Below are 144179 nucleotides of genomic sequence, written 5' to 3' on the forward strand. Positions count from 1 at the left end.
CCACCTCTTTTTCTCCAGCTGACTTCTCCATGGGACATTTATCCAAGTAGCAGTTAATGTAAGGGCCGAGAGTTCCTAAAAACTATGTGCCTGAAAACAATGCTGCTTATTTGGGGATTTAGGAATCGTTCTACATAAAAGTAAAATTTAAGAGTTTATATAGGTGTTTAGTAAATATTTTTCAAATCGAATTGAAGGGATGGAACCTGAGAACTATGAGAAACGGAAGTACATTTTGCAACCAGTTTGGGGTGGACACCATCAAATGATAAGCTGAAAAGTAAAAGTAAGTAAAAAGAGCTAGCCAAGGAGCAGGAAAGAATTGATAAGTGGCAGAATATTTCAAAATTTACATTTTGAAAATGTTTGGGTAAACTTGTTTTATACTTCTTAATCATTTTACATAATACTTTTATCTCATCTATATCAATAATACTTATCTATATGTGACTCATATACAGATGCATATATATGACTCATATATACCCTATATATATTACCTTGGTGTCTTTCCTCAGTTGAATGAAATGGGGAAGCTAGGAAGCCACAAAGCCTTGTCTCAGAGTTTTACAATTCTCAGAGTTCGAGCTACATTGATTAATCCCCTAAACTCTTGGGTTTCAAACGCATGTCACTAAATATGTCACTAAAGGCAACAAGGAAGCCAAAAAAAGGAAAGAGCCCCAAGAAGGAAAGTGCAACTTAATTGGGAACTTTCAGACATCTATCACTCTTTGTGACAATCCAGAAAAAGTACTTTGTACATTGTGTGACAATGTGCGGGAGGGATGTGACTGACAGCTGAAGTACCTGGGGCTGTGTGTAGGGAGGGCGTTTGGGGGTGGGGAGGAAGAAGACGCTGGTTTGAAGACTGCTATTTCATCCTAAATCTAATTTAAAAAAAAAAAAAAAAATGGTGTGGGGCCCAAACTGTAACCTAAAACGCCATCAGCTGTCCACTCAAGATATCCTACTTGGTAAACTGGGGTAGTTACTGGGGTAGTTACTTGGTTACTGGGGTAAACTGCACCCATCTAAAGAACAGATCATGCGTGGAGTTTGGAAAAGAAATACTGTGTTTGGTCTCTCTGCTAAAAGCAAAACCGTGACACATCTCCCGGCCTCTTGGTTCAAGTCCGCTTTCTTGCCCCTCGGGGAGAGGCTGCCCCTGGAGTGTTCTGCTTTTAATAAGCTTCCCCATCAGCTCTGCAGCGACGAGCGCCCGCCCCGGCCCAGCCTGCGTCTCTGCCCGTCCTCCCAGCCCTCCCATCCTGCATTTCCCTTCCGTTCCCTCCCTGTCAGGGCGTAATCGAGTTAAAAGCAGGATCAGGTTCCCCGCCTTCCAGTCCAAAAATCCCGCCCAGGGAGCCCCAGAGCAGAGGGAAATCCAAAGTGGAGAGGGGGAAGAAAGAAAGAGACCAGTGAGCCATCCGCGCAGAAGGGAGGGAGAGCAGCAGCCCAGGCCAGCGGCCGCGAGCGGGTACCTGGACTCCGGCGGCGGCAGCAACCCTCGCCCCTTGCAACAGCGGCAGCCCGAGCGCCGGAGAGGACATTTGCAACTCCGCGTAAGTGCAAGGGAAGGCGCGATCTCGCCCGGGCCTCTGAATTCGCCTTCACCCCGTGCCACTTTACTGATGGCCCGCAGATGATGGGTGGTGGGAGTGGGAGAGAGGCCGCCTGGCGTCTCGGCTGCTAGAACTGCTTTCAAAACGGACTCGCTCCAGAGGCAACCGAGGCATGTTTTGGGGGAGTCAAGTTAGGCTAGCTAAGGTGCACTTGGGTGAGTGGCAGGAAAGAAGCTTTTGTAATGTTAAGCATGCATTTGGACGGCGCTCCAGCGGCCAGCTCAGCTGGAGAACATGCGGGGACTGGGGGTGGGGTGGGGGTGGGGGGTGGGGGCGCTGCAGGGCGCATCTTTGCTATTTGCAAAACCTGGAGCTTCAGTAGGTGTGTCTGAGGCTGGGCAGAGAAGAGAGAGAAAAGTAAAGATGGCTCGATCAAGCCCATCCTTTCCCTGCCTCTCTGATTTCCCCGGCCTTGCCAGCTGATGACTCTTAGCTGGCATTTCTAGACAAGGTGTTGGGGCTTGTTCCTCTCAGTGCCTACTGCCAGGGAGCATCTCCTCCAGAGCAGCTGGCACTCCTGGTCCTCCCTGACAGCCCAGGAATGGTTCTAAGGGCAAAGTTTAAAAGGCACACCTTGAAGCTCATCTTCTGCCTATATACAGGCACTTGAACATTTAATTTTATCCACCTAAACCCAGGGTATATTTGTTACAAGTTGATGTTTCTAATAAGTTAACAAAATATTTTTTGAGAGGAATGTATTCAACTCCTCCCTTAGTGCACAGAACATAAAACTTCCTCTTAGTACACACGCACACACACACACACACGCACACCTTTCTCTCTAACACAACACAACACACACACAAACACAAGAACACACACAGAGTTTATATACACTCTATTGTTAGCTCACCCCTGTCTCCATTAACAGCTGCTTTGTAAGTTTGCAGATACCTTGAGAAAATAGGAGTGGAATGGGGGGCGATGAGAGGAGAGAATGGACAATGTGAGAGAATATTTAAGTTCGGGCCGAGTCAGTGGCGCACTTGGTAGAGTGCGGCGCTGGGAGCGCTGCAACGCTCCCCGCCGCGGGTTCGGATCCTATATAGGACTGACTGGTGCACTCACTGGCTGAGTGCCGGTCACGAAAAAGGACAAAAAAAAAAAAAAAAAAAAAAAAAAAATTTAAGTTCTATTGTAGCATCTCTCTCTCGTCTTAATGGGTTATCAGTCATTTTGTTTCAGCAGCTTGAGAAAGGGGTGGGGTGTGTGTGTGTGTGTGTGTGTGTGTGTGTGTGTGCGTGTGCGCGTGCGCGCGCGCGCGTGCGCGTGCTGGACGAAGGGGCCTGGGAGGAGATTCAGGAACTCCCAAAAAGAGCTTTTGAACTAATCACATAATGAAGCAATTTCATGATCACAGGCAAATGTGGAATTGATGAAACAGCAGAACTCATTTTAGTCCCTTAATCAGTCATCTGGGAATGAATTGATATGTAGAAATATTAAAAGGTAATGGGAGTGAAACAAAAGAGAAGTCTCCCAACAGAGAAGATAGAGCCTGCATTTTCCATTTTCATTATGTTCCTTTTTAAGTAAATTGTGCACTTTAAAGACCAAATCATTAAAAACGTTTATAGTCCAGTTAAAAGAAAATTAGAATGGATATTATCTTTTTTCCCTTTGGAACATGAGTTATTTCAGACTGGCAATATTTGTACTTTCTCATTTAAATTAGAGGATGAGATTTTTTAGATTATTTTGTTTAAAAACTCCTAATGTCATTCTTTTGTTCCTTAAGAAACTTTTGAACTTTAAGTTTTCTAACTGTACTTTAAATCTTTAGAAGGTGATCTTTCTCCGGAGGCTCACAGACCCCCTGCAGGACATTCTTTCCTCATTAGTGAAAACCCTCTGTAAGGAACACCCACCTGAAGCCACACTTAACCACATTAGGTGCAGTGTCCCGGCTGTTTGCCTGTGGATACAAATGCATGATGTTATAGCTAGAGCTGTGAGAGAAATGAAACTACTGTTTACATGGAACTTTTAAATTATCTGACTTTTAAGAGAGGTATTATGGAGAATGAGAATAATAAAATATATTTAACTATATATAGTATATGTTTTGTTTGATATGTAATTTTCTCTTTTCATAGAATTTTTTTCATGAGACTTAAAATAATAAATTTGCTAATGGATCGAAAGTTTCCATGTGCCTTCTTTGATTTTCACGTAGAGCAAGATGTAGCAAGACCTGCATTTTAATTTTTTTTTTTAAATTTCATTAAAGCCAATGGCCTGGTTTGAATTTTCATGAAACCTGGCCACTGAAAATAAAGTGAGAGAAATAAGGTCCTCAAATAGTTTAATCACTTTCATCAATAAAATCAGTGTTAGAAATCAAATGTTTAAGTTTAAATGTTTTCTTTCTCTTTGAGAATACTCTTGCTTCTCATTTAAATGACATTTCACTTGAATTCTGATCATTTTTCTATTTGTGATGTTGTGTTCTTACTATTGTTCAAAATTTCCCCAGGAAACTGAGTTTAGCTGGCTTGTTCAAAATGGTGCTATAAATTAATGGTAGATTGAGTGACAGAAGTTAGAATTTAGAATATAAATTCCAGTTCTCTAAACACTTATGCTTTTCAGTATGGTGGTGTAGTGATGAGGGGAGTTGTCCTTGACTTTTCTACTGAAAATAATGTCCAAACTAAGATGGCCCAGGGTAGTGGGAGAGCAGATGTGTTCTGCACCTGAGTGCACCTCCCCAGTTGAAGGTCTGGCTGACTCGGGAGCACCAGGCTGGGCGAGATCCAGATTGCCTTTGTTCCATCGCTTGCTGGTGATATGGAATTGGGCTTCTCTATAAGAGTGAAGTATGTTTTCTCCTCTGGCTGCTGTTTCTAATGAATAGTCGAAGGGCTTTTGTCTCCTCCTGACACAAGACCATGTCATTGCCCAAGGAAGGGGGGTGGTAAAATAATATTCAGTTATGAACCTTCTATTTATGAGCTGGACCTGCTTTATTCCACCCAGAGTCAATTGGCTTGAATGGAATTGGGGCAGTGTTGTTCTCCATTCTTGATGTTTATTAAGTTTCCACCCACTGGGCCGTTTTTCCATTTGCTTCAAGCCAGTCTTATATGTGGCATAGTTTTCATGGTGTCATTACAATCTTTCTAAATTGTAAACTATAACAAGGCTTTTTTTCTTCCTATGTTAGCATTTAGTAAATAAGAATTTAAGAGTTCCAAAGCTTAATAGGGTAGCTATGATGAAACATTATCAGAGGGCATTATAATTATGGTAATATTGTGGATTTGACTACATAGATCATATTCACCACAAATCCCTATTTCTTAAGGGTAGGCAAGGAATACAGTAAATAGCTTGCACTTGAGATATTTTGAGAAATAAAATGTAACTTCTTTTACTGGGCTTTATTTTTTGAGCCATTTCTTCATAGTACATTTAGATGTACTGACATTTCAAATAAAAAATCATAGAATTTTCTAAAAGCAGAATTTTTAGTATAACAATAACAACAACAAAATCTATTACGATATATTAATCTTGAAAGAAATGAGTCGTAGTAAGTGACAACTGGGCTTTTTATTCTAAGAATCGCTCTTAGCAAAAACCAAAACATCATTTTAAAACACATGTAGCATGCTGCGTTTCTAACCTTTCATTCCATTTCTTCCACATTTTACACTTACAAGCACCTATTTCCCTCTCTCTCTCTTTCCCTTTTATTAATCCAGTTGCCGTTATTTCCCATCTGAAAAGTCCCATAATGCCTTGCCCAACACCTTCCTCATATTTTTGATGGCATATATCCCTTCTGTACATACGTGTATCAGGAATGTTGGCACCTATCCTGGAAGTCATGGAAGGTTGGACCTTGCTAGCTGGAATTTTGACATTTTTCTGACCTGGTCTATTCAAATCTGTTTTCAGCACTATCGCGCTTCCTACCAACTCAACTAGATCTTTCTTTCTTTTTTTTTTTTTATTCAGACCCTGCCTAAGATCATCTTATGCTGTTATCACTGCAGTAAATGTTGACTTCATTCTCTTCTCAGCTTCCCAACTTCAGCAGAGGGGTGCAGATAGGGTTACTTCACTCCATCACTCCCTCCCACATCCTGCCTCAACAATACGGTTTTTCTTGCTGCTATGGCCAGTCAAGTCAATGATAGTTATTATACATATGTTGGATGTCTAATACTGTGCTGGACAATGTAGCATATTTAAGAAATACAACAGTTTCTTTTCTTGAGGGGCTCATACTTTGACAATCTCAAACACTTTGTGTTTGGTAAGTGGTGCTAACTTGTGAAATTCTTTATTAGAAATTCACATAAATGAGATCTTGAACAATTAAAATCCATTGTATCCCCACCTATCTCTGGAAAAAAATGCTTTAAAAGTCACAGGTCTTTCATCAAACCCATGGCTTTTTGCATTTCTTCCTTTTATTTACCATGCAGCTGTGTTGGCTGTTTAACTCACCTTTTTAATAGTATCTTTTACTGTATACTCCCTGTTACACATTATTATCTTAATTTTTTTTTCCAACTTCTTTGGCCTCTTCTCCTCTTTCCTTTTTTTATTTTTTATTTTTATTTTTTTGCTTTTTTTCCCTTTTCATCTTCCAAGTGTGGACATGCATTTCCAAATATTTCAGTTCTCTCTCCCCTCCCTCCAAATGCCTCTGTATTATAACAATTCTTCTCTGAGCTTCAACCCACCTTTACTGGAAAAACTCTCAAATCTCTCCATTCTCCCTAAGAACTCTAGACTCACATTTTAATTTAATTTAATTTAATTTTTTGAATGAATGCTGAAGAGAATCCTTTGGCCACAGTCCTTTTTGGGTGAGGAGGCTGAAATAAAGGACTTCTTTTTATTTTATTTTATCCCTAATAGACTTTTACAGATATTGACTGCCCTACCACATGTCAGGGAGTGTGATAGGGGATACACAGGTAAATAAATATGCCTTCAAGCACCTTATGTTCTACTGAATGTATATGTGAGTAGAAGATGGAAACACAAATTACTATAACACAAGTTAGAGAAAGATATGCACAATTTTTTGACCTAAGTAGTTCCAAACAATAAAGGAATCACATTTTTATGAGGAAAAGGAAAGAGATCATGAAATACTAAGTGGTACCCAATATTTATTTCAAAAGTATGACTGTTTTTTATGTTGCTTTAATGTCATTTATTCTGGAAGAGAAATTGAACTCTCGATTCCTTCATATTTTATTTCACATTTGCCAAATAATAGAGTAGAAAAAATGATTGGAAGACATGTCTTAAGAATTCAGTATGAGTTTATTTATAATAAATATAATTTCAAAGGCGTGGCACCTCACCCTAGATGTCCTTTCCAGGAACATTTATACCGGACATGCGATGACTGTCCATCAATGAAAACATATGCATGGAGAAAAAGAAAGCAAATCCTTCTACTCTGGCTGTGGAATTTGGGTGAAATTGTAAACGAAGGCACCAAAGGTTTTCCGAGGAAAATCCTCTCTCTAGGAGGAGATCTAATCTCCCCTCCTCTTCCATGCCTCTCTGTCACCCCTTGCAGTGATTTCAGCTCCTTTCCTAGGGGTGTTGCCCCTGGAAGAGCGCATCTTTTACCTCTCGTAATGACTCACCATCAACAGCAGCTCCACCCCACCCACACCATGCACCCTTTGAAGTCAAGGAATCTCATTCGTCCCAAGAACCCTAGACTATTTAGCATGGGACCATTGAAGATGGTCAATAAATGTCTGGCGAATGAGTGAAAAAATAAATAGATGATCCTGGCCACCATTTTTTCCTCTTTGCCTGCTATAATCCAATCACCTTGACCGTCTGTCTTCTATACCTAATCCTCTTGCCTTATGAGACATCACCTGGTGCCAATTTCCTGTTTAAGCCCAAGTTCTCCATTCTCAATCTCAGGCTTCCAGAACAAGCCTCTCCAGCTCTCTTTCCTTTGCTTTCTTCATTCCGAACATCACATAGGCCCACCAGTTCTCCGGAGTGTCTTCATAATAGTACTCCAGCTTGTTCACCTTAAACCTTTCATGGCTTCTGACTCACGGCTACCTCCAGAAAAGGACAGAAAAACCATACCTCTTTAACAAGTGGTATTATTCAAAAGCAACACAATTCATAACAACTCTACTCAGATAGGTTGAGTATGATTTTATTTTATTTTTTTAATTGATACAGAAACTCAGGCTTAGAGAAGTTAAGGTGGCTCCATCAAATGGCATATAGGTTTTAAAACAAGTCTTAAATTTCCCAGTTTGGATATTTTTTTCTCCTTCATGATTTAATGCCATTTCCTTCTTCAGCTAATAAATTGATTTTATCTCTCTTTTGCCTCTCACATCAAACCTGAAATCCAATATATGTACAGTTAGAGTCCAAATAACCTAGACCAGTGGTTCCCTATCTTCAATGTTTATCAGATTGACTAGAGTCAGGTCTACATGCCAGCTGCCTGGGGCCTGTCTTCAGAAATTCTGATTTAAGGGGTGGAATGCAGGCACCCAGACATACAATAGGATATCTAGACGCAGACGATCCATTAGAAACATTTGCCCTAATGGTCCAATATTTGAGCTTGAAGGTCAAAGAAATTGAGATATAAACCATTACACATCTTACTACCTGTATGACCATGAGCGAATATTGTGCTCTTTCTTATTCCAATTTTCTTATCTCTAACGTGGGGCACTAATGCTTACCTTGTAGGATAAACCTGCGAGTATTAATTGAGAAGATGTGTAAAGTACCGAACAGAGTCTGAATGCTGGGAATGTGAGAAGAGATGATGAAATGATGGTTATGGTGAGGCTGCACCAGATGCAAGTCTGCCTCCTCCTCCTCCTACACTGTTCTGGTTTCTCATTCGTAGCTGGGTTCTCTAACAAACATACCGCACTCTCAGCTCATTGTCTCTCTTCTCTCTAAATGCACATTAAAAATCCTTTTTTTCTGAAAATACACAGAACATATGATCATGTGCAAGGCCTGAGGGATTGGCATGTAAGGTCTCCCATATGGCCTAAGAGAGCATTTTACATGTAGAGGACTCCCCAGTCCAAGGTGCAGACACCATATTGCTGACATTGGTGATGCCCATAACCATGTCCTCTCTGAGCCCTGCTGACAGAAGCTTCAGTCCAAAGGAAGGAGTTAAGGCTCAGCTTCTGGAACCAGCATTTCACTACGATTCTGCCTGTTGTTTGTATGGGATGCTGAGTGTGTCACCAAATCTCCTGGAACCTTAGGTTTTCAGCTGTAACTTGGAAAGGATGATGATGTCACCGTCTTTGCCTGCCTCACAGGTTGGTGGTAAATGGTGATAAATGGTCACCATGCAACATTAACACCATTCTATTAAACATAAGCTACTATTTATAAAGTCAGTGGAGCAAGTTCTATCTTTCTCAGTCCCCAATTCTGCTGTTGGCTTTGTTGTTTTCTCAGGATACCTAGAAATGGTCTAAGATGCTGGCAGGTAAGTTTGGCCTGGTGAAGCAAGGAGGAAAAAAGATGTGTGACAGGAAGGAAAAAAAAAATGTGAGAAGATCCTAAGTGAGGCTTAATGAAAACAGTCACAACTTCTCTTGCTAAATATTATGTTATAGTTCTTTCTCATGAGTCTTAAAGGATACGTACCAAATTTTTCAATCAGTTCTTCCCACTAAATTCGGGTTTTTGTAGTTGGCCAGAAGCACTTTGTTTACAGGGGAGCTCTGCCTCTCAAACTTGAATGTGTACACCAGTCACCTGGGGCTCCTGCCAAAATGCAGATTCTGATTCAGTAGGTCTCTGGGGACTCTCAGAATCTGCATTTCTAACAAGCTCCCAGGTGACAGCAGTTCTGCTGGTCTGGGGACTTCACTTTGAGTAGCAAGCCACAGTACTTTAATTCAAAAAACTGGACAGAGCAGGGGAGGGATCAGAACTCTGTAGTCGTCATAGTCATAGCTTAATAAATTCTAGGAGGGTCATTGGCAGTAACACTTATTGCTATACACAAAAGATGCTCAAGCTTATATCTTCATGTCCAAACAATATTTACAATGTTTGATTGTTTATGAAAAAAAGTTGCAGACACCTTCTGATATACTATTGACTTGACTGAAGGCCTCAGAGTTAAAGGTCCCTGGCCAGGTGTGCACTGGGCCTTTTTAGCTGTGCTTCTGCTGGGGTCTTTCCCTGGAGATGTTGTAAGTGATCCAAATGTTACCTTCTTAATTTTCCTTAAAAGCTAGTGAAAACTCTTCAGGAAACTTCTTTCTCAACATGAAAAGAATATACTGTATTATGTTTTCTTAGTGTTAGAATTATTCTCTTCTTTAGGGTTTTAATATCTATTACTCAATTTGACTGTTTCCTTCCCTGCTATAAGGGAAGTAGAGCAGGTACCACCCACCCATGGCACTTCCTCGAAGACACTGGGCTGCCCAGAGAAAGAGCCTGGGCTTTTGGACTCAGAGTCTAGATTTAATCAACAAGGAATTTATCTTGGTAGCTGTCTTGGTAACAGAGAATCTTCAGTCAAGCTAAAGCAAATGGAAACCATACAAAAATTTAGAACAATGTTTTCATAACAGCATTCCTTATTTGCTGACCATACAGCTTTTTCTAGACCTAGCCATTGGATCATTGCTCCCAATAAAAGAATCACCCCTGAAGTTGTAACATATAGTGGGGTTTCATCTGTGAACAGTAGAACATCAGAGGTGTACCACTGGGCATCTGTCAGCTGGCCAGATGGGGTGTCCATGGTAAGCCAGAATTTGGATCTTCATTTAAAAAAATACCTTGCAGCTTTGGAGAAACTGATTGCAAGGGTCAAATTAGTTCTTCAAGTAATATTTACTACAAAAAAAAAAATGACTTCTGTGTGCAATGCATTTCTTTAGATATGGTCTAAGGGGATCAAATGAGAAAGCCTGAAGTTGCTATAGAAAAGAAAGAAGATAGTTTATTAGATTATTTTTTAACAGATGTATGTACTTAAATCTTGAAACAATAAATCAAAACCTTTCTTCCTATTCTGTTTTTTTTTTTGTTTATAATATACACCTTATTATTGAATAATGTCTCTAGGAGTATGCAGAATCTCAAACATAGCTCAATGCATGTCAAATGTGAAATTGATCAATTTTAACAAAGTGAAAATAATAGTTTTTTTCATCGTTATGTTTGTTATTAGGAAAACACAAATATACCTGAAGAAATACTTTATTTTTTTCTGTTCTAGAAACATACAAGTTCATGGTACGAGACATTCAAATTTTACTAAAAAAATCTCACCGATAACCCTCAAAATAGGCAGCACTATTAACACCCTGATATACTTTTACAGGTTTTCTGATGTAGTAACTTTTAAAAATAGCTACATGCATAATTGTATGTCCTGCTTTTTTATCAACATTTATCAAAATTTTTAATAGCTGTACACACATTATCATGTGTGTTTATTTTTACCAAATGGGCCAATTATGATGGAAATTCAATTTACTTAGCTTGATATGGCGAAATTAGATTTATAAAAAATGCTAAGTAAATTAATGTTATGGACTCTCATAAAGAGGTCGGAAATAGAAAAATGCAAATAAACAAACACCCCAAGATGCAAGCATAAAAAAGTTTGTCCCAACAAAGGATGTGCCATTTAGATAGGAAAAAATAATACTGAAGGACTTAGTGTGTGACAATTAGAAGTCAAGCTGAGTGAACATTGTCTTCCATTCTTACTGGAAGACTCTTTCCTATATCCAAGGGTAACAGTCTCCCCAGGGAAGATGCAGCTGCCTGGTCCTGCCCAGGTCTGATCTAACTGGTTCACTAGTCCCAGGAGCCTGGGAAACTTCTGAGCTGTTCTGGGACTCATGGGAGTGGGTCTAAAAGCTCTGCAGGAGGGGACGCTACAGGACCAGCAACCCTCTTTGATGCATGTCACTCCAGGGCTTGGCACCCTTCAGGGAGTTATTTATTTGCTCTGTTATTATTTGGAATGACTAGTGTACAATTGGCTCTAGTTTAAAGTGAGTCAGATCAAATTTGGGTTTGACAGCCACATTCCTGATCACAGATGAGGGGTGAAAATCAAACGCTTTTATTGTTTATGCCAGGGTTGGGATTCCCACCAACTGTAGCCTTTTTAAGTAGTGGTTTTAGTCTGATAGGGAATCACAGTTTGCCTTCTGGTGTGTGATATCTGAGAATCTGAAGACTTATTTCAATGCGATCACAGACAAATTTGGTTGGGGGAAGTAGATCAAAAGCAATTCAGCAGGCATAAATGGGTAAATGTAGATTTCTACCAATTTCTCTCTAAATAGATCCACATTTCATAAAAGCAGGCTAACTGTGGGTTTCAAACATCTCATACAGTGATGTTCTCTTGCAAGAGGTTAAATGAGAGCCATTAACTTCAAAGGCAACAGAATCAAGGAGACAAAGGAAACAGAAGTGAACTTGAACTGAAGTTTTAGGGAAAGCATCCAAGAATCCGATAGATAAAAGCCCTATGCTTGCAGAGAACAACTTGAGACCTCCCAGAAAATTCTATTAAGTAGCATTGAAGTTTCCTCCACCATGGTGGAACTACTGAGAAAATGCCTTTGGGTCCTTTGGATCCATCTGGCTGTGATGGTGTTTCTTAGGAGATTTCTTTGGGGTGGATTTGCCTTTATTGCTTTCTAAATTTCTTGGGCTCCAGATGCCTTTTTCCGTAAGGATCCCATGAAGTCGATCCAGCTCTGTGGAACAACTCTATCTCCTCCTGTTCTTCTAAGAGGAAGTGTTTGAAGACAAAGCAATATTAGCTGTTCCAGAGAAGAGTTCCTGCCCAAAATAGGACCTTAACAATGTTGGGTGCAGGGGCCCAACTTGGACAATCTGGTTCCTGGAGCCAAGTCTTCCACAAAGCGGTCCACCCTCTAATTTATTGTTTCCATCCATGTCCTTCCCACCCTTGCTGGGGGATCATGAAGTGAGAGGAGACTGAGAGGCTCTTTTCATGGGCTGGAGGACAACAGGGTCCCTTCAGCTCAGGTCTTAGCTGCTCAGGTGCCTGGGCTTCCTGGGCTGATTTTCTGCCTTGGCTGCTATTTACCAGGTGCAATCTGCAACCTGACACATCCTGTTTCAATTCAAAGAAAGTTCAGGCTTGGGTATTTCTATGAAAATTCCAATTTTATTTTGAAGAACATACATCATTCTCTGAACTTCTTCCCATCTCAAACTGATCCCTTCCTTATCTGATTTCCAAATCCATACCAATCTGTAGCCAGTTTCATCATCATCATCCATTATATCTTGAGCAAAAGCAACTGGGAAGAAGCACAGAGCAGGAGAAGGCATGGCTTCTCTTCTGAAGGTGATTTTAATGCTTCTTCAGAGAGGAAGATCAGCCTAAGCATTAGAGGCTGTTTTCCTCAAATGGGAATAGATTTCATTGTTCATCTAATGTGACATGGGATTTTTCTCTCTATTCTTGGTGACATTTAAGCTAAATCACACTTTGTCCCCTGGGAATGTTTCAATATTTGTATCCATTATGCCTCATAATGCTGCAGTGAGATTGGGGTGTCCTTTAGACTCACAGAGAGGCCAGGAAGCTCTGAATTGGATGAGGAAAGAAATGTGGCAGAAATGTGTAGTCCAGAGAGGGAGGTTGGAAGGAGCAAGTGACAAAATTCTCCCGCAGGGTGGAAAAGGATAAATTATGGGACTGTGGTTTATCTGATAAATATGACTTTTACTGAAATGAGGATGAGGGAATATCCAATGAGGAGCATCACGTGCTGTTGAGGGGCATTTAAGGTACGTACTGGAAAGAACATGGAGAAATATTACCTGGTGTTTCCTAAAGCAAAGCTGCAGATCTTATAACATATCCCTCAAAATAGCATTTAACTGGCATTAATTCCATTTGGAGATTACCATATGAAGCTACTTCAATTGCTAAATCATCTTGGATGACTGGTCTTTCATATTTAAAGAAAGTCACTGTATGAATTATGAGTTTCAGTGGCTGTGTATCTTGTCACTGATCTCAATTGTTCCTACATTGTTCTTAGCTAATTCGTCTAGTTCTTTCACTTGACCACTGTCTGAATAGCAACTGGTGCATAAGAGGTGCTCAATTCCGGTCTGTTGTTGCATGGAATTGGAATAGCCTTTTACCGAGTTTCTATTCTCCCTTCTCTTACCTCTGGCCCTCCACCAACCCTAGCAAGATTTAATACTGACTGGCTGCCCTAGCCAAAAGTTGTGATATGAGCAATCATTGTCTTTGGCATCTCCAGGTTTTATTCTGTATCTGGAGGATAGTTTCATTATCCATGCTCAGATACCCAGAGCCCAGCCCCCTACCATTGTATGAGACCACATCTTGCATCCCACCTTCACACTGGCCATCAGTGTTCCTGGCTTCCCTTGCTGTGATCTGGGGACCCGTGGCCATAAGTCAAAGTTCAGAGTCTATCAGCACCTCCGAGGCATTGTTCGTATGGACTGCTGGAGCCAAGGAAGAGACTTTGTCCCTTCTACTTCTAAGCTAAAGACCTTGCCTCTTTTTCATATTATTTTTTCATATTATTTATCACCTTTCTGAGAACAATTCACCAACAGTAATAATAGTAGCTAATTTTTACTGAGTGCTTTCTATGTGGCGGGCAGCACAGGACTAGAACTTTACGTTCAGTGTTGGGCTAAATGCTCGCAACAACCCTATGGGGTAAAGACTATTTTTCTTCCTAAATGAGAAAATGGAGCCTGAGAAGTAACTTGTCCCAGATCACAAGCTAATAAGAAGTAGAATTGATATGGTAGCCCAGATCTTTCTGACCGCAAAGCTTTGAAACATCACACTCTTCTACCTCCATCCCAGTATTCAGTGACAAGAGCCCAGTGAGTGTTTGCAAATACTTTGGTTCAGTAATCCCTTTTTTCCCTTAGCCAGTGTCCAGGGGTATGCCCTTGCACCATGTCATTTATTTCTACCTCATTACGATCAGTAGAATACACTCCCTTGGATAAAGAACGCTGTCACTGGCCTAGAAACACGCTGTTTCATTCCCCATTGCTTCCTCAAGCATCGGTTTACCTGGCGTGGGGGCTCAACATGCCTGTGCTGAGGAAGGAAAATGGCAGGGACTGCAGGCGGATGGTGTCCAGGAGCTGCTCTGTCTGCTCCTCCAGCCTGCAATCACCTGACTAAATTGTTTGCTGGATTGCTGTGTTCCGGCCCTGGGGGAGGCCACAATGCTGTGTTTGTTTGTGTATGAGAGTCTCTGGCTTTGATTAGCAACGAGCTCCAGTGCAGCTGAACATACAATAGGAACCAAAGGATGGGAAAAAAGTCCTGCTACAGTTTCCCATTGGAACGCATTCGCTGTCAAGCCTGGACATCCAACAGTGGGACACAGACGACCAGAGGCTGGGAAAGGTTAGGGGATGGATTCTCCATGCCCTGCAGCCTGCTGTGTGTGGGGAGGTCACTCCTTTACATGCAGCCTTGAGCCTCTATCCCTCTGGATGTCTTTCACGATTGAGGTTGAGACTGGTATTGATGTGGTCTGACAAGGGGCAAAACCTGGAAGGCTGGAAAGCATGCAGGGACCCCGGGATTACAAGAACAAGGGCAAAAGCAGTGAAAATACTGCACCTATCTTAAAGGGCTAGTCACACGGTAAAGAAAAAAGTTATTAATCTGGCTGCAGAGAAGAGGTAAAAATAATCATCACTATAATTCTGTTGATGAACAGGGAAGTAGGAAGTTTTTATTTTATAACATAGTCAGTGATTTCTTGACCAAAGTGATAATAGAATTTTTATTTCTTGTCACTGAATTAAATCTTGGACCTGCTGTAAGTACTCCCCCCAACCCCATCCTCTGGCAGCTGAATAACAAGGTGTCTGCCCAAAGTAAAGAACCTCTCGCCCATCCTTCAGTTATCGAGGATGTTTAATCAACAGAATATTTGTCTGAGACATTGTGCATGTTAGAGCAAGACACTGGTCGTTATCCTAGCCTGCAGGCATCTTAGTTGACTCCTTAGAAGAGGGACAAAACAGATTTACGGTTAGAAAATGTAGCATATGATTCAGTGATAAAGGAGTGGTTCAATTACGTTTTCCAGAGGAGGAGGATGTTCTCATGTGGAGTGGAAAAGGGAAGCTGCAGGAAGGGCATAGGATTTTCAAAGACGGGGTTGTGCTGTATATGGCAGAAAGGCAGGGGGAAGCGTCCCAGGTGAGGTGAAGACAGAGGAATGCCGAAGAAGTGCTCCAAAGCAAGACATCAGGGGACAGACGACAGATGGGCTTGACTAGGGCAGAGGGTAAGTGGCCAGAGAGTGGAAGTCTGGGGTAGAAACAAGTCTTGGGGAATAATAGCAAGACCCTTCCAGTGCAAGCTAGCCTGCTGGAATTTTATCATGTTAGATAGTAAGGAACCACCAAAGGTTCCCCATGATGGGGGAAAAGAAAACTTGGTAAAAGTACGGTATAAGAAAGATTATTTTTAGAGAAGTAACAGATTAAAAGTGGAAAGAATCAGTTAGGTATTAAAAACTAATCCTTTGTGTATCACCTCTCACGCCAAGTCTGTGATGTTTTCAAATTCTGGAAATCCTGTTCATGCTTCAATGCTTTGCTTAAATACCATCTCCTCCATGAAAATTGTCTTTATTCCCCTAGTTGAAAGAATACTTTACTGCTTTTTCTGTTTTACAACTTTTTATGGTTTTTCTTTTATAATATTTTATTCATTCATTCATTATTTATTAAAAAATGTTCAATGAATACAACATTCCAGACTATATGTTAAATACTAGGAATACAGAGATGAATATGACAAGTTCCCATCCTCGAATAGCACAATCTAGTTGGGGAGAGCAGGCAGGCACATGAACAGCTTAATCAGTGCAATCTCAGTGCAATGATCTAGATATGCACTTTTGAAAGCTGGTAGGAGAGACAGGTAAGTTAGCTGAGGGTGAATTCAGAGGAGGCTTCCAGGAGGAAGTGTCTCCTGGCTTGCATTTAAAAGTTGAAGATAAGGGAGAACGTGTGAGTTCTAGGTAGAAGCAACTGTGTACATTTTTACTTAATTCTTGCATATGATAGTTACTTTAAATGACTATCTCTTTCTACTTAAATATGGATCTTTTAGCCCAATGCTTTGCATAATAAGAAATGAATGAATGAGTACCCAAATGAATGAATGAATTGCTGATGCCTTGGTGTAAGCAGGTAGTTAGGAAGGATCCTTTCTGGACACACTATGAGAGAAAAATAATAGCTATCTGGAGTCTCGACATTATCATGGAAGGGCGAGTGAAAAACGAGATGTTGAAATTGATCAACTTGGGAGAATTCTAGAGCCACTGATAGAAAGGGGAAGAGCTCATCTGAAGGAAGAGGTGAGGGTTTCAGGCCTCAAGGAATCATGGAGAGACAGGGTTATCCTCAGAACTGAGCATGAGCTGGGTGCAGGCTTCTCAGGTGTCTCATCTAAACTCTAAATTTCTGGGCTCAATACTGTGCCTTCTCCCCAGGAGCTCTTGCAATGTACTTTCAGTAGAGTGTGTTAAGTCCATGTAAACAATTTTGGGGGGGAGGGGGATTATTTTCTATTACTTTGCTCCTTGCTTTAAGGGTTCCTTGAATGCATCGACTCTCAGAAAAACTCTATGATCAGGTCTAGACATTTCACGTGCACAGGGAATATTTGAAGCCACATTTCCCAAAAGAGGCCAGTTGGCATGAAAGCCTTCTGTAATTTGAATAACAGCATTTTAGATGCACACTGATTCACCCACACTGAGATGCAAGCTTTTTCCTCAACTGCTCATTTTCCTATGCTCAAGTGAATGATCTTCTGCCAGTCACGGAAACAGTCATTCCTGCTGCAGCTAATGGAAAGGTAGTTACTCATGAAACTCAACCCCAGAGTGACAGTGAAAGCCAGATTGTCATGGCTCAATAAATATTGATTAAAATGTGTGGATAAAAACAAAGTGCTGGGCCGCCGGCAAGGGCAGAAACAGTCTCTTGTGTTCTTTGTTGAAAGGGCTCCTGTCTTGGGAGGATTTTTCTGGTTGCTTCTTCGTGGACCACAGCCAGCACCTACCGTTCCACACGCCCCACTGGGATGGGAAGACGCTCCCTTCCTTTTCTGTATTCTCTTTCTCCCACTCCAGGGGCCTCCTTCATAATGAGGGCAGAGTTGAGGATAAATGGATCATTTTCATTTGTCTTCCTTCAAAATTATTTTTTCAGCTTTGGTAAAAGAAAAGAAAGCTCAGGAAGTCCAAATTGTCTGGTTTCCAATCCCTGCTTTAATTGCGAGTCAAAAGAGACAGGAAATGTCCTGCGGACAGAGATTAGACAAGATGTTTTCTAAGAAAGCCATTTAGCTCAGGATACATTATACTTAATATTGTTCCAGATTAGGGTTTAGTCAGTAATTTTTGGTCCAGGGAATTTGGGGCCCGGGAAGGTAAATTTTGTGATTTCATTGAGGTTCTGCCTCCTCTGGTTCCTTTGACCAATCAAGAAGTTTCTGCCAGGAAAATTAAATTAAATTAAAATTTAAATTTAAATTCTTTTATCTGCAAATAACCCACTTGATATTAAAAAAACAGACAAAAGTGTTTAGTTTTTCTATAATGACATTAACAACTAGCATTTGTGCAATATCTTACTGTTCTTAAATTGCGTTTGTGTATCTTATCTCATTTTATCCTCAAAACAATTCTCTGAGATCAGTTTTAATAGTATTACCTGCGGAAAAGAAGGAGGCTCTGAGAATGGAGACTTGTCCAAGGTTTCTCCAGGAGGGGAGAGTGACAGCTGCCTCATTTGCTCCATAGGATCTTTGGGGGAATTCTCACAGCCTGTAAAAGTATTTTGTAAAAACTGCACAGAAAAGCTGGCATTCTGTTCTTTCCCGTGTATGGAATCTGTGGCTTAAAACTCTGGCTTACACTATTCTTTCCCGGCATTACAGTCTCATGGGGCTGCAGTTTAAAAGTGCTCCATGCTCCACCTGCGAAATCAGAATTTTTAGGTGAGGGTTTAGGAATATTAACTTTTAGCAGGGCCACAGGACTACCTTATGCACAATGAAGTTGAGAAACTATTTTGTGTGTTTGTATGAGGGTATTTCAAAAAGTTTGTGGAAAAACGTAAATATAAATTAATACTTCCATGAACTTTTTGAAGACCCCTTGTATAGTCAGCATATGTTTATTGAAAGATAGGGCCTATCTTGATACTAACAATCTTCCAGAATTGCTTGGAATAGATTCTAGATTCTAGACCATACTCTAAGACTTGTCAACTTTGTATTTTAATTAAATTACGTGAATTTTTCAGGCTTCTATTTCCTCACTTGTAAAACAAGGGGCTTGCACTGAAAGATCTCTAAAATCCTTTTAAGCTCTTTGATTCAGTGTCTAGCTCTTGCCAAATTTTGATCTCCGGATTCTTTTCTCTCTCCCCCGGAACACTCTTCTGATTGCTGTGAAGGCAGTGGTTCTCAGAATGTGCTTCTTGGATCTGTAGCATCAGCTTCACCTAGGAACTCATTAGGAATGCAGATTCTCAGATAGCACCCCAACCTCTGAGGGCAGGGCTAACAATCGGGGTTTTAATAAGCCCTTGTGGTGATTTTAACACATAAAGTTTATGAACGACTGATTTAAGCATTCCTGATCCTTGCTGGTAAATGCAAGTAAATAACTATACAATTATATTTTGTTTTCTTAAACCTGTGCCACGGCTATGACTAATAATCTACTCCTGTCTATTTCTCAGGGGAGGACATTAAGAAAAATGTAATCACCCTTTGCTTTCCAGTACATTACTTCCAAGGGAAAAAACAGAAAACAATTTTCCATGTCTCTAAAGTAATTTCTTCCATATTTAAAAGCATTCAGAGTTCATACAAAAGTAGCAGGGAAATGAAGTTTTCAGTTACTGGCAGTCTTCACTTTGCATGGTTCTAATATGCATGCCTTTTAGTTACCACAGTTGAATTAACTCACACCAGTTTCTCAACAACATGGTTCAAATTTTAGTACATTGACTAAAAATAATTGCATAAAGTACCAATTTTATTGCTAGCTTCTGCAGTCTACAAATCACTGCATACAAGGATACTTCAAAAAGTTACTGGGAAAACAGAATTAAAAGATAATGCTTATCTTTTCATGAACTTTTTGAAGACTGCTTCATGACAGACGTGCTTTATAGTCAGTGACCAATCACATCATTTCTCTCACAGTCTGTCTGTAAATGGTCACTGTGAATCTGTTATTCAACTTGAGGCACAGACAGCAAAGCAGGTAGTTTTATTGCTTCTTTGTTTCTCAGTGATAATCACACAAGACATTTTTCAAAAATGGGTAATCCAAAGAAGAAGTTGAGCCACAAAGTGAAAGTATAGTCAAGAAATGAGAAGCAATTTAACAATGGTAGTGAAACTCATTCAAGCATAAATGGAGTTATAGAAGAAATGACTGAAGGTAAGGACACTGACACTGTGCTGTTTGAGAGACTCCCCGTGTGCAGCCAAAGGCACTTAACGAAGGCAAACTAATGGGCATAAATGAAGAAACTGGAGACGACATAAAGGATGATGCTGTCCCAAAGAAATTGATACTGGCAAAAACTCACTTCAGTGGTGTTCTCGGATCTATTTTCCAACATTGCAAGAATGAAAAATAAAATGTTGAAAGTTAATCCAAACCTAGAAAGGTGTATGACAATTTGCCAAAACACAGAAAAGACGCTCATTCTGTATTATAATGTTTACTATGAGAAAAAGAAAGCAAGCTGTTCAAACTACTTGATAAGAATTTTACCAAAAAAAGAAACATTTTAAAACTCAATATTTCTAATGTTTTACACAACAGGGTACTAAATAAATATAGTTTTACTGTATTTTATTTTCTCTAGACATTTATAAATGATAGTAAAATTGGACAAAAGTGTTAAAAGGTCATGGAGCAATCATAATTTTCCTTGTTGATTATTAAGGTTGCTTTTCATGGTTTCAGCTTATACGATCACGATCATCACACACTACTGTGCAAAGCAAGGGCTGCCTGTATAAATCTGCTCATGTTTCACTCCTGAAAAATAACTATGGGAGATTATATGTTTTGCATTTTTAAAATAGGGTGTAGATGTCACTAGTTGAAAACATCCATCCCTGGATTTACTCATCAAATATTTATGGAAAGCCCACATACTGTTCTTCTAAGCCCTCAACACAGGGATAAAAACATATAAGGGACCTGTTCTTGTTGAGTTTTCAGTCTCAGTAAATGGAAAGCAAGTAAGTAGACACACCTAGTTAGTGGTGAGTGTTCGTGCAGAACACGAAAGGGTAATGGGATGGAGTGGCTGCGCATGCGTGAGGGGAGGTGGGCTGGCTAGGAAGGGAGGGGTCAGGGACGGTCTCTGACTTTCAACCAAACGTGTTTCTGTTCCTGGCCTGAGATAAAACAACTGTGAAATCGTACATCATACAATTTCAACGGTTAGTTCAAGCTCTTATTTTGTAACTTGCAGTATAATGTATTTATGAAAGTTGAATAGTCATTGATGGATATAAGCATATCATTTTACTTATCCTAGTCATGTACCATCTACTTTAAGTAAAAAACAAAACAAAACAAAACAAAACCTCTAATAATTAATGTCTAAATAGAACTTTAATTCAATACTGTGTAACTTTTCCCCCCATAATTTAAATATTAAACAATATGTTATTTTTGCTGATTACAAATATTTAAATCTGAAACCACATGTTTGAATTCCAAAGGCTGAGGCCATAATCCAGCTGCGAAATGAATATTAAATAGCATTGGAACAGGAAGAGGAAACCATGTTCTGGTTCTGGTGTTAACCAAAAACAAGAAAAGCCACTTGAGCTTTATTCAGCATCGAGCAAAAATAATACTGTTATAGAGAAATTATGAATCCATATGTAAAATATTTTTTAGCACCTGTCATCTGAGAACTTGGCATCAGTGATAAACTCTGTTAATAATAGCAAAAATATTGCCACTAATTAATTTTACAGTTAGCACGTGGGCATGAATAAAGACATTGGGTTCCTTTTTTAGGTGACAAAACATGAAATGTGAACTGAGTGAAAGAAATCTATGTAAAAGTATTTGGTTAAAAACTTATTTAAAGCCAAAGAGAAATCCAAACCATATTTAGTTTAAAGGATTTTGTTATTACAAAAGAAACATCTCTTTGATTCTTAGCCGAGCTGTGAGCGGGTATAAAGCTTGCTCTTAAGCCAGTTTGCTAAATAGTATTAACCTTAAAGTTTAAAGGAGGAGAAGGTGAACACACAGCTCCTTTGCTTGTTTAGCCATGCATGCATTATATAATTCAGTAGGGCCTGGAGCAGGAAAACAAGATTGGCAATAGCAAGGGAGTCATAGCAGCTGTTGGGTGGTTCCCTTAACTGTTCATTAGTCTGGAGGCTCTGAATGGGACACCTGTGGACACAAAGTATATGGTTGAATACTCATTATGGAGCCACAGTGCATACAGCTCACCTCCAAGCTTACTCTGAGCCTGTGAAAAATAAAGCCAGAAGTTATAACACACAGGGTTCTCCCAATCCCAGCTTGCTCTGCAAGATGAATAACTGCCACATCAAGATGTGTGAAAAGGAATAACAAGGTGTCCTGTGGGTAGGTTGACAATGAGCCATAGGACCGGAGAAGGCAGACAGCTGGTTTGTGTAAGGCAACTGCTGTTAGCAATGAAATTCAATTGACAAGTGAATGTCAGAAAATCAAGAGAAAGCCTATAATGCTTGAGAAAAAACCCTACACTGTTATAAAAGTTTATTTACTTTTCTCTTTTCAGTGTCCAGAGTCATATTTTTTTCTCTAATACTTCTGAATCCTGCCTTAGCTCTTTTTCTCCTATCTAAACACATTCCAGGGATTTTTTTCCCTTTCTTTATCTCACTCAACAATAGTTTTAAGTTTGACATGGAACAAAGGTGTTCCTAATCTTTGTAATAAATATAATTCACTACATATTTATTCATGCAAGGAAAGGTAATAAAATCTAAGAGAAAAATAGCAGTGCTAAATTTCCCAGAAGGGTGAAACGATCTAGTTATAGTGGCAATACAGCAGATAGGATAGTTAAAAATATAGTCTTCATTTTTAATTTGACACCAAAATGTTCTGCTTTACAGAAAGGCTTTATAGCCCAAAGTGTGGCTTTTATTCCATCAGGCAGGTAAGGAGTGAGTATGAGCACTGGGGGAAGGAGTGCATGGAGATGTAGGGGAATTATGATCAAAGATGAGTAGAAAAAGAAAAAATAAGATTATTGTATTCCTCATGGTATAAAATAATAATAAAATTAAGAGGATGCTTAATCGCTGTCACTTAATTACGAATGCCTATATTTATGGCTTCCCAATAGCAGGCAAGTATTGAGCATATATAGATTGTGCAAGGAAATTCTGGAACTAAAAAGAGGGAGGGATTTGTTTTCTGCCTTTTCAAATGTCGTGGGAACACAGACATGTGGATTCAATTAATGGAGTATGTGTGTGGAGTATACAGAGGAGGGCGGTATTATTGAGTATGCACTGAAAAACTGACCTAGACTATTTCATATTCTCTCTGACCCTTGGATGTCACACTATAAGCTACTTAAATGCTAACCTAAAAGTAAAAAACCATAACATCCAGGAGTCCTAGCAAAGCTGTGAGAAGCTAGAGAAGAGGCAGCATGTCTGACCCATTTCAGCAAAAGAACAGAGGTCTTGCACCCAGCTCCTGTGTCCCCATGTCTTGCAGTTTGTCCTTCTCCTCATCTGTATGGGTTTTAATAGTACCCTTTGGGGACACTGAGAGACAGTCTGAGATTTTTATCAGATTTAGATTCTGATAAAATAGAAAAATAAACCCCAGAGGGAAGAAATCCTGGGTTTTCCATTTCAGTGACTACAGAGAGGTCGAACAGCCAAAAAAGAACTACAAGCTGAAGGAGGGGACTGTGGTCTTGGGGAAATGACAAAGAGATGTTTGCTTTCAGCCCCTTGTCTTGCCTTGATTTGATCAGTGTCAAGCTTTAAGGAAATACTCCCCAAAGAACACTCAGTTTATATGGGTACTGAAGTTATGCCCTCTTAGGAAACTTAAGCTTCCTGAGAACCAATGGAAGGGAGTAAAAGTTAACCTTTTGTAATATCTAACATTTTCCAAGCCAGAAGCCCTGACAAATGCTGTATGTATGTGACTCAACTAATCCTCACGAGAATTCTATAAAGTGTGGAAACTAATTAATCCCATTTTACAGGTGAAGAAATTGAGGCTGAGCGATGTTAAGTAAACTGCTCAAGGTCTTCAGGTTTCAAACATAAACACTTTGAAAGCAAGTGTTTATATTCCAGAACCAAGTAGTCAATGGTTATGCAACATCAATAGAAATAGATTGCTTAGATATGATTAGGATGGACTGATGGATAGGGAAGTGGGCAGTAGATAGAGAGATGTACAGATGAATCAAAAAGATTCTCCCTATATTAACATGAAAAGAGACAGACATGACACTAGTCACTAAAATGGCAGAGAGCAAACAAGGAAACTTGGGTGCCGATGGTGGGGGTAGTTAATTCTATGCATTGAGTGCTATGCTTACTGCTTTCACATACTTTATCTCACTTGAAGTGTTTCTATCCAGTTTTACAAATAAGAAAATTGAGGTCTCAGGTAGGTTAAGTAGATTTCTCGAAGGCATTAGCCAGTAATTAACAAAAGCTAGATTTGAACTCAGGCTATCTGATTCCAAAACCCATGCTCTGTTTATAACCTCCCAGGGAATGAAGGCAAACACCCAAAGAGATGAGGAAGGGGCAGCACACTGTTCAGAAAGAGGCTGTGACCGTTCGTTCATTCACTTGTTCATTTACAGCAGCATGCACATTTACGTGTCGGGTCTTTGAAAAACCTGATAATACACAGTCAAGTGAAACTTAGAGCCTACCATTTATTGTCTTAAAATTATATATGATGGGCCCAAAGTGTATTAAAAAGTTAATATTTAATGTGGAGTCACAGATAATAAAATACTATACGAAAGAATCTGTAGAATCCTACCTGACTTTGCTCTTTGAAGTCTCTGGGATTGCTGGAGTTACTATCAGGGCCAACCTGCAAAGGACAAGGTGTTGAAATACTTGATCCATTTCAAAGTTGCCTCTCCAGTGGGCTCTCTGCCATGAGGTTACTCTTATGAAGAAAGAATCAAGTGCATCTGTTCCACGAAATCTTCCTTACACCCTCCAGACAACCTAACCATCAACCCCTTGAGTTTTCAGGGCTGACTCTTACTTACATGTCCTGTGTCACTCGGTGCCTCCGTTGACACATCTTCCTGCAAAGACTATAAATGTTTGGAAGAGTGGACAGTGCCTTTTTTTCTCCCCAAACTAGCACAGTCCCTGAAAAGCAGCATTATTTACATATTGAGTGCCCTACATATAATTATTTCACTGTATTTAAGTAAGATGTTCTTTCAAGAAGACCCTATAAAATCTGGGGATGGAAAGAAAATAAACACATAATTACACATCAAAACATTTGTTGATGTGGGACTGGAACAGTTTGAAGTTTCTCAGATGAAAAGGGAGTCAGTAAAGTTCCATAGTGTACAGGATTTCCCAAAGATGGGACTCCCACATATGTGGTCAGGAGATGCAAGGTATAGGGGTCACCACATTGAGGACCTCCGGGACTCCTCCCACACTCTTTACCCACATACTCATACCTACTGCTCAGTTAGAAAATTTAAAGAAGAAATTAAGATTCCAGACGTGTTTGGACATTTATAAAATTCTTGATATTCAAATTTAACTCTCACCAACCACATTGGAAGAAGAAACCTAAAAATTATATTCCAATTCCAGCACCAAGGATGCCAAAAGACAGGATGACAAAAGTCCCCTGTATCTGGAGGCAAGAGCAAGGAGGAGAGGATGCGGAGCCTGAATCAGCAGCCCCAGAGCCCTGTCCTTCCTCCCCCTACCCCAGTCCTCTTTTCATCAAGCCTTAGACACCAAGTGATGGATTCCCTAACACAGCCTGGAAAATCTCTAGGTGACTGATGTGATTTCTGATTAAGATTGCTATACATGTGTGGAAATGAGAGAGAGGCGGTGGGGAGGCCACCAACCTGAGAGGAACCCCACATCCAACGGAGAGGCCAGGCTTGGGGACAGACAAAGCAGTTAATTGTGAGCAGTTCCACTAAGGGGCCTGGGAAACTCGAGCACAGAGGGGCGGCTGTGACCCATTTGGCACAGGCAATGCTGGCCTTGCAGATTTCAACATCCTAGATGGTCAAACACCTGGGTAACCTCATGAGTGCAGCCCTGTTCTTAGAGATTTATGATTCTCACCAAATCTGGCAGCTGACTAATGGGTAGGAAAGGTAATGCTTTGAGAGCCTGTTCTGCAACCCAATGCTCCCCACGAGGGCCTCACTCCCCTGCTTATGTTCTCTCTGAACTGCCCAGCCATTTGCTACAATAAAGAAATTGCTCTCCACTCTCTTTTGAGGTGCTTGATCCTCTGGTAGCTGACATTGGTCATTTTCGACATCAGCTGCCTCCTTTTCAAAAGACATGAGGCCCCTGTAATTAATAAAACGTGACCTTGGCCTGTCTTTATAAAGTTCTCTTCTTTGCGTTGCTTGACATATGTAATCATGGAAAATGCTTTGCTCTGAATTCCTCAGGAATATTATTTTTTCCTCCAAAGGCATTTTCTTATGAGATTTATATTCCCTTAATATGGAGGATGCCCTCAAGACCTAAATTCCAGGGGTAGAAATTGATGCACAGAGTAAGGACCTTGCTCCAAGTTTACGCAGTAATGAGTGGGAGGACTGAGAGTTGAGCTGAGGCCTCAGAGCCCTGAGAATTTTCATTTCTAACAAGCTCGCAGGTTATAGTGATGTTGGTGGACTGAGCATAAGTACTTTAGACGTGGAGAAAGAATCTCAGATTCAGCTACCTTTAGAGTAAGAAGGGTCTTGAGATTTTACCTTATTCAGAGGTTTCCTGACTCAGTAGAGCCTTAGAGCACCTCAGGGTAGATGCAGTAGACAGGGGTGGTGCCCCCATTTTGGTTCAAGATGTAATCAGCGCAGCTATTTTTTATCTGTATTTTAAATTGGTGTTTTATACATGGTTTTATTTGTATTTTTTAAATTTTAATTTACCTTTTTCATTGTACATGTTTATGGGATACAGTTTGTTGTTTTCAATACATGCATGTATTGTATAATGTTCCAATCAGAATATTTAGCATATCTGTCACCTAAACATTTATCATTTCTTTGTGGTTCTAACATTCAAGATCCTCTTTTCCAGCTGTCTTGAAATATACAATACAATATTATTAACTTTTTTCACCCCAGGGTCCCAGAACTTACTCTTCATATCTAACTGCAACTTTGTAGCAGTCTACCAAACCTGCCTTCTGTAACCACTATTCTCTTCTCTATTTCTCTCTTTTTAACTTATTTTTCTTAATTGACCTGTGATAATTGTACAGTTTATGGAGTATAATATGATGTTTGAACCCTGTGATGCTGGGGTTGGGAACTGCAGATCACATTCCTGTTTTGTTGGTTGGCTCCATGTTAGGCTGTCAATAAAAGGTACTAGAGAGAAACTAAGAGGTCTAAGATCCCAGGTTTTGTCTCAGTCCAGTAAGATCTGCACTTTCCAAATTTTAGTACCTTTCCTCCCCAAACAATGTCTAAACTTGCACGTGAGAGAACAGGTGAAATCGTGGCTTCAACTTAGTTTGTAATTCTGCAACACACACAATTAAATGTTGTGCTTGATTTTCAGTGATATCAGCCCAGAGGTTACAAGAGATGAGATTCTTTTAGGGCTGCTGCCTAAGTTTTCTTCTGTGATTTGTGACAAGAATTTAGACTTGAGCTTGTCGCTTCTTTCTGTAAGTGCACCAGGGTGTTCAGAAAAATCTATCCCACATCACAGTCCTCGTGGTCATCCTTCATAATGGTCAAGGACAGCAGCTCTCAAGGCACTTTTTTCAGTAGGGTTTATGTCACAATCAACCACATGTGTTTGTTTGATTAATGGTGATGACACTGCACTGCATAATTATTAGCATCCTATTTTCCATTGCCAAGGAGCCCATCCCTATGTTCAAGCCCAAGGATACAACTAAACCAGTCCCTGAATCCCATCCATGAGGGTCTGATTCCTGACTTCATGCCTGCTACCAATTTCTGTATCAGTTAGGACCAGCCAAAAAGTAACTACATCAATTATTTTAACAGAGAGAATGATCATAAATAATAGCTAATAATGTATAAAGTTATTAATTAGGTAATTGAAATAAAACACAGGAATCATGTTGTGTTCAAAAGGCAGCATATAGAAAGATGGCTTTAGACCTGAGAGATTACAACTTAAAAACAGGCATAATGTATACTGCACAACTGTATGTATAATTTCCCTGGACTTTTATGCCTACCCAATCTCCTGAGGCAGAGTCTGTGTTCTTATAGCATTTTTTACTTACTTCTATTATGTACTCTTTACATTGTGCTATAAATATTTTTATACATGTCTGCCTTCTGTTAACTGTGGGTACCTCCCTGGTGACTCTTACTTATTTCTGCCATGTGCCCCAATACATGGAACAAAGTAGGTTAATGCACGTTGGAAAGAATAATGAGCCGTGATACTGCCAAATCTGCTTTAGTTAACAGAGAAAGAAATTTCTCGAAGAAAGAGAAATACCACATGTCCTCATGCATAAGTGGTAGCTAAAAAATAAGAAATAGAGAGACAGAGAGAGAAAGAAAGAAAAAAACAATCACAATAATACGTTGAACTTTCCGAAGGAGAGAACAGAATTGCAATTACTCTAAGTGGGAAAGGGGGAGGGGGAGGAGGTTAGTGAGAAATTGTTAATGGACACAAAGAATGATTACATTTCATGATGATGAATATGCTAATTGTCTTGATTTGATCATCACATGTTGTATACAAGTATTGATAGTCAACTCTGTACCCCACAAATATGTATAATCAATTATGTCCCAATAAAAAAATTTATGTAAAAAAATAGAGTTCTCAATTTACACCATATTCTGGAGAATCTGTTTGGGGATTGTGTCTTTTAGGGTATTGTATAGTCTTCTGAAAATGTTGGCTATGCTTCATAGCTTAAAGCTGAGCCTCAGTGACTCTAAAGCAGATTCTGTCTTCTGCCTTTCTAATGGGATTTCCTAGACCTGCTCATCACCCAGCAGCCTAACAGTAGATTGCTGAATAATAGAATAATAGATAAAAATGAAATAAGTGATACTTTATTCTGCTTTCCAAATGTGATTTCCCAGCTCCTGATCATAACCCATCAGCTGATGAAAGAAGCTGAACAATAAACCACCTCTGGCCCAGTCCAGTTGGACTATCCATGGTGAACACCCCATACTAAGGGGACATTCTAGTCCAGGAGAGTACAGTTTCTTGTTGGGTTCTTACATGGATTAAATGAAGCTTCTCAATCCAACAGATAGAATATCTGTAGTATATTAGGTTTCATGAAATTGTTGGAGATAGAGAGGACCTTGTCTCATAAATTTTCAGAATAGTTACCTATGTGTGAATTGAAATAAAAAAAGCATAGTGAGAATTTGTTTGTTTCATCCTTTGGCAGTTATGAAAGGGTTGGCTGAGAGCAGAATTTGATATTAATGGAAGGAATGAGTATAGGTCCAATTTTTTAGTGGCAAACAATAGAATCTCCTCTGGCTAGTTTTAGCAGTGAGAGATTGATTAAGGGATAGAGATATTCCCACTATTATTGGCTAAATCAGAAGGCAACTAACAGAGCTGCTATCTCTGGAACCAAGATGTCCTGACACTATCCTCACCTGCACCAAGATGCCACACACCCATACTCTGTCTCCTCATAACTCAATTCTCAAAGTCTCTTAACAGTGCATTTGACTGGCAGTTCCCTAAATCACCTCCAAAATAGCTTCAAGATCAGCTGGGAAATATAGTGTTATTATTTTGTTTTGTTTTTCTTTCTGCTTTTTTCTTTTTATTTTCTGCTTGCTGGAAGAGAGTTGGAATGGGTGTTGAGCAGAATTGGAGAAGGGGAAGTCACATGGCTTTCAGAGAAGTGTCACTTTGGAGACATGTGGGAAGTGGGGGCAATTAGGAAGGCTTGGTTTCAGTGAGATGGGTAAGAAATGGGGAACCAGAAGGGAGAAAATGAGAGGTTACTAAAATACCTGCAGTGAAGCACCTGGTAGTATTTTGCAACAATATCACATTATATTATACATAACACTTAACACAGTAAAAAATAACATCAAATATCACAGTATAAATGATTTCACAGTTTTTATTATATTCTATCTTTTTTCATCTTATTATCACAGCAATCCTGTGCAGAAGATAAAGAGTAGTGAATTTGTTTGAATTCATTTTAATATCAACTAATTCCTTCACTCCCCAATTGATATGTTTTATAAGTACATTTGTTTCATAATATGTTATTTTAAACTAGAGTATAACTCTATTAAAAAGTTCAAGATTTTTCAATTTTTTTTTAAAAATGGAGTTTTCTAGCCTTCTTTTTTACCTTATGTTTTTGTCTTCCTTTAGACCAGATGTTGAAAATCTCTCTGGTGGTTAATAACTTCTATTCTATATTCAATATGAGGGTGGGTTGGGGAGAGCTAAAAAATTAAATAGCAATGACTTTTCAGAGGTAGGTATTTAAGCTGAATCTGAAAGCTGTGGTAAACGGCATGGCTCAGAAACTGTGGAGATTGCAACTAAGCATCAGGGAAAGAGGCAAAGGGGCAGAATAACCACCCAGATGAAGTAGGAAACCGGGCCAAGTTTGCCAGTGAGCGCCTTCCACTTCTCATTTTAGCAGGTGTCTCACTGCTTAGTTCCTTGTCTCTTTACCCTGCTGTTTGTCACAGGTAGAAGAGCAAGCCAGGCACCCTCAAGCAAAACTGTTCTAAGAAAAGGGCACTGGAGCCACTCCCAAGAGGGAAATGGAAGGATTCATTTGGCTGCCTCTTTGCCGCGCATCCTAATTTATATTCATTTTCACTGGAGAATGATTGCAAGTGTATAATTAAAAACTTGGCTTTGCCATTGGTACCAGAAAGAAACAGTAATTAATATCCTGTCCTTTAAATGGGAAGACATCAGAGCTCTCCGTCATTGGCAATGCATGGTAGGTTTTACAGATTCCTTAGAACTTCAGAATTGCCACCTGTATCTTAAAACCGAGTCCATCTACCTTTGTGCGGCATGGCTCATTGACGATGTAAACTAGTTTTCTCAGGCATTCCAACACTCCAGGTCGCAGAAAAATTGTACCCAACCTTCACTCTTCACTCTTTGCTCTGGGATCCATTTCACTATCCGCTTTGGATCCCATCCTTCTTATTTTCTCTTTCAGTCTCAGCTTTATATGTTCATTTGAACTGACAGAATAAGTCAACCTCTTACATGTAGAGGTAACTTAATTTCCATTTAAGTCTGTCAAGTGTCAAAATATCAGTCTCAGAAAGTTCAGGATAATCTAGCAAATTTAGAGTTATCCAATTGATTTAAATCTTCTTCCTCCTCCATAGTCTTTACAATTCCTAGAACATTGTTTATGTTTGAGGGAATTTAGAGCCAATGTACTGAATTGGGTCAGGAGCATCTTGTCCTTGGTCATCATCTGCCTGCCACAAAAGATTTGATCCTCATCATATGGTAGCATATAGTCTGTGATTATTACCATATCACCCCAATGTGCATGACAGTTGTACCAAAAGTTTACCTTATCAAGCTCTGAACCCTAGCATCCTCCAGCAGCCTGGCATAATCTACTCCAAAAAGGAAATAAGGCAGATGGATAATTCCTTAGTAATTTCAACAGCCTTTGGCCAGCTGATTCAAGAAACTAGTCACCACTGGTAGCTGTATATGTATGTGTGTGTATGTAGATTTGTATTTCTGTGACATAGTACGTGAAATAGGAGAATTAGTTCTGTACTAATTGTTTTTTTCCTACTGGTAAATCCAGTTTCCCTAAAACCTTCTTCCTTTGAGCTGCTAGGCAAAACCATAACATAACCCTCAAGAGAGAGTGATTATAGCAGAACACAGGAAGAGAGAATTAAATTCATGACTTTTGAGTAGTGATCAACTATGGAGCCTCCAAAGGCATGGAAATTCATAACAATACACAATGAATTGGCTCAGTGACAGCTAGTCCTTTCTCCCCCTGGACTAGGTAAAGATTTCTAGACTGTGAGAAAGGCAAGTCTTAGGATGTAAGATCATGCAGCCATAGACGTGTCCTTCAGTCGGGATCCTATACCCCCTCCCTTTGTATGAAAGAGAGCAGAAAATATACTCCAGATACTTTAGAGATTCCATGAAGAGATGAAGAAGTTTCTTACTTCCAAACAACACAGCAAATCCTGTGATATCCTTTCACTCCAACCCGTGGCATTTTGAGTGGAACAGGGGCAGGAGCAGAAGCAGCTGTGCAGGGGTTAGGCAGAGGGGCTCAAGGATGTGTTCTGTCCCCGCCTCAGCCTTCATCAGTGACCTTGAACAGAGTACTGAAGATCCCTTTCTATCAGGCAGTGTTGTTGGTATTGGGGGTGTATGTTAAAGCCCACATGAACTCTAATCTCAGAATTATAAGCCATATTACATACTAAAAACACCAAACTGGATTACCCACATTAAATACGTACATATATATATATATATTTATATATTATACGTATATATAAAATCTTAGACATATTTTGTCTGAGTTCTTAATCAGGCAAGAAGGAATTTTAATTAGCTGTTTTCTGGTCAGAAATAAAAATGAGAAAAAATGGATTGTTGGAAAGAAAGTGAGTATGAATAAGTCAGCTTTCCACCAAATTAGAGGCATTCTTTTTTTTTTTTTTTTTAACAGAAGCTCAAATGTTTATTTCTCTCATATTGCAAAAGCAGTCCTGAGCGACGCAGCCCAGTGTTGACAAGCTGGGCCATCTAGTTGTTAAGCTTTAGTCCAAGGCAGCAGGAAAAAGGAAGGGATGGAGACAGGAGCGTCCTCTCCTTTTAATGAGGACTTGCTAGAAGTCCCACCCAATTCTTCCCCTCACTTCTCATGGACCACTCTGTAGTTATGAGGCCACGCCTAACTATGAGACACCGTGACTGGAGCTTTTAGCTAAGACCATCTCAAGAAACCCCGTTATGTGATCAGAGTTCTGTTACTGAGAAGAGGGGAATCGGTGTTGGGATAGGCAATCAGCAGATCTTGTCAGATGGGGTTGGGTAAGTGTTCTAATAAGAAGGTAGTTTCCACTGCTAAATACTGTGATTTTACAAAAGAATCCTGAAGTCTAAAGGTATAAACCAAAGGATGTATATCTAGGAGATAATTTGGGAGTAGAAGGTAGAGAGAGGTAAGTAAGGCTATCAAGCTGTCAATATACTCCTCCAACTTGCCTTTAGAAATCAAATTTTCCTCCACATACCCTCAAAAAAAAAAAATCAGGTACTGTCTAAGTATCCCTTCTTTAACACTAACCCTAACGCCAATCATAATTGAACTCACCCTAGTCATAACTTTTAACCCATGCTGCCTGGTAGACCTGGATCTGAGAAGACAATGTTCCTATGTAGCTAAGAGCATTGCTAGAAACTGCACATAAGATCAGAGTTCTGTTACTGAGAAGAGAAGAATGGGTGTTGGGACAGGCAATCAGCGGATCTTGTCAGAGGGGGTTGGGTAAGTTTTCGAATAAGAAGACAGTTTCCACTACTAAATGCTGTGATTTTACAAAAGATGCCTGAAGTCCACAGAGGCTGAGACTATCCATAGGGAAGATAAAATGTCAAAATGAACCAAACCCAAACTTTAAGTCTGATATTCAAGGTAGCTGGCATGTACACCACTGACGTCTAGATTAAATTTCAGTTTTTCAACTGAGCATTGACTGCTTGTGGCATGTATGGAAAATTGGCTTTATACATCAAGGGCTGCTGGTTCCTAGTGTAGTCAACCCATTATTTTTATATGAGGAATCTGGAGCCCCAGAAAGTGAAGTGACTGCCCAGCATTGTGTGCGAGTGAGTGGCAGAGCCAGAACTAAATGTGGATTCTGTTTCTTAGTGCTGTGATTTTCCCACTACATTAAGTCCTGACTACCCTAAAATGGCTTATTATCATGACCTCCTAAATAAATGTGATCTTCCTAAAAGAGTCAATAAGATTTCATTTTGAGGATGTATTTACTGATCTGAACAGTCCAAGAGCTGTCATATTTGCTGGTGCAAAGGAAAGTTAAGTAAATACCAGTGACGAGGTAAATACATTGTGAATGCATTTCAAAATCTGCTGGGAGATGAAAACTCAGCTGTTTTTCTTATCCTTGGTCCAGATTTTTCTGTTTCTATTAAAAAAATTGGTGAGTCAAGCTGTATTGGCTTTGGCATTTTTTCAAAGGGTTTCTTTCACTTTTGTAGAAGACCTCATTTATTCCTAGCTCTCTGCTCCCAGGGGGCTGGAAACTCAGCCAGGGCATCTGATTTATATAATTAGCCTTTCGTGAGTATGGATGCCCTCTCACTCCAGCACGAAGTGAGGTGCATTTGAGGAAAAACACTCTTCCTTTATCTTTCTTCCTACCCTCCCTCCCAACTCTAGTTCTCATTTGTAACCCCATTTACCAGGGAAAGCAATGATTCTGCAATCCAATGTGATCTCACCCTGTCAGAGCTTTCAGCCAGAAAGACTTAGAGCCCATCAATTTCATAATAATGAGTGAATAATGACAGTCCCTTTGGTATTGCTCTTACCCAAATCCCCATTTAAAGACGGCGACTGGAAGGACAAAGGCTAGTGTTTCAGGAAGGGCAGATTTAGGGTAGATCAGCTATGGAAATCAGCATTGGCTCACACGTCCAGGACCTAATGAGAATCTGGCAGTGGCCCAAAAGGAGTTGAGTCCACTATGCCTCTGCATTCTAGTCCCTATTTCAATGCTTTTCATGGGAATTGGTAGCATTGTAAGGAGAGGAGGTAAGGAAACAGTGCAGAAAAGGGGTAATCACAAGAGTATTTGCTACAGGTTCACCTCAGTGTCCTTCTTAATTTGATGACAATGGATAGAGCCTCTGATTGTTTCTTCTATGAGGGTTTTTTTTCACATTTATTTCTATATCCCATTTTGTGACTTTTAGAGATGCTCAAGATCCCTGCCCCTAATGATGGTAAGTATGTACACTTGAAATCCATGAGGTTCCCACTTGATGAATCGAGCTTGTGTGCATATGCCAATTTGATTGTCAGCCTCTTTATTTTTTTCCAATTATAATACATCACCTCCTTCACACATGAAATTCTTATGCTTGAAATCTGACAGTCCTAGAAAACGTAGTCAGAAAAGTGTCAGCGGAGATGCAATAAAAGGGAAAGTGCAAACAGATATGTAGGACCAATGCCAAATTTCCTGGTGAAATAATTTTAGAATTCTATTTGAAAGTAGCTGTTATATGTCAGTGAGAAAGTCGGGAGACATTATTTCTTGCAAGCACAATTCCCATCCAGCTATAACAGAGTAGGTGATGAGCTTTTAGTGGAAGAGGAGTAGACCGAAAGGCGATAGACCTGTTTGCCACAACATATTTGATCTGAAGCATGTGTTACTGTGATTTACATGGAATGAAAACTCTTTGGAGTACTAATCTCAGAGATAGCATTCACATAATCAGAACAGGTTTTCAGATATACGATCGATAAATTAAGGAGTGCTTACCTCTTGTGGGGGAGGGGAAATATGGCAAATGCTGCAGAATTACTGAAGTTTACTTAGTTTTGAATTTGGTATGAATTTATTGCTATTTTTCTATATCTAACATTCTTAAAATGAGAGGAAATACTCTTTGTGTGTCACTCTCTGCAATATTACCAAGTTGGTTGGCCAGGAGGCCACTGGCTGATCTGATTTGGGTTACTTTCTTGTGTTGTGATTTGGTTCTGGGCACGTAGAATTGCTCAACCATGCTTGTTGAAATACAGATTGACTCTGTGAGTGGTCTATAGAATATGTCTACTATAACTTGCTCTCTGATATGTAAAAACATATCAGATGAGTGTTGGATTTTGCGAGAGTTCTAGTTCCCGACTCTCTGAGCAGGTGTTTTGTTTCCATATCTTCCAGCTCCCAGACAGTGCCACCACAATGCTTAAAGAAATGACACTCCCAGAGGCTCCGTGGCATTTCCTTTTGATTTTCCTGCAGGTTCACTCTTTTGTTCTAAGGTGTAATACAAGCAGTAGACATTTCTCTCTGCAGAAGCTGGCCCCTTACAGATAACTCACGCTGGGGAAATGTGTAGTGCTACTTGGCACCTTCTGAGTTTTTATATTTGGGAGCTTGTAACTCGCTTCCTTGCTTCTCTCCATTCTTCCTCCCCCCACTCCCCCGACATTCCTTCTCTTTTGCCTTCTCTCTTTCTTAACCTGCTTTTCAGCCAGCAGGGCTTTCTTCTTCATCTCCTGCTTATTGATGAATGAGTTTCATTCATCTTTCTCTCTCTCTTCTTTATGTGGGGGAGGGGAAGCGGGGTGGTCTATGAATAGCTATAGACTTCGCCTGCTCCCATTTTTCCACTTGGCTGTTCAATTCCATGGAGACAGAAAATGGAGGAGACAACAGGGTGGGAGGCATGGGGTCAGAGGTCAAGAGTGGCCACCTTTTGAATTAAAGCTTCTGATTTCCACTGGGGATAACATATTGTAACCCAAAGTAGCTGTGCAAGTACTTGGCTGTCAGAAAGTCTCCGAGCAAAGGGAGAGAGGAGAAAAAGGAGGGAAAGATCAGAGAAAAGGGGAGGAACACAAATCCTAAGGTCAGTTACATTATTTGCAGTGTTTTTTAAGATAGTGTTTGGTGTGTCCGTAGGAGAGTCATGTTTTGAACCACTCAGGGTATCTTCTCAAGGGCTGGACTTGGAATATATAGTGCGGTCTATGCACAGAAGATTAAAGCTTTCCCACCTTATACACAACTTTATTTAATTAAGTGGAAAACATCCAAGCTCTATTAGCTCTTTTTTGGGGGGAAGGTATGCTTTATGTGAAATTTATTATTTCTTAGAGACTGCATGACCAGCACCCAAGAGGCTATTTGTTTCCTATTGGGCATTACATATGCACTTAAGCTTAGCTGATTTGGTCTCTCAGTGATTGTCTCATGGCTAAACTGCAAGAAAATTCTATAGAAATAGGCAATAAATGAGATTTGCTTGGCTTCTCACTTTTTTGTGCTACTTTAACACCCTAAATATAATTTTGATGAGGAATGAATTAACATCAAAATTAAATAATAATTTTTCTTTTAAGGGCTTGGTCTCCATTTATTTGTCTTTAAGTCCATAGCACAGACCTCTGTAGTTTCAGTAGTTGTGTTTGGAAAGGATAAATGATGAACAAAGAAAACTTAAGAATTTTTCGGGCTTCTTAAGCACTTTTTAATATGCTTAGTTTTATATGCTTTGTTTTACTTGGTTTATATCAAATGATTTTAGTACAAATTGAGACTCATATTAGGAGAAATTTTCATGTGATTAGGCTTCTAGCTTTGTCTTGGGAAAGGTTTCCATTCTAATAATACAATGACAATCCGACCGAATACTTAAAATACAATGATTCAACCTGAGTCTACAATAAATTAAAAGCATGTTACATAGAACAGTTGTTTTAAAATTGGGTAGCTCATCAGAATCACCAGAAAACAAAAATTTTTCTTCCTGGGCTCTATAACTGGTGATTCTGATGGGCAACTCGGTTTGTAAACTGCTGTCGTAGGTTGAGGGAAATGAAGAGGAAATAAGTCTTGCAATAAACTCTCCAAATCTGAAACACTTAGTAGTAGTTATTCACAGCCGTGTATAACAAAATTCCGTTGTAACAACAACAACAAAATGCAGTGAGATTGTTGTAAAATAAAGCCATTTCCATGTCTCATGCAGCTGGCCCATAGAAACCATGCCTTACTGATATGATTACAGTAAGTGCTATACAATGAATAAACATGAGTGCTTTCTCTTTGGGGCCATACAAGTCATAGTTATTGCTTCATGAAGGAACTAAATGTATACAGTTTACATTGAGAACAGAAAGAGCAGAGCTGAGCTGACACACTTTTGAGTTATTTTGAGCTATTTATGCAACTGTGTCCTACCATTAAATGGTGCATTCTGTATACTCTAACCACCTACGTAGGCAACAAAATGAGATCATTCAAATGGAAATATCTGAAAATTATAAAAGCACCAGATAAGTATAATCTGGAGTCCACTGTTGCATTCTTCTTAAAACTTCATTACAATAACAGCAACAATATTGGACACCTCCTGGAATTTCTTGTCAAAAATATTAACCTGGAGAACTCTCCCAGCAGGGACTGAGGAAGAGGGTGCTACTGGTCCAGTAGAACTCCATGTGATATCTGGTATAGGCTGGTGATAAACCCAACTCCTTTGCATTTATTTCTGATTTTCTTTCTTTGCTTTATTTAGCCTATCCCTCTAAATATTTTTCACTGAATTTCACCTGATTGCTGGAACTGTTTATTTTCATTTAAAAGTATCCATATTCTTCCTTTTACCAGTAATTAAATATTATGTTACCAAACTGACAACATTCCAGCAGTTTAGTAACTAAGACTCAGAGGACATGATATGTTGCCCCTGTTTTGTTTCTTCCTAGCTATGTGAACCTTTTGATAACACTTAGCTTTCCTGAGGATTAGATTTCACCTGTAGAATATGGGGATGATACAAATTGACCTGTTTGTTTCATAAAATGGTTGGGAACAAATAATAAAATATGCACGCCATTCTCTATAAACCGTAAATTACTATATAAATATAGAGACTTTTAGGCTTTACTTTCTTTCTTTATTCTACTGACTTCTCTTAAACCTCCATATAATTTTTATTTTACACAAAAGTAATTCTGACAATATTTATTTCTTAAAAGGAATGCTTTTGAGATTTGTCATTTGAAAAATCAAACACTAACAAAAAAAATAAATTAGTAGACCTCTTAAGGGACATATATATTAACATTGCAATTATTACCCCACATTTTTGACATGTAAGAGTAAAGAGGTTTGGGGTTACCTCTACCTTGCTAGATCTTCATCTTCAAATGCTAAGATACATTTTTAAATTATGACATTAATTTTAAAAAATACAGGACAAAACATACTCCTTTTATTGAGTTCAAAGGGCAAGAAAACTATAAGCATGTTTGCTTTTTTGTTTGTTTGTTTGTTTTAATCTGAGTTCCCTGAGCTCTGATCATTCTACATCTGTAAAGGAGCACATTGCTACTTTTCCATAGGTATTCAAAATTTAAACTTCTGTTCCACATGGTGTTTTTGCACAGAGTAGGCTTGCTATACATTTTTGTTGACTTTATATACACAATTCTCAGCCTGTATTGGCATCCTGGGGTGAAACTAGGGACCCTTCTGTTCATTACTTGTCTATCTATCTGAATTGACAAAAGACATCCATTATTCCTTTCTCTTTCTGCACATCTAGTCCAATCTTTATGTGAGCTGGTTCACCTTCAGTGCCATGACAGCTCTCACTGCTGTCTCTTTCCTGATGGGTCTGTGGGCACTTACAGTGAAGGTCCTATGAACAGCTCTGTCTGCCATCTTCAGTGGCTTTTACATCATCCATGGGTTCCTCAGGGTAACTTAGGGCCCTCCCTATCCTGCATTCCTCCCCATGTCAGTCTGATCCTGCAGTGCCATGTTAGTTTCACACACAGACTTTATTCCCTAAATTGCTTTGGTTCATTTCTTTCTCTGACTCATATTGCAAATCTTTAGTATGTTGTTTAGGAGACTCTAATCATATAAGGATGTTGATTGTAGGAGCCATGTTTTACCAAACACTGTACCATACACTTTGTACTCTTTTTTCTCTAGAACCCAGGCCTAATTTTTTTGTAATTACCCCAAACATCCTTTAAGAGCCTGTTTGCACAACATTAAAAATGGGGAATGAATGAGAATTTAGCTTAAGGTTTAGGTGAAAGGATTAAAACATAAAAAGGGCTAATCCCCAATACGATGGTAAGAGTAGCTTAAACAATCTCTGTACCATATTTAGAATGGGATTTTGAAAATGGAACCTTCAGCTGGGTAAGGTAGTACTCAGAAATTCCTCGGGGCTGAAGCATGACGAATTCAGGGAGAAATCAAAGCCCTGTGAAAATAATTAAGACACGGAGAAGATCTGCCTTCTTGCTCTTACTGCTGCACTCTTCTCCAGACCCCCACAGTTCCTCCTGGCTGGCTGGGAGACTGGTGCTGAGTAGTCCTGCCAGACCCAAGCTCCGTATCTCTGCTGTTATAGCAGCTAGTGCCGGCTCATCCTTTCTAGGTTCCACCAGACTCCACTGTTTATGGAAAACCTCCCCCACCTCACCCCTGACTCCCAAGGAAGAGTTAGGTCCTTGTTCTTGGCTTTTTCCCCAATGCTCTGATATCCTTCCTTTATTGCCAGCTTATTTGTCACTTTCCTCTATCAGGCTGTGATCTTCTTGAAGGCGGGCACCGTGTTGTGTTTTCTCTGTGTCGTTGGTCTCTCACACTGTGGCTGACATTTACGAAGCCCTTGATAAATATTCATAAGAATGAATGCATGAAGAAATAAGGGAAAATTATTAAGTTCATTTGAAATAGCTGACGAATTTTTATGCTTCTCCAACAATACTGCTGGGATGAACTACCTATGCCTTAGCCCTAAGACAACTCTGAAGATCACAAAATTTGGGGTCAAATGGAATGAAAGGTATAAAAATGTTTAAATTGTGAATTTTAGTGTACTACCAATTTTTATTCTGTCTGTCTGTCTGTCTCTCTCTCCATCTAATCTATTTATCTAGAAGGAGGGAGGATTGTTGTTTCAAAGAGAGACGTGACATTGCTGCCATGGAGAGAGCAGTCACCTCGTCTTGGGTTTTGTTCCCCACGTGCTTACACCACAAGACTAGGGATAAAAAGACATGGGCTCTCCATCAAAGGATTTTAAACTTAGACCCTATGAAGGGGACTTTTGAGGATTTGGTGGGTATGCTAGGTTTGGGGCTTCCCTGGCCTTTTTAATGAGAAGAACCTACTTGGAGGCCACTGTGATTCCAGGGGCAGGGCAGGGTCTCTGGCAAAAGAGTCAGGTGATTAATTCTGCAGAGCCAATTCTCAGGCGGGAGAAGCCAAAAACAGAAGTGTGCTGTTTCTTTAATGTTTGTCCACTTCACGGGGTAGAAACTGAGATGGGGGGGGTCAAAGCAGATTCTCTGTCAAAGGTTAAAGATTGTACATTTGATAGGAATTTGCATTTCATACTAGAGCATGATTTTTAGTAATATTAGCATTTTCTAACTTCACTTTGGAGGTAACTGTCCATCATACCTGTATTTGGCGGACTCATGGGGAATGCTTCTTTTTGTCTTACACGGTGCCATTTAGTGTTCTCAGAGGATGTTCCGTGAGGACCTCGTGGTGGATGGGGCAGCACTTCCTACTTTGAGACTTAGCTCTGTTCCTTACCAACCTTGCCTAATGACTTGATCTTATTTAAAACTCAGTTTTCCCATTGCAAAATGGGGGTTAGCAGTCACTCCCTAATGGAATTGTGGTAAAAATTAAATGAGATACGAGCATACAAGCATTTAGTATTATGCTCAGCGCCAAAAAGAAAAGCAAAAACAAACAACAACAAAATCCAGTTGGTGTTAATCTAACATTAATTCAGTTAACCTAACATTAACTTAGCAGCTAACATTAGCTGTTATAGTTGGAAGTTTTATTATAGTTAGAAGGCATCTGTGTGGGATACTGGATGCCTGAATCACATAACCTCAGGGGCTACCAAGGCTTGGTGATAGGGCTAGATGTATGTGAATAGTGTTCTGGATCCTAATGCCCATGGGTACGTAGCAGCGACCCATATAGGAAGCACATAGAAAGGCTTAGCACAACCTTTTCTAAAACCCCAGGAGCAGTGAATATTCTGTTTGTGATTAGCGTTTAATAAAATTCTATAAAATTCCCCAACTGCTTCCAATTATGGAGCTGAGTTCCCCAGTGAAGCTAGGAGAGAGCATTCTGGAGAGAAAGGGCTGCTGTCTTGCCCTGGCTGGTTGCTATTAACCAGGCCTGAAGCCATGTCATTTCTCTCAGCCCTGGATATATTACAGATCTTACTCCATTTCTTTGCCCACAAACAGAGTTCTGGATAAGAAACCAAAACAGAATTACTTTTTGGAAATTTCTGGCAGGGAACCCTAACCCCTACAGAGAGGTGGTGCCAAGAGAAAAGTGAGTTGACAGAGTTGGAAGCTTCCTGCTGCTTTGGGCAGGAAGGCAGGGAACAGTCCTGCTTTACAATAATTATGGGCAACAGGACTAGAAATAAAGCAGGGCATCTATGAGAACAATCTGCTCTCCATGCAGCGTGTTGAGCCACCAGGAGAGCATACAGAATTTTGACTGGGTCTCACTATATCTCCATGACCAGCCACCCAGTGGCTCTGCATTTTGTAACATGAATGATAAGACATTTATAATTCTTTAATATGAACATTTTATGTTAAAACCTATGGAAAGATCAGAAAAGTTGAAAAAATAATTTTTTACATTAAAGAAATTACTATATTGAATCCTTGAGATCCTTTTTTTTTTCCTGTTTAATATCAAGGCAGAGACTCAGTAAGCTTTTAGACAGTTCAGGTCAATATCTGGCTAAGTCAAGAAAAATAAAATCTAAGGCATATTTACTCAGCTGATGAATACAAAGTTGAGGATTAGTTCAATCAAAATTTAATCAAAATTTGGCTTACCACAAATCTCAGGATTGTAGAAAATTCAAGATTAGAAACAATAATGTTTTTGTAGATAAGAATTCTATGTCCTCTTAAAGCTGAATTTGGACTTGTGTCTTATCCATGCCTGCTTCTTAATCCTCGATTTAGGCATTTCATGTTGGAACTCGGTAGGATAGCTGCTGTAACATCTGCAGTGAGCTATTCTGACAAGTGGACAATAAAAGGTAGAATCAGAGCAAGTCATGACAGGGTAAGTGAGTACAGACGGTAAATAGCCCCTATAAACACTTCCCCATTCCCGCCCACCGCTGGAAAGCTTCTGGCCGTATGGACATTCTCCTGAGCTAACTTAGCTCTCCTGGATAGATTCTATTTGCACCTCTAGCTCCACTCTCCTACCTTCTCTATTCTGCTGTGAATATCAGGAGGCTGACCTTTATGGGACATGTCAACAGATTCCTTTGTCATCTGGCTTCTGCTTGGCTTTGGCCAATGGAGGCACTGTCAGCAGCTCAAAGAGTCTGGCTGCTTCCTTCCCTCCCTTCCTCTCTCCCTCCTCAGCGTGAGTTTTCAGGGTTGTTGCTTTTCAGGCTGTGCTCTCCTGCAGTTTTCCTCTCACTAGGTTCTGACAATTGCTCCTTCCACTTTCCACCTCAGACCTAAAGGTGGTACAGGTTTTTTTGCTGCTCATCTCAGTGTGCTCCGCCATCTAACTTGGTGTCCCCTTGTGTCACTTCACATGATTTTAAATAACGCACTCATTAAATTCTCCACAATGAATTCATTTGAGCATGCCATCTACTTCCTGCGGAGACTCTTCTCCCTCTGCTGCTATGTGAAACCTCCATTCCATTCAGACTCGGCGTGTCTTAAGTATCCTCTGTGGCTTTCCTGTCTCAACATGTGTGATGTTCCATGCCCTTTCCTCCCACAAAGCCACACCTAAACCAAACCTAACCATGCTCACATGAGCGAAGTGATGGTACAGATTTTTGGGACAAAATGGTCATGTGTTATTTTATAACGTGCCTTATTTAAAGAATACATTTTTATTATTCAACATTACTTTATCTGTCCATGTCTTATGGAAGCTTCTTTGGGCAAAGTCGATTTCAATTCTCTACATTTCCCTGTGGTGTCAATGACTTTGTTGTGCACATTGGGAATGTATTTGCTGATTGAAATGAGCTCTGATTTGGAATACTTTTTGAATCTTTTGTACAGTCAAGTGAGCATAAAACAGCTTTACTTTCCATCCCGTTACCAGCTTCCCAGATTACATCAAGTACAACCAAAGTAGGACTTCTGAGGCCATCCAATTTGCCTTGATTTTCAAGGTCTGATGGAGACCAGGAATGTTGGGACCAACTCAGATACTCAGAAAAATAATCATGTCTCTGTGTTTTGCTTGTGTGCAATTATGGGGTAAGTTGTGTAGTGCCTGGTATTGCTAAGCCAGAGACTGTACAGAGTGTCCTCTGTTTCAACAAGCGTCAACTGATGCAGTGTGAAATCAGAGTCCTATTTCTCACTCCTGCCACCACAGAAATACTTGAACAATTGACCAAAATATAAATAGGCTGAGAGTTTTATTTTCAATCAGTAGCATTTTAATGGATCCTGTAAGAGAATATTTATCGGAAAGGCAAGTAATATCAAAGTTATCTCCTCGCACCAGGTGATTGATACGGATGTGAATTCCCAAACCAAATTGTTCCTACATGTCTCTACTATAAATACTTATTCCTTTAAGTCTCTTCTTCCTTTGTCAATTTTGCATTTATACTTTAGTATTTTAATATTTCTGTTAGAATTTTTGTTGGTTTTGGCATTTCCCCAGAGTTAATGGTATTTTTACCTTCTACATCTCACAATTTTTCTTGATTGCTTGTAAACATATTTATTATGGTGATTATTATAAATGATGATAATGGCTATTGCATTTACACTTTATCAGATGATTTCACGTACATTTATCTTACTTGCTACAATGTTATCTGAAATAGAAAGGACAGGTAATTTTTATATTTATACCTAAGGAGATGGAGATTCCACAAGATGTCATGATTTGCTCTTGATTTTTCTATAAGGGAGGGAGAACTTTGAGGCCAGAGGTATCAGGTTTTCTGATTAACAGCTACTGCCTTTCTATTGGGTTATGCTACCTAGGCTTTTGAATCATGTTCACTCAAGGTATAAGTGATCCTTTAGACAGAAAAGAAAAGGTGTGGGTAGGAACTGAGGCAGCTTGTAGTTCCCTAGCTAAGTTGAAATTCCTCCATTAGTTTGCTCCAGAGCTTCCTGGAGAGCAAAGCTCCATTTGGTGTGGTTATTGGCACTAGTAGAGTGGAAAAAATTACTCTAGAGAAGTGCTGGCCAATACAAATGTAATGTGAGCTCCATATGTCATCTCGCTCTTTCTTGAAACCACATTTCAAAAAAGTAGAAAGAAACAGATGAAATTAATTTTAATAGTATATTTTACTTAATCCAAATATGCAAAATATTTTCATTTCACATTGTAAACAATATAAAAATATGTGTGATATACTTTATATTCATTTTTTCATATTTGTCTTTGCAGTACAGTCTGGGTTTTATGCTTACAGCACGTCTCAATTCAGACTAGCCGCATTTCAAGTGTTCACTAGTCACATGGGATCAGTGGCTATTTTACTGAACAATGAGATGTTGCACTTTTGCCAGGAAGCCATTGGTAATGTACTCCTAGTTCACATCCCTGTTCTTCACACTGCAGCAGGGCTACAATAGTGTCTACTTTGAGAGTATCAGAAATGCACTCAAAAAGTATTCGTGTGAAAGGGCAAACAATAAAGGAAGAACATTTTGAATAGAATTTACCGACTTTAAGCTGCACAAGAGCCAGGACTGAGCTTGTCTTGCCCATTACTTTGTTTTTAACAACTACCATGATGACCAACTTTTGAATAAGTGATCGAATTATTGATTGCATGAATGGAATAGCTGTATTTGAGATATTTTTATATCTTTTTTTGTTCACTCTAAGTCTTCAAACTCTTGTCTGTATTTCACACAGCACATCTCAGTTCCTTCCCACTGCTCACATTTCGTGTACTCAATAGCCACAAGTGACTAGGGGCTATTGCGTTAGACAGGAGAGGTCTGGATTTTGGGGATCTAAGACTGACTCTATCACCAACATAAATAGCCAGATGGATGACACAAAGCAAGTTATTTTCTTTTTTATTGTTTGCCAATCTTTCTGTGCTATGATCTGAATGTTTGTCCCCTGCAAAACTCATATGACCCCTAATGTGACAGTGTTGAGAGTTGGGGCCTTCAGAAGATGATTGAAGCCCTCACGAATGGATTCATTCATGCAAGCATTAATAGGTTAATGGATAAATGGGTCATCATGGGAAGGGCATTGGTGGCTTTATAAGAAGAGCAAGTGAGCATGTTAGCATGCTCTTGCCCCCTGGCCCTATGATATCCTGTGCCAAGAGGTGCAGTCTCCACTGAGAAGAAGGCCCTCACCAGATGCACCCCGGGGACTCTGGACTTCCCTCCAAAACTATAAGAAATAAATTCTGTTTCTTTAAACTACCCAGTTTCAGGTATTCCGTTATAAGTTACAGAAAACAGACTAATACACAGTGGAAGCATGAGTTTCAGTTTAAAATTCTGTGAGTGACCTTATAAAAAAGGAAATAGGAGAGATATCTGACATCACACCTAATCCCACACTTACTTAATCGAAACAGTTTCCTTCATTACCAATCTAAGTAATTTGGCTAAAGGAAATGGCATACATTTCTATATGCCCTCCTCACCTTTCCCCAAATGCACAAATGCACAATGCCTCCAGGGCTTGTAACTAGAAGCACTGAGAAGTTTAAGACACAACAGATAATGGGCTTTTCAGTAACTGCAACTTGGCCTATTTTCTGGTGGCTTGGGTGGATGGCAGAGAAACTTACTAATAGGCCAAGCATTCTTGGTGGGGCACGAGATCTCCTGGTGGGGACCTAGTGATCCTAATTTGGCTTCTGACTAGATATTTGACTGCCAAGCAAAGCAGCCAGAAACTAAACTTTAAAAAGAAACTTAAGTTCAGGACCTGGACTGTGACACATCATGATGAATATTGTGTACACCCTGCACAAGGTGCCCAAGCAAAGAAAACGGGGAGAGAAATATATGCCCAGTGTACCCTGCTGTTGGTATAAATTCACCTGCAGGCAGAGGTGCCTTCTTAAATTTATGCAAGGACACTTTGTGGGCCATCAACAGCCCTCGTTAGGACCCAGGCAGACTGTGTTTTACACTCAAGCTATGGCTAGAAGGAAGGACCAACTCCCTTCAGCTAAGCTGTAAAAAATAATGAGAACTTGATGATTTCCATTCCTTTGGGTACACACCCGGCAGTGGGATTGATGGGTCATGTGGCAGTTCTATCTGTAGTTGTTTGAGGAACCTCCATATCATTTTCCATAATGGTTGCACTAACTTACAGTCCCACCAACAGTGTAGGAGGGTACCCCTTTCTTGAATCCTTGCCAGCATTTGTTATTCCCTGTCTTTTTGATAATAGCCAGTCTAACGGGGGTGAGATGATATCTCAGTGTGGTTTTGATTTGCATTTCCCTGATGCTGAGTGATGTCAAGCATTTTTCCATGTGTCTGTTGGCCATTTGTGTATCTTCCTTTGAGAAATGCCTGTTCAGCGTCTTTGCCCATATTTTACATGGGGAAATCATCACGTCAAAGGCATACCTGCACCCCCAATTATCACAGCTTTATTTACAAAAGCTAAGAATTGGAATCAACCTAAATATCCATCAGAAAATGTGGTACATATACACAAGGGAATACTGGTCTGCCATAAAAATGAATGAAATCCTGCCATTTGCAGCAATATGGATAAACTTAGAGGAACTCCACCATGTTAAGTGAAATAAGCTAGGCAGAGAAAGAGAAATACCACATGTCCTTGTTCATAAATGGGAACTAAAAAATAAGTAAATAAATTTTTAAAAAAGAAAGAAAGATACAACAGTTACAATAATACTTTGAACTTTCAAAAGGAGAGAACAGAACTGAGGTTACCAGAGGTAGTGTAAGATCCATGCACCATGTACAAATCCCACAGACTGGGATGGCTCACTTCACAAAGACCATGAGACTGAGACTGATGCAATCAAGCAAGAGGGACTTTATTCCAGCATGCTGGGGTCACCTTGTCTCCTGGACAGAAATGACCCCCAGTTTACAATACAAGCATCTTTTATACAGTTTTTCTGAAAAGATCCTTGTGACAAGATGAGTTGTTGGTTATGTGTGGTGCCTTTAGATTTATGGGTAGACTTTAGCAGGCTGGTACCCTGATAGATTTGTGGTGCCTCTAGATTTACAGGTGGGCTTTAGCAGGCTGGTACCCCAATAAGGAACAGCACATTTCTCAATCGTTTATCTTCTCTGGGGTCTGGCCAGGTGGCCTTTTGATAAGGAACCAGTCAGTTCCTGGAACCAGGTGGGGGACTTTCCCTTCCTTGGAATGTTTAGTGTGCTCGGGCCTGACCTTTGTATGGCCCCTTAGAAGCTGCTTTACTTAGGCATTTGTTACAAAACTGCGTACATTAAAGTTATATTTTTCTACAATTCCCTTACAATTTCCTATAATTTTCCACATTTCCTACAGTAGGAAAGGGGGAGGAAGAGGATTAAGGGAGGAATGGGTAAAGGGCTGTGAAAAAAAATTATATTTGTATAGTGTTGAATATACCAATTACCCTGATTTGAGCATCACATATTGCACACAGGTAATGATATTCAACTCTGTACCCCACAGATATGTACAATCAGCTATGTTACAATAAAAAAAAAATGACAAAAATAACAATAAAAAATCAGTTTGCATCTAACATCTAAAATATGGAAGCTCTATGTATCTCAGTTTTATGTCTAATTATGAGTATTTTTTATTGCTAGGAAGTAAAATAAAGGGGAAAAAGGTAGTGAAATTCTGTAAGTACCTGTGTAGGAACAGGTTCAAGATATACTTGTACTCAATATTCTGTCAACATTTTTCGCTTGCACAGTATACCAAAACTTTTCTTTTCCTTGAGTATTTTAAAGCATATCCTAAGAGATTTTATTAGTTCATGTGAAAATGCTAAGATAAAAGATTTTAACAATTACAACCACAACATCATTGTTACAACTAATAAAAAAAGATTTAGTGCTCTACCCTCTCAACATAATCGCTATTTCCATAATAAGTTTTTTCAGAAGTAAGGTCTTAGCAAAGAGGGTTTTTAGAGCAGTGATACTACTCTGTATTATATTACCATGGTGTATATATATTATTATACACTTATCCAAACCCACAGAATGTACAACACCATCAGTAATGTAAACTACCGTAGACTATGGACTCTGGATGATAATGTTGTGTCAATGTAGATTTATCTGTCACCCCTCCCAGGGTGATGGAGACGCAAAGGATTACTCAAAGCACCATGAATGCATTGAGAAGCCCAGAGGGTCTGTATCCCAGAAGAAAATGTGTACAGCCCCCATTCAAAGTTAGCTTCTATATTTTATTGTAAAGACAAGGAAGTTTCACAAGAAAATTCAGTTGATTCAATCATTACAAAAGAGCACAAGGACATGGGCAGTGTTACAAAAGTTATCTACAGCTAAGTATAGCTTAAGCAATGGAAGCTAGTAACATCAGTAAAATTAACAATGTGACATTCCAAAGTACAATTAGTGAAAAGCTAAGTTGGTCAAACTGGCTCATTATCTAAAGTATAAACTCTCCTTAAGCAAGAGTTACATTCTTATGATAAAATCTAAGTTCAATTATTTCTAAAGTTTCCCCCAACAGATAGCTTGCCCTTAGCAAATATTTTTTCACATCTTTTCCTTCAGCAATTCTTAAAATCTCTTAACAGTATCCGTATGAAAACCACCTGTTAGCTCTAAAATCATTAAAGTATACAATCCCATACCTAAGCAGTGATTACAGTTGATTAGATGGGCTGTGGCCCCCTATCTGTGGGCTGTGGCCACCTATGCAAGGACTTTTGCCCCAATATGTATTTACCTAAAAACCCATTCTAAAAATCAAATGAGAATCAACATTATTTAATAGAATTGATTAAATGGGCTTTTGCCCTCTATCTGTAGACTTTGGTCTCCTATCCGAGGGCTTTTGCCCTATATATGCATTTACCTAAAAGCCCTGTTCTAAAATCAAATGAGAATTAAGATTTCTAATCCTACACATTTCCCCCTTATATATTTATTTTTTAAAAATTCAAAGCTGTCAAGGAGTTGGAGTCAATGGAGTTGGAGTCAAGGACGTTCTGATGAAGAGTCAGCATTACTTCAGCTTGATGTGTCCGTTGGAACATGGAACATAACAGTTTAATCACTATAAGAAAACACAAGATACATAAGACACTAATTCCAGCAATAATCCAAATTCTTACATTTAAACCAGAAAACCACTAGGTAGGATTAAGCCAATGGGCCAAATCATTTAAATTATTAATAGTAATCTTTTGAGCTTCTTCTGGAAGCAGTGTCATTTGTTGTTGAAGTTTAATTATAATTAAGTTTTTAATATCTCCATGTAAATCAGAATGAAAAGATCCATGTAATAGTCTTTGTACATCCTTCCATGCAGTAGAGGAATTAAAAGGAATAGAAGTTGTACACATGGAGCAATATCCTGCATCACAATTAAGTTGGCTTCGAGTCCAAAAAGCTTCTTGGTGTTCACCGATCCAGGTTACAGCTGCCTCTAAGGCATCTAATCTTTGTAAAATTTCTTGGTCAATTTTAGTTTGAGATAAGAACTCAGAAGTTACATTTTGAAAATAATCATTCATTGCCTGTACTGTTTGAATAGAATGAGTTAAGGCTACAACCACGTGGCTACAGGGGCAGCAACAGCTGTTACGGCCATTATGGCGGCTATGAGAATGCCCAAGAACCTCTTAGTGTGAACTTGCTCTAGCACAGAGGTGATTTGCGCCAGGGCAGAATTTCCCATCCATTGTTGTGTGAGGTTAACAGGTAACCAAACTTCTGCTCTCTGTTTTTGTATAAAAACATAAGATATATTAAGAGTAGTAATATTAAAATGAGTAATGCAAGGAGTAAACCAAGTAAAATTAGCAGAGAGAGTGATATTAAATTCAGAAGTAAAGGAGAAAGAGAAATTTGTAGATAACATAGCAAATATGTAAGGATGAGAGGTACAAATCATAACCGAACCAACATTATCTTGTGCTATCCATCTTAATTTAAAGTTTGTAACTTGTCTAACTACGTGAGGGAAAAATGAGTTAGCAAGATGCCAAATTGTCCTTTTAAGGGGAGAGTAATAAGAATTATATCTTAATCTTAAAATTGTACCAGCCAAACCTGGATTCCGATTATAAGGGGATCCAGAAAAATTAAAAGGAAGAGCATAATTCCAAGTGGTGTTGGAATGAAGTACTAATTAATTTTGTGGTCCCCAATTTTCCAATGTAATATTATTAAGTAATGTCTTTTTGGTAAAATTAATGGAATGGCAAGAGACCCAGTTAAATCTCTACCATCTTCTATGGAAATCCAGGGATGGGAACAGATAGGAATGTTAGGCTTAGGATTATCTTTTCCATTATGAAAAACTCCTGGAACTCCAGCACTTGAAATAAAAAGTTGATGTTTTAATGCTAAAAGTTGATCTGGATTTTTTATTATGTAATTCATATACCATTGAGGAGAGAAAAGAGCACATAAATTATTATTTGTCCAATGGGGTGTAATACAAATGGGCAATTTGTCAGTGAGGAAATACCAATCATGGGCAAGTTTATGGCATTCTGCATTGTATCCTAAATTCTAGCAGGATTGTCCACATTCTTCAAGAGGGCCTTAGGGACGGAGCCAGATTCCTCCAGTGTGAGCCGTATCAGAGGAGAGAGAGGCTCACGATCCTCCCAGGTAAGCAGATCAAAAACAGGAGGATTCAATACATGTGTCCAATAAACATGAGTACTTACAGTTGAGGAAAAAAGCATAGAAAAAGTTAACAAGACTAATATTACCTTAGAGCCTGCTGAGTTAATAGTTACATGAGAAAGGATGGCCAGAAACAAATTTTTTGGTGTTGGAGGAGTGGCTGTTCTCTGAATTGTTGCTTCTGCTTCACTCATGAGACCTTTTAATCCACCCCAGGTGGGTTTGGAGCTTATTGCCATCGTTGTCATGACTGGTGGGTTCATGTAGGTCGGAGTGGTGGTGGTTGTTGGCATCATCATCACTGGTGGTCTGAGGTGTGCCATTCCCGGTGGGATGAATTGAGTTGTGCTGACGTGGTGTTGGAACTCTGGGATCAGATTCGATTCTTTGTTTGTTCTGGGGTTCCACATGATCTATAGCTTTTTCTTTTTCTTAAAAAAATAAATGAAAGCGGGGGATATGTGGAGGGTACTAACTAACATTAATAAAGCAGATGTATTTCACAGGGCCTAGCTTCCAAGGTCCTGCAGTTTCAGGTATAGCCTAACTTTTTAGAATTACACATAGAAATGTTAAGCTTGTGAAAGACAGGAAACTTTCCCCAGGCTAAAGTCTCTGTTGTAGATAAAGAATTGTAACACAGCAAAATTGCTGGCTCTAAGGGCAAATGTCCTTAGTGCAGTGAAACCTAATGATTGTTGCCATGACAATTATCTTCCTGTTCTTTTGTAACCACCTAAGTTCCTTTTCTGTAACTTTCTGGCCTGGAGAATAAATACTGAGAGAAGATCCTAGTTTGGTGTTAATTTTCCAAGGAATGCTTCTCTCTTGAGGGTTCCTGGGAATTAGCCCCTTTGGGGTCTCTCACTGCTCAGAAGAAATGGGCTTTGAGTAATCTTTTGCATCTCCATCACCCTAGGGGAGAGGTGACATTTATCAGTTACAACAAATGTACCACTCTGCTGGGGGATGTTGATAATGGGGAGACCACGCATGTGTCACGGCATGGGATATATAGGAAATCTCTGTACCTTCTGCTCAATTTTGCTGTGAACCCAAAACTCCTCTAAAAACAAAGCCTATTTAAATGAAAAAGTAAGATAGGGACATTTGCCATTGTCATGATGCTGTGTGTAGTAGAATCATCCAAAGCTTCACTTCCCAAGATAAAATAATTTTGTCTTCCCCAGTAACCTGCACTACTAATTCCACCTTTAATTACTACCATTTCAAGTATGCTAGCCCAGACACTTTATCAATTGCATGATGAATGACTCATAATGGTATTTAGGGATGCTTGCTTTCTGATTTTTCCTCAGTGAATAGTTATGCTGCTTGGGAGGTGGAAGAATGCCTGCCCCATATCAACACAAACTAGTTTCAATGACCTATTTCTAGTCCCATGAGTCAGGAAGTAGGATCTGGTGCCATGCCATCTATTTATGGATTCTAGCTTTTTTCTCTTATCTCCCAACTTGACTGGTAAGCAGTCTTAGGACTAAACAAACTCTGCTGTTCAGCTTTATCAGAAGACCCAGTATGTTAACCTGTTTATAAGACCAGCAGTAGCTCTGGGAAAGGAAAGCAGCCCTGGAGTGACATGTGGAAGAGCTGATTTGAGACAAGAGGGCTGTGTGATATGGCTTTGCTTTCTACATATCTTTGCCTAATGTTTATACAAAAATATTTGTTTTTGGAAGTTGGTGAAAGGGGAAGAAATAATTGACATATCAAACTGTGGTGCATCTGCTTGGTAAAAATTATAAAGCCATTAAAAATAGAAATTAAGGCACTACATAGGAGCATGGGAAAACTCTTACAGCCTGTTAAATTTTGAGAAGAAAAATGCAAAATGGTATCATGAGATGGCAACTATGTAAAAACAAATAAATATGCATGTGGGTACAGGACTGAAGGTAATTAAAAACTAAAACAATTTTGATAGTGTGTTAAGAATAAAGGTTTAGTTTTCTTTTAAAAAAATATTTAAAACATTGTGTTATTTCACAGTTTAATTACATTTTTTTTCCTTTTTGAAGTTGATTCTACTCACATGCCAAAACTCACCCAACCACTTGACCTTACTCGGGATATTTTCAATGGGTGGCAGGTGACAACGGGCATGAAACTAATTCATGTGCACTTTCATTGGTTCAGGGCAGGCTAAAGCCTCCAAATTTCTCATTCTTTATCAGAGTCCTAGTTTTATTCTTCAGACACAAAGGAATACAGGGAGTGAAGGACATTGGGTTACTAGGGAGGATGCCAAAGGTCATTATCCCAACAAGGGTGGACAGTTGAACCCTGGTCAAGTTCCACCTACTTAAGTGTGTCAAAAGAACCCACAGTCATTTTCATCTCACTGCCTCTGGCTAGAAATTTACAGGTTTCAGCAACTGTGACTGGAAGCTCGATTCGAAAGGAGTCTTGCATTTTCACAGCCCATGAAATAGGAAGAAGGAACAGGCCCTTCAAATTACTTCAGTTGGAGCTTTGAAAAAATGGAGTCAGCACCTTCATCAGAAGAGATAAGTGTTCCCTTGGGCTTCCTTAAGTGCTCTGTGTACCTGACCTGGTCTGCAGTGCTGTTGGGGGTGTTAATTGGCACTTGCTTCTTAAGTCAAAACTGGCAGTCAAGAACAGAGAGAGAGTAGCAGGCCCTGGTCACTAAGGACGTGTTTGCCAAGCTTATGACGTACAGGGGCCCAGCTGCATTCATGGGGCAAACAATGGTCTAACGAAGATGAGAGCTTACTCCATATACAATTCTCAAACTTTACATAGACTCTTGGATACTTAGTAATAACCATGTTGCTTAGATACTGCTAGACTGAGGGATAGGTTCAATCAAGTTATTTTGTGAAATAAAAATGACTTTAGTGTCATTTTTTGATAAGTAAACATATGCTATAAAATACGGTATTTACAAAAAATTCAGAAAGTTTCGAAAAATATTACAAGGAAAACAAAATGCTCCACATTCCACAGATAACCTTTGTCAAAAATTTAGTATATTACATGTGCATGTGAATGTGTGTGTACCTATCTACATTTTTTTCTTTTATAAAACAGTATGTAGTACAAATGGAATCAACCATTTCTTATGTGAATAAATATGTATCAGAGCTTTTCATGTGGATAACTATAGATGACATTTTATGGCTACATAGAATTCCCTTTTATAGAAGTATTTAATGAATCCCATATTGACTATTGACAATTTTTCACCATATAGCTTCGATCATTTTGAAGCTCAGTTTAAACTTTATAAAGCCAGATTTGAGTGCTTTTCTTCTTTAATATCTTTAAAGTGTTCTCTATTGTGCGAGGGATAGGAATTTTTGATGTGGAAAGCAAAACAATTATTCCAAGTATAAAAATATTCTAGTCATTCTTTAGTTTCTTGAAATAGGAAGAGCAGAAGAAAGAGGAATGTAACTTCATGTTTACAGAAATATTTTGTCAGCCCTGAAAATAAAATGTGGTTTTGAGAGCAGGCAAAAGACCTTGATTGTCATCTGCTGGCTGCCCCATCACACCCCCAAATTCTTGTGGTTGGTGTTGAGTCGGTCAGTTCTCCCCTGTCTTTATTCAGTTCTTGCACTGTAAGGGGAGATAATAATAATTATTTGTCTACTTCATTGGGTTATAATAAGGCTTAAATAATATAATGAAAGTGGAAGTATGTTGAACATTCTAAAGCATTATTTACATGTTAATATAATAATATTATCATTATTTATTTATTTATAAGTCTACAGTATTAGATGACCAGAGGAATTTGATTAACCTGATGGTTATTGATACACCATCAATATTTTCTTGCAAATATGTTTGTAGAAAGTTGATTATGCTATTTACAGATAAGACAAGCTCATTTTCAAGTTAACCTGAGAGTCCTAATTACAGGTTGACACTCTTGTTTTTTAAAAGTATTTAAGCCCCTCCCCTTTTTCTATTAAAATATAACAAACTACTATAAACTTAATGGCTTAAATCAATACCCATTTATCAGCTCAAAGTTCTGTAGATCAGAAGTTCAGTCATGATGTAGTTGGGATCTCAGCTTAGTGTCTTGAAACTAAAATCAAGATGTTGGCTGGGCTGCGTTTCTTTCTGGAGGTTTTGGGGAAGAATCTGCTTCCTAGGTAAGTCAGACTGTCAGTCACATTCAGTTCCTTGCAGTCATAGGAGTGAGGTCCCTGTTGCCTTGCTGGCTTTCGGTGACTGGGGGCCACACAGCACCTAACGGCTGTCCACATTCCTTGCCATGTGACACCTTCATATCAAAGCCAGCAGAAGAATTGTCCTTGAGCCAAATCCCTCTCACAGTACAAATTTCTGACTTCTCCTGTTTCTGACCATAAGACGCAGATTTAATGGCCTCATGTGACTAGGTCAGGCTCAGACAGATAATCTCCCTATTTTAAAGTTGACTGATTTGGGATCTTAATTGCATGTTCGAAATTCCTTTCCAGCAACACTCCGATTAGTAGTTGCTTGAATGACTAGGCGAAGGTGTGTGTTCTTGGGGATATCTTAGAGTTAACACATACCACACACCTGAAAGCCAAGATTCTTTTCTTTCAGATTCACAGGATTTCTCTTTTCCTCTGAGTAAAAGAGACCCTTCAGTGTAAGTTATTAGAAAGTTCAAGTTCTAGGGAGCTGAAGGATCACATTTCAATACCAAGGTTCTAGTTTCATAACAGCCATGCTCCCTTGTCTTATCAGCCCTAAGAGAACCTGCATGTCAGTGCAAAATAAATAGGAATCCTAATATGGTTGCGGTGGGGAGGTGTATATTATTGTCCAATAGGGAGATTTACATTATATCAGATTTATATTATTTTCTTCTCTTGGCTCTTTAAAATTAAATCCACCATCTAGCAGAAAGTCTGATTCTGCCTTTTTAATACATTTTTGAAAGTGATATCATATACTAATATCATTATTAATGAATATGTTACATATAATTTTAGTTTTCTTGTTGAATGATAGGTTCAAATTTTCCCAACTCCAGATGAAAGTTTTGTTTTCCTCAAGTAAATATTTCTTTCCATCTCCATGTGTGTATTTATTCTTTGATTTTTAGGTCCCAACAGTAAATTAAAAAAAAAAACACATTTGGCTTTAGATAAAATTAAATAAGTACATTTGATAATAAAAGTGTGTGCTACTTTCATTGGAGGCCCCTAGATGAAATGTCCTTTAAAGCGTAAGCAATAATCAGAAATCATATTTAAAATGTAAGTAAATCGGGTGGTCCAGACATGTTCCATGCACCTGGGATCTGAGGAACAAAACTGAGATTGAAGCCAGGAAGAGCTCCTGAGTTACTCCCATTATTCTAGGAAATACTATTCCAGGAAGATTGACAGTAAAACCAATTCATAACTTTGTTGCTTTATAAAATTCTGAAGGCCATTATATCCAAACAACTAACTCGTGGACAAATTGCTCTCCTGTTAGAACCATCAGCTGCTTACCTGGGTAAAGAGCTTGTTTAGTAAATAACAGTTCCCTTATCAAGAGTCACTTTAAGACCTTCACCTCACTAAGCTATTACATTATGAACTTTGATTGATCCTAATCAATTCCTTTCCTTGAAAGATTCAGCTTACACCACTTGAGAACAGACCCCAAAGACCTGTAAATATCCTGCTTGACCTACTTTTTCTAAGACACTAAGATTCAATCAAGGTTATACTCTTCCTTGCTGCAGTAGGTTTAGTACAATTAGCTTTGCTTAGTCAATAGATTTTTCTGGTCAGTGCTCTAGGGGGAGTTGATGGTTGACAACACTATGCTTTTTATATTATGGAGAAACACTTTATTAAAGAAAAGAATTCATGTAATAGATCTTCCTGGCTTCAGAATGTACTGCACTATAAACATTTTGAGAACACCTACAATGTAAGTCTTTTAATTCTATGGGATATTAGTCATATTTAGCCATATTAGTCATATTTAGGTTCATAAATTGTGCAGGTAAGATGCCAAAAGAGGAAACAGAAACATTTTACTAGCAGAGCAGCAAATACTACATTATTTGGGGAACGAGTCTTGTTTATTCAATAGGCTGCTTTGTAAACATACCACCAGAATGAGAATTCAGTCTATGAAATGAGATAGCTGATGATTTCCTATCATGAAACATAAATGAGAGACATTATATCATAAAATAATGAATTAGGACTCAAATCAAGTTAACATCTTACCTGGCTTCACTATTAACTAGCTGTGTGGTTTGAAGTAAGTTATGCAATTTATTAAATCTTCCATTTAAGATCTATTTACTACAGATCAACAATGCCTGCCGTGTTTATCTCATAGTGATTTTGTGGAATTGAGCAAGATAGGATCCTATCGTTTTGAGGTTGAAAAGTGGTTAATGATTATTTAGCCCGACTAAGTATGGAAATGTGATTTAAAGAAGAAAGTTTAGTAACATATGTATGGTATTTTGAATCTGTTTTCCCAGGATAGTTGCCTTGTCTCTACATTTTCATCACCTGCATTTGTCGCTGGTATTAGTATGCATCCGCACCATAAATTTGTTCATTCTAAAAGAATAATTAAATGAAAAAACAAAATCTTTAACTTTGAAGACTAGACTGGGCTCACTCTTCTCCTGATTTACTTTCTTTTGTGTTAATTTGGTTTACAGATCCCTAAATTGGATACAATGTCCTCATTCTACCACTCTGAGATCTTAGGGTAATTGAGGTGAAAGTAGGAATTGCTCATGAGAAAAGATCTCTTGCTGGAAGCTGGTAAAATGAGCTGCTGTGGAGGTTTTCTAGAAGTGTAATGAAACTGGGCTGTCAGTATCCCAAAGGGAGCAAGTAACCATGGATAGTGGGGTTTATTTAGAGAGCTGAGTATTTATGCCTTTACGTACTAATTTTTCCAACTAATAAACGTTATAGATGTAGTCTTGTAAAAGGTATTGCATGTACCTTCTTATGTTGCTGATTACATAATGCCTTATAAATATAAGTGTACCTTGACGATCTCAGCATTCAGAATGGATATCGGTTCTGTGAAGTCTGTGGGTGCTCCATTAGAGTTAACTGAGTTATTGGGAGTTATTTGACTCTACCCTGTATGACTCCAAACTATGTGCATATGAGTTGAAAATTAATTTTCCTATATTTTTTCTTTTGTTTTTATGCTGATACCAATAAACTTGGCCAAGCCTACATAATTAAATGTAAAATTCAAAAGATAATGACTCCTCCTCTGAGGTGTCAACCGTATGATATTATGTCATTAGATTTGTCATGCATTCATTTATTCATTCACCATATGCCAAGTGCCTAGACACTTTGTTGGGTATTGGGTAGAAAGATTATATAGGGTACAGTTTCTTTGATACATGAAGTTGCTGGATTTATAGTTCAGTAAAAAAAGATGTTATTGTAAGGTATTAAGGAAATACTATGATCTAGGTTAGCAACTACTTTAAATTCAGTTAAAATTTGCAACTGCAAGGTAATAATCTCTAATCTATTTGAATGTTGTTCCCTGCTGCCATAGTTACATCAGACACAATGTAGAGTTAATTTTGTATCCTATCGTCTATATATGAGTTGCTAGGAATTCAATCTCATTCCTCTCTGAGAAAAATTAAATGCAACTTACAGTAAATTGATTCCAGCTCAATATAAGGAAGAACTCTCTGGCAATTTGAGCTTCTCAAAATGTACTGGTTTGCTCATTAGCTTTGTTTTTCTACCCATGTTTACTATTTACATATGTAAAGCTTGTGGTCGAGTAAAACCTTCACTGTACGCTGTCAAGGAAGTTCTTGTCTATTACTTATTTATGTTATTGATTTAAATACATTCAGATGCAGGCTTTTACAGTTATGATTGTTAAATTTTAATTTATTTAATGTCAGCCTTATAGTCCATTGAGAATATAATTAATCTGGATTCTATCACCAATGTAATTTCATATTTATTCCAGTTTTAAGTAGACTGCATATTGAACTAGAATGCTTTTGATTTTTTCATTCCGGTTATTAATAAAGTCTTTTATAGAAAAAGCTAAAGAGAGAAACTTCTGTCAATTTTCTGTAGGCACTCTTCAAGTTGACTTCTTTGGAATGTAGTCATCTAATGGTGTATTCACCTCATAATATTATTGTCTAAGGCAAATGTCACTATCTTAGTGATATATTTTCAGAATATTAGTCAAATAATTTCCTGAAACCACGATAAACTGTGGCTATAAAATCCCTATCTTTAGCTATTTTCTCACAGAACTAAATGTTTGGCATGATTGACCCATTTTGATCTCTTAGTCTTTGATAAATTTCAGTGGTAGTTTTAGCCTCTAGGCTAATTGTTTCTAAGAAGGAGGGAGATTAATGAGTGGGCATTTGATGAGCCCAAAGAAAGGAAGAAAAAAAAAATTAAGCAACTTTTCTTTGACATGGAAACTATGTGGAACTTCAGACGATCTCCAAAGGGGCAGGCAGCAATTTATTCTAATGCATCATTATGAGATCTGAAGGTCATGTTCACATTTATTTATAAGCACTGCACACAGTGGATTATTAGGTGAAAGGAGATTGAGTGGGACTATGTGTGTGAGAATGTAGGTGGTGAAAATGAGGTCCAAATGACCATGTTAATGGTAAAAGAAAGTGGGCTTTTAGAGGACAGGGTGAGTGATCAGAATCACCATCCCTGATTTTAGTGTTTCTAATTTCCAATAAGTCACATTTCTTTCATCATATCTTTTACTGGCAAACATTTCCCATTCCCAAAAGCATGATGAGGAATGGAAAGAATGTGGCAAACATAATTGATGGGGATGGGGTACCCCTACCAAATTACAATGCCACTTGATGTTTTTAAAGTAACCTCATGCAATGTTCTGGTTTTAGAAGATGTCACTAGGTCTCTAATGAATTAAGTTTGCCAGGCTTCTAACAAGATTTTCCCCTTTCCCAAAGCAACACTCTGCATAATCAATTAAGCCTTTCCTTGATTTCTTTTCTTGGTTTTTCTTTTTTTCCCCATTCTTCTTTATTTTTTTTAGTCAATGAGCTCAGCCCTAAGTGAAAGCTGGAGTTGTATGAACTGAATGGGCTGGAAATAGTAGCTGAAAGGCGTGCAAATCAAAGCTGGCAAGTTTCAGCATTTCCGTTCTTGAAGGAGAAGCTCACTTCAATCCAAATGGCTTCCTGGGCAATTGTTTGATTAGTCTAAGGTTTTGTTCCTGGTATGGAACCAGGCATTAATAACCCAGCATTTGCCAGCTAAACCAAGAAAATACACATCTCAACTTTACCTTGTGGTGCTTTATTTAGTACCCACGTGGACACTTCCTCGTAGTGTGGGAACTGTGTGGGAAGGGACTTAACATCATTTGTGGAGGGAAGGGTGGATGGGGTAGCCTTCAGGCTCTGACATTTTCTGTTCCACCCTAGCCTAGCATAGGGGCAAATGACAAACAGGGAAGAAAGCAGGAGCTCTGGAAGTGAAGCTGCGTCATCTACTTTGGTATCTATGCTAAGTGCAGTGACTTCTAATATCCTCACAGGAGGTACGTATAAATACACACACACACACACACACACACACACACACACACACACACACACTTGTATTTTTCTTTTGAAAATTATTTGCCTTCATTTCTAGATCATCTCTAAGTGTATTCATGAATTCCTGCAAGGTGAGAAAATCTGATCTAAAGATGGTTTTCAAGTATAGTGAATTTTTTGATTGTTAAATATTATTTTATAAAATTGACATAATGCTTTACTATGTAGCCATTATTAAACATGAGTTTCAAGTTTTGCTTGAAGAACCTATGGGGCTAGACTCTCTGAATAGAGTGGCCAACAGATAAAATGTTCATGAATGGGAGGGATTAGTTCCTGACTTTCTATTCTGCCTCTGTGCTAACCATCTGCCTTCCCCCCACACTCCAATTTATAGTTCAGAATAATAAATTATTAGTCATCCACTTAAAGCTTATACAAGATTTTACTGCAATACTGAAAACTCTCTGGATATGCTTTGTGTGCATATTAGCTAAAAAACAGGACCTGAAGCTTATGGTTTACATTTCAGTCTGTTGAGGTTTCACATAACGCGTAACTTTTACAAGGATGTATAGCTCCTCTAAAAAAAAGTGACAGCTCTCTTCTACCACACAAATAACATAATGATAGACAGAGAATTAAATACAGACCCTGTGAACATTTTAATCACTTATATTCTCTCTTTTCATCAGCTTCTAGAAAGTTTAGAGCCAAACATAGGATAAATTATTAGTAATTTTTTGAATACATAACAGGCATTTTATATTTTAACCTCACTCTTTTACTTTGTGATGAACAGCATGGGCCTAGTTTGGTGTTAAACAGGTCTACGTTCAAACCCTACTTCTAACACATCACAATCTTGGGCTGTTTATCTAAATTCTCTAACTTATGTTTTCCTCACATGTATACTGGAATAGTATTGATTGCCTTCTAAATTTCTGGTGAGGGTAAAAGTTAGAAAAAGCATAGAGCCAAACCTTTAATAACTGATGGTTCTTATCTTTTCCTACTCTAGTTTTCCCTTTGCCTTTTCCTTCACTTTTTAATCTTTGTAGTGTGCACACATCTTTAAATGTTATCTTAAACGCTTATTGGAAGAAGTTGGGCTATGAATAAGTTAAATAACTAATTGAACAAATAATTACCAAATATTTTATTCCTTTATTCTTAAGGAAATTTGTGGTTTAGAAAAAGTGTTTCTGAAGCTTTCACGGGGTTAGTAGTTCACCTGGGGATTGTAATCTTTTTATTTCTTTTTCAATTTTCAGAAGTTTATTTTTATTTTATTTTATTTTTATTGGAACATAATTGATTGTACATGTCTGTGAGATACTATGATGAATATCAATATCTGTGTGCAATATGTGATGATCGAATCAGCATAATTACTATATTCAACATTGCACAATGTAATTTTTGTTGTGGCCCTTTACCAATTTCTCACTAACCCTCACTCCTCTCCTCTCTTTCCCACCTCTGGTGGCCTCAGTTCTGTTCTGTCCTTTTGAAAGTTTAACGAATTGTTGTGATTTTTGCATTTTTCTTTTTTCTTTTTTTATTTATTTGTTTATTTTTTTAACTCCCACTTATGAGTGAGGACATGTGGTATTTCTCTTTCCATGCTTAGCTTATTTTACTTAACATAATTTTCTCTAAGTTCGTCCATGTTGCTGTGAATGGCAGAATTTTATTCTTTGTTATGGCAGAGTCGTATTCCATGGTGTATATATACCACAATTTCTTTATCCAGTTGTCCAATGATGGACATGTAGTTTGGTTCCAACTCTTGAGTATTGTAAATAGAACTGTGATAAACAGGGGCGTGCAGGTATCCCTTCGACGTGATGATCTCCATTCCTTTGGATATGCACCCAGCAGTGGGATTACTGGACCGTATGGCAGTTCTATCTGTAGTTGTTTGAGGAACCTCTGTACTGTTTTTCATGATGGCTGCACTAATGTACATTCCCACCAGTAATGTAGGAAGGTTCCCCTTTCTCCACAGCCTTACGAGCATTTGTTATTCTCTGTTTTTTTTGATAACAGCCAGTCTAACAGGGGTGAGATGATATATCAATGTGGCTTTGATTTGCATTTTCCTGATGCTGAGTGATGTTGAGCATTTTTTCATGTGTCTGTTGGCCATTTGTGTATCTTCCGTTGAGAAATGCCAATTCAGCCCCTTTGCCTAAATCATGTTACTTGTTTTTAAATCATGTTACTTGTTTTTTACTAAGTTGTCTGAATTCCTTGAATACTCTCAATATTAATCCCTCATGGGATGCATGGTTTGCAAATATTTCCTCCCATTCTGTAGGTTTTCTTTTCGCTCTGTTATTATTATTATTTTTTGCTGTGCAGAAGTTTTTGAGTTTGATAAAATCCCATTTGTTTATATTTTCTTTTGTTGCCTGTGCTTTGGGATCTTAATCTTATAAAAATGTAAATTCCCATTCAAAACGTCAGGGGTGGGGCTTGACTCTGCATTTGAACAACTGTCCGGGTGATGTAAATTCTGCTGCTCCTCACTGTAGCACTTTGTGTAGCAAGGGGTTCTGTAGAGCTTCATAGAAACACCTAGTATTCAGTGCTTAGGACTCTTTCAATCACAACTGAAACCAGTGAGATGGTCTCTTATTTCTTGTGCTTTCATGAGTAAAAGCTTTGTTTTTCTAATCAACATAAACTGAAAGACTCATGTGGGATTCTTCTCCTTCTTTTGTGTGATACCAGCTTCCTTAGCAGGCACGTGGTCCCTTGAATTTTTTTTTTTAATTAAGAATATTCATGAGATACAAAGCTAATTGTCCCCCCTCCTGCCCATGATGTGAGTGCCAGATTCATACTGGGGGCATACCCATTACCAGAAATTACTTTTATACCCCTCGTCTGCCCCAATTATCCCCCAACCTCCCTCCTCCTCCCCCTCTCCCTTACACTCCACTATGTAGCCCTGGGAATGTTCCCTCCCTCTGTAAGTACATGAGACTACTGCGATCTTTCTTTCCTTCCTTCCTTTCTCTTTTAGCTCCCACATATGATTGAGCACATGTGGTATTTATCCCTCTGTGCTTTGCTTATTTCACTCAACATAAGTTTCTCCAGGTTCATCCATGTTGTTGCAAATGGGAGAATTTCATTCTTTTTTATGGCAGAGTAGTATTCCATGGTGTATATATACCACAGTCTCCTTATCCAATCATCCACTGATGGACATTTAGGTTGGTTCCATATCTTGGCTATTGTAAACAGAGCTGTGATGAACATGGGAGTGCAGGTATCTCTTCGACACAATGCTTTCCATTCCTCTGGATATATACCCAGAAGTGGGATTGCTGGATCATATGGAAGATCTATCTGTAGTTGTTTGAGAAACCTCCATATTGTTTTCCATAGTGGTTGTACTAATTTACAGTCCCATGAACAGTACAGTAGTGCTCCCTTCTCTCCACAACCTCACCAGCATTTGTTATTCACTGTCTTTTTGATTATAGCCAGTCTAACTGGAGTGAGGTGGTATCTCAATGTGGTTTTAATTTGCATTTCCCTGATGACTAGTGATGTTGAGCATTTTTTTCATGTATCTATTGGCCATTTGTATGTCTTCCTTTGAAAAATGTCTACTCAGCTCCTTTGCCCAGTTTTTAATTGGGTCTTTTGTTTTTTTACTGTATAATTGCTTGAGTTCTATATATATTCTGGATATTAATCCCTTGTCAGATGCATAGTTGGCAAAAATTTTCTCCCACTCTGTAGGTGTTGCTTTGCCCCCAATGGATTTGTCACCCCACTTCCCCTGGGTGATGGAGCCACAAAGGATTATTCAAAGCCCATCTCTTCTGAGCAGTGAGAGATCCCAAAGTGGTTACTCTCCCCCAGAACCCTCAAGTGAGAGGCATCCTTTCCTTGGGAAATTAACCCTGAATTGGGGTTATCTTCCTGCATTTATTTTCCAGATCAGGAAGTTGCAGGTAGAGAACATAGGTGGGATTATAGTTTAACAATATAGGCTGGTAAGTTTCAGTGAAACAAGTCAGATGACATTCCATTAGACAACAAAAGCTTGACCTTAGCAAACATTCCTTCTCCCTCCAGGAATTTTCCAGTATCTTTACATATCAATCAGTAACCTGTCTGTCTCTGAGCCAGCAACCTTGCTGTGCCACAAATCTTTATCTTACACCAGAGACTTTATAGCCTGAGGAAAATTTCCAGTCCTCTGCAAGGTCAATATTTGAAACTGTAAGGCTTTGGAAAACCAGGCCCTGTGAAGTACATTTGCTTTAAGAATCCTGTACATGCAGGTTGTCTTTTCACTCTGTTGATTGTTTCCTTTGCTGTGCAGAAACGTTTTAGTTTGATATAGTCCCATTTGTTTATTTTTTCTTCTGCTGCTTGTGCTTTCAGGCTCATGTTCATAAAGCCTGTGCCCTGACCTAACTGCTGAAGTGTTTCACCTATATTTTCCCTTAGTAATTTTACAGTTTCAGGTTTTATACCTAGGTCTTTAATCCATTTTGAGTTGATTTTAGTGTATACTGAGAGATTCATATCTAGTTTCATTCTTCTGCATATGGATATCCAGTTTTCCCAGCACCACTTGATGAAGAGGCAATCTTTTCCCCAATTCCCCAATGTAGGTTTTTGCTGCCTTTGTCTAATATCAGATGGCTATAAGCCTGAGGAGTGATTTCTGGGTTCTCTATTCTACTCCATTGGTCAGAATGTCTATTTTTGTACTACTACCAGGCTGTTTTGGTCACAACAGCTTTGTAGTATAATTTGAAGTCAGGCAGAGTTATGTCACTGGCTTTATTTATTTATTTTTTGCTCAGGATTGTTTTAGCTATTCAGGGTCTTTTGTTTTTCCATATGAAAGGTAAGGTTGTTTTTTCCATTTCTGTGAAGAACGTCATTGGTATTTTGATGGAGATTGCATTGAATCTGTAGACTGCTTTGGGTAGTATAGACATTTTCACAATGTTAATTCTTCCAATCCAGGAATATCTTTCCATCTTTTTGTGTCTCCTTTAATTTCTTTCAGAAGTGGTTTGTAGTTCTCATTGTAGAGGTCTTTCACCTCTTTGGTTAAATTGATCCCTAGGTATCTTATTTTTTGGTGACAATTGTAATTGGGCTTACTTTCTTTATTTCTCTTTCTGTTAATTCATTATTTGAGTATATAAATGCTACTGATTTGGGGGCATTTATTTTGTATCCTGCAACATTACTGAAGTTATTAACTAGCTCTAGGAGTTTTTTGATAGGGTCTTTAGAATTTTCTATATACAGTATAATGTCATCTGCAAATAGAGATAGCCTTGACTTTTGAACTGAGTCTTTTCCCTTTTATTGCATCAGTTTTCAAAGCTTTTCATTAAATCACATTGAATATTTACTAGATTCTACTAACGTGGCTAGGTCACATAGAATATGCATTGGCCAAAAAACAGTCTCTACACCAATGCTACCTTAAATTAATAATTGTTTCCAAAACAGCTATTTGTTCTATTAACTTCACAATTTTACCAAAACGTCTCTCATTAAGGTTACCAGTGACTTGTTGCTAGTTCCTATGGCTAACTCTCTGTAAAATTTGACATTGATCATCATTTCTTACTCCTTGAAAATTCCTATTAGCTTGATCTCCATGGTTCAACTCTCTTTGCCTCTTATTCCTCCAGCTGCTATCCCCAATTCACTTATGTAAGCATTAGAATTCTCACCTTGTGCCTACCTGTTTCTTCAGTTCTTACTCTGTGTCTTCTCATTCAATGGTTTCCTTTAGCAATACCAAATACCCTTACTTCAAATAAGTAAGACTATGATTTAGTTTCTATCTTGAGACAGCTCTTTCTTTCAGATCCATATCTACTATCTACTTCAACTCAAATGTCTACTGGTACCCCACATTCAACATACTCAAACAGGATTTTACTACCTTTCATTAACTTTAGTTACTTAACTTCTTTACGACTTAATTATTGATCTCAAAAGTAGAGATGGGTCAAAAAGTATAAATATTTATATTTTGTGAAAATTAAATCACATTTAACATATGTCAAATGCTTAGAATACTGACCTTAGGATAGATTGTAGATAGATTATAGTATGCATTACTTATGATACTGTTTATGAAAGCATATTCTCTATGTTGGCACCTTATCTTTGGAGTGAAGATCAGAAATCTGGGTGATATCCTAGATTTTTCCTTCCACAGAATATTCAGTTCATTTGATAAGTCCAATAAGTTTTATCTCCTAAATAATTTACCTTTTTCTCTTCTCTCCAAACCCTTTTCAATGTCACAGTCCATACCTTTACAATATCTCACCTGGGCTATGTCAAATGGCCCTCTCTCAGCCTCCCTGGCTCTAGTCTCATTGTCCTCCATTCACTCTGCTTGTTGCTGCTGAGTGTTCTTTCAGAAATTCATGTTGGATAATGGTCTTCCTTTGCTCCAAATTCTTCATGGCTTCATACTCTTAAAGTATAAACATCACTAAATTTCTCACTTACCCCTTATATATGACAAGCAAGAAACATACAATTCATCTCTTCTATCTCTACACTTCCTTTTTTATTTCTGAACTTTTCTCATAGATACTCCAGTAAAATTTAACTAATTGTTGATTTCTAAATAGATCACACTTACTCAAATTGGCACCTTTCCCTGAATGTTCTTCCTCCCCTCACTTAATCAGTTGTTTGAGACTAAACTCAAAATTAGCCTCCTCTGAAAGCTTTGCTTAAAGTCTATGAACATACTTAGGTAACATTTTTATTCCCATTATAAAAAACTTTATCACAGAAGTTTTCTAATTTTAGTGTATCATAATTTAATCAAGAAATAGTGTTAGAATTGATCACACTTTTAAAAACTGCATCTGATTAGACAATTCTGTGAATTTTCTCCATTATTCTGGTATTGTGTTAATATAGTAAAATACATTGACAGTCATGTTAAACCAACCTTGTATCCTGGAGTAAACACCATTAGTTATGCTTTATTAGCCTTTGTTTTATATTTATTAAATTTGGTTTTATAATATTCTAAAAAAAATTTTTATGTTTATGTTAATTAGGATATTGGTATACTATTACTTGTAATGTCCATATCAGGTTTTGGGTCAAGTTCATTCATTCTGAGTTTTTTCCTACTCATATCAATTACTCTGAGAGATTTTTTAAATTTAAGATTATGATTCTGGATTGGTGTGTTTCTTTGTTTAGTTCTGTTAGTCATCAATTCATGTGCTTTGAAATTTTGTTATTTGCAAATCCATTTGGTATTATTACATCTTCCAGATCAATAGAAGCCTTTCTAATTGTAAAATGACCCTCTTCAGTTTGATAATTCTCCATATCTTGAAGTCTACATTAACTAATATGGCTATAGCCATATCAGCTTTATGATTACTATTTCTGTGGAATAACCTTTTCCATCCTTTCACTTTAAAAAATATGTACTTAAAATGTGTCTCTTGTAGATAGCATACAGTTGAGTTATGCTTCTTTATCTAGTTTGGCAATCTGGCTTTCTGATTAACATTGTTTAGTCTATTTGCATTTAATGCAATTATTTATATGTTTGAGTTTAAATACACTTTCTTGCTATTCATTGATTTTGCTTTAAACAGTTAGCTATTTAAAAAATTAATAGAAAGTATTTGATATTTGAGCACATTTTCCATTTTCTGCACCTTTCATCCCATCCTGTAGAACTCAATTTCCATATATACATAAAACATATGGATATATAGTCTATATTATACATATTGTATACATAATACATATAAAGCCATATATAGTATAATACAGCATGTAATATTTCCCTTTAGTCTGAACAACTTCATTTAGAATTTATTGTAAAAAAATTTGCTGACATTAAATTCTTTCAGGGTTTTTCCCCCTGAGAATATGTTTATTTAACATAGACTTTTGAAATATATGAATTATAGTTTGCTATTTTTTCTTCTGTCCAATGTCGTTCCACTGTCTTTTGGCTTCCATTGTTTTGATTAGAAGTAAGCAGTCATCATCATTGTTATTTCACTACGTGTAATGTACCTCCATCCCAGATCGCTTTTAAAGTTTTTTGTTTTGTTTGTTTTTATTTGTTTTTCAACAGCTTGAATATGAAGTGACTATGTGAGGAGATTTTATATTTATCATGTTTGGGAATTGCTGAGTTTCTTGATTTTTGTAGATTGGTGTTTTCATCAAATTTTAGAAGTATTCAACTAGCATTACTTCAAATACTTTTGGTACCACACTTTCTCTCTTCTCTTCTTCTGGGACTCCTAATTAGAGTATGGCAGACTGTTTAATACTGTTCCACATGTCACTGAAATACTACTCATTAAAAAAATTATTGCTCCATATTTTAGTTTAGATCATTTTTATTGATTGATTTTCAAGTTTGTGACCCTTTGTTCTGCTGAATATAATCTATTCCATCATCCAGTGAACATTTTTTATGTATTTTTTAGTTCCTTTTCTTTTCTGCTCAAATTCCTCATTTATTGTTGCAGTGCTTCCATCTTCTCATAGGAACCATTGAACATATTTATTATATTTACAGTATTCTCATCATCTATTTGCAACATTTATGCCATCCTGGAGTCTATTTCTGCTAGCTATGTATCTTTTCATTATATCCCATTTTATAGATCTTTGATGTCTACTATTTTAAAGCTTTGTTGGGTTTAATTGACAAATCATAAACTGCACATATTTAGTCTATTTGATGATTTTGGATTTATGTGTATACTTGTGAAATTATTTCCACAATCAGAATAATTAATATGTCCATTATCTCTTAAAGTTTCCTTATATTCCTTTGTGATCTATCTCTAATGTTCCTTTCCATGACCTCAAACTCTATTTGCAAGTAATCACTAACCTGTTTTCTGTAACTATATAAGGATTTGCATTTTCTAGAGTTTTATGTAAATAGAATCATATACTATATTATACATGCTGTTGCATGTATCAATAATTGATCTTTTTTCCTTAGAATAACATTACATGGATATATCACAATTTATTTATCAATTTACCTGTTGATGGACATTTTGATTATTTCCAGTCTAGGCTATTAGAAATAAAGCAAGCTGCTATGAACATTTGTGTTTAAGTCTTTGTGTAGATCTAAGTTCTCATTTTTCTTGGGAAAATATCAGATTACTAGAGTGGCTTGGTTACTTGATAGGTGTATTTTTTAATTCTTAAGAAATAGTCAAAATGTTTCCAAAGTGATTGCAACTATTTCACAGTCCCACCACCAGAGAATGAGAGTTAAATTTACTCCATGTCTTTGTCAGCACTTGGTATGATCAGTCTTTAAATTTTAGTTAGTTGAATCAGGTATATAGCAGCATCATATTGAGGTTTTACCAATACTGTTGGGCCTCTTTTCATGTACTTATTTAACATTTGCATATCTTCTTTGATAACATGTTTAATTCTTTTCTCCATATTTTTGTTGAGTTTTCTTATTACTATTAAGGTATAAATGTTCTTTCTGTATTCTTTATAAAAGTCATTTGACAGATGCATATTTTGCAAATATATAGTTATATAATTAGTATTTGTATGTTGATCTTATACTCTGCAATGTTTCTAGACTCACTTATCAGTTATGGCAGTTTTTTGGGTGATTTCATTAAATTGTAAATAGAATTCTACTTTTTGCAGGCTCTTATGTAATTCTGGGTATCAAAATGAGAAATCTGCTAAAAATTTTCTGTGATTTCTTTGCTGTCAAGAACAATAATTGTGAAGCAGGCTCACTGTGCACCAGTATTCTTCCCAGGGAAAGACTCTAAACATCTTGCCAACACCACGCATCAGTATCATTCAACTTACATGAGTTTGATGAGACAGAATACACACAAGTTAAGCAAAGCAACTTTATTACTCACACATAGGCAGTAAGAGACAACAGAAGTCTAGAATTCATAGTGAGCTAGCTTTTCACAGCTCATGAAAGCTGTTCAAGGCACATGAAATGTCATCTATGGGTGCTCCACTCCTCACTGTAGCTGAGACACCCTCAAAGTCCATTTCACCCTGGGTTTTATACATGAGAGTCACTACAATCTCTGGGCTAAGGTATTTCAGGACGTGCTGTTCTAGGATGGACGGCAATGGTCCCGGGTCGTCTTATTAGTTCCTCCCTATCTCAGGATGTTGCATTCCCAGCACATTCTACAGTTATTTTTCAACTAGAAGTGAGAAAAGGGGGACAGCTGGGTCTTCAAGGCCATGCAGGGACTTCTCCTGCAATAATCAGTTTTTTTCCTAGTAGTACAAATTTAACAGTCTGTAACAGACCAATCAACAAATTTAGTTTTCTCTTCAAAATTCTTGCTTCCCAAATGGGACCCTTTTGTTAGGTGTTTGACCTTTGTGGCAAATGCAGAAGAGCTTCTTCTCTGAGTTGGTGTTTGATGCTGTCTTGAGAAGTCTGTGCCTCACACACATAACCAAGATCAGCCATATGGTATTTATTCTTTACCTTCCCCAAATACGTGATAATGTGGAATGCTTTTCATTTGCTTAGTGGTTTACCTATGAACTTGAAAATCTGCATGCTGTTTTGTTAATTGTGTTTTTAATTGAGTTACTTCATCTAAACAAATAAAGCCGCCAGTTATTAGAATGGCTCTCTGAACTCAGTAGTTAATAAAGCTGCACTGAATTCTCTTAGAAGACTATGAAAATGTGGCAGCAATCATGACATAAATACCTTTTTTATTTGAAGCTGAGATCTACGTATTTTTTAATGTGGGTTCTTACTGAACTACACCAAATAAAAAAAATATGGATTTATGTTTTCAGTCAGCATGGAACATTTATCCATGATTTGTTAATACTAGAGATCTTTGCTTTGAGCAACTGATTCAGTTTGCCATCACAGAAGACTTTCTTTTAATTTTTACTGCCAAAAGTTGAAAAGTGTCCTTTTAATTTCCTACAAGAGATTTTGGCAAGAATATTAGACTCTCTTTCTAAAATTATAAATACTTTGGCTTTTAGTTACAGTGTTTTTATATCTCACACAAAAATATGGCATAACTGTCATTGTCTCAGCCTCCTAAGTGAGTTTGCAGTCTTGTAGGATTCATGATATCACTTATAACTCCCAGCGGTGTCTCCCTCATAGTTTAGGATATTTTCTTGCGTATAGTAGGTGTTCACTAAATATTCACTGATACTAATCACAGTTTCAAAGCTCTGCCTGCTATGGCCCTAACTTATCTATATTATATTTTTTCTTTTTTTATTACCAGACTGAACTATTTACTTCAAATTGGTGTCTCTGATTTCTCACCTGAAACTTTGGTTTATTCTATTTCTTCCATTGGAAATGCTTTTTATTCCAGATTCACTTATCAAAATCCAAACCATCCGTATTGATCTGTTTCTGTTGTTCATAACATAAATACCCGCAACTGGGTAATTTGTAAAGAAACAATATTTGTTGCTTACAGTTTCAAAGGCTGGTAAGTCCAAAGCCCAGGGAACACATCTGGTGAGGGCCTTACACAGTGAGTCAAAGTCTCGCATGGCAGATGGTGGATCTAGAGAGAGCCCACCTCTTCACATGCTCTTCTTTTAAAGCCATCAGAGCCACACCCATGACCACCATAATTCCATTCACTATGGCATGGTCCTCACAATCTAATCACCTCTTCAAGGCTCCACCTTTCAATTGTCATAATAAGTTTTCCCACCCTCAACAGTTGCAGTGGGGATTAAGCTTCAATGAGTTTTGGGGGGACACTCAACCCACTGTATCATCTTAAAAGGTTGCATCGCTACTGTTTTTATGTGGCTTCCTTTGATATTTTTTCAGGGAGATATACACTCTTCTACCCATACCCTTCTCCTCTAAGGCCCACAGGAGGTACCACTGATGTGTCATGTGTCTGACAAGATGCCACACATTTTATATTTATCTCATTGAGATCCTCAAATAAAACATGAGCCCACATAATAAAACTTAAGTTTTCATAGATGAGGATACTGAGAGCAAAAGAGCTTGACTACTTTGTCCAGATCACAGATATAACAAGCGATAAAACCAATGTCGAAGAATCCTGGCTGACTTCAAAACCCCTTCTCTTTCCACAGCATTAAAATTTGTTTTTAATGCCTTATCATTTTCTGTCATATATCCCTTATACTTATAACCACACTTGTTGGGCTATGTGTTTGATTTTGGATGAGAGGATAAAGTCATTTCAGGCTTTATTGTAAAGTATAAAATAGTTCAAATGCATACTTGTAAAATCCCTATTTTAAGATATAATTCCACAAATATTAATTGAGTACAGATTGTGAGCAAGGCATTTTGTATACTCAAAACGTATTTCATATTTACATCACCATACTGGAGTCATTTTTCCTATTTTACCTTTTCAAAAAATATTATTTTGTGTCATTGTTATGTCCCTTACTGGAGAGACTTTGAGATTAGCAAGACCCGTGGCTTTTAAACTTATTTTTCTTTATTGACAAACAGAATCTTACAAGGAAGTCAATAAGTAAAGCAGTTCAGGAGGAGCTGCTCTAGTTGAGGCTGAGATAAGGAGGGCCCTGGAAGGGGGGCTTCAACACAGCCACTCAGGACCCTCTTAATGCCTTGCAGCAGCCCTTGATGTCTCTATGTGGAAATGTCAGTGCTCTAAAAATCATTGCTTTAGCTCAACCTTGTTTTCCTAATGAAAATCAGACAGAATCTGTGTGTGTGTGTTTGAAATTTTGGGGTCTTCGAGTTTGTTCATGACTCCTAATTGTTGTACTTTTGTAGCAAACACTCAAAAGTGAACTAAAGTTCCTAAAACATACACAAAACTGATAAACAAAAATAAAGACAAAGTCAAACAGTAACCAAAATACTCTGCAAAGGATATCTGGATGAATCGTTGAGTATGGTGACTGACCCCTTGTCGGTGATTTACAGTTTTAGCCAGGTTGATACAATACGCAGTCTTTTCCTCTCTCCATGATCTTATATCGCCTCTTCTCCAGATGGCTTAATGACCATCTCTCTCCCTCACAGCTTCCAGGATTAACTCATTTCCTTTGTCTCCTCTTGAGGCCCGTCCACTATTACTTATTACTATATGCTGTAACAACATTTTGTCACTGAATATTTTATAAATGCCACCTCCACACATTTTTTATGTGGTCCTTTCTGCCTGAAGTTCCCTTCTTTCCCTTCCTTCTTTACTTAGAAGACTTCAATTATTATAATTTTTATTTTCAAAAAGCAGATAAAATATTCCCCAACCATCTGCCACACTCAATCCTGCTCAGCAAAATTATCACTTGGGTCTATGTACTCAGACAGCACTGTGTATATAATTTTTTCATAAATTTTTCCTCAGTGAGTCATTACACTTTTTTATCTGTTTTTTCTCCCAATTGGACAGAGTTCTTTTAGGGGAAGGGCCGCATCTTGTTCATTTCTCGTATTCTTGCTCCTTAGCATAGGTCCCTTAGTAGGTGCTCTAGAAATTGGTGAATGAATGTCTAAGAAAAGTGTCCTAAAATATCATATTTCTCCAGCAGGTGCCACCATGTCATTGAAATATTTCAGCCTGAAACTTCCTTGTTTTTGAAACATCAAATCATACAAAATTAAGCAAATGCCCTACTTCATTAATCTAATTGATATGCACTTAGTTAAAATCAAAGATGTAACACTGTTGGATTCATTTCTGTGTGCAGGGTGCACCTGAGGCTGTGTACTCATGTACTTGGAGCACTTACTTCTCAAGGCTTAATTTTTAAATAAGGCAGCTCAAGAAGGCCAATGTGAGTGGCTGATTTAGCAACAGATTCCATCATAAACAAAATGCCTGCTTATGTGAAACTGTAAGAACCTAAGGCAATGATCCAACCATATGAAAACAAACCCATATGAAAATTTTATGACTTGAAGGAGAGTTAATAAAAATAAAGACAAGTGACGTATAAATAAGAAAAAAAAAAAATCAAAACTACTAAATTCCCCATAGGAACATATACCTCTCAAAGGTAATATAGGAGACAGAAGAAATCACTATTATTAAGTAAATTTATAAAATGGAAAGAAAACTATAAAAGAGATATATTTGCCTAACAGAACTTTTTGGCTTTGTAATCTTAGAAGAAAAGTGCTTTTAACAGTACTCTGCATTTCAAAAGCAAGGTGGAGAAAATTGACTTAAATAACAAAAATTAGCTACTCCAAAATGAAGGCCCTTTAGCTGCTTAAAAAAATAAGAATAGAAATATATTTTAGTAACTGTGGCAGACGATGCTCAGCACTCTGAAGGGTTCCTGGGGCGTCTTACATTTCTGTGTGTTCCCCACCCCCAGGCTTCCATGTGATTTCAATGCAAATAAAACAATAAAGATATCATGCATCCAACATTAATTCATGCTGAGGAAAAAATAAAGCCAGGTGAGGGGACAGAGACATGTAAGTGGGTGCTGCTTTGCATATGGCCAGTTACCATATTGGATGGGCTATTTTTTTCTCTTCTTTTTTTCTTATTTTACTCATTTATTTAACAAATATATGAGTGACATCTGTGTGTCAAACACTGTTCTAAACCTTACAAAGGAACGACAACAACATAAAGGTGATGTTCTGTCCCTTAAAGGAGTTATTGATTAAGATGTATATGTGTATACACACACACTATTATCTATACATATACACAAATACAGTCACAACCACATATGCACATATGGAAAATTATACTTTTACGCCAAAGGCTTTTAATATATCTTCAACAGTAGAAGTTATCCTAAATGTCAGTTATTCTGATAGAATCTCAACAGTCCACGGCTTGTCTTGTTGGTAGTTTTCCTAAAATGTGAATCGATTTCTTGCCTGGTGTATGGACCAGTCAAATAGCTAGCGTGGAGCCTTAGTTGACTTCTCAGTGTCTGCCTCTCAGGAAAGCTTTGTCATTCGCTACTTGTTTTATATGTTACAATTGTAATGTGTGTTATTTATTTGTTAATTTTTCTGAGAAAACAATAATTCTATAAGAGAGAGTCAACTGCTAGTACTGATAATAAAAGAAGAGAAATTGAAGTTGTCTAAAGACATAATGATTAGTAAATATAGTAGTCTATAGAGCTCCTATTACTTTCTTTTCAGTTTTATATGCTACATCTTGTGGAATATGCCGTATTCAAGGACTGTGAATGAGGACAGTCTGTGGAAATGGCATGGCACAGTGTGCTCCAAAGGTAAAGAAGATACTGCTACCTTGGAAAAGGCTTCCTTGAGGGTGCAATCCTTGAGCTAAACCTTGGAAGGTGATAACGTTTTGCCAGATAAAGGGATTTGGGAAGGAACTTCCAATCACATGGGACATCATGAGCAAAAGACAGGTTAATTAAAACGATGTGTCTGGGTTTAGAGAAGTTTGATACTTCTTTTGGGCTGAAGATAGATTGGGTACAGAAAGGGAGAGGACAGACTGAAAGGGGTGCCTGAGAGAAAGAAGGCTTTCGAGGTAGTCTAGACAGCTAGGCTTCAGAGAGGTATCGATTAGAAAGAAGTAAGAAAGGCAGTGGGAAGGTTGGTCAGAAGATAGTACAGTAATCTGGTGAGGGAGAGATTGGATTGCCATTTTTTTCCCAGTGAAAATTCAGTGTTTTGCATTCTGTTATAGGGAAATTCTATCTAAAACATCAATTTCTTGCCTTACTACAATTAAAGATAAAGGGGCAAACGGTTGCAGTGTAAGTTAAAAAAGCATATAGAGCTAAAAATTAATATGTAAATTCACACACACACACACACACACACACACACACACACACATAAAGAAAACCGGGGGGGGGGGGTGGGAAAGAAGATATAACAACCACAATTACTTGAAGTTGATACGACAAGCAAACAGAAAGGATGTTGTTGGCGGGGAGGGAGGAGAGGGAAGAGGGAGGGAGGTTTTGGTAAGGGACAACAATAATCAACCACAATGTATATCGACAAAATAAAATTAAAAAAAAAAAGCGTATAGAGGAACAATATTGTGGGTCTGCCATGTGCCAGGCCCTGTGTTGATTACGTTCCACTCATAATCTCTAAACCCACAATGTGGGGAAGATGAACCCACGTCTATAGCTAAGGAAATAAGTTTCAGAGAAATTAAATGTGTTGCCTCACATTACCTAGCCAAAGTTGGGTTTTTAACTCAGGTCTGACATATTCCAAAACTCTTACTTGTTCCTCTGTACCAGGTTGCAGCAGATAGATATAAAAAGGATTAGGAGGAAACTAAAAAATTCTAAAATTCTAAATGTCCATCTCCAGTCCCTTTTGATTACAATAAGTTGAAGCAGTAAAAGAATGATACACACAACCCAAGTTTCTTTTGAGCTTATTTGGTTCCCCAAAGTGATTGAACAAACATACAGTCATAAAGGGAAAAACAAATCTATTTCCTTTGAAAACTTGTTTCACTTGACTTATTTTTTCCTTTCTCATTTCTGCATGCTTCTGTGTATTTAGAGTCAAATTTGAAGTATAAGACAATGTTCAAGAAACCTACATACCCTTGTAGAGATTAGCAGTTGGTAGAGCAGGAAAGGGTACGTGCTGTTAGTCAAAATGGATTTCCTACTACCTTAGCAAGTCAGAAAACTCTGGGATATGAACATGAGAAAAGAACACCTTGGGATGTCCTGTTTAAATAAATAAATGATAGTTATTAATTATCTTGGGAAAGGTAAACCTTGCTTAAAACTATGATTTACTTGGTGTGTTTTAATTTTGAAATTATGACATTAGATATTAAAAGAGATTATAAACTGATAAGATTTCAGGTTTGACTGGTTGCCTACAAGTGAGCCAGTAGGAGTGAGAAATTGTTGAATGTTGGTCAAACTTAGCAAAATAAAGTGGATCAAGAGATTGCAGTGGAGGGTAGAGAACAAGGTCAACCAGAGGTAGATTGCTAGTTACTGAGTTCTAGAAGAATTGTAAAAGCTTAGAGGCAAAAATAGGACCAGCTATCTCAGAAGAGAATAAGGAGGAAGAAAAAGTGATAATTGGGTGCCCATGATGAAAATATTTATCGGTAAGAGATAGGACACTTCATTGGCTTTTTCTCAGTCATTTCTCATATATGAAGCCATTTATAACCACCTGCCCTGAATAGTCCCTCTCAGGTCATTGGTTATCCCATCATCTTTTTGTTTCTTTTTTTCACAAATTTACCACAATCAGGAATTATCTTTTTCATGAATTTGTTTACTTGTCTATTTGTTTATATGTTATTTTCTAGCTTTCCCACTAAATGTGAGTACCATGGTGTCAGGAAACTTGTTCAACTCGTCCACCTTCTTGCCTCCATTGTCTAGAACAATTTATGCCACAAAGGTTGCAACTCTTACATATGCATAGTTTTTGAATAATTGAGCACTATTTGTGATGATTCAAATATTTGTTAATATTAGCATAAGTCAATATTTGCAAAGAGCTTAAAACATGCCCTTGAATATGATAAGTAGTATAAATATATTTAACTAAATCGATACCTTCCTGATTGATGAAGTCAGGACCAATCTTCCTTAAACTAAATTAAAATTATTTCTTATAAGTAAGAAAATACAGGCATTTGATTCTGTGACTAAAATGAACAGAGAAATGATTAATAGTTATTGCTCCATAACAGAATTTCAGGCTCTAAGTGGTTTTATTTGCTTTATAGTTAACTTAGGGAAAATTTAATCTTTTGGCCTTAACTGTTCTTATATTCATTCACAATCAAGAAAAGGAAATGCAAGATAGTTGCCCTTCCCATACACTTCATGACATTCTGTACTTCTTATCACATAGTGAATTATAATTGGCTATTTCTGTTTGTCACTGTAAACTTTATTGGAGTACAAGCTTCATGAGGACAAGCCAAAATGTCTATAAGTTATCACTGTTGTATCCTGAGAAGATAGCTCAGTGGTTGGCAGAGGTAGGTGCCCCCAAAATGCTTAATTAAATAATATGTTAATTTTGGGAGGAAGGAGTTATCAAGATGGTTTTGGGATTTTCCAGAATCCTCATCTAAGCACATTGATAGACAGCAAAACCAAAAACACATGGACAAGATTTAAAGCAAAATCAGGACAGATTCTTTCCTGTGGGCTTGAACATAAAAGTGGGTGGGAGCAAACCATTAATAACCGCAAGACCCGCAGTTATTGATGTTTGAACAAAAGAAGGCAGAGGGAGGCAACAAAACATTGGACAGAACTGACAATGGGGGAACACAAACCAGCCCACACACATTCATTGTAAACCATGGTGAGCCAATGTGAGGATAAAAGCTGACCCACCGGGACTCCCTTCCAGGACAGGAACCCACAGGAGGATACACTGCTGGGAATAGAGTCAAAATTGATCAGGAGAGCAACAATAGAAACAAACAAAAGAGAAACTCTAGGTAAAAGTAAGGAGAGGAAAACAGAACCAGGAAGTCCCAGAAACATAGCTACCAGATTTTAACCATTACATGGTAAAAATGGAAGAAGGAATTTTGTGTGTATGTTTATTCCTCTATTTAATTTTCCTCATGAGCGTAGCTATATAATAATTTTATTATATATTCTAAAGAAGTAGCAAGGCACAATGTTCACTTGCACAATTACATGTAGTTAATTAGCATTTGTATAACTCAGAAACATATCAACAATTTTCGAACAGAGCTCACATCTGCATGGTACATAAAGTTTATGCTGCTGCTGTAACTGCAGACAAGGGTTTCAAAGCTGGTCTCCCAACTAGTGGCATCAGAACCAACAGGGGAAGTTTAAATAAAAGAAAACTACAGATTCCTCTGCCCAAACCCCAAAAATTCTGATTCAGAAGGTCTGAGGTAGAGCCTAAGAATTTCTATTTTTCAAAAGCTTCCTGGGTAATCTCCATGCATAACCAAACCCTGAACCACTGGTGCAGAGCACAGTCATGTCTTGATTGGATCTGGGTGGCTGAGAATAGTGAAACAACATGTAAAAGCATGCTGACTTGTTTTGGATCTTGAGGTTACCAATTTGGAGAAGGGTTGAGGTTTACAATAAAAAGCCTTTCTCTTGTGTGGTCATGGCATGAGAGAGCCATTGGCTTTTCCCAGGTTGTGGATGGCTTTGTTATCTAGAAGAAGGAATTTTGTGAAATTACAAAAGCTATCTGAACATAAATATGAGCAAGAGAAATGTTTTGAGGTCAAATTTCATACAAAGTAACTATTAAAAGGAATGGGCTAATATCCCTGTAGGCAATAAAAATTTTCTGAACATGCTCAAGAAACAGGAAAAACATCTTTGTAATAAGCTGTTTCAAAAGGAGCTAGAAAATATTAAGAAAATGATACAAAATGTCAAAGATCTTCATAAATCATAACTCAGAACTCAGGTAAGAATTAGAAATAAAACAAAGATGTTTTAGAAATGAAGACTAAGCGAAAAGGAACACAAGATTGAATAAACACAGATAATATCTTCAGATAAATGGAAGATAAAAACAAGCAATTTCCTTTAAGTGAAAAAATATAAAAAGGGTTTAAGATAAATGTCAAATATTGAAAACAGGCAAAGAAAAGAGCCTATCATCATCTGAGAATATCGGCTCAAAAGAACACCAAGTCATATGTTAGGAAAATTATTGCAGTTTAAAGAAAAAAATCCTGTGGGCATCTCAGCAAAAATAATACTATACCTATAAAGAAAAGAAAATTAGATTATTAGTAGACTTTTCAACAGCAAAACTCTATGATGAAATAAAGGAACATATTTTAGGTACTTAACAAAAAAGCTGTGAAGCAGGGATGCGACATCTAGCAAAAGCAAACTTCAAGGATAAAAGGGCTGGATAATATGTTATCCACACTCAATAGCTCAAGTAATAATGCTCTGCAATCTTTTCTAGATTTCACTAGAGAATGAACTTCAGACCAACAAAATGCCTAGAGACTTAATGTAGGGGCTGGTGGTGGACATTATGCAATTGCTTTCATAACTAAGATTAATGAGAAATCAAAGGAAGATGATGTAATATATATAATGGCTAAAATATCTGATGACATAGTTATCAAGCAACCATAAAAACGAGGGCCAAAAGGAGATAGCATTTGCAAAAATAATTTTAATTGCTTTTAAGATTTATAATTGGTGCTTTTAGAATTAATATTATTATGAGACTACTGTTCCTGCAATGTGGGATAAATCAAATGATTAATTTTATGTTTAATTCTATCATTCCCTGTGTCCTTTCCTAGCTTTGCTCACTGAAAATAGCCTGGATATAAAGACTGACTCAGTCAAGCTGAGCATTTCTAGTATTCAGGTTTTGGTTTTGAAAGATCATTTATTGTTAAAACAAATAAGGATTCTTGAAGGAATGGTTAATTTTAGGTCTCAGGCAAGATAGGCCTGGAACATCTTCACAAACTTGATAGCAAGGACTTTATCAAAGATTACAAGGGTCACATCAAAAGAACTCAGAAACCAACTTGATGAAGCTTCAACTGGCCAAAGATGAGACAATTAGAGTTTCAATAAAGATAAAAAAAAATGTGATAGCTTAAAACCCATCAAATATGAATAAATTCATGAATTTATAATAACACTAGAAAAGAAAGAGTAATTGTCCATATTTTAATGATGATAGGGAATAAATTCATAATCTTGAAAACAAGATAAATGACAGGAAAGAATCAAGCATTTATTCTATATTTCTTTATGAACTGTAAACTGCATAACAAAATATCTGATGATGGGGAAACATCTCTTTATAGAATTATCTCAGCCAATAAATGAAAACGAAGGAATAAAATTAGAATATTACCATTTTGCAACACCCTCTATACTCATCAAGTACCAATGGCTGTTAACATCACAAAAGAGCAGAAACCAAATATTATGTACATTCTTTTCAAAGGGATAGCACCTGAGGCTGATTAAGCCTCTGCACCCAGCTGCCAATTTGCAGCTGAACAGAGGAATGTTGGATGTCACCATGAATTTGCAATCATCAAAATCCAGAATGTGGGAAAGTACTGATTAAATGGCCTGGGTTTTGACAAAAGTAAAAAACAAGAAAAAGAAAAGTGATGGAGGGGCATCCTGTATATTAAAAGCAAATTAAAGACGTATCAGTTTTTAACATTAGGGAAGTTTAGGGAAACACACATGAACAAAACCCTCAATAATGCAAAGTAGTAATTACTGTATAAATTACCTTCAGAGGGCTGGGCTGGGGTTGGGATGGGGAACCTCCAAAGCTTTCTGAAGTGTCTGGAAAAATACTACTTGCTCTTATGATTCACTAAGCTAGTAAGTGGTTTCATGTGGTTTTCCATACCTTATTTTATTTTATAATAAAAACGTAAAAATTACTATTTTACATAAGTTTAGGCAAATAGATCCAAAATATCTAGAAAGGTTTAGTGATGTCAAACGCACAATGCAGAAGCATCACAAATCACTTACTGGTCACTTTTACATATATGACATTGCTCTAGGTACTGATCATTGTTTCCACCCAACGTCTTCTGGGAATTGCACGTCCTATGGTATCAACAAAGGACTGAGACATTGCAGTGTGAATATTCATTTCTCTATATAATGCCATGTTTTGGTGATATTTTTCACTAGCAAAAATTTAATGAGTGGCAACTGTGTGCTGGGGCTCTGTCTTAGGTATTTGAAATAAAAAGAGGGTGCGGGGATGGATTCACCACACAAAGGGCAAAAAATATAATTGCAAAGTGAGGTGGTTTTTCTCATTTCATACAAGTTAAATTGCATAAGCATAATCCCTAATTTTCAACATGGGACCTCTCGACTACAGCAAACTCAAAAGAAATACTGGGGATGAAGGTCCTTAAGTTCATGTTAAGCTTCCAAGAAGTGAAGCCAGAATGAATTTGCGCCCTGATGAGGTTGAACCAGTCTTTATTTGGCTTTAATTAAATCATGTCTCTCTCTGTCTCTTTTCTTGTTTTGTTTTGCTTTGATTTTTCTTTTGGATAATACCAGATCACACAAAGTATAAAGCCTGTTATTTTTCAAACTTCCTGTAGTAAGTAATAAGCATGCAGGAGTGAACCAACTTTATTCAGCAACTAATAATATGCAGTGTTTTTAAAAAATATTCTGAGTTATCTCTTTGTCTACATCTTGTAATCTTCACGACAAGCCTCTCAAGTACTTGTTATAATCACTCCCACTTTACAGATGTTGAAACAAGTTCAGATGGTTGTGATTTGGTGATTTGCCCAAGGACACTCCCAAAACGTAAATGGTAAAGCTGAAGTTTGAGCCAAAGCTTCTGTTACCAAATCCTAAGTTAGTCCTTACAAACAGGTCACTGAGAGACAGTTTCCAGCATCTTTGTCCTGTGTTTACATTAGATGTTACCATCTTAAAAAATTCTAGTTTCCATTAAAATGTGAAAGGAAAGGGGAACTCTCTTCTCCTTCTAATCAGCTATTTCCCTAGAGAAGATCTTGAAATTTAATAAAGGAACTTTTTCCCCCTACAGTTGGCTTCTTTAACTTTAATGTCCTTTAATCATGGAGCTTCAGACTTCATTTAGATAACTCAGCAGTAATATCCAGACACCAGCACCCATCTATGATAGTCTGCAACTCAATTGCTAAACCCTACAAAAGTTAATCTATCAAGGCAAGAACAGGAAAGATGGCAGTAGAAGGAGGGGGTGAGAAATAAGTGAATTATTCAAGAGAAATGATTTAGCCAATTTAGCAAGCTTCCTTCTTCCACTCTTATTTTCCTCCATGTGAAAAATACGTCTTGGTCCGATCACTTCCTCAAGAGCAATCTTTTTGCCTTTGCTCTCACCTGGCACCTGGTCTGCTGCAGAACAGGCAGTGCTCAGCTCGATGCAGGGAGTGCTTTTGCCTTCACTTGGTGCTCAGAGCACAAAATTAATCAATTATGCAAATGTCACAAACAACGGGAACTGTTGTCTGCACATATACTAATTACTCAAGTATTTACTACAACAGCAAGACACCAGCAGGCTAATTGGGTATCGTCTGGGCACATTTGAATTTTTGGATAATTTTAATCATTCCATTTCTAATTCCCCTTACTCTCTTCTTTTAAATAATCTTTAGTCATTATTTTCTACCCAGAAAATCTATGCTATCAAAATACAGGTTTAAGCATAATGATATGCACCACAGGAGGGAGGTGAGAAGGGGCCGAGAAGAAGAGAAATATTCTTCCTTCAAGAGCAAAGCTGTTGCTGACTCGCTATACCCAAGGACATGTGCATTTTTCCTTAGAGTATTTAAGAGCTGAAAGTCACCATTTACTTCTTAAGCCTTGCTCTGAATGAATATCAGAAGCAGATGGAGTGCCTCTTTATTCTGTTATCCAACTCCTATCCTGATTCCTCCCTTCCCTTCTTTCCTCTCAGCTCATATCTCAGTTACAACAACTTGTTTTGTTGTAGGACTCAACAATTTACATGATTAAAAGATTCTGGCCTGTGTGGAGTTTTTTCCTTTGAAGTTAAGTACATGTAACTTGCTTAAAAGAAAGCTTTTGGAAAATAATGATGAAAGTAAGAGTTTAGCAATGTAAAACTAGAATGCTGAGATTAGTATGCCAGTGATAGTACCTTTTTATTAGTAACTCTGGTGTGTGTGTGTGTCTGTGTGTGTGTTATTGTGTTATTTGTGGTAGTTAGAGTTCTTTCTATTTCTGCTGAAGTGACTATGTTCTTCAGTGGGCTCTGAGGTGCTTCTGACCTCTCTTGTCATTGTAAATGTTACAAGACTGTGAAGGATTATCCCACCGCTTGGTCAGAAAGATCTCACAAGAGCAATGCTTTTTCAGTGGGAATTTCCAAATTCTCACAGTAGTCTATTTCACAACTGTCTCAATACTTTAGTTATTTGTACATAATTGTTAAACATGAAGGAAAATTCTAACCTGAAAACAGGAGACATATACTTGTATAGATAATCCATTCATCATGTCTATTCATGTTAGCCCTGTGGACTGCGACACCGGGGTCGTTTCCAGGAATTGTCGGGAATTTTGAAGATGGCCATAAGCTGTTGATATTACCAAGTGATTCTACCAGCAGGCAAGATTTACCGTAGAAATATACTGCTCAAATATATGCCTTCAAAATTTCTTTTTCTTCCATAATTCCTGAGTTGTGCTTAGTAAATGATTGTGTGAAGTCTTATGCGGAGAACTGTTGCATTCTGTCAGTGAATATGTGACTGATTGCAGAAGAGCACTTATTTTGGTGGCTGTTGGGGAGAAAAGATAAAATTCTGCCCAGGATAATTGATATGAATCTTCCTGAAACCTAACATTTCATGAGTGGAAAGCGGAGCCCTTCATCAAGGAGTTCAATGCGTCTTCCTGACTTAGGTTAATGCCATCGTCTTCTCTTTCTGTGTTTATTCCTAGAATGCAGTCCCAACAGTACCAGCAGCAGCGTCGAAAACTTGCAGCTGCCTTCTTGGCATTCATCTTCATTTTGGCAGTTGTGGACACTGCTGAAGCAGGGAAGAAAGAGAAACCAGGTAAGTGGTAGCATTATGAAGGCAAGATGCTTCATTGACCAGTGTCAATCTAGCCCAACTCCCTACCTTTTATCCCTTTCTCCCTCTCTCCTTCCTTCTTTCTTCCTTTTCCCCCCAAAAATTATTTAGAGGAACCAAAAGTACATCCCTTCTTATTTTCCCCCCTCTGTAAGTCCTGGGGTACAGATGATAATGATCATTACCACAGTGACCAAATTAGCAGCAACTATGTAGAGAACATTGGCCAGCAATCAGGTGCTTTACTTATATCACCTCTCTTCCTCCAAAAATATCCCACAAGTAACTTTATTTTTTTAAATCTCAGATTTACAAAGGAGAAAACTGAAGCCCGGAGAGGATAAAGCACCTTGCCTATGCCACACTCAAAGTCATAAGTAGGCTATGGAACTGGGGATCTAAGTCTATAATCCACCATATTTCTGTCATGACATCCCATCTATAAGACAGAAGAAGAAACATCACCTTGCATTGCAATGGCTAATTGGACAACTGTTACTTCTAACAGAATGATTTGTCATTTTTTTAGGCTTAACTATTTTTGACCATCTCTTCTGTTATAGGAATGTTTGCTTCTAAAAGGAGATGTCAGTGAATCACTTAGCGTAGTCCCCAGCACATAGTAAGAGTTGAATGAATGCGAGTTCTAGCTCCTCCTTGGGTGTTCTTTCTCCCTTCTCCCGATCATTCATTGGTTCAGTCATCTGGCTAATGTCTGTCGTGGTCCTACTATTTACTAGACGATAAGGTTGGAGGTAAAAATCATAGATTCTATAATTAGGGTGCCCAGGAATGAACTTGGTTATATCTAGGAGCTAAAGAGTTTTCTGGATGTTGATTATTTTTTCTTCCTTACTTCAAGAAAAAAAAGTGAAGAAGTCTGACTGTGGGGAGTGGCAGTGGAGTGTGTGTGTGCCCACCAGTGGAGACTGTGGGCTGGGCACCCGGGAGGGCACCCGGACTGGAGCTGAGTGCAAACAAACCATGAAGACCCAGAGATGCAAGATCCCCTGCAACTGGAAAAAGCAATTTGGAGGTAAGTGTCACCCTATTGTCCTATGGATTTAATTTCCTACTTTAATTTTTGAGTTTTTCCATCAGACATCTTTTCTGGGTTGGGTCTCATTTATTTAAAATAAGTTTATTTTATCAGACACAAAGTGGCCAGACATCATCTTGCCTAACCCCAGGGTTTCTCAGCTTCAGCACTAAAGGCATTTTGGGCCAGGAGATTTTTCTCATGGAGGCTGTTGTGTGCATTGTGAGATGTTTAGTTATTTAGCAGCATTCTTGGCTTCTACTCACTAGTTTTCGGTAGCATGCCCCGCCCTCCACCCAGTACCCCAGTTGTGAAAACTAAAAACGTCTCCAGATATTTATGACAAATGTACCCTGGGGGTCAAAATCATCCCTGACTGAGAATCGCTGCCTTACCAATAGTGACATAGAATTACATCCACCGATCTCTTCTAACAATGTTGATTTATTGATCATCTCTCTCCTTTATTTTCTTCTAAGTTCCTTTTATTTTTCCTTTCCCCTTTTCTTATTTATCCTCCTCCTTCTCCCTGTCTTTCTCTGTCACTTTCAGTCCCTCTCTGTCTCTTTTGATCTCTCCCCACCCTCCACACTGGTTTATAGATATACTTAAAGAATCTAGTATGGCTGGGCACAGCCACTTTTCACAGATTTTTCTCTCGCTGCATATAGTCAGCCTCATGCTGGACTGATCTATTTGTTTGAGATAGAGTCTCTCAACACTTCCGACTTTAACCCCACTATTGAACCTACAAATAACCTCTTAGTTCCACATTTCAGACTTTTTGTCTTTCTTAGCCATGATAGGACATGATGCCCCAAATGTCCTACCTCTGTGTTCTACAGAAATGCAATACGGACTATAGGCAAGTAAAGGGCAAAGAACATACATACACATATATCTCTTTTTTCCTCTATAACCTTTGGGACACTTTTTAAAAATGAAGGTAAGTTCTATAAAGCATGGTAGAGTTTAGATATATTCAGTCTTAGATTATATATGGGTACCTTAAAGGCACAGCTACAAAAAGTTTAAAAGATGCGCCTTAAAGGACTCATATATTAAATATATCAAGGACTTTCGAAACTCAACAGTAAAAAACTAACAATTTAATAAGAAAGTGGGCAAAGCTATTAACAGACATTTTACTGAAATGGATATATCGGTGTCAAACACCTGAAAAGATGTTTACCTTATTTTCCCCACTTAGGAAATAAAAATTAAAACCATAATGAGATATCACTATACACCTCTCAGAGCAGCTAGTGTAAAAAAATCAGTGATAATAACAAATGCTAGCAAGGGTGCAGAGAAACTAGATCACCTATACACTGTGAATGGAAATTTGAGATGATCTAACCACACTGGAAAACAGGATGAGAGTTTTTCACAAAAATAAACATGTATTTACCATATAACCCAGCATTTCCTTGGGCATTTATCACAGAGAAATGAAAAATTATGTTTTCCTGAAAACCTATACATGAGTGCATATAGCAGTTTTATTAGTAATAGCCAACAGCTGGAAGCAATCCAGATGTCCTGGTGAATGGTTAAACAGACTGTGATACATTCATACCGTGGAATACTATTCAGCAATAAAAAAGGAACAGATTATTGATGCACACAACTTGGATGGATCTCTAAGAAAGTATGCTAAGTAAAAGCAGCTAATATCAAAAGTTTATATACTGTATAATTCTATTTATACAACATTCTTAAGATGACAAAATTATAAATCTGGAGAACAGATTAGTGATTGCCATGGGTTAAGGAGGTGGGAAGAGAGAAAGGTAGCTAGGTTATGGCTACAAAAGATGACCTGAGGGACGCTTGCCTCGGAACATTCCTGTTATTAGTGGTGATAGTGGTCACATGCCTCCACACATGATAAAATTGCACAGAAGTAAATGCACACACATATACACAAGTGAGTTCATATTAAACTGGTGAAATCTGAAGATCTGTGGAATGTCAATTCTGTGGTTGTACTATTAGATTATAGTTATGCAAATCATTAATTGAGGGAAGCTGGGTGAAGTGTGTGGAATCTCTGTATTGTTTCTTATAACTGCACGTGAATCTACAATTATCTCAATACAAAAAAAAAGTGTGCTTTTATCATGGCACTACAGCAAGATCTTTCAAGGATTTCCATTTGGTCCTATCCCGCCTTTAGCGGAGTGCAAATACCAGTTCCAGGCCTGGGGAGAATGTGACCTGAACACAGCCTTGAAGACCAGAACTGGAAGTCTGAAGCGAGCCCTCCACAATGCTGACTGCCAGAAGACGGTCACCATCTCCAAGCCCTGTGGCAAACTGACTAAGCCCAAGCCTCAAGGTAGGTCCCTGCTGTTACAACACAATTTTAAAATAAATGGATTTATGGACTCAGGCAAGATCTTCACATATATAAACCCAAATTTTCCAGAAGGAAATATTAGGTGAATTGCCTTAAGAAAGCAATTGAAAAAATCCCATATATTGAACATCACAAAAGTACTTTCCAGTTGGTATGAGTTCAAACTGAAATCCTCTGCATAGATGGGGGTATTGGTACAGTCTTCTAACTCGAATAAATAACTTAGGAAAACATGCCAATGTAGACAGTTGTTGTATGGTGACCAAATATTCCAAACCCTAAGTTGGAACTACATTCTGACAAGACAAATGAACTTGTGAAGTTCTTGAGGCAGAAAAATTTAAATCAAACCTCTTCTAGATTATTCAAAATATAGTTTTCATAAAATCAAGAAAATTACTTTACATTTTTTCTTTCTCCATCACATCACTTCATAGGTGCTGTACTTCTTATACTTCTTTCAGAGCCTTTATATATTACTTTAGTTGGACTAGTTTGCCAACTGCATTCATCATAGACTTTTCAAGTGATGTTAGGCTCTCCTTCCCAGAAAGTCAGGCTCTGCTCTTGTGCTGGAGAAGGTAAGCCAAAAGCAAACATCATGGCCATGGTTTCATACAAATAGAGTCCCAGCCAAGGGAAATCAAAGAGGTTTTAATTAATTTTATTTTATGGGTGTTATGGGTTGAATTGTGTTCCTTCAAAATTCATATATTGAATTCCTAATTTCTAGTACCTCAGAATGTGGCTGTCTTCAGAGACAAGGTCTTTAAACAGATTAAATTTAAAATGAGGTTATATGGGTGGGCCCTAGTGCAATATGGATGGTGTTCTTATTGGAGAGATTAGGACATAGATGCATATAAGGGAAGACAAGACGAAAACAAACCTTAGAAGAAATCTATCCTACTGATACTTTGATCTCAGACGTCTAGCCTCTGGAACTGTGAGAGAATGTATTTCTGTTCTTTAAGCGACCAACTCTGTGGTTTTTGTTATGGCAGCCTAGGAAATTAATACAATGGGCCTCAGTAAACTCTAAATTAAAATACCATCCTGGCCTCTACTCATATTTGAGCTCTAAAATGGACCTGAACAGTCATACTCTGAGATTAATTATAAAGAGAAACTCAGAACGATGACCATGTAATAAATGCTCATAATAAATGAAAATAGGAAAAAATTCCCTATAAGCTGAGGAGGACTGGCTGGTTTGCTGCTTGTGGTCAGAAAGGACTCTTTTCACAGACCTGGCTCTTTGGCCTCTGGTGGAGATGTCCACGGAAATGGTTACCTCAACTTCTGGATGGCCAGGTACAGAGTGGACCTGAAAATGATGAATCTGGGACTCAGGCTGCCCTTTTTGGAACATGGAAATCTTTGCTTGATGTAGTGTGGATTTGGAAGGCATGAAGCAGGGCAGGGGTTAGTGCTGTGAGTTTAGACCAACTCTACAAATGTCACTTGTCCAGAGACAACCACATAGATCTAATCAAAATCAGTAGCCATATCCATTAAGTGAAACTTTGCTAAAAATGGAGGAACTCAGAGATGCAGTCTTCAAATTATATTTTTAACCCAGCTGCAGAACCAAAATATTCAGCATAAATATAGAATGGAAAGGAAAAGAAATTGAAGTGTCCATGTTCTAACACATTGGTGCTCAATCTGGGTTCTTAAAATTTAAATACTCCTTAGAAGGTTTCAGTATGCAGCCAAAATTGAGAACCACTGTTTTAGTATGAAATGCATTGACAAAGACCCCCCCCACAGGCACATACACACAGACACATACACACCCACACATACACACATTCATTCATACACACACATGTATACACACACACATACACACAGGCACACACACCACACATACACACATTCATTCATACACATGTATATACACACACACACACCACACATACACACATTCATATACACACATGTATACACACACATACACACAGGCACACACACACATACACACATTCATATACATACATGTATACACACATATACATACAGGCACACACACCACACATACACACATTCATATACACACATATATACACACATACATACAGGCACACACACCACACATACACACATTCATATACACACATGTATACACACACACATACACACAAGCACACACACCACACATACACACATTCATACACACACATGTATACACACACACATACACACAGGCACACACACCACACATACACACATTCATACACACACATGTATACACACACACATACACACAGGCACACACACCACACATACACACATTCATACACACACATGTATACACACACACATACACACAGGCACACACACCACACATACACACATTCATACACACACACATACACACAGGCACACACACCACACATACACACATCCATACACACACATGTATACACACACACATACAGGCACACACACCACACATACACACATTCATACACACACATGTACACACACACACACATACAGGCACACACACCACACACACACACATTCATATACACACATGTATATACACACATACACACAGGTGCATAACACACACATATACACACAGGCGCATACACACACATACACCAGGCACACACACACATACATACAGGGACACACACACATACACACAGGCACATACATGCATGCGCGCTGTCCTTGTTCTCTTCCACGGGAGAGAAAAACTGCAGCTTAATGAGTGGGGAGGAAAAAGTGGGAAGGTGACTAGATGGAGAACAGTGGGGCTGCGTGAGTATGGAAAATGTTGAAAAGTTTCGAATAAAAAGGACGAAGTTAGGGACACGATTAAGAAAGTCCCCTAAGGCTATTTGGTGAGTACATTCAATGAGGTCTTCCTTTTCATTGAACTGGTGGGTATTTCTCCTTTTCACATTTTCCCATCCAATAATATTCAGTGAAGGTTAAAAGTTTATTTCAGGCTTCCGTTATGAGACACGGTGGTAGAAATATTTCAAGTTGGTAGACATTCTGTAATTTCCATACATATTAATGAATTAAAATATGTAATTAATTGAAAATGGGATTACCCTGAGTGAGCTCTATGTTTCAAGCTGCCGGTTATGCATTTTGTAGGTCATTAGAATGCCTCCTTCCCCTTGTGCATAACATATCACTGTTAACACGATCCAATCTTTTCCCCCTCAACAGTGGTCGGTTTTATAAATGCCATGTTAGCACTAAACACTGCACAAAGAATAATTTTATCATAGGAGTTGAGCCAGGGAGCTGTGTCAGATAGAAGATTTTCTTAACCGGACAACCCATACATTCCAGGACATAGTTTTCACAGTTTAAATAAAATGAAAACAAGTGGCATCTGTGAACTGTGAATATTTCTGTACTGTTTATCTCAAATAGCCCTGGGTGAATATTACAGCTTTCCCTTTGTGAGTTTCTAATCTTAAGGTAGCTCATTTTCTTCTGATCGATGGAGAAGCAAATAATAAAATGAAGTGTATATTATCATCACTATTATTTTAATAATCCTATGCATTGCTCTAGGTGTTTTACATATATCATTTCATAAAGTCCCATATATCCTTGCAGGTAGATATGATTGTACAGGAAACTGAGAAACATTGATTCATTTATTTGCCCAGGGGCATATCTCTAATAAATGACAGAGCCAAGATTTTGTTAACTCTAAACTCATGTTCTCTTTTGTACCCTGATGATTTCTCACCTAAATCACATACGGATATGAACTAACCTCCATGGGTTTACTTATTTATTGTTTGAAATATATAGCAGAAGGTGAGCTTTGTAAAGCCCAATTCTGATATACCAGGTGAAAGAAGACATTATTTGTCCTACTTTATATAGGAGAAAGCTTAGGTTCAGAGAGGTTAAGCAACTTGCTGGAGGTTTCACAGCATATAGTGGTGGATCTGGGATTTAACATCAAAGTCAGATTGACATAAAAGACCTGCTGGCTTTTCATTCCTGCATCTGTCCCTTGGCATTATAAACTCATAAAACTGATCATATTATCTAAATTTTTATGTCTAAAATCATTAAATAGTAGAGCTTCTAAGGACTTTGCCTATTATCTGATCTAACTCTCATATAACAAATGTGGACAGAGAAAATCAATCCTGTTGTCTAGTAGTGGAATCAGCTGCAAGCTTTGTTCTCTTCTGACACCATTTTTCTACCCTTTTTTAAACATGAGAATTAGAGGAAAGAGACTTTCCAAAATAAACGGCAGAGAGTATTGTGGTTTTGAAGAAAGTCAGTAATTGTTGTAGGTTTACTTCATATAACCTAGTCACTGAGCTCAAAGACAGAAAGTACATTTTTTTCTATGATTATCCTTCTTATCAAACATGTGAATAGGCTCTGTTTTGTTTGTTTTGCTTTGTTTTCCTGTTAGTTTTAGATAACTCATTTGCTTGGTTTCTGACATTTTTTGTTTTGGGAAATGGTAGTGGATTAATATGCAAACTGCTTTATTTTCAGTGTGAAAAACAGTCTTTACATTTTAGAACGGACCATAAAGATGTTGGTAAGGCTGTGACTACCCAGCACTCAACTGAGGGAAGACTGGAGAATACCTTTGTGACTTGATTACTGATAATAAGGCTAAAAGATTAAAAGATTTGGTTAGGAGGTGGGGGGAGTCTTTATATCTAGAATTGCCATCCAAACTCTGAGAAGTTACTGAATATCCCACTTACTTTGATTAAAAATGGCCTAAGATCCTTCACAGTCCAGTGCAACAGCATTACCTCTTGAGATATAGAAGCCGTCCTTCCCGTGGTTGTGTCAATGTTGTGCAAACTCTATACTCCTGCCTCAGTCCAGAGTTTCAATGACACAGGGTATCATACCTGAAGATTGTCTTGTGTGGAACCCCACTTAATCTGAGGAGAGCTTTTAGCCATCCACTTCTCTGTAATATACCCAGAAGAAGAGAGGGTATTGATATTCTTAAGGAGACATAAGCATTGAAAGAGGCATATGTAGCTTTCCTGGGGACGGAGGCAGCATTGCTCTGGGGAAGGATCATTGCTTGACTGAAATATTGTAACTGAAATTTGCTTATTTATTACCAGAGTCCAGCAGAGATAAATTGGTGAACAATTGTGTCGGACTCTTGACTTTTTAATTTCTGAGGAAAACAGATTAATATTTTTAAGTAATTTAGTTTAGTTAGTTAAGAATACCCTGTATCTGTCAGGGTTTTTAGATGCAGCAAGATCTATTCAAGTGTATTATATAGTTCAAGGAATCTCCAGAAGGGACAGAGGATCTGGCTTGGATGCTGCAAGACCAGGAAAAAGATAGCCAATGGCAACAGATCAAGGAGAAATTTCTAATCACACCACACATGACTGACCTAGCAGAAACCCTTCTGCTCAGACATATAATGCTAAGCATTACACACTGGAAACTCCACTGTAGCTGTCCCCTTAAAAGTGGACACTTCCATTTCCTTTCTTGCTAGGATACCCAGTCTCCCCACATATGGCCCCTGTTTCTAGCTGCTCACTTCTACGTCACACCTCATTGAAGCATGCCTGTTTGTTAGAAACTAGGGCACATAGGAAATCCTGCTGCAAGGGAGTCTGGAAGATGTGTCTTTTTTTTTTTTTTTAAGTTTTATTTTGTTGATATACATTGTGGCTGATTATTGCTCCCCATCACCAAAACCTCCCTCCCTTCTCCCTCCCCCCTCCCCCCCAACAATGTCCTTTCTGTTTGCTTGTCGTATCAACTTCAAGTAGTTGTGGTTGTTATATCTTCTTCCCCCACCCGGTTTTTTTTTTTTTTTTTTTTTGTGTGTGTGTGTGTGTGTGTGTGAATTTATATATTAATTTTTAGCTCCCACCAATAAGTGAGAACATGTGGTATTTCTCTTTCTGTGCCTGACTTGTTTCACTTAATATAATTCTCTCAAGGTCCATCCATGTTGTTGCAAATGGCAGTATTTCATTCGTTTTTATAGCTGAGTAGTATTCCATTGTGTAGATGTACCACATTTTCCGTATCCACTCATCTGATGATGGGCATTTGGGCTGGTTCCAACTCTTGGCTATTGTAAAGAGTGCTGCGATGAACACTGGGGAACAGGTATACCTTCTACTTGATGATTTCCATTCCTCTGGGTATATTCCCAACAGTGGGATAGCTGGGTCGTATGGTAGATCTATCTGCAATTGTTTGAGGAACCTCCATACCATTTTCCATAGAGGCTGCACCATTTTGCAGTCCCACCAACAATGTATGAGAGTTCCTTTTTCTCCGCAACCTCGCCAGCATTTATCGTTCAGAGTCTTTTGGATTTTAGCCATCCTAACTGGGGTTAGATGGTATCTCAATGTGGAAGATGTGTCTTTAACTTTTTAACTCTATCTCTAAATACAAGAAGGGAAGCTGAAAGAGTCTTGATTTGGCATTTACTAAGCTAATCTACCACAGGAGAGTGCAGGAATGCTGGAATGTGGTGCAGTATGTCATTACACTCAGCCCTCTTCTTCTGTTGGGCAAATGAGGCACTGGTGCCACTCCAAGGAGAAGTTGCCCAGAGCAGTCTTATATTGGGACAGTTGAGTACCCTACTGTAGAGCGTTAGGTCTCTCCTCTTTGCAGTTAACCACTATTTTTTTTTTTTTTTTTTACCCTGTAGGCATAATTGATCTGTGTGAATGGTGAAGACAGTTGGAAATTAATATCAGTCTGTGCTGACAGCTCTGTAGAAAATGAGCTTGGAAGTCTTCAGAGGGCAAACAACTCTTGTTCAAACCACAAGTATTTCTTCCTGGTCCTGTTAGAGGATGGGATCACTGTGAAACTGATGGACAAGAAAAGCGGGGCTAACAGGATGGACCCATCTGTGGGGGAGCCATGGCCCCATAGCCAGTCCTGCCTGTGCCTGTGTCTGTGTGAGTGGGTGCATTCGTAAATAGTTTCTGGGACAGGCAGAGTTGGGATGACAGGGATGGGATGTCTGCATTACAGGTGGTTCAGGGGTGAATTAATCCTTCCTGCTGCCCATACCAGTCCACATTCTGCTGTGACCTGATCCTTGTTAAACGTCCCTGGTCACGAGAACCCCAATTCCTTTTATTTCTTCCCAGCTGTTTCTAAAAGTTTTCCATCCTGCTGCTCTTTTTTTGGACAGCTGCCTAACCCTCTCTTAGGTTTGACAATTCATCTTTAAAGATCAAAAGAACAGCAACTGTTGAAGTGCAAGACTCAACTGGGTGCAGGACACAGCTTTTGGCAGCTGATTATTAAATGGGAAAAAGGGGTCAGTAAAGTGATATTCCCAGCATTCTCCATTTTCTCTCCACTAAATAGATTCTTTTGTTAGTTCTTTCAAAGATAAAAGAAGTTCTCCAACATTTCTTTCTATGTTCTGGGCTCTGACATCCCTTAGGAATGAGCCTGGCAACACTGTGGATGGGCTTTGCTAGTCTGGGTGACTTTGAACTGTGTTGAGAGAGTTGAAGGGGTGGAATCCCACCAGGAGCTAGCCTGGGATCAGCTCCCGCTCCCCTCCGACCCCCCAATGGGGTGGACGCTTCCTGCCCTTGCACTTGGCCACAAGGGGCAGCACGGGGTGACCTGCCTGTGGGAATTCTGTTCCTCTTGATCAGAGGGAAACACTCTCGCTCAGTTTGGTCTCAGGGTTTTTATTTCTTTTTTATTCTGTTTGTGGAAATGTCTTTTAACACCTACATTTTATTTTCCATCCACGATACTGTCCTTGAAGTCAGAGATCTAATTCTGCCCCCTTCTTACTAGGATATGCTTTGTCTTCCTTAAAGCCGACAACGAATCCCTCACAGCACTTTTGTGAAGATGAAATGAAGTACTCTTGGTAAAAATTCATGGTAAATGTAGAATATTTTAAGACCGTTTCTTTCCTTTCAGATGATTTCTTGAGGTGGGTGTTTCCCTCAGCACCTTTTCAGGCAAAAGGAGAATTACGGTGATTACAAAGATAGTAATTGTAGTTAATATTTATCGAGAGCCTAGTGTATTTTGAGTATAATTTAGAACATTGCTCATACATGGTGTTGTTTAATATTTACAAAAACTTTGAGAAATATTATGTATTGTCATCATCAGTTTCATATATGAGGAAACAGGCTTCAGAGAAGTTGGATGCCTGTACAGCAAATAAGCAGCAGGGCAAGGACTTAAATACAAGGCAGTCTGACTCTACACCTGCAGTTGGCACAGCTCTTTCCCCTGTATCTATTCAGCACAGGTGTCTACATTTCTTATCTATGAAAGGTAATGAATTTCAGACCCATCCTGCCTTCTCAGTGGAATACCTGCTCCTGCATCATTGTGATGGGGCCCTTGCCTGATCCTTGCTCCAGACATGGCCCATGTGCTCAGCCCCAGCCATACCAAACTCTCAAACTCTGGTAGATGCCTGAATGGGTCATGGCTTTTATCTTATACATCCATTTCTCTGCACCCATAGTTCTTGCAACCTGGAACTCTTTTCCTTCTTCTAGCCTTCATATATTTCTGCTCATTCTGTAAAACTTAGCTTGTTCATTCACCAAATATTTATTGAGTGAGTAGTATATGCTAGAGTTGGCACTGATGACCTTAATGGACTTACAGTGCAGTAGGTGAACCAGAGGAATAAATTCCAGTATACCACACAAGGTGACAAATGCTGTGAAAGAAAAGCAGAGAGTCCTTTGGCATTGTTCTGATTCATTTATTTATTTATAAAATCTACAAAGAGCCTGCAGTGGAGTACACAGTATGTTAAGTGCTAGTGATATCAGACAAGCAAGTTTTCTTCCCTCTCACTGCTATGCTGCAGTGGTGGTGGGACAACAAAAAGAAATAAGTGACCTCAAAAACTAAACAGAGCCAAGTGACAGAGTGAATGGGAAGAAGTGGGTTAGAGAGAGTAACTAGAGAAAGCCTCCTTGAGAAGGTAGCTTTTGAACTTGGTCTTGAGAATAGAGAAGGGCTAGCCATACTAGTGTTCTAGGTAAACAAGGGAAGTTCAAAGTTCCAAAAAGTGCTTGTTTTGCTCAAGGACTAGAAAAGAGATGTGTTAAAAGTTGCCAGACTTCCCTTCCTAAACCTAAAGTCACTGCATTCTCTGAGAGAGGCCACTCCTCTGATAAGGCATTCATTATGCTCCACAGGCATACCTCATTTAATTGTGTTTTATTTTATTATACTTTGCAGAGACAGAGTTTTTTAAAAGTTGAAGGTTTGTGACAACTCTTCATTGAACAAGTCTATCATTGCTGTTTTTCCAACAGCATGTGTTCACTCATGTCTCTGTGTCACATCTTGCTAATTCTTGCAATTTTTCAAAATTTTCATTATTATTATATCTGTTATGGCAATCTGTGATTACTGATCTTTGATTTTATTCTTGTAATTGTTTTGGTAAGCCATGAACCATGCTCATTTAAGATGGTGAACTTAGTGGATAAATGTGTGTTCTGACTGCTCCACCAACTGGCCATTTCCCATCTCTTTCCATTTCCTTGGGCTTCCCTGTTCCCTGAGAAAGAACAATAATAAAATTAGGCAAATTAATAACCCTACAGTGGCCTCTAAGTATTCAAGTGAAAGGAGGAGTCACACATCTCTCACTTTAAATCAAACGTTGGAAATGATTAAGCTTCATGAGGAAGGCGTGTCGAAAGCTGAGATAGGCCTAAAGTTAGGCCTCTTGTTCCAATTAGCCAAGTTGACAATGCAAAGGAAAGTTCTTGAAGGAAATTAAAAATGCTGCTCCAGTGAACACACAAATGATGAGGAAGTGACAGAACCTTATTGCTGACATGGAGAGAGTTTAGTGGTCTGGATAGAAGATCAAACTAGCCACCGCATTCCCCTACGCCAAAGCCTAATCCAGAGCAAAGCCCTAACTCTCTTCAATTCTATGAGGGCTTAGAGAAATGAGGAAGCTGCAGAAGGAAAGTCTGCAGCTAGCAGAGGTTGGTTCATGAGGTTTAAGGAAAGAAGCCGTGTCCATAATACAAAGTGCAGGTGAAGCAGCAAGTGCTGATGTAGAAGCTACAGCGAGTGATCCAGAAGATCCAGCTAAGATCATTGATAGAGGTGGTGACACTAAACAACAGATTTTCAATGCAGACACAACAGCCTTCTATTGGAAGAAGATGCCATCTAGGACTTTCATAGCTAGAGAGGAGAAGTCAATGCCTGGCTTCAGAGCTTCAAAGGACAGGCTGACTCCCTTGTTAGGGGCAAATGCAGCTGGGGACTTTAAGTTGAAGCCAATGCTCACGTACCATTCTGAGAATGCTGTGCCTCTTAAGAGTTATGCTAAATCTACTGTGCCTGTCCCTATAAATGGAACAACAAAGCACTTATTATAGCACATCTGTTTACACGATGGTTTACTGAATATTTTAAGCCTGCTGTTGAGACCTACTGCCTAGAAAAAGAGATTCCTTTCAAAATATTACTGCTCATTGACAATGCATCTGATCATTCAAGAGCTCTGATGGACATGTACAAGGAGATTAGTGTTGTTTTAATGCCTGCTAACACAACATCCATTCTGTCAACATGGATCAAGGAGTCATTTTGACTTTCAGGTCTTGTTATCTAAGAAATACATTTGGTAGGGCTAGAGTTTCCATAGATGATGATTCTTCTGATGGACCTGGGCAAGATAAATTTAAAACCTGCTGGAAAGGTTTCACCATTCTAGATGCCATTAAGCACATTAGTGATTCATGGAAGGAGGTCAAAACATCAACATTAACAGGAGCCTGGAAAAAGTTGATTGCAACCCACATGGATGCCTTTGAGGGGTTCAAGACTTCAGTGGAGGAAATAACTGCAGAAGTTGTGGAAATAGCAAGAGAAATAGAATTAGAAGTGGAGCCTGAGATGGGACTGAATTGCTGCAATCTCATGATAAAACTTTAACAAATGAGGAGTTGCTTCTCATGGAAGAGCAGAGAAAGTGTTTTCTTGAGATGGAATCTACTCCTGATGAAGATGCTGTAAACATTGTTGAAGTGACAACAGAGGATTTAGAATCTTACAGAAACATAGTAGATGAGGCAGCAGCAAGGCTTGAGAGCACTGACTTCAACTTTGAAATAAGTTCTACTGTGAGTAAAATGCTATCAAATAGCATCATGTACTACAGAGAAATCTTTCATGAAAGGAAGAGTCCATCAACGCAGCAAACTTCACTGTTGTCTTGTTTTGAGACATTGGCACAGCCACACCAACCTTCAGCCACCACCCTGTGATCAGTCAGTAGCCATAAGCAGCCATCAATGTCGAGGCAAAACCTTCCACCAGAAAAAACGTTAGGACTTGCTGGAGGCTCAGATGATCGTTAGCATTTTTAGCAATAAAGCATTTTTAAATTAAGGTATGTACATTTTTTAGACATAATGCTATTGTACACTTAATACACTGCAGTATAGTGTAAACATAACTTTTATATGCACTGGTAAACCAAAATATTCATGTGACTTGCTTTATTGTAATATTTGTTGTATTGCGGTGGTCTGGAACCCAACCCACAATATCTCCAAGGTATGACTGTATTGAGTGCATATTTACTTCTAATGCGGACACTCTTTGTGACATATCTTACTCAAATTTGTAAATTAGTACATCTTGTAGTTTCTAGTCCGTGAGAGGAACACACTTGAATGAATGAATGATGTATCTAACTAAATTGTCCTGAACTGACTCACTAGGACACATCATTCGTTCATTGGCTTCCAAAATATACAGAGAAATCACGTTAAAGCACAATTAGCTCACCTGGAAGAAGAATCATCTGGGTGTTTTACTCCCATCCTTATTACAGAATTTTTGATCCTAATTGCCAGGGCAGATGTGAGAACTAGAAACTATAAATATTTGTAGGGTTTACTTCACACTGTGTGCCTGCTTTCATCTCCCTGGATAAATTCCACGCTCAGAGGCTCATTATCTGTGCACACACAAAACAGCTATATAATAATTAGTAGTAAGGAAGACTGAACAACAGAACAGTGTTCACACCAATTAGTTACTGGGTTGAGGAACCTGATTTTTTCCCCCTAAAGCTTTTGCATGTCTCTGTTCTAACTTTTGGATTGAGAACTTCTGCTTGTGTTTTAAGTTGTAGCTATTGTCATTTATCAAGTGTTGTAAAAGTAGTTTCTATGTATTAAGCATTTACACTATAGCAGGCGTTATACTAAGCCCTTCACATGCATTGTCTCACTCAATCCTCACAGCAGCCTGGAGTTTTATTCACATTTTAAAAACTAGGATAGACTGTAAATGAGTGCGGAGAAAAAGGAACTCTCATACATTGTTGGTAGGACTGCAAAATGGTGCAGCCTCTATGGAAAATGGTATGGAGGTTCCTCAAACAATTGCAGATAGATCTACCATACGACCCAGCTATCCCACTGTTGGGAATATACCCAGAGGAATGGAAATCATCAAGTCGAAGGTATACCTGTTCCCCAATGTTCATCGCAGCACTCTTTACAATAGCCAAGAGTTGGAACCAGCCCAAATGTCCATCATCAGATGAGTGGATACGGAAAATGTGGTACATCTACACAATGGAATACTACTCAGCTATAAAAACGAATGAAATACTGCCATTTGCAACAACATGGATGGACCTCGAGAGAATTATATTAAGTGAAACAAGTCAGGCACAGAAAGAGAAATACCACATGTTCTCACTGATTGGTGGGATCTAAAAATTAATATATAATTCACACACACATACACAAAACCGGGGGGGGGGAAGAAGATATAACAACCACAATTACTTGAAGTTGATACGACAAGCAAACAGAAAGGACATTGTTGGGGGGGAGGGAGAAGGGAGGGAGGTTTTGGTGATGGGGAGCAATAATCAGCCACAATGTATATATATCGACAAAATAAAATTAAAAAAATAAAAAAATAAATTAAAAAAAAAACAGCAAAAAAAACCTAGGATACTAAAGTCACAACTTGCACAAGGTCACCCAGCAAGAGTGGTCAGATGTGAACTTGAAGCAGGACAGTCTGTTTACAGAGTTCTTTACGGTTATACCAGTGCTTCCCAAACCGAGTGCTCCCTGAGGGACCTCTGGAGGTAGAAATTAATAATTTGTTTTTTGTTTATTGCACGATAATCCTAAAACATTCATACGAGCACATTTGGGGTCATTTATGATTGAGTCCTGTCAGATCATTTCTGGCCCGAGCTTGTCTTTGTATAATAATTACATTGCAGCCCAGCGATGTTTAGTGCTGCGTTTCTTAAGCTGGGGTCCTTTAACGGAGCTACATTCCATGATTGTACGAAAGAGCAGTGCAAGGCACCCATTACACCAGGCAGCCTCTCAGGCTGGACCCTGCACTGGATTCATGATTGTCTTCTTTCCACTGTGAGATTCATAGAGAATCTGGTGCTTCAATAGGATCCAAGGTGCTGCTGTCCTGGTAACAAGTGCTACTGGTGGTGATACTCTGTGCACTCTGGGTGACTCTACTCAGCTTTGTGCTGATGCAAAGCCTCCGGGAACCTACAGGGAAATCAAAGCAGGCTGGCTGCTGCTCTGTGCACAGAGGAAGTGAAAAGAAAAAAATAAAGACTTTTTCTAGAGGGCTAAACAATATTTATTTGTAGAAGAGCTCATCAGAAATCCAAAGGGCAGGAAGCTGGTAAAAATGTTCCTGGTGTCCCACTGCTCAGGCACATAGGAGGCAAGGCATAGAGATATTTACTGCAGGTTAATATTCAGAGCACTCTCTCTGGTGAGGCTTTCAAAAATCATTTTCATTCTACACAAAAGAGAAAAACATTATTTTCAGATCTTCACCCGATGCACAAGAAAGTTAAATTAAGCTGCTGTGAAGGTCTGAAAATGTAGAGGAGTGCAGGGAAAGCTCTTCACATCTGCTCCTTGCTGTTGCTGTAGACAGAATGCTGGGCAGGTCGGGGAGGGAGGAATCTGCTCACCTGCTTATAACCAGGAGGACAGGTGTAGAGGCTGAGGAAAGGATTAACGCAGTAAGCATTTGTGAAACTGCTAGTGAGCTTAAACTCCTATATCACTTAGGACCAAAGCCACATATTTAAATGATTTAGAATTAAGTTTTTTTCTTTTAATTCTGGAGGACAAATAAAAAGCAGACAATAAACATGTATTTTGCATCTCTCTAGCAAATGAGGATTCTCTGAAAGATATACAAAAATGAAAGTCTGAAATTTAATTCACTGTTGTATTAGTCTGCTTGGGCTGCCTTAACAAAGTACCACTAACTGGGTGGCTTGAGAAACAGGAATTTATTTTCTTAGTTTTGGAGGCTGGAAGTTCAAGATCAAGGTGTCCACAGGGTTGTTGTCTTCTGAGGCTTGGCTTCTTGGCTTTAGAAGGCTGTCTTCTCCTTGTGTCCTTACTGCACATGTCTGTGTTCAATTTTTTTCTTTTAAGGACATTGGTTATTTTGGAGTAGGGCCATCCTGATGACCTCATTTTAACTTAATTACCTCTATAAGGACTCTATCTCCAGATATGTCCACATGCTGAAGTATGGATGTTAGCACAAAGTTTGGAGAGGAGCACAATTCAGCCCATAATAACTGATTTATAAATAATAACTATATGCATATGTATATCTGTCTATGTCTTTGTATCTGTGTCTCTAATTTTTTGGGTCAAAAAGAAAAGTTAATTTGGGAGCAAACAAGAAATGACTTATAAAACTGTACCTACTGAAATTTTAAATATTCTAGAATTCAAGCTTTTCTTCTTTTTCATAAACCATAATTTTATTTCTCAGTATCATGGGTCATATTATATTCAGTAAAGAAAATAATGATATGCTAAGTGGGAATGATTGATTACTATTTATTATAATACATTTCATCTCTGACAGAAGCTACCAATATAATTTTAAATATTTTACAATAAGGCACATTTTCTACCTGTGCCCTTATTATTGCAGAAATTAGCTTTTAAATGTCATATTAGAGATAATTGCTCTTCTTTTCTCTTTTGGGGTGGAAGAAGTCAGTGAATGTGTGTGGCATGGGGAGGGCACTGTCAAGAAGAGAAAGGGCTTGGAAGTGGTCTGTGGATTGAGGAAGCGGCAGAATCTTGTGCTGAACAGAATAAACCCAACCCCATCTATGGCTGTGTGTGTGTGTGTGTGTGTGTGTGTGTGTGTGTGTGTGTGTGTGTGTGTGTGTGAGAGAGAGAGAGAGAGAGAAAGAGAGAGAGAAAGAGAGAGAGAGAATATGTGTAGCTAATACATAAGGATAATGTAGAGTTTAAGTTGGCAATTTTCTACCTGGTATACACAGGCATATAGGACAGATCAGTGAGTGATCCCAACACACCCATATGTGGCGGGTACCCCAGTCCCTGACTGTACTGTATAAAGTGCATCCTACAGACAGCCCTTTTCTTTATAAGTTAGAAAAGCCAGTAGATATCTCAATTGTTTCCCCTAAAGAAAGTGAAATAGACAGGAAGGGGAAAAAGCTAAAAAGGTCATAGAGAGGACTGTTTGGGTGTAGGGAGAGGAATTTGTTTACTGATTCTGGGTGAGTTGCTTTGGAAAATAACTGACATGTTTAGAGACTTGTACAAATTTATTTGTATTTTGGGGGGGAGCTTTTATTAATTTTGCTCTCCGAAGTTGATGAAATAATTATCTCATCTACTCCACGACACCTTCAGTTCAGTCCACATTATTCACCAGCACTTTTGTAGCTGAACTACTTGAAGGAGATGCAGTTAAGGTCTGAGCTACTCCCCAAAGTGAATGGGGGCAAAACAGAGGTCTGAAGGGTCCAGACATGTTTCGTTTGTATCTAGACATAGACACATACTATCTTTTATTCACATCTCCTTGATATCAGAAAGCAAGTGTGTGCAGAAGGGCAGATGGTTGAGAGGGCATGGGAGGTACTGTTAGGATATGGATGAAAAGGAAGGTGGGCAGTGAGGGCGTGGAGGTAGGGAAGTCCCAGCACATGGTGAGTATCAAAGGGCCACCCTACGTGTGTGCCTGGCTCCATGCATTTCATACAGAATCCTAGAAGTAAATGCATTGAATCCATAAAAGAGGAAGTGTAGCACATGGTACTACAAAATAAGAAGGCAAAGAAGAAATAACAATTATTACACAGACATTCGACTGAACCATATCTATGAATAATATTAAGCACATTTTTAAAAGATGATACTTTTGATTTTTAAATAGATAGAAATTTCTTTCTGTAATGTGCCACATAATATATGGAACTCCAATTTAAACTGAAATATTTGGAAATTCAATGAATGGTGCCCTGTTAACAAGCTTAGCCAACTGGTACCTGGATTCTAGGTGGATCACTGGGTTGTACATTCCCGATGGAACAAGCCTTGTTATCAGTTCTGAGGCAGTGCTGGCATGGTGCAAGAGATTAGGTATTTCTGGGTGACTAGGCAGCTGATTCTTAAGCACAGGTGCGTCACTTCACATAGGTTCCTGAAGCATTAAACAAATCTTGGTGACATCCAGGCTTTTGGACATATTTACATTGTGATGGTATTGTTTGACAGTGATAGGATCCTCTTCCTTCAATGAGTTCTCGTGATTATTCATTGAACAAGTCTCCAGAAGCGAACTTTTAGTGATCTGCATGGAATGGCTCCAGCTGTCCCTGTCTGGCTGGCTCTCCTGACCTTTGAATCTTACATGTCCATTTCGGAGTGTTTTTAGCTTCCTTGTAATATGAACTCTACCTCTTAGAAAATGCAAATCTCCTATTTCTGTTCCAATCAATACTTCCTCCTATTGCTTTAATGACACAAAGCCACTTTATTTGTCAGGGGCGAACAGAGACTGACTCACTTTAGTTCAAATGTGGGCTCTCCTCAAACGTTTCACTTCATAATCTTTTTTTTTTTCTGTAAACACAACAGATCACCTGAAAAAAAAAGATAATCAAAGCAAGACCTTTTGCTAAGAAAATGAGACAATCTTATTCCAGAATTCTCGACTCTTCTACTGGGAAAAACACCTCCCCTCAAAGTCTTTGAAAAATCTTTAAATTGATGTCTTTCTCTCAAGGCTCACTCCCATTCCCATTTCTCCCAGATCGTCCTCATACTGAAAATGGAAGTGGATGTTTACTTGTATCAACGACATGGCAACCCTATTCCTGAAGGGCCTGTGAATAAAGAGATGATGCATGCTGTTTGATTATTTGCCTTCCCAGAGAAAGTTTGCCGATTGGATCTCCTATAAATTGCTGATAAGAACTTAAATTAGTATTTCCTTTTACGAAATAAATTTGCCAGTCCATATCTAAAGCTTTAAAAATGTTCAACCCTTTAATCCAGTAAATCCTCTTCTAAAAATCTATACTAAGGCAAAATGTAAACACACAAGGATTTGTGAGCAAAGCAGCATTGCATCATTATTTATAATAATAAAATGTGAGAACAATCCAACTAATCTACAAAAGAGGAAAGGCTACAAAAAATATGTGATGGAATGGCCTAAAGAAATACTACTTGGTCATGTTTCAAAGAATATGCAGGGCCATGGAAAATAGATGCAATTACATATTTAGCATAAAATTCTATATCAATTGCCATTATGTTCCTAATTAAAGTCAGAAAAAAATAGAGCCTGCTTTTAAAAGCGTTTATATTGTGAAATTATGGACATTTTCAGTTCATATATGCATGTTACTTTATTTTCTGTGTGAGCTCAGGCTGCTTTTAAAGCCAGAAAAGTAATTAATATTTTTTAAGAAGAATGAAATCACCAGAGGGGAGAAACTCTCTTTTCCTTTCAGGTTAACTCTACTACAGGTGTACTATTTCTCCCTAGTAATTCATTCTCCTTGTTGATATTCTGTCTTTTACATCACATGCATCAGGAATGTAGTAGTAAATTAGCAGCAAGAAAATAGGCCTCAGAGCCATAAAACATGCTTTAAAAATATGTGCGTTTATAGTTCTTTATGGTCTTGAAAGACTCTCTTGTAGATCAGTCTTGGAAGCATGTCAGCTCTATGAAGGCAGAATTTCCTCCTGTTCATCATTCCGTCCCAGCATCAGTGCCTGATATATAGTGGACATAGAAAGCATATTTGCTGAATGAATAAGTGAATGTTTTTTTGAACTGTAGGGGTAAAATGGAATCTCAGAGGTCCTAATCTCACATGATGCTCACAAGGGCCTTCTGAGGAGGATATAGGTTTTATTACTCCTAGTTTACAGGTAACAAATGCAGAATGATTGATTTGCCCAAGATCACAGAGCTGGTAAGTGGCAGACATATATTGGGACCAATTCCTGAGGTAAGGGCTTGGTTCTCAGTAGGATCCCAACAAAATTTCATTGTTTCCTCATTGTCCCACAGCACCAAAATGACACAGTGCCACTTACTACCTCAGTGTCCCTCGAGATTTAGTTTTCTATTCAGAATAAAAAATATAGGGGGGTACTTCAAAAAGTTCTTGGAAAAATTCAATTAAAAGATAATTCTAATCTTTCTATGAATTTTTTGAAGAACTCCGTATAATATATACACATACACACTCAGACATATAATGCTCTCTGCCTCTCTTCTTTCCTATTAGTAGTTGCTATGTATTAAAATAATTTCCTTGGCTAAATTTTGAGTTTCCTAGATAGAATATGGTAAAGATGGCTCTTTGGATCCCGTGATTCACTGCAAGATGAGGAGCCTGAATCCTTTCTATAGTATTTTTTCTTTAAAAAGTCTTAGGATTTTCTGGACACTTTCACACATATCTTAAAGAAAACACCTGTTTCTATTCAAATAATATGAAGTTTTATATACCTACCATCCTCTCATCTTTCCATCCTGTTATTATGAGTACCAACCTCCATCAACTCAAAAATTGGACAAAGAAAGAATGAAGGTTTGCAAACCCAGGAAGTTAAAACATACCAAGAGCACCACTAGATTCCAGGGCAGCGATGTTCTGGTAGGAAGAGAATGTGGCACCTCTCAGGCAAGTGTCCTTTACTCTTACATTTTGACAATGGCTCACTTTCTGTTTGCATCCATTCCTGCTTCACAGGAACAGCTCAGGCAGGGAAGAGTGTGTTATTTGATGTGTGGCATGTCAGTACTTCCTTCCCTTGCCTTCGCTCTGTTCAGGGTAAGCTAAGGTGTTCTACTGTTTCACAGCTCCTTAAATCTTCTAGAGTAGCCACTGTACGACTCCACTACAAAGCACTTGGCTTTACCAAGTTACAGATCCACTCCAGGCCAATTTGTGACCCTTATGCTCATAGTAAACTTATCTCCCACTGTCCTTGAAAGGCTGCTAAAATGGACCATTAGTTTTACCCACAGAGTTAACTCAGGCCTCCACTTTAAAGACAAGAAAAAGCGTTAAGAAATCTGGATAAATTTCATGTATATATGTTTGTAATTTTCTTCATCATAAAATATTTATCTTAAAACAAATACAGATGTATTGCAAGATTCTGATTAAGTTAACACTCTTTACTCTCCTTGAGAAGTACTATTTTTCCATATAGTAATGTGTTGAATCTTTTTATTTCCTATTCAAACATTTCTTTATCCACTCTACATTCAACAAGTATTTCATGAGTACTTGTCACGTACCAGGCACTGAAGATACAGAAGCAAAAGACAGAAATGGTCTCTACACTCATAGGAGGGGGATAATGCATATTAAATAATTAGAGACACAATTAATAGTTCAATTCTAATTTTGGAAAAAGCAGTGAGAAGCACAATGGGATTATCTGTACGTGGAATCTGCTTAGTCTGGGAGTTCAGGGAAGGCTGTCATGAAAAAGTGAAATCAATGTAAGGATCTTAACAATGGGTAGATGTTGGCTAAGCAAAACTGGAAAAGAGGGAGAAAAAAAGGCAGAGAAAACATATTGTGTAAAGGCTGAGGTGGAAAGAAGCAAAGAAAATTCAAGGAACCTTCATAAGGAAGATGGGTGAGATGTGTGTCTTTGCCACATTATCGGTTTATTTATTCCACTACAGTTTTACTAATCATCTGCTATGCAGCAGGCATTGTGCCATGGGCTGAAAGTACAACAGTGGGTACAGATTCTGCCCTCTCATGGCTTATACTTCAGTGTCAATTACAATACTAGAGATAAGTGCTCTGATAGCGGAAGTAAAGAGAAAAGGCTTCTAACCAAAACCGAGAGGTCAACAAACTAGAAGTGATGTCGAAGCTGGGACCTGAAGAAGAACAGGGAGAATTAACAAGGCAAAGGAGCCGTGAAAGTGTGGGGTTGATGGAATGAAGAGTGGGCTTGAAAGCCAAAGACTGGAGAGAGAGAGAAAGATATATGTGGGGGATTGAAATAAGCACAAGTATGAAGACTGAAGTAACGGGAGGTAATTTGTGTGTCTCTGTTTCTTCATCTCTTACTTAAGGGAGTTGGACTAGGTTCTTTCCAGATCAGAGATTTCATGATACTATTTTAAATCCCTCATGCATACTAGGTGAAGATTGAGAGGTTGATAGCAAGTTTTGGGGGCTGCAGAGACAAGCAGTGTCAAAGCTCATCTAGTCCGTCAGTTAAATGTACATAAAAGTCACAAAAAACTGCTTTGATTAGAAACAAAAGTACTGACTTGATTTTCTTTATTTTCAAAAATTCAAACACTTTATGTGAGAAATCAAATTGACCTTATTGCAAATGCAAATTCTTCCTTCTTTCCATGTTTTTTTTTTTTTTTTTTTTACTGAAAACTCCCCATTTTTCTATTTAGAGTGAGCACAGAGTAGACTTAAGGTCTGCAGCATGTCTTTGCAGTGCCATGGTGACTTGCCAGTTAGTTGTGTCAGAAAAATAAGTTGATTGGCATTGAGTGGATTAAATAGGCATGTGGTTGATTCCCTGGTATTTGGCAAGTTGTCACTTAAATAAAAAAGAAATGTCAGGCTCAAGTAACAGCGAGAGGGTGTGCTCTAGCTTTTACCAAGGAGAATTTGGGGAGAGATTCCCATTCCCAAAGTGTTCCTTGAGATGGACAATCTGTATCAACTAGGTCAAATGGTTTCTAATATTCAGAATAGTTTCAAGTTTTATAAGATAATTGTATACAAAACACCTGATTAGTATGGTATTTATTCAGACTTACATATGAAATAGGGACATGTTAGCCAAAATATGAAAATTACTGCCACAAACATCCACTCTACTGAAGAGCTGGTGGATTACAAACTACTGAGTGTTCTCTAGTAAGGGATATGAGGAAACTGAGACAAGGGAAATCAAAGTTAGGTCTCAATTGACAGCCTAGATTGTTGATGAGGATGCCATCGTAATATACAGCTGTTGCTTAAAATGTCAACCAAAGTCTGGGAATTATTATATGTTCAGACACTGACTATTTGTTCAGAAATTAAATAGAATACCTTCTTTGACTTTACAGGTATCTTTGACTTGGAAGCTCTTGTCATCTCACCTTTCATAGGTTGAAAAACAGAAACATATAAAAACAAGCAAGAATAGTGAGAATGAAAGATTACATCTCAGATTAAAACTGAGGATAGGCATAAACAGAATCAATACATTTATAGGTAATGATTTCTCTGGATTTTAGAAAGTGCTGATCCAATTGCATATGGTGCACCCTTGAAGCTTGAGCAAAGGAAGCTTAGGACAAGCACACTGAACAGAAATACTACTTCACCTAATGCGTAATGGACTTTGGAACCTACTTGAAGAAGTAGTGAGAATATTAAATAAAAATGGAAAAGTCTCCAGTGCTGCTTACGTATGAGCTAGGAAATGTATGACATTTTTGGTTGGCATCATATTATGCTTCTGTCATCATAAGCCTTAGGGCTCTCCTGGACACAGGCTCTATGATCCAATAAACAATGCCCTAATCCCTGATAACCATTGTTTTTGTCCCAGCACCCCTCTGTTGAGCACATTCAGTAACCTGCTCAGTCAATATGTTCTGGTGGTGATGAAGAATTTTAATTACATAAAGAAATGACCTCTTGTTCTTAGTCTATTATCACACTAATGGTAACTGCTTTATTATTGAGCACATGCTATTGTGCCATGTTCTGTTCTCAGGGAATTTTATACAACTCATTTAATTTGGATATTAACCCTATGGTTACTATCATATGCTATGTTATGGTTCATATGTCTACTCAAAAGTGAGTAATCTGAGACACAAATTCATTAATTAACTTTCCCAAAGTTTCATAGTAACTTAGTGATGTGCCAGATTTAAACTCTGGCAGTGTGGCTCCAAAGTCTGTACTTAACCAGTAGGCTTCTGCCACTACTGTAGACCAAATGGGAGAATCGGCTTAGAAACATTCAGCAATATTCTTTCACTGGCTGCCCCAGCTATTCTGACCATTCTCATCAATGGGGCCAAAGTAGATGTGTCCCGTTCTATACCGTATTCTCTTATGAGAGGTAGTGATACAGGGCACAGGTCCAGCTGCCTTTCCACTTTAAAAATAAACAACTCAAGAGTCATATGTTGGTGAAAATGGAAGTCAGCTTTTATTCAGGAATACGAGTGACCTGAGGAGAGATGTTGGGCTAACCCATGTCTCTGGTAAATCTAAAGGAGAATGGCCAGACTAAAGCCATCTCAAGGACTCAGGTCTACTGAGGGGGTTTTAAAGAGGGGGCCGAGGGAACAGAACATGAGAAATGAAAGGCAGGAGGGACAGGGATGTGTAAAGGGCCAGGTGCAAAGTCTCGCCAAGACTCCTTCTGATTTCTGCTCCCGTCCTTGCTGTTATCTCAGGGTCTTGCAGGAGAGGATTTCCCAGGGGCTGGAGAGTATGTGCAAGTCTGCATGTTTGCAGTTTCAGGCTGGCTGGAAAACAACTTTACATTCATGTAAATAATGTCATCTTGCCCCATAACCAAGGTTCAAATATCAAACAACCATTGGAGGGAACTTGGAGAAATGCATGCCAAGAAAAAAACCGTCTTTTAAAAATCTTTTAGAGCCCATGCAGTGTTAGGCCCAAATATGGTTTCAGTCCTGCTCACTCTATAGTGAAACAATTGAATGGAAAAATATGGGGTCTTTTGATTTAAATCCTCATGGTTTTACTGATCTAGTTTAGCCCAGAGTGGCAAATTCCATTTGCATCACCTAAGACTAGGAGTTGCTCTAGGTGAAGCTCCAGACAGAGCACGTGGGGTTTATAACTGGTTCTTCCTATATAAATAGCTGGCCAAATACATGAGCAGATGGTGACTCAAAGAAGCAGCACTTTGGAATTGTTTGCTCAGAAAATATGCTAATAAATAGCCCCAAGGAAAGGGAATGTGGGAAGTGAGGGGCCGAGCAAAGCTCTTGTTGCTGTCCATTGAGCAGTGACGTGGTTCATTCTCTAAGAGATGCCTGCTGTGTTTCTATTTTCTAAGCAGGACCCCAAGACAGTATTTTGTATGCCAAATAGAGGCAACCAGTAAGACAACAGGCATTTTTAGTTTTTCACAAAGAGGTAGGCTGTATTTCTCTTGCCTCCTCTCATAGGCACCCTCCTGGCAAAAGCAGACACACACACACACACACACACACACACACACACACACACACACACACACACACACACACACACACACACACACACTTTTTTATCACTCATCAAGAGAACTGCCAAGAGTAAGCAATTTGTCTATCAATGAAATCTTTTAATTCTTGGCCAATTATAAGGAAAGTGGCTTTCCCCCTATAGTTTAGTAACTTGACACTTATCTCTTTCTCTCTCTCTCTCTTTTTTTAATCACAGCAGAATCTAAGAAGAAGAAAAAGGAAGGCAAGAAACAGGAGAAGATGCTGGATTAAAAGATGCCACCTTGTGTGGAACATGAAAAGGACATCAGCAAACAGGATCAGTTAACTATTGCATTTATACCTACTGTAGGTTTTTTATTCAAAAATTATCGATAGCTTAAGTACACAATAGGCAAAAACAAAGACAAAATAAAATTTTTGTAGTAGCATTTTAAAATGTATGCCATAGTACCACTAGGGGCTTATAATAAAGGACTGTAATCTTATTTAGAAAGTTGACTTATAGTACATGATAAATAATAGGCAATTGAGGTAAGTTTTTTGAAGTTATGCAATATTTTACACTTAAATTCTTTTTTTACATTTTTTGGCAGCAATTTAAATGTTATGACCATGTAAACTACTTCTCTTGTTAGGTAATTTTTTCACCTAGACTTTTTTTCCCAATTGAGAAAAATATATACTAAACAAAGCAGCAATAAAGTATAATCACTCCTTTGAGAAAAGTATCTTATTTTCTGCCAATGGATTTAAAAAAAATTAGTCAGCAAAATGGGGGGGAGGGATGGCAGAGCCTGCCTGAGTTCAGTGTTGACTGTTTTTTTGTGTTTTTTTTTTTTTTTTTCTTAAAGAAAAGCATTTAAACATGAAATTCTTTCACTTTGGCAGAAACATTTGTTTCCTTAATGAAATTATTTTTCCAGCTGAGGAAAAAAATTGCTAGGAAAATAAATCAAGGTGATGTCAAAAAAATCGTGCTTTTGTGTGCAGTAATTTGATACCGTATTCTTCCTCCTCTGATCCGCTCACCTACACTCTCCCATTCGACCTTTTAGCACTGAGAATTTATCATACAAACTAGTTAAATCACTTTGGGGCACAAATGTTACACAGGGTGTTTTTCCTTTTTACTTTCTATAAGTATTTAGTAGGTTGGCCTGGTGCTACTGAAATCAACAAAAGTAGTCTAGGGTTTGATGGAACAGGAACATGCTCTTCTTATATTGAATAAATTTGGGCTAGGACAGTCCAAATCAGGGTCAGAGTAACAAAATGCAAAATGGTAGTTTGTGCTTGGTTTCCATAACCCAAGAATTTCCACTTAGTTATATGCCATGGGTGCCAAAGACTATCCGTACAACTCCCTTATCTGCTGGACTCTAGGCACAGTCTTTGGGTAAACAAGTCTATGCTTTTTTTATTCAGAGAAACAGTCTCAATTGGCTGGGATTAGCTTCAAAGTATTTCTCTTGACATAGTCACCTCTAATTCTCAAGTGATAAGACTCAATAAACGAACACCTATCTACCAAGGTAATTTTAAGTCCATTTTCAGAAAAGATGGCTTCAGCATACCCTGGGCTAGCTATAAAATAGATAAGTAAGTGCTGGTCTGATGATGCAGCTAAAGGGTCTTGGCAGCTAAACTATTTTTGTCACCTAGTCTAAGACTCTGCTTGAGCTAGGAACATTGAGGGGTCTATTTCTCTCCGTTGTCAAAGAAAACTGCCAATGGGGAATAGAGAAAGGAATGAACTTCCCGGCACTTTATGGACTGGCGCTTAATAAAAATAGAGTACCTTGTAAAGTGCAAATGACAGAAGCATGAATAGTAAATGCAGTACTTTTACAAGCTGACCTTAATAGGAAAAATCACTCTTGGGGATGGATGGAGGAGATGAAAGAAAGGCAGTATCTGAGTGGGTTTCTTGACAGCGAAGTTCCAAAAGAGTGGAATGATGGAAGAGACTGCAGCAAATTTTGCTAACCTCCCAGCAAACGGTGCTCCTCCATCACCATTTAGTCAAAAACAGCTGCCCATGAATCAGTAATGAGTGAAGGTGAACTAGAACAAAATTTCTCAAGGGAAAAACAGTCCCGTAAATAACTGTGGCACACTCTTTTATTCTCAGGGCATGGCAGGAAGTCAAAAAGGCAAGGTTCTTCTGCTGTGTCAACTACGATTCTTCACAAACCACATAATAATTCCCTGATTTTCTGTTAGAACGCAAAGGTTGGAAAGCCAGAGTTAGAATGCTAATCACACCTTGTGTAGGGTGTGAAATTCAACTCCTCCAAAGTCTGAAGACTTATTGTACCCCAGCATCAGCTTTCAACGTGTTGTTAAATTACACGGAAACATTGAAACATAAATACAAAAAAACAAACTCCAAAAATCACTGATTCTCACAAATAGGAAAAAAACAGACTGTCGTCAGGCACTTCAGAGTGAGCCTGAGCGAACCGTCTCTTCCCAAATATTCTGAGTTTTTTGAACTTTACCCTAACATGCATTAAGCCTTGAGTAAAAAGAGGGAAAGGTAAAGAAGTCACGTGTTTCTTTAAATGAGCTTAAAGTGAAGACACATTTCCCATCCGATATTTGGGAGGGTGCAAAGCAGCTTCACCAAATGCTGGCAAAAACAAACCTCCAGTGACCAGAAAGTGTCGCTGTTCAGCTCAGTGATTGCATCTCTCACTCTTGTCCTCTGACAGACATTCCAATTTATCCTGAATATGTGAATGCTGCCACACTCACATGTACATAGGTTGTGAAAAACAGGGTCTTGGATGAAGACATTTTGACTTCATATATTTCTAGAATGACATCCTAACATCTTGATAAAATAGAAGTGGAATTCAAATAAGGTTTAATGCTCTGAATATTTATCAAGGGAAGTTCTACTCAGTGGGGTGGGTGGAAGGCATGGGTATAAAAAAATTCACTTCATTGATTGTCTTATTGAGAAAGGAATGGCTACAGTCCTTTCCCAATTGAGGAGATAGATATGTCTTTAGGAGTAAGGGATATATATCCCCCCCCCCCCCATAATATATAACTCTTGGATCCATATAACTTCTTTAAATGAAAAACAGGAAATATGCTTTTGGAAACACTGAATGAGGCAACAGGAAATACTATCTTCTACAAACTGAGTTATTTTAAAACAGTTTCCAAACATGAAATTTAGTCATAAGGTTTTCTAACGGAGTGAAGCAAAGGGTCTTTCTTCCTATTAATCCTCTCTAAAAATAATAAGGCAGATCAATATCCTTGGATATAATAAAATATCAAAACATTCAATCTACTTTTTAAAAAGTTTTAGAGACTTAGAATACATTTATATAAGGAGAAAGGGGCATGATGCTATTCTAAGCATTGACCAAGTAATGCCTACTTTAAACTTATGTGGACTCTAATGTCCCTATAAATGAAAGATATGGAGCACCTTCATCAGAGAAAAACATGTCATAATCTTAGAAATCTACCTCCTCTACTGCTTCTGTTCTTCCCAATCCTTTACTCTTCTAAGCAAGGCACCAAAGTAAAGTAAATCCAATCCCACTGGGGTCACAAGAAAAACAATGCAATTCAAGCACAGGTCAACACATAAATGAGTAATGCAGACTTGTTTTTAAAGTTATTATTTGAAAAGAAAAATAATGAAAAATTAGCTTCCAGTATCTAATTTCTGTAAAGTGATTTTTTTTTTCAAAAAGACAAAACCTTAACAGACAGAAAATTGATGTATTTCTTATGCATATATCCATTAGAACTACTGTTTTAAGTACTGAGTTGGCTAGGAGGTAATATATCTAGATTATTGCTACATATTTGCTTTTGTTCTTTGAAAATGTGCATGGAGTCCATACATCTTATTAGAGAATAAAAACATGGAAAATCCTGACATCATGTACCTAAATGACTGGAAATGAAAGGATGCCTTAGAGGTCATACAGACATAGAAATTACATCCATGCATCCAATTTGCTCCTAGTAGAGATATAAGGGTTACATAAACTAATCACAGAGAATAATTTTTTTTGCTCTGTATTTTGATTGTCAGATCCATCAAACACAGGGTAAAGCTTCAAGTGTCTTAGTTTATGAGACTCTTGGAGAATTGCACAAAGGGCCTTATTTACTGTTAGTGACTAGCTGATTGAGAGATTTACAATGGGTGACACGAATTTTAGACTTTGAAGACCCAAAGTTGTGTGCTTTAAAGGTCATTTTGCCTGATAATCTTTCTGAAAAAAAAAAGGTAGCTTAGTATTTTATAAAGAACATGATAAATGTAAATTAAGCTTCTTTTGAAGACTTATTCTTGTCACCAAGTATATCAGGTTATTATTTTTTGCTATCATGGCAGCTGTTATTGTAAATATTTTCTCGTGTGTTGCTCATAGGTCATAGGATTGAATGGATATTGTACCAAGATCTAACTTGGAACTTAATTTGAGGGAGGGAAATCTAAAAACAACAACAAAAAAACCCCCAGAATGTAGCTTCCTTTAAATTTTATCTCTTTTTCATGAAAGTGGAATGAAGTATACGCTGCTTTTTGAGCCATAGGAGAGGATAATATCTGACTTTTATAGAGAATTATACAATTAGATTTCAGAATTAAGCAAACTACTCTTAAATATTTTTTTCTTGCCTTCTAGAAAAAATAATCTTTGCTGTCCTTATCCTTAAACTTGCCAGTTGTATTCAAAGCACTCTCTATTTTGAATTGTTGTCCTTTTCAACCTACTTTTTCATCTCACTTGTATTTCACATGTTGATAGGGTATGAAGGAGCACTATTTAACACTGATCATTTTGAGAATATTTGCAAATTAATATTACTCATCATAATAAAACTAATAGGAAAAATATGCCATCATAGTTTATAAATTATTATTTTTTGTTTGATGTCATTTAGGTAAAAGTATGAATTTTTTTAATATCATAGAGATTGTAAGTTCATTTATAACCTAGAAAATGGAGCAACTTTCTTATGAAAACTCTTCTGTAATAATATACCATATTTAAAAAAATACCTTTGTGTAATGATAGATTCATTGTAACATAACATTGAAAGTTAGGATAAAAATAAAGATAGTAAAAGGCCCTGACTAATCCTTCTGCTTTATTAAATATGTAATCAACATATTCAATTGAATTGCAATTATCTGCATAATGCAATATTAGGCACTCTGGGAAGAAAACAGATAAAATTTAGAATTCATAGCCCCAACCTCATCCATTTGTATATTCTAAATATACAAAGATTTTTAAAATTAAGAGTAAGAGTATAATGTAACATAATAGAAATATAAGGTTAGTAATGATTAAGGGTTGGCAAGACCTAAAAATTTCAAAGAAATCACTAGCCTGGAGTAATTAGAAAAGAATTCATACAGGGAGGTCTTAAGCATTTATTTGTCCCTTAAAGAATAGACAAAATTTGGATGGAGGATAAAAGGGACATTCTAAGAGCAAAGTTCTGAAAAAGACAGAGGATTACAAGCATTAGCAGTTTGCAATATTTCTTTAGTATAGCCAAACTAATTTACCTAAGGTTCAAGGTGGTGTCTTTAAAATATTTTCTACCATCATGTAAAGTCAAATTTAGCACTGTCAGGCAGCATCCTCCCAAAACACACGTGCACAACACACACCCCCCCACACACAAGTTATTGATGAAATACAAGCTTCACAAAGTAATATTTACCCTTACTATGTGTTATGTACTCTGATATGTGTTTCTTCTTTTTTATTTCATTTTTAAAAATCTGGTTGCAACCCGTTAAATTGAATTCGTGATCTATACATGGATCAAAATTTATACTTGAGTTTTTCCTTAGACACTTGATATCTAGCCAAACTTTCATGACATCTTTCCTTTAGGGAAAGAAATACACTGCTAAAAGCTCTGCCCACTGGAAGGGCTTTTTTCCCCCAGTGGTTTACAGAATCATCCCTAGTGAGACCAAGCTATGTGTCAAGATCCTAGAGTTTTCTTTCTTCATCCATTAGGCAGAAGGAATTCTCATGAAATCATAGAGGTGGGAGAAGGAAGAGCAGAAGGCTAGCAGAAACTGATCATTCCACCTATTACACTTTCAAAGGCATCTTGTGACCAGCCATAAATGTGTTATTTCTGCTAGTGGATGGGTGTTGCTAGACACATCCTAAATATCACCTGGTGGATCAGAATATGCCAAAATCATGCTAGGCAAATCAGATTGCATGGTTTTCTGATGTCCTGTGGTTAGTTATTCAGTTTCCACGAGGGCTTAAACACAATCTGGGGATATTTCTCAAAAAGAGAATAGTTACCAGACAGAGAGGTTCTGTTAAATACCTTCTTTGTGCCCATACAGATCTACCCTCACCTTCTCCATTCTGTTCTGTGTCCCAGGAGGCTGCCCCAAGTGAATTACATCAATGGATTCCCTTGCCCTTTACTTCTAGCCTGGTCTGCCAAACGGGGATGATCACCAAGAGAACAGAACGAGGGAGGAAAGAGAGCGAGTGAGGTGAAGGTGTTTATTCCCCAGGGGCTCTTTGCATGGGTTTGCATAGCTGCAACTCTTGAATTAAGTTCTTTGCACCTGTCAGAAAGAGTCTCTCTCTCACACACACACCATCTCTCTCTGAATTTCTAATATATTCTCTCTCTCTACACCACTTTATGCATGGAAATAAGGAGTACCCCTAGTTACTGCAGTGTCTCTTGTGGTTTCTGGACACCCTCTCCATACCTTTGGTAATAGCCCTTGATTAAGGTCTTTATTTGAGCGTGCTATTTATTACCTGCTAGGACTGCAACTGGCATAGGAATGTGGTTTATTCCCAAACTCTAAAATACTTTGCTATGAATCTTCTATTGAGCCTTGGCATGAATTTCCCATTATATTCCTACTGACACTTACATCTCCAGTATCATTAGATCTGCTAGGTCATAAATGACAAGTGGAAAATCTTATACCAGTCGCAGTACTCGCTTTTGATTTGGGACCCATTTATACCTTCAATTTTTCAGACATAGGTAAACAGGGTCATAGATTAGGATCCCTACATACTGCCTGTGTTGCCTCTAAAATCCAAAATGGGCATATGATATGTTATGCCTCATTTCTAGTGTTAGGGTTTGTGAAGTCCATAATTCTTCACTTTGGAAGGAATATCTTCATGTGTTCCAGGTCACTAGGGCCCAGGAAAATTTACTATGGTGACTGGTATGGTAGGGGGAACACAATCTTTGAATATATAAACAACACTTTTCCACTTATAAGCACCATGTGTTGCAGAAAGGTAAAAGGAAGACACCATTCAGGAGCTGGGGAATATCACACCCTTCTTCTTTAACACCCAGTCCTACAGACTTTACACTGTATCTGAGCATCATACTAGACATTCTACTAGCTCTTCCTTGGGATCAGCAGGGGAGGAAGTTTTTCATGACACTTGTAAGAACGATTTGATAGACAACAAGGTGCTCACCAGGGGCAAGAAATTGCACCTTGCAATCATAAATTAGGATGCTTCCAAAAGCTCTTTGGAAAGGGTACCAATGATAAATATATGGGCAAGGACATGCCAGTGAAATATTTAGGACTTATAAACAGGTTTTAGTATTCATCCAGGGGAAGAAAGCATTAATGGTCTATAAAGGGATCATAATGTTTGTCTTGGAGAGTAAGATCTCTTAACTTTTGACATATTAGATATGAAGTTCTGTTGACTATTATCAGACTGTCTTCTTTGGCCCCAAGCTTTTTATTTTTACATGATTTACCTCCCAACATTTGCACATATATCTTAACCAATACATCTAGGGCATGTACTGTTGCCAACTCTTTAAGTCATATCAGCGAGTTGTTATAAATGTGGTTGACCTTTATAATATCTGGAGGTATGTTGAGGGGTTAGAGGTCCTGATGAATTAGATTGTGACACAGAGCCAAAATGTTGAAGTTTTCTATGCCCTATGGTAAAAGCTAAGTACTGTTTCTGCCAAGAAAAAGAAAACCTTCATCATGTGGCCTGTTTTTAGGATCATAAACCCACATTAGCTTGCCAATTGACTGCCCCCTCTTGGCTCGATTAGCAGAGTTTCTCCCCTTCCTGCTGAGACAAAAGAGCATATTTCAACTGAAGCTTCAGCTGAATTTCTAGCATTTTAGATTTTAAGCATTCTATACCAAAAGAATAGCCAAAACATTCTTACCAGTTTATTTAGAGATTTGCCAATCTATTGTCTGGTAGCAAAAATGAAGGGAGAGATATTAGGAGTCTATTCTGAGATTGGGTCAGGGGAGTGAGCAAAATGTATATGATTGCTGTAATCTAGCATTCCTGAAATCTTTAATTCCTTCTGTCTATATTAAGCTAGAAAATATTTGGCCATCTACGGTAATTTTCTTGGGCACCATTTGGTTTATGTTCCATTAATTAAATGAGACAACTTAGCCAGAGCTGGAAAATTGAATTCAGACTTTCTGGTGAGTGCATTCTTACCAAGAAATTTACCGTGTCCAAAATAAGATTACATTTTCTTAGGAAATGCTTCTCCCAAGTCTGTCTGAGCAAATACTATCTGATGTTAATTCTATAGATTAATTAATTCCTGAAAATCACTTTAGGTATATTTTCCCTTCCAAATTCTGATTATGCATTTCTCCCCACAGGCTATTACTAGTTTAAATTCATTAACTAATTCATATGTTCCTTCATTCAACATGTTTATTATGTGCTCGGCCCTGTTATAGGTGCTGGGAATGCAGCAAAGAACAAAATGGATAAAAATCCTGTTTACATGGAATTGACACTCCTGTCAATGATGTGACACATCTATGGCTACATAATGAACCACCTAATGCCTTAAAACAGCAACAATTTTATGAGCTTCTCATTCTCCCAGTGGTTTGACCAGACTCATCTGTGTGGTTCTTTTGCTCCATGAGATGTTAGTTTGAGGGGCTAAGATGTCCAACACGGCTCATTCACACATGTGACTTTTTAGAGGAAATAGTTGAAAATTAAACTCAAGTGGGATATGGGGTGACTAGGTCTTTGTTTCTCCACGCAGTCTCAAGGCCTCACGCTTTCCACTTGGCATCGTATCTCTCTCTCCATGGTCTCCATCAGGAAAACCAGCCTTTTTAATGTGGCAGCACAGAACTCTCCAAAGCACAAAATTGGAAGTCACCAAGTCTTTTTAAGGCTTAGGCCAGGGACTGGCCCCACACCATCTGTGCCATATTCTAATAGTTAAAATGAGTGACAGGGTCAGTCTACATTTTAGGGGAGGTGAATTCCAGGGGGCATAGTTAATTAGGGGTCATGTTTGGGGACAAAGTGCACAAAAAAGTAAAATAAATGTTAGATGGTGTTAAGTGCAACAGAGAAAAATACAGAGGTAAAGAGAAATACGCAGTGTTGGGCAAGGGTTAAAATTTTAAACACAATGGCCAGAGAAGGCCTCCTGGAGAAGGTGACTTACAAGTGAATGAAGCCCTGGAGCAGGTGACAGTGGGAGCAGGCCCTGTGGTTATCTGGGGGGGAAGAACTTTTTAGGCAGAGAGAGAAGTAAGGGCAGGGAGTACAAAAGCTCTGAGATGGAATTTTCTAGCAAATTCTAGGAATAGCAAGGAGACTGGGTGATGTAAAGTCAACAAAGGGAAAAGGACTGAGAAATGATCAGAGTGATGGGGTATAACGTCAGCACCAATGAGGTCTGGGAACTAGAGGAACCCTTGATCTTATGAGAGCCACGGCTTTCTCAAGTAAGGGAGGTGAAGTAGGGATGTTGGCAAGAGGTTTGGTGGTCCAGGTTTCTTTATGTTCTCCAATCTTTACTAATAAAATGGCTAACCAGCTCATATTCTATTATTTTCTTTGAGATTCAGGTAAGAGATGTGGCGAAGTTCTCAACTGACATCATCTACTTTAACAAGCTGCATGATGCATCTCTGAGTTTGGTTTTCATCACACTCCTTCCTATGACAACTAGTTGAAAGAGATGCTCAGGACATGGTGACAGGAAGGTTCTGGATTTTAGTCCATGCCTCAAGGTGAAAATTTTAACATCGAGCTCATCATTCCCTCAGTTTAATTTATCCATCTATTGCAAGAATCTCCAGTTCCTAAGGATTTCATATTCAGTATCCCAAGTGGCCCAGTTAATAACCTTATTTATCTGCTTTCCACTATATATCATGGTCTCTTCATTTCCCAGCTTAGAATATTAATGTCATTCCCATTGCTTTTTATGACATTTTAGATTGATAATTAATTCCACATATTCCAATAATCTCTGGGGGTCTGTTCCCTGCTCTCTACCTAACAACCCTCATCTATGCTTTGTATTCATTTCTGCATCACTGTTCTTTGGTTGCAAGCAATGGAAAGTGCTTAAATTGAAGACTCTGTGTGTGTGTGTGTGTGTGTGTGTGTGTGTGTGTGTGTGTGTATAAGGGATTTTCTTGAAAGGATATTAGACAGCTCAAAGAGGAGCCCAGGGAAGGACAGAAGATGAGAACATTGAGAAAGATAAAACACACAGATATTCTGAGCATCTCAAGAGTTCCTCACACGACTTGGTTTCAATCAGTTTTGATCACTGTGTGTTCTCACATTCCTGGGACATCCCTCCTGGGAAAGAACCTCGAGTTGGCCTAACGTGGGTCTTCAGATTCGCAGCTCACCAGAAATGCAGGGAAATGCAGTAGAGCAGTTCTTCAAAGAAATAAGAAGGGGATATAAGAATGAACTATTAAAGTATTAACTATCTTAATTATTTTAACTATTCAATATTAAAACATTAAGCAAATAAGAAATACTAGGAAATAAGCATTGACATGGGTTAGGACTATACTGTACAGAAATGTGAATGCAAAGAAAAGGAGCTTATTCAGTAATGAAGAATTGTTAATCCACCAAGAAGACTCAAGTGAGTGACAGTGTTTACCCTTCAAGAATTTTAGTCTGTCACCTGGAAGTGGTTTATGATATAAACTTGAATAGTGGAGCACTTAAGACTGGAGGCAATTTAGGAAGTTATTGGAATTTTCCAACTGAGAAATAACAAAGGCCATTTGGATCTGTCATATATTTTCCCTCTTACCACCCAATCATTTTCTTTCTCGATTATTTCTTGTTCTCTTCTTCTGTCACTGTTGTCTTACTATTTTGTTTATGACCCAAGGATGTCTGACTTAATAACACATTTTGCCTCATACGCTGGGAGCCTCATTTCATACAGAGTGTCTATGGCTCAGAGAGTACAGCAGATTTAGAGAGCTGACGAGTTGTCATAAACATGCTGGTTCCCTGCCTTCATATCCCTCCATTGCCAATAACATAAATTAGGTCACCTAGACTAGCAGATTTAGTCTCAATGTGGGTTTTCTGAGCCATCCTCTCCCAATTATCTAAGATCATCAGATTGAATAATAAGAAATTTGGCACCTAGCCAGCCTTACTTCTCTCATGCTCACACTGGGCCCCAGGTATAAGATTAGGGTCACAGTTTATACCTGAGATAGAGTTTCCAGCTTATTACTTTTTTCTACCCTGTTCTTAGTTAACTGATGCAAATCAAATCTCCAGGCCAGGCTACATCTCCATATTTTGCCTGATCTTAGAATACTTGCTGCCATGTTCTCCAGGCTATGTATCAGCAAGCATTTTCACTTGTTGCTGGGCTTCCCTGATATCAGTCTCTGGCCAGCCTGAGGCCTACTCCTGTATCTTCCTGGTGTTGGGTTCGGGGTTCTGTCTGCTCTGATGGTCTTTCCTCCTACCATCTGCAGCTCTGTCTCTCTCCTGTTACCTTCCTTTCCTTTCCTTCCTTTTATCAGGTCTCACCCATGTGATAAGATCTCTGCTTCTAGATTTCATTTGTTCTGAATCCTTACTACCTTCTTGAAGTTATCCCCTTCTTTTTCAGGTGTGTGTTGAGATAGAGAAATTCATTTTAATGGAATTAAAATTAACAAAGGAAACAATAGGGAGAAAACAGTAGAAAAGTAAACAGTAGGAAAAGGGGATATAAAAATTCTTTATCTTTCCACACATACAACAATAGGGACAGTTGTAGATATCAGTGACATAAGAATCTAGAGAGAGCTAATAGAAGGAGCTACCTGGAGACGGTTGAAGAACTAATTTGATAGAGAAATGAGTGAAGGATGCTAAAACCAAAATACTAGTTCTAATGTCTGGGTTCTTAACATTTTTTGCTCCATTAAGCCATTTTGCAGTCAGAGAAACCTATGGGCTCCTTCACAGAATAGTATTTCTAAATGCACAAAATAAATTATATTCGATTATAAATAATTCCAATTATATTGAAATGCAGTTGTCACTATACTAAGAAAGCAAATTTCCGATACAGAAATATTTTGCTTCACTATTAACCCATTAAATAACAACAAGCTCTAGAGTCAGATCTAATAACTATGAAAGTAGTGATGTGGATAAATGACATTTGTAGATATCTGCAACAACTCTAATATGATAAGAGACCATCTGTGATTTGTGTTTCAAATACTGTTAATACTGTTGTGGCTTATTGCCCACATTTGCAATAAAAGAAAATGTTGAATTTCAGTTCAGTTAGAGATGAGTGAAAATAAGCACTTTTCCCCTTACTTAAGTCATGTATTTATTTCACGCACCGATTAGTTAAGAACTCTATTCAGTGGAAGTCACAATCACAGGCAAGACCAGAGTGTTGTAATGAATCTATGTCAATTATCCTCCATAGTGGGCTTATTCACTACTTTATCAGACTGTGATCTGCCTTTCCCCCGCCAAACAGTAGGCTGCCTGTCCTGCCAAGCCCCAAACACACCTCTTTCTTTTTCCCCTATTGCTTTCATTCCTGTTGTTTCTCTGTTTGGAATGCTAGTACTCCTTGCATTAGTGCAGCCATGGTGTCTTGCCCCAATTCTTTAGATAGCTTCCTTTTCATTCATTATTCTCCCTCATACATTGATTTATTTATTGGTTCAACAAGTTTTTGTGCTACCAAAAAAGTGTGTTAAGTCTCTGTCCAGACTAAATTCCCAAATCCCTTCCCCAACTAGTAATTCTTATATTGTACAATCTCACTGCTTAATTCCCACTTCTGATAACATTTCTCATGGTCAACCTTTTTTAATATGTAGAAAGTTAGTAGTTATGATTGTATATTATGCACATTTGCAGCTGTGGCTATGTCTGCTGGTGGATAATATTAATATTAAACAATAATGTTAATAATAACACTTTCCCTTTCCTATAAATCAAATTCTATAATGGGTTTCAAAAATGTAGAACACTTTGAAAGCAAAATAATAATAACAGCTTTACTGAGTGCCTACTATGTTCAAAGCTCTGTTACAAGTCTTATTGTGGATTATGTCTTTAATTCTCATAACAATTCTGAGAGATGAGGGCTATTAATAGCTTCATTTTATAGTTAAGGGAAGTAATAGGCAGAGAGATTAAGTAACTTGTCCAAGGACACTCCATACTGAAGACCAAAGGAATTATATTAATAGCTAAGTCTTAGATGCTTTTCCACCCACCATTGTGTGAACTAAAACGTACATAAACTCAAAGCTATATAAATATATATTATAGTATTTAGCCATATTTAAATAAGGACTACTGAGCCTCATTCTGCTACTCATATATAAATTGCTGCTGGAAGATATTAAGTTGAATAACAGCTATAAAACACAAGAGAAGATGAATCCCCAATGCCTTTCCAGAGGTGAAATGTGTAAACAACCTTCAGTTGTACCTGGAGAGTAACTTGCACATTAATATACATTAATGCATATAATACATTAATAGCAGCTATGAATTTTGGCACATTATGTTTCCTACTGTGTTGAGAGTTTTTACTTTGTTATACATGTATTTTGATTCTCTTTTTCTATATATAAAAGAATTGTCTTCAAAGATGAGGCAAAAACCATAAATTCTTTTTATTTATTTATTTATTTATTTATTTATTATTATTTTTTTTAAGTTTATTTATTTTTTTTAAAATTTTATTTTGTTGATATACATTGTGGTTGATTATTGTTGCCCCTTACCAAAACCTCCCTCCCTCCTCCCTTTCCTCCCACTCCCACAACAATGTCCTTTCTGTTTGTTTGTCGTATCAACTTCAAGTAATTGTGGTTGTTACATCACCCCCCCCCCCGGTTTTTTTTTTGTATGTGTGTGTGTGAATTTATATATTAATTTTTAGCTCCCACCAATAAGTGAGAACATGTGGTATTTCTCTTTCTGTGCCTGACTCGTTTCACTTAATATAATTCTCTCAAGGTCCATCCATATTGTTGCAAATGGCAGTATTTCATTCGTTTTTATAGCTGAGTAGTATTCCATTGTGTAGATGTACCACATTTTCCATATCCACTCATCCGATGATGGACATTTGGGCTGGTTCCAACTCTTGGCTATTGTAAAGAGTGCTGCAATGAACATTGGGGAACAGGTATGCCTTCGACTTGATGATTTCAATTCCTCTGGGTATATTCCCAACAGTGGGATAGCTGGGTCATATGGTAGATCTATCTGCAATTGTTTGAGGAACCTCCATACCATTTTCCATAGAGGCTGCACCATTTTGCAGTCCCACCAACAATGTATGAGAGTTCCTTTTTCTCCGCAACCTCGCCAGCATTTATCGTTCAGAGTCTTTTGGATTTTAGCCATCCTAACTGGGGTTAGATGGTATCTCAGTGTGGTTTTGATTTGCATGTCCCGGATGCTGAGTGATGTTGAGCATTTTTTCATATGTCTGTTGGCCATTTGTAGATCTTCCTTAGAGAAATGCCTACTTAGCTCTTTTGCCCATTTTTTAATTGGGTTGCTTGTTTTTTTCCTGTAAAGTTGTTTGAGTTCCTTATATAGTCTGGATATTAATCCTTTGTCAGATGTATATTTTGCAAATATTTTCTCCCACTCTGTTGGTTGTCTTTTAACTCTTAATTGTTTCTTTTAACTGTTAATTGTTTCTTTTGATGTGCAGAAACTTTTTAGTTTGATATAATCCCATTTGTTTATTTTTCCTTTGGTTGCCCGTGCTTTTGGGGTCATATTCATGAAGTCTGTGTCCAGTCCTATTTCTTGAAGTTTCTCCTATGTTTTCTTTAAGGAGTTTTATTGTTTCAGGGTGTATATTTAAATCCTTAATCCATTTTGAGTTGATTTTAATATATGGTGAGAGGTATGGGTCTAGTTTCATTCTTCTGCATATGGATATCCAGTTATCCCAGCATCATTTGCTGAAGAGGCATTCCTTTCCCCAGTGAATAGGTTTGGTGCCTTTGTCAAAGATCAGATGGCAGTAAGTGTGTGGGTTGATTTCTGTATTCTCTATTCTATTCCATTGATCAGTGTGTCTGTTTTTATGCCAGTACCATACTGTTTTGCTTATTATAGCTTTGTAGTATAGCTTAAAGTCGGGTAGTGTTATGCCTCCAGCTTTATTTTTTTTGCTCAGCATTGCTTTGGCTACGCGTGGTCTTTCATTATTCCCTATAAATATCTGGATAGTTCTTTCCATTTCTGAGAAAAATAACATTGGAAATTTGATGGGGATTGCATTGAATTTGTATATCAATTTGGGTAGTATGGACATTTTCACTAAAAACCATAAATTCTTATTACAATAAAATAACAAAGATTATTTCTTCCATCAGGTTAATTCAAGAATTGTAGAGTAGGGAGATCAGAATTTTAAAAAACTACTTAAGGGACTTTGAACATGAACTAGATTCTTAGTGGAAGTTCTGCTCTCATTTTTTATTTCTTTTTTAAAAATAAATTGAACAAAATAAAAATATATTAGGAAAAAGTTAATAATTCTTCAATATTTTCTTGAAGTAATTAATGTTAACATTTTTATATGATTTCTTCCAAAATATTACCTGTGTGCACATGCCTGTATATACAGTAGTCTTGATGCCAGAGGAGAGGGTCTGGGAAACCTGATAGCTGGCCTCAACCCACCTTGTCCTCTTCCCAGGTTCTTGACTCTGCCACTGGAAAGAACTCAGGTGTAAACAGCCTTGCCTCCTACAGGGATTCAGCTTTTATAGGTTTGCTATCTAATATATAATTATGATATCTAACGAATATTCAACTAAGGGGTTGGTTCCCAGTTATGTAACATAGTCTTGCACATGCTCAGTTGTTCTCTTTTTAGGCCATGTTCATTGGTCAAATTTTATCACATGCAATGAACAAATTCAAGAATATTCTGTGCTCTTCAGCACTCTTACTGGAAGGTCATTCAAAGGGTAAACTCCCTTCCACTGAGCATGCTTGGTCACTGGGGTCCTATAAGCCTGTATAAATTCCTTTTACTAAGCATGCTCACTACTGTATTTGCATAAGTCCACCCCTTGTGTTCTCAATCTCCCCACACTGTTGCTGATAATAGGTCCAATAAGCAACAGTAACTCTCCTCTAGGGGAGGTCCTTCAGGAGGAGGTTGAGACGTTAGCGAGTGGCTTGAAACCCAGAGGTGTGTCCTGAAACCCAAAGCCAGGGAAACTTAGCACCTCCTATCTCAGTCTTAAGTATGCAGCTAGATCAGATTAGAACAGGACATTCTGGAGGATATAGCCAAATCATCTTTATTTGGATTAATTCACATTCTGGATATGGGTTCACCTTCTCTGCTCCTTTCATTATACAAGCACTCACAGAGAGCTAACTAACAACCCTCAGAACATTACCTCAAACAAGGGACCTATTTTACAGCAAAAAGCATTGCAATAGGCAAATGACCACAGGATCCACTGATCCTAACATATTTAGTATTGTTGAAGCTGCTCGTCCAACAGAAGTTTGGAGTGGCTTATTAAAAGCTTAGCTAAGGTGTGAGCTTGGGGAGTATACCTGTGGAGTTTCAGCACTAAATTCTAGAACATGTAAGGTGCCAGATTAGGAAATAAAATTCACAATCCCCAGTTAAATTTTAATTTCAGATAAATAATCAATAACATTTTAGTATAAGTACGTCCCAAATGTTGCATGGAATATACTTAGACTAAAAATATTAGTCATTAATTATCCGAAATTTAAACTTAACTGCACATCCTTCATTTTACCTGGTAAATGGAAACAATGGTTTTTATATGTGCTCTGTCCCTGGGTGGCCAAGAAAACGCACTGATCAGATATTCTTCTGTGGGGAACATAATATATCACTGGATACGCAAGATTTCATTGACTTGTGGGTATTTTATTGAAGACACAGAATTTACCACCCTGACAAGAAACCCTGGAGTCAGCATTACAGCTAGTAGTTCTTAAAAGTCTGTAGAAAGCAAGGATTCACAATGACTGAAATGCCTCAATTTTCAAGCCAGAGGATAAAGGAAACTATTGAGAGGCTTAGGAAAGTGGGCATGCTGGAATGGATTTGTTATGTGCGACCAGAAAATCTACTGAGGATTATGTTACACCATGAGCCCAGGGGACACACCATTTTCCAAGGCCATCAGGAATGCACTGGTAAGAGGGACATTAGCTTAACTGAAAAATTCAGTAGGTGTTGATGCTTAAAAGCCAACAGCCAGGAGGTAGAAATTATCTTAATAAAGCTTGAGAGACAGTCAGTTGGACTTTACCTTCAGAGAGTTTAGGAAATGGTCAATGGAGGCTGGTGTTCCTAGAGACAAAATAGTAAGGCAAGGCAGCCATAATGGTGATGTCGAAAATCTACAACCAGGAAAAGGCAAAAAAGAAGAGCAGGAGTCTGAGGGTGTTTGCTCTCCCAAATAGCTATGATTGCTCACTCAGTTCCTAAATCTGAGAAAATTTTTATATTTGGAAAATATAAAAAGGAGTAAAAAGGTGTCCAGGTTGCTAGAAGGAAAGACTTTGCAACACTGTGGGAAGAAAATACTGTAATGATTCCTTTAGTTCTTCTCCAGATGGATCTATGGACACTTAAAAGGGTGACTATACATTAGAAAAGGGAGAGTACCCAGACATTTTGAGAAGGATTAAATGAAATGTCTCACTCGACATTGATGGCCAGAGACCCAAAGCATCATGATGACCCCCACTTGAGTTGGGGCTTACAGGAAAGGTAAAAAATGATGTCCTAGATAAAGTCCAAGTCACAGATGGCCCATTCCATCTGCAGATCCACTCGGTGATCTTTTTCCCAGTCCCTGAATGGGTAATTAAAATGGTTATAATTAGCAACTAGAGTAACCTCCATGTTGGGTCATTGGTTTCAAGTAGAAGGTGTCATAGGAAACCTCTGAAACTCCACTCCAACCACAATCAATACAGCTAATCAAAAACAGAATCATATCCTCAGGATGGATAGTAGAGATTATCGCCACCATTATAAAGTTAAAGGATGCAGAGGGAGTGGTCCCAAATCTATCTCTTTTTAATTTGACAGTCTAGCCCTGAAAAGAATGGACAGGATTTTGAAAAATTACTGCCAGATGCCCCAAGCTATTGTGCCAGCCATGGTATTCCTGGCCGAGCAGATGAATGATGCCTCAGTGACATGTAGACAGCCATTGGTTTGGCAAACGGGTTTTTTTTGATTCCAACTAGAAAAAAGGATCACAAGCAGTTTGAATTTGTAGAGCAGACACCATTCATTTACAGTTTTGTCTCGGGACTACATTAACTCTCCCATTCTCTGTCATAATAAAGTCTGAAGAGATTTGGACTGTCTGAACATCCCACAGTACATCAAACCAATCTGTTATGTCAATGACATCAAACAAATCAGGAGGATGAATGGGTGGCTAGTAGGTGGAGACCTTAGTGAGAGACTTGTGTTCCAGATTGTGGAAAAAAATTCCTATGAAAATTCAGGGAACTGACACTTCAGTGAAGTTGTTGGAGGCCCAATGTTAAGGGGCTTGCTGGGATATCTACCATTGTAAAACAAATTGCTGCATCTTGCATCTGCTACCACAAAAATATCTTAGGATCTGGTAGGGTTATGGAGATAATACATTTCATGCTTAGCAATTACTGCTCTGGCCCATGTACCAGGTAACATTAATTGTGAATGATCTCAGAAACAGGTCCAGGCTGTGGTGCATGCTACCCTGAAGCTTGGACACTATGATCTACCAGACATTATGTCATTGCAAATACATGTCAGTAGTGGGAAAAGACCTCGTAAGCATCTGTGAAAAACTACAGAGAAAGAATTGTAAGACAGGCCTTTGGGATTCTGAAACAAGCAAATTCTTGTAGGTTTGTGGTACAAAATTTACATCCCAACTGGTAGAGTATGGGAGTTTTCATTACTCCCTGTTTTTGTCAGTGTTTGGTGTCATCAAACTTTTAAATTTTCTTCAGTTAGAAATATAAACTTGGCTAATTTTCATGCTATGAGGATACTTTAAAAGTTCATAAAGAAATGAAATTGAAAGATAATACAATATTTCCATGAATTTTTGAATACCCTTCATATTTCATATTATTAACATGGAAAAATAGATAACAAACTTATTTTCCAAGCACCTTTGCCTTTTGCAGGTGGCAGCCTTTTATAAGATAGAGACAAAGTAGCTAAGATCCAATGTTCCTTCCATTCAAAATAATAATTTTTAAAAATCAGGGGAAAAATCTTTGCAATATGAAAGAAAAGAAGCTTTGGAAATTTTCATAACCTTCACACCAATAGATACACTACAATTGTTTCTTTTTCTATATCGTATGATTACTCCTGGTCCAGATTCCTCAGAATAGATGATAGAATCCCAGTTCTTGAGATTAGGCTTTTAGGTAGTAAAGTTGGGAAAAAGAAAGAAAGAAAAAAGATATATAAACAAATAAATAATAATAAACGTAGGTAGCTGATTCTGACATTCAGGACATTCAGGATATTGAAGATTGCTTACGCCAGTGCTTGCTGCTGTATTTGGCCGTGTCTATGAGATATTTAAGTCTAGAGGATGCTAGAACATCCAAAGAAAAAATTAAAATTCTATTCAGGTATTAAATGGAATAATAGGTAAATAATCACATTCCTTACTGTTCCTTTCAATGTCTGTTTTTATTTTTAACATCCTCTTTCTCTGACTGAGATTCTTCTACTTAGCAGGAATCTTCCTTCTTTGAAACAGAAGTCATAGGTATGCTCCCAGGCTCTGATGGCCCGTGTTACCTATGGGATTTTAAGGAGCCCACAGCTACTGTCTATGTGTTGGATAAGGTCAGTTTAGTCTAAAGAAGCAGATATCAATCTCTACATTAGAGAGAAAATTAATTCCACATCAAAGTGATTATCTCTGCTGAGGTATCGTTAATTTTCTCATTGTAAATTAATACTACCATGGGAAAATTGTTTATAACATAGGGTTTCTTACTTTTTATACTCTGCTGTCTTTTGTTTAGACTTGGTAATATGTGTGTGGTTCTAAAAAAGCAGTCATTTTATTCATAAGAATCACAAAAATGTTTTTCTATGACATCCGCCTTTAATTCAGTTCTTTCAATGGCCAACTGTCATAAAACTGCTTCCTAATTCATAAATATGTTTCTCTTTTCAGACTTAAGTTACCACATTTCAATTTCTAATCAATTGCATAAATTTGCTTTTTTACCTATTGTTAGTAGCTGGAGTCTACAGAGGGGCAGCTCTAAGAATCTGAATGTTTTAAAAAGAAATGGATTACCTACTGAAAGTGAATTTATAATTTCAGTGCTCAACAGGTCACATGCAAAGACAAATTAAAAAGAATGGCTGTTAGATCAAGGAATTGAGTGGTACAAGACTGACATCATAAGCAAAGTTATCAAACAAGGATGTGCCAATCAGAACTAGGAGCCCCGGTACATGAGGGGAACGTGAGAGGATGGTTAGCATTGAGAAAGGGGAGTTGTAGTAGCCCGGATTGCAGTGTACGTATGAGAATGCTCGGGACAGGGAGACACCTACCACATTCACACCCACTGACTCGACAGTACTGATCTCAAGGAGAATATATTGATAACCACTTAGGTCTCCATAAAGGAAGAAAGTCAATGCCATGCCAAAGTGAGTACAGCAGCCCAAGATGCAGTAATTTTCATCACTCTCCATTAACGTATGGAGATCATGATTTTAAATGTCAGCTGTACAACATAGTTAATGAGTCCACCCTGCCATATGTGTCCAATATTAGTATGCTGATAATTCAATCTTCGAGCCAGTTGGGGTCAGCCCTTGAACCATGGAATACTAGCCAACATAATGCTGCCCCATGGGATAATTTCTAGTGTGCAACCTGCCTATTCCAAGTGATACTTCTGTTTCATGTAACTGTTTTTGAAATTCCTATGGTTGATATGTGTCATTAAAATTATCAGAGTAGAAAGTGCGTTGTATTAAATTATTTAAAATATCATCAACTTCATAGTAGTATAGTACATGTTCATAGTAACATGTACTTATTTGCTCTGATATCTATTGCAATGAATATAATTAAAGCCAAGTTAGGAAAGACATCAAAATTAAATCACCAGGAAATCTTATTCCCAGCCAGTGGACTGCAAAACAAACTTTAATAACCTTCTGAAAGAAGCCTCATCTCACATTTTATGAGAGAAGAGAAAAAAGAGAGACTTCAAGATGATAAGTTAGGGGAAGGAGAGTTCTTATATATCAAGAAAATCTTAACACCAGAAAGACACTTTTTACGATATTTATATGAGCTGCATAAAGGCTTATAGAAATGTTTATATGGCCTGTGTCATTATCGAAGCATCTCACCATGTGCTGGCTACCCAAAAGTTCAATTTAAGAAGGAAGAAGAAGGGGAGAGATGGAGAACATGTAGCAAAGGGAGATTTACTTTCCTTCTGTCATCTTGCTGCATAATGATCTCATTTTTAGTGATCCTCCAATACATACTATGCACAGTATGTACTATTAGAGAATAAAATATCTGGGCAATGTGGAAAACATAGGGAGACACGGTCTCTTCTATCAATATCTTGACTAGTTGGATGGAATCCACAAGAAAGTGAATTTGCCCTCTGGGTTTTTCAGCAAAATTTCTCACATATTTTTCCTATCTAAGAACTCAAATTGAACTGTCCTATTTTAAATTTGTTTACTTTAATTATTATTTAGTTAAATAATACTCTAACATATTGACTAATAAGTGTGCACATGCCACACACACACACACAAACACACACACACACACACACACACACACACACACACACACACACACACACACACACACACATTTGGCTGTCTCAAGGATCAAAGCATGACCTATGCTGCTGTCTTGGTCAGCTCAGGCTGCTATAACAAATCACTATACATCGGATGGCTTAAACAACAGACATTTATTTCTGATAGTTCTGGAGGCTGGAAAGTTCGAGATAAAGGATCTGGTGAAGTTTTGCTATGTCACTACCATCTGTTTTCTGCAATTGATTTTTAGTTTCAATTGAGGTTGATTTGAATTCCATGAAACCATTACTGTGAGAGGTGCTCACTTACCTGAAGTAGCTGGGAAAGGTGCCTGTGCAGTCGTGGTTGAGTGAAGCCCTCAACTCCATTTGGTGACTTTGATGATTTAAGTCAGTCCTCTTTTCACTAAACCTAGAGTTTTCTACTTACACAAATTAAGTAAAACTTTAGTAGTTTGTCCACTTATATCAGTTCTAGGGATACTAGGATTAACCAGTTAATAGCAAAGATTTGTGACATTGAGACTATTCCTATTACTCATTTTGGCTCTGCCTTTTGTTCCAGTATTTATACCTTTCTTGTTTTGGGTAATTTAGTGCCACTACATGGCCCATGACATTCAGGAATCCCATTATTCTCATTGAAATCAAGATACCCAGTTTGATGGCATAGACAGAACTTGTGGTTCAACATCAAAAGTTCTAACATTCATGTAATTGAATTTCCAGAAAAAGAGAGAACAGTGAAGAAAAAAGAATTGCTGCAAAATTCCCTAATTTAGTGAAAGAGACAAATGTATTTTTTGGGATTTTCTGATGTTCTAATTTTAGAAGCTTAGTGAATCCTAATCAGAATGAAAGTGAAGATAACCAGTGCTAAGTACATTATATAAAACTAGTGTAACCTAATGTCAAAAAGAACACCTTGATAGCAGCCGGAGGAAAATAATGTTACATCCAGGGGAAATAACTATTCAAATGGCTGCTGCCTACTTATCAGACTCTATGGAGGTCAGAAGAGAGTGGAAAACACTTTTTAAAATGCTGATAGAAAAAGAAACCAAAAGAATATTGAATATTCTAAGGAGCAAAAACATATTTCCAGAATAAAAATAAAATAAATAGAGCTTCAAGTTGGGGATGAGGGAGAGAAACAGAGAGAGATGGAGAGAGAGAAAAAAATTTGTTTCCAGCAGAATTTCACCATAAGTTATGCTTAAGAAAAAAAAAGATTCAGAATGAAGAAAAATAAAACTAGATAAAAATTTAAATCTTTAGGGAGAAATAAAAACCAATGGGAATAATAAACATTAGGGAAAAATAAAAGAATATTATTCCTCTATAATTAAAAAATACATTCTGTTTAAAATGAAAAGACACTGTCTTACAGGGTTCATAATATATGTAGATGTAATACATATAAAAAGTACAGCATAAAGTAGGGGTAGGCAATTTTTTTCTATAAAGGGAAAAATCATAAACATTTTGGCTTTGTAGGGTATATGGTCTCTGTCCTACTTGGTGAACTCTGCCATTGTGCTGTGAAAACAGTCATGGAAAATACATAAATGAATGAGCAGTGTTCTAATAAAGCCTTCTATTTTTACTTTCAATTCAGGGAAGATGGATTAGATGTACTTTTCCCTAATCCTCCTCCTAAGTAAAACTAAAAAATCTGAACCTGATTATATAACACAAACATAAAAATGCTCTGAAAAGGGGTGAGAAAGCAAATCTCAGAACTTGAAGAAAACACTATCGTGAGTTCTGTGGATTTTCTATTTTTCTTGTATATCCCAGACTTGGAGCTGAAGAAACCTGGAAACAGCAATGGGTGCGCGCGCGCGCGCGCGCGCACACGCACACGCACACGCACACGCACACGCACACGCACACGCACACACACACAATAAGTCAAGCAAAAGCATGCTGTCTATAGTCAAAGGATCAGAACAGGGCAGCCTAATAAAAAAAGAAAACTTTTAGACGATAACAGTTCTACTCCAGCCAAACACCACAGAAAAAATGCTGCCCCCCCGCCATGCCAGCAAACGTGGAGTAAGGAGCCTGGACTTGCATGCTTGCAAGGCTGCAACAAAGCATCCCGACCTGCCCCCTAGGTTTTCCAGAATCAATAAGCAAGGTCCCAGGATACAAGATAAATATACGCAAATTAATTATATCTATATACTAGCAACAAACATATGTATATATATCACATATATGTATATAAGATATATATACACACATGCAGTAGCAACAGAAGTACAGACAGTGAAATTAAAAATACACTACCACTTGCAATGACTCAGCAAAATGAAATTCTTAGGTATAAATATAACAAAAGATATACAAGACTTGTATGCTGAAAACTGCAAAACGCTGATGAAGATTTAAACAAATGGAGAAAAATACTGTACTCACGAAGTTGAATACTCAGTATAGTAAAGATATTACTTTTCCCGCAATTGATTTACCGGTTTAATGTAATTTCTATCAAAATCCCAGCAACATGTTTTGTAGATATAGGCAAGATTATCTTAAAATTTACATGAAAAGGGAAAGAAACATGAATAACTGAAATTTTTCTCTGAATGATAAGACTCACTCTTCTGAATTTCAAGATGTACTGTACATCCACAGTAATTAAGACTGTATGGTATTGATAGATAGACGTATAGTTCAATGAAACAGAAGATGAACTGAAAACTCAGAAATAAACTCAGAAATATATGCTCAACTTATTTTTTTATATATAAGAGCTTCCTAAAGATGTAAATAATACTGTACAATTCACCTATTTATAGTGTACAATTCAGTATGTTTTCTTTTTTTGGTATGTTCACAGAGTTGTGAAACCTACAACACAATAAATTTTAGAACATTTCCATCAGCCCAAAATAAGGAAACATACCCATTAGCAGTCATTCCTCAATTATCCACCAATATTCCAACCCTTCCAGCCACAGGAGAACCACTAACCAAATTTATTTTCTATCTATTTGGCTATTGTAGACATTTCATAAAAATAAAATCCTACAATATGTGGTATTTTGTGCCTGGCTCCTTTCATTTAACACCTAGAAAATGTGTTTTTTAAATATAGGTGTTTACAGTTTCCCTCCAAGAGTATTTTCCAATTTTACTTGTGATTTCTTTTTGACCCATTGGTTATTTGTTTTTTAAGTTCCATATACTTGTGAATTCCCCAAATTTCTCTTTGGTTTTGATTTCTAACTTCATTCCACTGAGGCAGGAGAATACACTTCGTGTGAATTCAGTACTTTTAAATTTATTTTTATTGACACTTGTTTTATGACCTAGTGTATGGTCAATCTTGGAGAAGGTTCCATGCGTAGTTAAGATGTTCTCTGTTGTTGGATGAAATGTTTTATAGGTCTTATTTAGGTTCATTTGCTTTATGGAATTATTCAGTCTTCTATTTCCTCAGTGACCTTCTGCCTACTTTTTCTATCCATTATTGAAAGTGGAGTTTTGAAATTTCCAACTATCATTGCTGAATTGTCTATTTTTCCTTTTGATCCTGTCAGTTTTGCTTTGTATGTTTGGAGCTCTCTTGGTCAGTATATATGTGTTCATAATTGTAACATCTTCCTGATAGAATAATCATTTTATCATTACAAATAACACCTACTGTCTCTAGTAACATTTTGCTTTTCAAAATCTATTTTTTTTTTGACATATATCTTTTCCCATCCTTTTGTTTTCAAATATTTGTATCTTTGGATTGAAAGTGTGTCTTCTGCAGAGAGTGTATATTTGGGTTGTGATTTTTATTAAGTATATGCCTTTTTATCAGATTGTTTAGTCTACTCAGATTTCATGTCATCGATAAAGTTCCATTTATGTCTCCCATTTTACTTTTTGTTTTCCATATGTCTTACTTTTTGTTCTTTTATTTCTCCTTTACTGCTTTCTTTTGCATTAAGTGAACATTTTCTCGGGTAGCAATTTAATTTCTTTAATGATTTTTAAACAATATTTTTCAAGTTGTTTACTTTGTGGTTATTCTAGGTCTTACTACCTATATCATAACTTACCAGAATTCACTTCAGGTTTGTATTATCATAATTCCAATCAGGCATAAAAACATTACTCCTACTTAGCTCTATACCTTTTCCCCAGTTTTTGTGATACCGTTCTTTATAGTATACATTTATATTTTACAAACCCCCAAATATATTGCTTTATTACTTAGTATTATTTAATAATTTAATTATTAAATGTATATCATTTAAAGAAGCTAGAAGAAGGAGGAAGACCAAGCATATATGTATAGACTTTTTTATATTAACCTTCTTATTTACCATTTTTTGTTCTATTTATTTGTTCCTGCAGATTCAAATTACCATCTGGCTTTATTACTTTCTTCAGTACAGCGTTGCTTCCACCCCGTAACTTTGTACTGTTATTGTCAAATACATTACATTTCTATTTGTAATGTTCTTCACAATACAAATGTACATATATAGAAATGCAATTACTTTTTAAATCAGTAAAGAGAAAAAAAAGAGAACTCTGAATTTATACTGTGTTTTAAATTACATAATTATCTTTACCAGTGGTCTTTGTTTTTTTTTTCCTGTGGATTTGAATTACTGTCCATTGTCATGTGCTTTAAGCCTGATGATTTTCCTTTAATTCTTATTATTTAGATAGGTCTGTTAGTAACAAATTATCCCAGTCCTTGTTAATCTGGAATTGTCTTTATTTTGCCTTCATTTTTGATAGTGTTGCTAATTATGATTGTTTTGTGACAGTTTTTTCTTTTAGTACTTTGAATATGTCTTCCCACTGCCTTTGTCCTCCATTGTTTCTGAAGAGAAGTCAGCTGTTAATTTTATTGGGGTTCTCTTGTATTTAACAAGTAATTTTTCTCTTGCTGCTTTCAAGATTTTCTCTTTGACTTTGGCTTTCAACAGTTTTACTATAATGCACCTAGGTGTGAATCTCTTTGTGTTTATCTTATTTCCAGTATTTAAAATACATTAAAAACTTTCAAAAGTCAGTAGTCAAAAAGCAAACTATTTAATTAGACAATGGGCAAAAGAAATGTAAAGGAATTTCACTGAAGAGAGGATAGATGGTAAAAGAAGCACATGAAAAATATTCAATGTCACTAGTCATTTGACAAATGTAAATTAAAAACACAATGAGCTATCACTACACACCTGTCAAGATGGCTAAAATAAAAAATGACAATAATAGTAAATGCTAGTAAGAATGCAGACAAATTGGATCACCCATGTATTGATGAGAATGTAAAATATTACAGCTACTCTGGAAAACAGGCAGCTTTTTAAAAAACTAAACCTGCAACTACCATGCAATCCAGAAATTAAATTCCTGGGCAGTTATTATAGAAAAATGAAGACTTACGTTCACACAAAAACCTCCACATAAATGCTCATAGATGCTTCATTTGTAATAGTCAAAAGTGGAAACAATCCACATGTCCTTTAATAGGTGAATGGTTAAACAGATGATTATATTCCCATACCAATAAAAATAATAAAAACAATAGCAAAACATAATCAAATAAAAATAACAAAAGTAATAAACAGCAATGAAAAGTAATAAACTATTGCCATGTGCAACAACTGGATAAATCTCCAGACAGTTATGCTGAGGGAAAATAGCCAATGCCAAAAGTTTACATCATCTGGAAAAGACAATATTATAGAAAAAGAAAGCAGATTATAGTTGTTAATGATTAAAGAAGGGGTAGCAGCACATGAGAGGCACGTGTGGTTATAAAGGGGCAATATGAGGGATTTTTTTGATGATGAAAATATTCTGCATCTTGACTGTCAATGTCAATATTCTGTTTGTTCTATTGTAGTATATATTTGCAAGATGTTACCATTGAGGTAACCAATGTAAGGGGTACATGGGACTTTTTTGTATTATTTCTTAAAATTTCATGTAAATCTACAATTATCTCAAAGTAGAAAAGTTTAATTTAATAAAATACATTTTTGTTTTACAAAAACAGAAGGTGGACCAGATATACAGAACAAAATGAAAATGGAAATATGAAAAATTGTTAATAGGTAAACGTGGACTAAGGATTATAGCAATGCACTTGGTACTATTCTTGCAACTTTTCTAAAGTTTAAAATTATTTCCCAATTAAAAAATTAAAAATAGCAACCCCCCCAAGACAAACAAACAAACAAACAAACAAACAAAAAACAGAATAGAGAGCAAAGAGGTGCTGCAGAGGCAAAAAACGTTTTGGTGACCATATATGCACTATATTGACCAAGGTACAATATAGCGGAATTTTATCACCTTTATACAGACAAAGCATTTCTACTAGAACCGGTGAAACCTCTATTATAGATTTTTAAGAAATTTTTTAATATTATCAGTTTATATTGAACTTGCTGTCATTTAAAATCCCTAGGGTTTAAAAAAATTTTTTTACATCAACAGCTGTTAGAGCTAAATTCTCTTGTATTTTGTACTTATGAAATCAATTTTTTAGACATAATAAAAGATTTTCTATATCTGTCTACAGCGTTCAGCTACATAATTTATCTGCTTTGAGTAAACTGATAAGCAGTTTGCATTTCTGCCTGAATTATTCTCCTACCTGGTATCTCTTCCTTTGCACACCACTGCCACATCAATTTTTCTAAAACTCTCACTTTGATCATGGCATTCCCCTGCTCACAATTATATAATAACATTCTACTATTTAGTGCAAGATATTTAAACTCCTTAGTCTACTAATCAAAACAGTCCACAATCTGTCAAAATCTCCTCTAATACTATTTTCCATTTCTTCCCTGCATAAATTCTGTGCTTCAGACAAAACCTGACTAATGTGCAAAGTTCTTGGCAGCACATTTTAAGGAAGTATTTCTTTTGCTTTCAATTTGTCTGTAGTTTTGAGTTTATAAAAGAGACATAGGGTACTGGGAAATCATGACCTGACTCTTAACAAGCAGTATTAACACTTCTTTCCCTCATATTAGGAGATCAAAAGGTGGGGAGACAGAAAGAGAGAGAAGACTGACTGGTATGAGCAAGAGACCGAGTTTACTGGGATTGCAGGATGTGTCAAGGAAGCTCTGAGATAAGGTTGACAGATGAGGAAAGCTCCTCATGAATTTTCATGATGGTATTATTCCCGCAGGTACCCCACATTCAAGTGATTTGCTTGAAAACTCTCATCCACTCATCCACACATGAAGTGTAATTTGGAAAGCCTCTTGCTTAAACAGTCATCCCAGCTCTTGGTCTCAGTCCATAGTGGGAGACAAATCTTCCGTGCATGTGTAATGACTCCCTACTAATCTTTTTGTTTTCTATCTTCACCATTTTGACCAATGGTACTGTTTATTAGTGTAGATAATTTTCTTATGGATATAGCTTTGCCACCACTTATACATTAACCTCAGGCCGTCTCTGGTTTAATGTCCTCTCTGCTACCATCTTACATTCTGTACACTATACACATACTGAATAATATGAATAACTTATAGTTTCTAATATTTACATAAAACTTTCTTGGAAATCATAAACCAAGGTGTGTCATTGCACAATTTAGTGCATATGAGAGGTCCCTAATGAGTGGTGGTTTTTCTCAAAACAACTCACATTTATGTGATCATTGCACGAATATTCATCAGACACTCAAGGTCAAAATCGCAATGTCAGGTATCATTCATCCTTTTCTCTCATCATTGGCATCCAATTCTTTACCAAGTATTGGTAATTACCCAATTTTCATAAAATTTCATAAGATTTCAAATATCATAAGATTTCTCTCAATGGTTTCCACAAACTTGATTCTTGTTGGGCTTTTTTACTCACTTAGGTAAACTTGTCTGCTTATAATGTAGGTAATAATTCCTAATTAGTGGATTACAACTTTAAAAAGTAATATAAAAGTCGTGAACAGAATTTGGGTTCTTCAATGGTTGGATGGTTGGCATGGCCGGAAAAGTCACCAAAAGAAATTAGTTGGAAAAACAGGGTGGATAGAAAAATTTAGATCCCAGCATGAAAGTTATCAAAATACACTGTGTCTTGATGAGGTAGGCTGAGTCAACATTCCATACCTTAATTGAAGGTAGGTTCCCATTTCCACCTCAAATCTACATTATCCTCAATGTTCATTGTTGACTCAAGGATAAGGATCTCCTCACAGAATATTTCTGCATTCCTTAGTATGCCTCTCTTAAAACTTCTGTTCACTTCTTTAGTATAAAGCTCCCATATGGCCTTGTAACGTCACCATTACAGTACTTACTACATTAACCTGCATATATTCATTTATATGTTCATCTTTCTCCTAATTTTGAAAGCCCTTAAGTTAGTATTTTTTTATTACTTAAAATGTTTGCAGGATAGTCAGTAATTTGGGGGAATTAAAAAACACCGGAAATAAAATATATTTCTAAAGAAACAGCATTGAGTTGTCCAATATAACTTATTTAATTTCATAAACACTATTATCTCAGAATCTTACATTTATTTATATATACTCTGAAAAATATATATGTGTATATCTATATTGTGAGCACTGGTGATTCTCCATGTGGTTTGTTTGTTTTTATCTATCTACCTACCTATCTATCATCTATCCATATCTATTTTAAGAGTTTCAAAGACTATGTCCTACGCTGAATTAATTAATGGATTTCTTAATGCTGAATCAAACTGCATTCCCAGAATAAATCTGATTTGAGTAGCAATGCATTGATATTCATAAATGATATTGATCAGTATTTCCTTTAATTTTACTGTCCTTGCCAGGTGGGGGAATCAATGTTGTACTTATTTCATAAAAAAGTTGGAAAAATTTCTTCATTTTTAATATTCTGGAAAGATTTGTAGAGTATTGAAAGCTTTTGTAGAATTTCTGTGTGAATCCATGTGAACCTGGTGCTGAAACACCTACAAGGTATGAGTAGTTTTCAAATAATTTTGTCAATTTTGTCTACCTACATTGGTCTGTTTAATTGTCCTATATCTAATGGTGTTAATTTTGTAAATATATATTTCTTTAGAAAATTATCCATTTCATTTGGGTTTTTAAATTCATGTGCATAAAGTAGATCCTTGTGGTAATTTTAAAAATTACTATTACTTTTAATTGACAAATGATAATTGCATACATTTATGGGGTACAATGTGGTGTTTTGAAATATGTATAGTGTGAAATGATTAAATCATGCTAATTAACAT

General features: G+C 37.7%; 1 protein-coding gene across 2 annotated transcripts; it reads left to right on the forward strand.

The window, feature by feature from the left end:
* Positions 1–1387: 1387 nt before the first annotated feature.
* Positions 1388–113301, forward strand: PTN (pleiotrophin). Of its 2 annotated transcripts, none has more exons than XM_063100884.1 (5): positions 1388–1565; positions 85659–85774; positions 86655–86828; positions 89011–89172; positions 112991–113301. In XM_063100884.1, the coding sequence occupies exons 2-5, from the start codon at positions 85660–85662 to the stop codon at positions 113044–113046; spliced, it is 507 nt and encodes a 168-aa protein (XP_062956954.1). In that variant the 5' UTR covers positions 1388–1565; position 85659; the 3' UTR covers positions 113047–113301. The 2 variants fall into 2 exon arrangements, with proteins under 2 accessions (XP_062956954.1, XP_062956955.1); XM_063100885.1 differs by having other exon boundaries at positions 112994–113301.
* The last annotated feature ends 30878 nt before the right edge of the window (positions 113302–144179 follow it).

Source organism: Cynocephalus volans, chromosome 6, assembly GCF_027409185.1.
Source record: "Cynocephalus volans isolate mCynVol1 chromosome 6, mCynVol1.pri, whole genome shotgun sequence".
Lineage (NCBI taxonomy): Eukaryota > Metazoa > Chordata > Mammalia > Dermoptera > Cynocephalidae > Cynocephalus > Cynocephalus volans.

Excerpts from the sequence above, each read along its gene's own strand:
- PTN (XM_063100884.1), top strand. The coding sequence starts at position 85,660 with ATGCAGTCCCAACAGTACCAGCAGCAGCGTCGAAAACTTGCAGCTGCC. Across the intron at positions 86,829-89,010 it reads CTGGAAAAAGCAATTTGGAG|CGGAGTGCAAATACCAGTTC; the intron begins GTAAGTGTCACC and ends TCCCGCCTTTAG. Across the intron at positions 89,173-112,990 it reads GACTAAGCCCAAGCCTCAAG|CAGAATCTAAGAAGAAGAAA; the intron begins GTAGGTCCCTGC and ends TTTTAATCACAG.